Here is a 144,179-nt window from a genome sequence, read left to right as displayed (position 1 = left end):
ACAAGGTGCAAACTTCTAAAGATTTTGCTGATTTTGGACCATGATGATGTTGGCTAATTTGAAGACAAATAAAGAATTTTTCAATAATCATGATGTTGCAATCAAGAAAAAAAGATTAAGTTTGCATGAAATTTAAGTGGATGATGCTAGATTTGACAAAATTTGGAGTAGTGATTAAGGTGGCTAAAAATGATTAAAAAATCTAATGCAATGATTACAAAATCTCACATTTTCCAAGGCCATTAATCATGATTTTTCAATAATTTCAACAAAACAAAATTTGATTTTTAGGATAAGATTTTCTCATGATATTTTGACAGCTATTAACGAAAATAATCTCTCAAAATTGTCAAATGACTAGTTTTCATGAAAATCGACTCTCTTCAAAAATTGGGAAATTTAGCAACTCAACTAATTTTGAAGCTAAATAAATTGCATGCAATAATTTAAAAATTTTGATAAATTAGAAAATTATAAAATAAAATCAGGCTCAAAGAATATCAATAGATTGGCCAAGAAATCTTTGCACTCAACAGCTCATTCCAACACTAACGGGTTAGAATTTTGGAAAACAGGCAAGCATCTAAAGTCTAAGAGTTATCTAACTAAGCTAACAAAATTTGGGGTGTTACAGTTATGAACACTCTCTAAGTTAATTTATTTTGCATAACAATACTTGTTAGAGCAGTTTGAATCACTCTCCAAACAATGTGAACCACTTTCTAATATTTTTTCTGTTGCAATTTATAGTCTCATACTAATATGTCTTTCGATCCATCTCATTCTGATATATATTTGATTCATTCATATGTTTCTCCTACTGAAAGCCTACCAGGAATCTGATAAATGCTCTAAAGACTTAATCTTATATTATGATAATTGAGAGTTTTTAAGCTATTCATTGATAGATATTATAATTAATCTCATTTTATTTATGTTTCAGGAAAAATGATCAAGGACATGAAAACCTCAAAGATGTCGAGAATTGAAGAAAGAAGAACCCAGAGATATACACGGGTAGATACACTCCCGTGCATATGGTCGTGTATCCGACTGGAATGCAAAGAACAAGGAAATATTCAGCCAGAGATATACACGGGCAGATACATGCCCGTGTATATGAGCGTGTACACACTGGTACTGTCAATTAAAGTGTATCATTAAAACCAGAGATGTACACGGCCAGATACACGGCCGTGTATATGAGCGTGTACTTGTCAGGAAAGATTTGAAGGACACCTATAAAAAAACTGAGAAGTACATGGCCGTGTACTTGGGCGTGTACTTTTACGCGCGTCAGAAATTTAACTTTTGCGAGAACCCTAGGACAATTCCTATAAAAGGAGAACTGGTCTTGAACCTAGGAGACAGTTTTTGGAGACGAAAGACTCAGAGACGGCAGGAGGATAGGATCAAGCATTTTAATTCATCTCTTTTGTAATTTTAATTTCAAGATGTTTAGGTTCTAACTTTCCTTTGAGTATCTAGATGTAATGAATCCTAATTGATTAAATTTTCTGGAATTCTTCTAATGCTATTTCATGTTCTTTTCTCTTGGGTTTAATTGAGTAGTATCAATTTTCTCTATCTTGTTTTCTTGTTTGAATTTGAGTAAAATTCCTGCATGAAATTAACATTGCTCAATTAAAAAGACTTGAATGTATTTCTAGAGATAGAAAGACGTGAGTTTTCTGTATTAGGATTAACCCTAATTATGAAATTCATAATGAACTTAATGCAACCTAGGGGTATTAATTAAGGAAGAGATTCTGATTAATCAACTGAGGGTTAGGAATCATTATCCTTGAGAAAGGTATTGATTTAATTTGGAATTTCCTGCAGCGATAAGGGTTGGAACTAAGTAGTTGAAGAAGAATTTCAGTTATTTGGACACTTAGGGGGATTTACAGTCTAGATACTTGCCTTTTTACATTGAATACCTTTAGTCATAATTTTCTATAATTTATTTTCACTAGAATATCTGTTCCTTTTAATTTATTATTCTTTTACTTTTAGCAATTTCATCAACAAGGTTTATTTTTCATATTTATTAACAATTACGCAATTAAGGAAAAGTTTCTTAATAACAGTCCCTGTGGATACGACACTTGGTACTTTAATTTTGATTTTAATAATATTACTTCGACAACGAGTACACTTGCCCAGTGATTCGATTTTTACACACCAGAATCACTCCTTGTCTGTGTCTTATTGAACGGGCGATCACTCCCTGCCCTCATCAGCGCCCAGGATGTCATAGCTATCTTACAAAGTCTTATTTGGTATTCTAAAGACAACATTATGTTCTTAAAGAAAGAATTTGATTTCAAATACCTCATTTATTAAAATAAACTTGTGATATAAAGAAAGTATGCTCATAACATAAAATTTTGTTGTATATACACTAACAACTTTTACCTCTACTCACTTAAAAGATGCAAAGAAAATTTTTTATATCTAGAAGATACAATTGATTTTGAATTATTTTATTATTTTTTTATGACCACAAACATATGAAATTTTGTAATTGTGACACCCAGGCGCTAGGCAAGGTCGGGGAGTGATCGCTAGTGCAATGTGGCACGGACAAGGAGCGGCTACCTAGCAGGCTTCCAATGGTAAGGGACACATGAATGAATCGAACATACACTGGAGTGAGAGGGATCCAGAGGCTGTGTATGTATGGGACTATACAATTGAGATTAGCTTAAAGGAATTGATTAAAACTACCTGTACCAACAAAATGCATTTACTTTCGGTAGCCTATCACTTTAGAACTCCAAAGTTAAGCTTAACTTGAAGCAATTATGGGATGGGTGACCTTCTGGAAAGTTCCTGTGAAGTGTGTAAGTGAGGACAAAGTACGCTGAAACATTTTGAGTTGGTTTGTAGGGACAATCGTTAGTCCCGAATAAATTGTCGAGCTGTTACAATAATAATGATTTTGCAAATGATATTGATAATAAGAAAAACACTATCAAATTTGTATTTTTCACGAGTGATTATGCTCTTAAATAGAATTCTAAGAAATCAGTTAATGTCATATTTTTTACTTGTGTGGTTGAGGATGTGGTTGCAACCTCTTGCATATGTCATGTTATTCAGCTTAAATGATTGTTGAAACAACTTTGCTTAAACTAAGAGGAGAGTACAAATATCCACTTTGATAATAAATACGCACAAGAACTCGTGAAGAATCTAATTTTCTATAAACAAAGAATGCATATATCAATACAAAATATCATTTTATTAGAGAACGCGTTATTAAGAATGAAGTAGGCTTAATTTTTATGAAGACTTAAGACTAATTTTCAAATATTTTTAATAAGTCTCTCAATATTGAAGATTTAAAAAGGTTGAAAGAAATTGCTTAAAGTATAAAATAAATTTTGCAAATTTTTTAATTAAAGGAAGATGTTAAAAATAATAATTAAAAAATAAAAAGCTATAATGATTTATATAAAGAATGGTTGAGTCAGTGTGAATTAAGACTAACATTTCTTAGTTAAGGGGACATAAATTTAAAGTCATATTACTGCATTATTAAGTAGCAGACCATAGTCATGTATTATGTGTGTAAAAAAATAAATTATTTTTTTCTTATTGTTCTTCTTTCTACCTACTACATGCAAACATCATTTACAATCTAAGCATCTTTAATTAACTTTTAATTGCAAATCAATTTCTCTACAAAATTAGTTGAATTTCACACTAAACTCTTCCTAAAATGGCTTAGAAACCTCTAATAGAGGAATGAAATTATATTTTGACCAAAATAGCTTGATTAATAAAGGATTTTTGTATTTGCTAATTGCTGAATCATTTAACTTCTTAGTTGAGTTAATTGGCTTCTATCATCAGTAAGAAAAAGAAAAACTCAAATAGTGAGACATAGAGCATGTTTGTTTCCTTTTTTGAAAAACAAACATGCTCATAGTCATTCTAGGCATTTAAGTTGATCGATGCTTAATTTTTACATTTTATGCATGCCTAATTTAGTTTCTTATAATAAAGAGCATAAAAAGTGAGAGAGTAAGGTCAATTAGTATTGATAACTGGAAAAAGGGTGAACAGGCACTTTATTTCATTCTATTTTATCCTAACGAGTTGAAGTTATATTTTTTCAAATTATCTCTTTCACGATGATAACCACGTACAATCACAACTTGGGGCATCTAGAATGCCTCGAGAATCATTCTTTCTGTACTAGATTATAGCTTGCACCTCTTTAATTTGCACTGTGTTGGGCCTATACGTATCAACTTTTTACATATACATTCTCTTGTTCCGTTTTCTACTTTATTCTTCTGATCATATCATGAAATCTCTCTTTGCTAGCTGATATACTCTAATTATTGTGAGAAAGCTTTAATATAAGATATCATGGGAATGATGGATGTCAACAGGAGAAAGGGTAGGCACGGATAGTAAGCATTCATTATCAAAATTAGCAAAAAATGACAAAGTTAAGCACATATTTACAAAAACAAGTATCTTAATAATCACGTTCACCTTATTGATAAGTGGGTTGAAAAAAATAATTTAAATAAATCTATAAATATCTACGGGTATTAATATTTTTTTCCCGAAACAAAATTTCATCCGCAAATAGTTTGGCATCAAACTATTGGACATTAAATGGCTTATTTTCCGTCCTTAAAGCTTCGTGCATGTTATAAGAGTCGTGGAAGATACTCAAAACATTTTATCTACAACCCCTTTAACGATGCTCTAATTCGTAAACATGCACACTTTCGGTTGCATCGAGTGTGCGGGAAAGTTTTAGAATAATTCTGGATGACATTTTCAATTGCGTTGCTTTTTCAAGATCAAGATTAATTTTATTCATTCTTTTACGTAGTGTGCATTAATATATTATTTTCTAAGGTTCACTGTGCGCGTTGATATCTTAAATTCAATGAAATTTGACATTGTTAATTAACAAGAAGCCATTCAAAGAACGACAACAAGGGTTATACTTTATCTACACATATCTTGCTAAAGGATGGAATCATGGAGAGCAAAGTAAAGGTCTCCTAGAAATTGAAGTGACCTAAGCTTTACAAAGGGAAATGAACAGGCATTTTGTTTTCACTTGATGAATAAAGGGCAGTGAAATATTCTTAAAATTTCGATGTTGCTAACGACAATGATCAAAGTGAGGACAAGAATATAATGGGTAATAAGGGATTTAGCATTCAGATTTAACCTCTTATGATTGGTGGTGAGACAAGGAGACATTGATTAAAGTGGAATAAAAGTGGGATGGGGAACATGATAAGAATAATTATTTATAATCTAATGGTCTTTAGCATCCTAAATCAAATATGTACCCTACCAACCCTTCTGGGGACAATTTTTTAATCACTATGGCATGATGATGGGGATGGAGAGTACTCTTATGTGGCGATTCCGCCTCTCGAGTTCGGCTTGGTGGCCACTTATCCTATTTGCATTACTATCATTCGTCAGTCAACAATCTCCCACTAGCCAATCGTGATGAGGCTCATGCCGCAATATTTTTCTTTTCTTTTATTATTTTAATCTCTCAATTCTTAAATATTTTTGCCTCATAACACTAGTTCACACCACTCCTCTCCTTTAAGAACCAACTCAATTAAGCAGGTTCAATCAGATCTAACTTAGTTCCTCAGAACTTACATGAAAATGAAGGTTTCAATTAGTTTCTCTTTTCTTTTGGATATGGGAGAGAATTTCGAGGGTTTGAAATATTCTATGCCTGAGTTAAATTTATTGACTTAGTTTTGAATCGAGTTAATAGAAATATTTGGAAGTAAATTAACTATTCTAAATATGTTATAAATTATTCGAATAACTTGCAGTATCTGAGCTTATAACGTTTCTTTTTTGCTTTAACAATATCAATATTTAATAAATTTTCTCTCTTATCTTCGTTTTGTTTAGAAAAAAATTCTCACCCCACCATCTTTATATGTACAATAGCTATCTTTCTCTAAACATATATGTTTCATCTTTAAGCAAAATAATGATTCGAGTCCAATGTTATTTGAAAAACTTAAAATTATAATTATGAAAATTATTTTTATTCACAAATTAAATATAATTTCTATAAAGGCCGTAAAGTATTAACAACTTTAAACTAAAATTACTTTTTACTCATTTCTTAAAAGATAGTTTTCATCATTCAATTAACTTATTAGCTATATATTGCTTAATTCCAAACAAACCCACCATAAAACTATTTGAACGTATAAAAATAACTTGTTACTTTTCTTGTAATTGTTTTATACTTTTTCAAGTGGGTTTTTACAGTAAACTTTATCATGATATAGGCTTTCGTAGTATAATAAATTCTTTAAAGAAGCACTATAATTAAATTAATAGCCCAAACACACTGTTACTGTCCAAATAACGATTAGGAGAAGTTCCATCTCCATTTCATATTCACTCTTAATTAATTAATGAGACCGTGTACGTACGAGTAACACTTTGTATAATACAAAACCATTCTACGAGTATGATATAATTAATCTCAATAAGTTATTATTACTTAAAACTTTTCCATCGTTTATTCTTAAATTTTGATGAGTTAATTGGTTAGTGTCGGTGTATAAGAGTATGGAGTTGCATGTACGTATCTAAAACTCCCTTATCAATGATTTAACAAGACTCTGACCATGGAAAGTCGCAACATGATTTCCTCATCACCGCCCGCTCTTGTTAAATGTGACAATTCTTCATTTTGCACTGTCTAAAAGGTGTTTTTGCCCTCCACAATCTAGGCATTAATGGTCACTAGAGAGGTCCCATAATATAATGTGGCCATCACTATACGTGTTTAGGAGTATTCCCACATGATAATTATTCTACTAACACTAATTTGTGTCTTGATTTATTTATTAATGGTCGGTCTCCTTTTAGAAAACATGCCATCACAAGGATTAGGTTTTTCACCATAATTGAGAAAACTATATATGTTACTTCTGTTCACATTTTTGCACTATGTGTTATACCCCCAGCAATAACAGTGGTTGTGATTATTTAATTAATTTTATCTTCCTATTCTTAAGTATATTGATTAGAATTTATTTTGAATTATTTGTATTAAAAAAAAATTTATTAAAGAAGATAAATTTTATTTTAATAATTTTATATTTCAAAAGGATTAATATATAGCTATGAGATAAGAGTATAACCTGAATGTACAAAAAATTAAAATATCCATGTCTATTTAGTCTCTCTATATAAAGTGACTCCATTTTGACTAGGAATGTTTTCAGATGTTATTTTTCTCTTTTATTATATCATATCCTATATTGAACATTTATTTATTTTTTATTTAATTTTAATCGTAAACTTTTTATAGTTTTTTAAATACCTTTATATATAAAAGCTTGAGTAAGAGTCATTATTCTTAAATAAGAATATTTTTAGAAATTCATTCTTTTACTTAATATTAATTTTAATCATTTCATAATTTTTTAATACAAAATTTAATAATTTAACTCTATTCAATATATTAAACAATTTAATACTAATAATTAAAATTTGTATTGTTTACACTTATTTAATTTGAAAAATTATAAAACATATATTTGATTTTTATTTTCAAAAGTATTATAATCTAATAATATTAATACAATACAAAGAAGCTCACTAATTAAATGTAATGACACGGAAACGGAGAGATTATTTAAAATCTGAACCTTCCTCGGGGTATCTGTATCAACAGTGATCACCTTAATTATATAAGCTGTAAAAAATATCGCTATCCCCATGTTGTTGGTCTCATCATGATTAAGCCATTTTTAATTCTCTTTACAGTGAATTCTTTCAATAAACAAATAAGTTAACAGAAATCTGGAGTTAAATGTTAAATCTTCGTAATGAGTTCTTATTAATATAATTTAATGACATTCGCAAAAGAAAAAATAAAATTAAAAAAATATTAAAAACAATTCTAATAAAATAATTTATAATTAACAAAAATATAACTTCATTAATTTATTTTTTTTAGGGTCTAACTTAATATACAGCAGCCTTTGATAGTTTTTGTGATATAAGTGTAACTATTTGTGACCTCAAGAAATCTTCCTCCTAACAATAAAAAGAACTATTTATAAAAAAAAATACTAAAATAATTGTCTAAAGACACGTGTCTAACTATTTTACATAATTTTTTGTGTCTAATTGCTAATAACCCCTTTTAATATATTAAACTTAATTAATATTTATGCACTAATAGTATTTGTTTTCTGACAAATTTTCTATCTATTATTGACCATAATAGATGATGATAGTAATATATATTATAGATATCTCCAAAAAATCTCTTCACAAATTTAATAATCTATTTTATAATTTTCATCCTGCAAAAATTATTTATATCAGTTTTATGTAAAAATATGTCAAAATGCCACCACTTTTTCTAAAAAAAAAATAATATTTTTTTAAATCATAATATGTACAAAAAAGTTGTTCAAATGTTACTTTTGATTAAAATATTATTAAGGTCATATTATACAAAAAAAAAAATTGTTGAAATTTTTTCTTCGACTAAAAATAAAAGTTAGAAAATCTATTAGCTCAATTTAAGATTTTTCAAGAAAAAAATAGTAAATTATGATTCTTATAAATGATTTTTCAACCAAAAATAATTCAAATAAACCTTAACTCAACAAACTTTACTCAATTCCTCCACTTAACATTACGCCAGAAATTGGTTTTTGGAGCGCTAACTTAGAAAGCGGTTAGTAAAAACTGCTTTGTATAAAATACAAAGAGAGCGGTTTCGCCCGAACTGCTCTCCAAATTTAAGTTCTTAGAGCGGTTCTTGTGGGACTACTTGTAACATCCTATACTTTGATTTAAATAAAATGAGGTTTGTTAAAGTATAATTGGAATAAATTTAGATAGAATTTATATATTTTTTTTTAAAAAAGTGAATAGTAAAACTGCCTATGAACAGTAAAACTGCGTATGAACAGTGAAACCGTCTATGTACAGTGACCGATGACGTCATGGCTGACGTCACATCCGCGTACAATCTTTGTACAGTACGCGTGCACAGTGTTTTTGGCGTGAACAGTAAGGCGGTGAACAGTAAATTTCAAAAAATTTCTATAAAAAAGGGGGTTTCACACGAAATTTTCATTTCTTCACTCCTATCCAAGGTTCTCAAAGGTTCTGAGGCTATATCTCACCATTTTCTCTCATACTAAACCCTCCTAAACTTAGATTTCTCTTCAGATCTGTGATTCTACGTCTGTTTTAAAGGATTTCAAGAAAAACTCCGTTCTAGAGTTAAAATCTTCGATTAAATCTTTATAAAAGCTTTGTTTTGAGGTAAAGGAGGCTCTACTTTATCATTTTGTTATGTTTATTATTTGTATTCTCATAGATCTTGTCATGTATGTGATTATGTATGGAATAATCCTCGTTTTATGAAAAATAATCGGTGAAAAGTGAAAATAATTGGTTGATTATGTGATTTTATAATGAATATATGGTGAAAATGTGATATTATGTTCAAATAAGGCATGATAAGGTATATTGAGGATGGTTGATATGATTTTATGATTTTGTGATATGAAATATATAAAGAGATGGATGTTTCATGTTTGAATATATTATGTTTCATATAAAAATGATGTGTAATGTGAATATGCCATGGTTTGAAGTATATGATGAAAAGTATGTGGAAATATAATGAAAAATATGTGAACATGAGAAATGACATATGTGAACATGTGAATATACTTGAAAGAGTATGAGATGGGAAAAATATATGATGTAAATAGTTACAGAGATACACTAGGGGAGTGGAAGATGGAGACAATATGGGATATCTTGGGGAAATGTAGGGTGGTGAGTGACATTTAGGATTGTGCACGAAATATTGTGTTTGAATGCACCACATGGCCACACACTCGTTTACTGACTTGACTCCTAACCATTACCTCTACTAAGGGGCTGTCTATTGCATGCGTTGTATCCGTATTGCATTGGGCCATCCGGCGACTATTTACATGGATGTGTAAGACCTCGGGATAAAGGCATCAGATAACTGTAGCCATGGGGTGCGTTAAGCGCGGATAAAAGTAAAAGAAATTGTGAATCTGTGGAATATAATATATGTTAAGATGAGAACATGCTTTATATGACACTATGACATGTAATGCCATGATATTTTCTTTAATCGTGATAAGTTGTGTTTTATGGTGAATGTGTTATATATGAGTGGTAGGGTAGAGACTTACCCTTACACAACATTTTCAGGAAACCAGGATGAATAGTACCAGGCTCACAGTGCATGGATGGATGAGAACTGCTATAGGACTTAGTTGTTTTGAGTTATGTAATGAATATTTTCAGTTCTATAGCATTCTTTTGAAACAGTTGTAAAACTTCTATTTCTTTTTGTTACTGATGAAAATTTAGAATCTTTATTTTTCTAAAGTACTTATGAATTAATGAAATTTTACTCTATGAATCTTATATCATTTCAATGTCTCTTTCTTATTAAAGAGTTTTTGAGAAAAAAAATTTACTTTACCATTTAAATTTTTATGAAAATTTATCATATAATGAGGAAAGAAATATAAGGTGTTACACCGCTCTCTAATATACACTTATAAGAGCAGTTCATAAGGAACCACGCTCTAATATATACTAATGAGAGCGGTTCATATGGAACCGCTCTCTAATATGTACTTCTCAGAGTGGTTCAAATGGAACTGCTCTCGTAATTCTGTTTTGGAGAGCGGTTTAAAAATAAACGTTGTGAAAGGTGTACATTAACCGCTCTCTAATCTTGTATTTTTAACTAAAACCCTAATCCCTAATGTGGTTATCCCTGTCGCCCTACCAAGTTTCGGTACTTCAAATTTGTCTGTGTTCAGTATTTTGTGAGAAATTTTTGCAGAAGAACAAGCACAGTTGACATCGCAGGGTCAATTTTAAGGTATATTCATAATCGTTTCTTTGTTTTCTGGCAATGTTTGGACATTTGCACTCTCTCTCATTCTCTCTGTTCACTGAAACGCAGTTGTAATATTGTCGTTGAACAGTTACAAAGGTCCGTCCTCCATACTTGCTTCAGCTGAACTACGACTTAGTGGAACTTCGTTCAATCCAGGTTAGTGCTGTTGTGTTTGTTTAAACATAAAATTAGTTTTTTATTTTGTAAAAGTTGACCATTGCTGCTTGACAGAGCATGAAATTAAGACATATGCTTGATAGAGTATGAAATTAAGACATATCAGATAGTTATAATGCAAGTTATAATTGGTCGAAGGAAGTGAAAACCAAATAGGAAAAAAAATCAACTCTGCTTTTATCACAATATATTAAAATTTATCAGAAATTATAATTTGTTGTCATTCCAATATAAATAAAAAGGAGGTAACATGCTGTCACATATGTTATTCTAGGAATTGCAATAAGTTTATGTATTGAACAAGATATTGTTGTTTGTTTTGCCCCCGTAATGTATATTTCGTCTGTGTATGAATGAAATTGATGTTGTCTTAATGAATGTTATGAATGCATGATTATTGTTAGTAATGAAACTTTGTAGGGTATGATTTGAAATCTAAAATTGAGTGAAACCATAGTTTTCTGTTTGAGATTGAAAATAATGATTTAATATATCATTATTTTCAATCTCAAATTGTCCAAGTTGGACAGTTCGTGAACAAACTTATTCAGTCATTGGTTAACATTTGCTTCTCATAATGTTGTATTTAATACTTGAACAAATTTGAGTTAGAAGCATTTCTCATTGTCTCTTGGTGCATGCTTGATTGAGGTAAATCATCTCATATTCAAGTTGTGTACTAGGAGACTAATGCGAAATGCTGCCCAAATTTTGTCAAGTAAAAAGTAGAACATTTAAGTAGCATTTGTTAATTAAGGTTGGAAAAAGTTTGTTCTCAAATGGGATAAGGCCCTACCATGTGAGAGTTAATAAGACATTCACATTTATAATGATCGTAACCGTAGTTGGAGCAAATATGGATCGAAGTTGAATGGTAGCTGATCGTTTAAGTGAAGAATACGAAGACACAGTGAAAAAGTTTATTAGATTTGCGATTAAGCATGCAACTGATGTTAACCTTATTTCGTGTCCTTGTTGGTGTTGTTTGAATATGTTACAAGTAAATGCGAAAGAATTGGAAGAACATCTAATGTGCAATGGGATAGATGAAAAATATAGTTGTTGGACAAAGCATGGTAAGATACAAGGTAGAAGTGCATCAACTAACATGGAATCAAGGGTCAATTACTTGAGACATTTAGAACAAATGACAGTGATCATGCTGAACAAATTCCAAATGTTGTTGAAGAAGATCTTAGAGATTGTCCAAAGATGTTTGAAAGGCTGAAAGATGATGCAGAAACACCATTGTATAATGGATGTACAAAGTTCACAAGATTGAGTTATGTTTTAAAGCTGTATAACTTAAAAGCCTTGAATGGATCGACTGATAAGAGCTTCACAGACTTGCTAAGTTTATTACATGAGATGCTACCGGAGGATAATGTGCTACCAAAGAGAACATATAATGCTAAACAAGTACTTGCTTCAATTGGATTGACTCATGAAAAGATACATGCATGTCCTAATAACTGCATTTTGTTTTGAAATGAGTATGCATCACCAAGGAATTGTCCAAAGTGTAATGTATCACGATACCTAAAGAAAGAATCAACACCTGCGAAGGTTGTGTGGTATTTTCCAGTAATACTCAGGTTAAGACGTCTATTTCACAGTTTAGAAAATTTAAGGTAGATGACTTGGCATGCTGAAGGCAGAATTAAAGATGGAAAGCTTAGGAATCCTCCAGATTCTCCATAGTGGAAAAAATTTGATGACGATCATGAAGAGTTTGCAACTGAAGCAAGGAATATACATTTTGCATTAGCAACTGATGGAATTCATCCGCATGGCATGCAAAGTAGCACCCTGATGAACGAAAGATTTGCCGTGAATCCTTACCAAAATATAAACAGAAATTAATGTAATACTAGGGTGCTAACCTAGGTCGTCTCCCATGAATCATTGGACGAGTAATCAAATATCAAACATATGGTGTGCAGTGTATTCAAAAAGCAAGTAAACAACGGGGATTTTGTGATTTCAAGATCAATGTAAAAAGCAAGAAACAAAATTATAAAGTTCAATCAATAAAAAGTGGTAACCCCTAGTTCATTCATGTAGACTCTATCCTTATTCCTCTCAAGATTTAATACTCTTCCCCTCCTCCCAGAATTAGGTTTATTTAACAAGCAAAAATCAACCTTATATTTCCATACGAATTAAGCAATTCAATGGACTCCAATCTCTCATCCCAAAATTACACAACCTTAGAAACAAACCTAGAATTAAGCAATTCAAGTTTAGAATATCATTAAAAGGAATTAGGGTTAATTAAGCAATGTTCCCCTCATTCAACCATTAATTCAATTCAAGAGATTAGGAAGAAGCAATTCATGAAAGAAAAGAAATTATATTAACATTCAAAACCTAGGAATTCAAGAATCTATATGAACTCACTAGGGATTATGAGAAAATTTAGCCGTCCATGAGGATGGGTCTCACCATTACAAGATGAAAATAAAGAGAAATCAATAACATCAAGATGAAAATCAAAGAAAAGTGAAGAAGAAATGGAATTCAAACCCTATGTTAGACCCTTGGCTGTCACCCAAGGTCCACCTAGGCTCTCCAAGTATCCCCAAAGTGGCAAAAGAATCTAAAGTTATGAAAAAACTTCGTATCCTAATTTCTCAAATCCTATTTATAGTGCAGAAATTTTTTGCCCAAAGTAACTACTATGGTTTCATAGTGATGACACGCAGTGCTTCATAGTGGTTACTCTCGTTCCATAGTAACCACGCGCAAGTCTGGTGCTTTTGGCCTCTCTAGAGTTGTGACTATGGGTTCATAGTGATCACTTTGGTCTGCCCTTTTGGATCTAGCTTGCTGTAGTGTTCACTATGGACTCCAAAGTGATCACGTTCATCTTACACTTTCTCAAATGCTAAAAATCTATGGAATAAGTCTAGAAACTCCTGCACAATTATTCAAATGATCAAAATTGCAAACTACATCTATGCAAATCAATGTAATTTAACCAAAAATTAAGAAACCTATGATAAATTGACCAAAATGATGTTTTTATGTTATTTACAATTCCTAAGTTTACTTTTTCTATTAAGAACCATCAAAATGACAAGTAAAAATCTAATAAAATGTGGATTTATCACAACCCCAAACTTAAACTTTTGCTTGTCCTCAAGCAAATCAAAATTCAATAAAGTCACTTGTAAGAGGGTTGGATTTATCCAAAAATTTTCTTTCAAAATTTTCATTCCAAGATTAGACTCTAATTGACACTTCCAATGTTTCCAAGATCATGAATTTATTCAACAAAGAAAATCATGCCCAAATCAATTGTTTTCAAGCAAAGTCCTACTAAACTTAAACAAAAATCCAGCAAAGTTTTATGCAATCAACACAATGCTAAGAGATTATCCAGCTCACAAGATAGTGTTTCACTCTTCACTCATCAATGTTTTAGGCGAAGTGTTTTCCCTCAATTCATGTATTTTGCCTCACCCTACCATATGCTTGCCCATATTCTTAATCTCCTTTGCCTAGATACAATGAACCACCTATCATAAGGGCTTTGTTAGTCACAAATGGAGTTAGGTTAGGTTCAATTTTGATCAAGGAGGGACAAAAGCTCAAGTGGGTATTTCAAGAGAAGGGAATTCTTTTGAGTGAGTGAGTACAACAACTAAGAGTGGAATGCATTAAATGATGCAGCAAGTGAGATTCAAGCATTCTTTCACCATATTTTTCATTTACTTTGCCTTATGTAAAGAATCCTTTTTCTATCAAAATGACTTGCTGTATTTTTCTTTTTCTTTTTCATTCATTCATCATCATTTTTTATGGACTTTGACAATTATTCTCTTCTTCAAATTCAAGCATTTTTGACATGTATATAATACTCACCACCCCAAACTTAAGATATTGTTTGTCCTCAAGCAACTAAAGTGATAATCAGCACCCCAAACTTAGTTTCTTGCATTCACTCTTAATGCAACTCAAATGAAATACCTCTCTTAAGGTAAGGAAAATGTTGTTGCAGACTAAGTTTGGCAAAAGAAGGAATGTGGAACAAGGGAAATTAGGTGCAAAGGTGTTGAAGGGTGGGTGAGTGTGTGCAAAGATGGCCTCAATCATCTAGATGAAAAATTGCACAATGCATATTCAATTAAGAAATAGGGCAAGTTCTAGAGGATTGAATGCAAATATACATGTTATAATGCACACAGAAAAGAATGTGGAGACTCAATTCTCTACCATGATAAAGGTAATAATTACTTAGTAACGTGTGAGTACAGTTCACCTTACAAGAAAATATTTCAGTATGATAGGAATGGTAAATATGTACAAAACAGAGAATGATTGTGAGTTGAATGGGAAGTGTAATTAGACTATAAAATTGGAATTACAAAACTAGACTAAATTAAAAGAGAAAGATAATGAAAATATTTTTGTTTTTTTTTATTACTATGTAGGAAAATTAGACTAAAACATATGAAACAGAGGCAAAGAGATCACTCCCCTTTCATGGATGATGGCTCATAATTCAGAGGTCAAATTGATGTTCACTCTCATTTTTCTTCATAAAGTGACTACCTTAAGTGCTGAGAGTGGTCGTTTTCTTGCTGCACTTGATCTTTTCTTGAATATAAGCAAACTTGGGTCCAAGAATTTCAATCTCCTTCTGCAAAATTGAATTTATGCAGAAACACATATCATTAACAAGCTTAATGCAGAGTGAAGTGCTTGTGCAGCAAACTCATCAATCATCATAACTCACATGTAAGACCATTATTGAATGCAGAAAAACAATTAAAAATTCCTAGAAAATCTGAGTTGCCTCTCACACAGTGCTCTTTTAACGTCACTAACTTGACACCTTATGATCTTTAGTTCTACGAGATACTTTTCATGGTAACGGGTTAAGTTGTATCCCTAGATACTCCTCCTTTTTTTCAAAAATCTGCAGCACTTCATTTAATTGGGAACGTGGAAGAAATAATTGTGAAGGGACATCCAGCTGCTTGATTAGCTCAATGAGCTTGTCTTCATGCTCTTCATTGCCTTGATGTTTAGAATATGATGTCCTACTGCTGTACTTAGGCTGTTGCTCTCTTGGATATACAATGATGTAATATTCATACTTCAAGAGCTCAGACAAAGGCTTCAATTCTGATGCAGGAGGCAATGTAAAAATTGGAGCTGGATGTGCAACTTGCACTTCAACAAATGCATCATGATTCATTTCCTTCGAACTTCCCATGGTTGCATCATGATTTTCTTCCTCAGAATCTACAATAGCTGCATGAAAATCATCATACACATATGTATCAATTTCAGTACAAAAGTTACATTTTGCAGAATCAGTACAAGCATCACAATAAAGGAACCAGAATAATTGGCTAAGCTAGGATAATCAATATAATCTGAAAACTCAGCCAAATTATCATCCACTAAATTATCTAACAAATCAATATGGCAAACCGAATGAAATGAATGGGGAACATGTTGCTCAAAATTTTCTACTACATTGGTAGAAGTGGCATGGGGAGTAAGAGTAGATTTTGCATTTGTTGGACTGTAATCACTTGCTAAAGCAATAGAGTTTAGATCTTCATTTGTTGGTTGTTGTTCTTGAGAGTCTTGAATGGTCTCTCTTTATCTCAAGGTAACATTCTCTGGATTAACAACTAGTTGTGCAGATAGATTACTAGAACCTTGAGATTGCAAATGATTCAAAGTGAAAGCCAATTGTCCAATCTGATTTTCCAAGTTTTGAATAGTTGCTTCTGTTCTTTGCTGAAAATTCAAATCGTTAATTGTCATTTCTCTATCAATTCTTCTAAGGAAGGCTTACTCTTGGATGGTGCAGCAGTTTGTGGTGGAGGTTGATATTGCTGCTTTATAAAATTCCTCCATCCCAAATTTAGATGATTCATCCAACCAGCAGGCTCTTGCAATGTAGGACAGAAATCAGTAGGATGTTCAGGTGAAGTACAGATCTCACACCATATTTTAGCCCTCTGTGACAATGCCAACTGTAACACCCCAATTTCTGTAAATTAGCTAGTAGTTATTAGATTTTAATTATTAGCTGGTTTCGGCTTGTTAGCGTCGGAATAATTTGATAAATGCTGAATTTTAATTTTTAGAACATTGATTTATTTCTGAGTTCGGCATTTTAGGGTGACTGCATGCAAAATACTTGGTTCCAATATCGTCCAAGAATTCCCGGATATTGTTCAGCAGTATTGTCTAAAATATCCTCGAGAGATTTATCTGAAAAGTTAAATTCTGTCTTATTTGAATAATTGTCAAATCATAAGTATCCGTCTCGAAAAACGTGAGATTTCCTAATCATTACAAGGATTTAGTAATGATTTCTTAGCCGTCAAAATCATTGCATAAAATTTCGTGAGATCTAGCAATCATTACCCGGAGATTTCCAAATCTAGTATTGGCCACTAGATTTTCATGCAAACAAACCTTGTCCCCCATTTCACAAACATCGTGATTGCCCGAATATTCCAAAATATAGTATTGACCACTAGAATTCCATGCACGGGATTTTGTCTCCCGATTTGCCGGCAAAAGTCATTTTGAAACTTCCTTTTCATGTTTCCAAATTGCCAACATCATAATTATTCTAACCAATCACATTCTCTCGAACTTAGCACCACATCAAAAGTCTCGTCCAAGTGACAACCTAGTCATGTCGCATTTTCTTGGCCAACCAAATTTCATGCATTGCTGCCCCAAAATCTTAGCTTTGGTATTTTGTGCCGATTTTGGGATTTGTGATATCCAAACCGTGTGCATGCAGCCTAGGGTGTTCCATGCATTTTGCTTGCTGAATTTTACTAACTTTGCCTACAAGCTTTCCCAAAATTCACTATTCATGCACTAAAAACCGTGACACCTCTTTCCTTGCACCAATTTACCAAATTCACTTCAGCTTTTACTCAATTAAAACCGTGTGCAGTTTTTCAGTTTGGAAGTCTTGCCAAGCAAGCCAAAATACAAATGTTAAGTGGCAATTGGTCACTTAAAGCTTAAACCCTCCATATAAATAGATTTGCTAAGTGAGATTAAGCTTTTTGGAAGCCAAAAACCGAGAATCCCTCTCTCTTTTCTCTCTACCTTTCTCTCACACTTCTCATCCTCTCAAAGTTTTAAACTCTCTCAATTTCTCTCAAGAAAACCGAGAGCTTGCAACCCCTCAAACACCACCACTCCTTCATCCAAATCACTCAAACACTTTACCTCACCATCACAAACTTCTTCCTCCTTCATCCTTTCAATTTTCATGTGGAAGGAGCCAACTTTGAAGGAGAACTTTGAAGAACTTGGTTGCTGTTTCTTAGTCCAGCAAAGCTTTCCTTGGAGATCCATTTATTCCAGCCCCTTCTCCATTTCATTTCACGCCTAAAACTCAAGGCAAGGGGGAGTTCTCATCCTTTGTTCCTTTGTTGAAAACTATGTAAAATCTTGTAAAGGTTCCATCTTTATTTCCAATAACTTTGATCAAGCTCATTGTACCATTTGCATGTTAAATTCTACTTGATTTCTTCACTTTATTTACTTCTAAGTTTGCGGTTTATGTGAAAAGGAGGTAATCTCTCTAAAAGCTTGCATTTTGAACATTTGCATGTTGTTTACTCCTTGTGAACGTCTCAGTTTTTCACTTCTTTGAATGAGTTTGTTGTTCCAATGATGATCCACCCTTGATATTCAGTAACCATGAGCTTGGATGGCAATATCTTTCATTTGCATGTTAAGTATTTGTCTTGTACTCCACTTTATCCCTTTGAAATTTTCGGTTTCATGCTTAGATGTGTTGATTTCTCTCAAAGCTTGAAACTTTATTTAGTGCTTGCAATTTCTTCCTTGAAAGTATTTCGGTTTTGCCTTTGCATGTTTGAAATCCTTGATTTCTATGATGATCCACCTTCAAAGCCATGATCCATGAATTTGCATGTTGTATTCCTTCACTTACTTGTTGGATTTTCGCTTGAAAATTACTTGATTCACTTTCAAAGTTTTGGTCTTGGTTTTGTGTGAAGAGATTCTTTAGAAAGTTTGAAATTTTAACCCTTGCATGTGACATCCAACCTTTGTATGAAATTTTAGACTTGAAAATATGTTGGAAACCTTTTGTACAAGTTTCGGTTTAGAGGTTTTCTTGCCAAATCTCTTGAATAAACGGAAATCTACCCTTGAGACCTTGGAACCATGAATTTGCATGTCTTAGACACTTTGTTACCAAACCTAATTTCATAAAAAGAACTCCTTTAGTAATTTTGAAAGTTTGAACACTAAATTGCCCTTGTGTTGTCTCGGTGTACCCTTTTTAAACATAGTCCTTTGCTGAAAATTAAAATACTGCACTTAGATAATGGAACCTTGTGTTTGCATGTTGATTTTCCCTAATTTGCTTGTTAGTGACTTGTCAAATGATGAGATTTTGGAGGCTGGACAGTTCTGAAAATTTTGAGGAAAAAGGTTGAAATTAATTGATTTGGAACTTGAAATTATTTTGAAAAGTTTATCAAGAGTAATGAGAAAAAGAGTTATGAAGGAAAAAATGGAAATGGACGTGGATGGTCTCGGTTTTGACATCCAAAAGTGTTGCAAATTTTCAGAAAAATATCTTGTATGTACCTTGCATTTTAAGGAAACTAAAACTGAATTTGAAAGTGTGTTATCTTGATTGAAATGCCTTGAACTGTGTGGGACTTGGTTAAGTGTGTGATTGAATGATTGATTGTAAAATTGGTTGTGATTGCCCTTGATGTTGCTTGATATTGGTACTTGAAATTAGTGATGTTTGCTTGAATGAGTTGCTGGAAAAATGTAAGTGATGTGAAGTAAGGTACTATTCATGAATTATATTATTCCTTGAAAAACCGTGAAGAGGTTGAATTGACACTTGGCTGGAAAATTTGAATGACTTACTACTTGTTATGGTTATGCCAAGAAATGTCTATATTGATAGTGCTACATGCATCATTTGCATCTCACAACAAAAGACTTGATGAATTAAGAGATTGTGCATCAAAAATAATTATACAATGATATATTGGTATTGATCTAGTGCCCTTGAGGGTTGAATTATCAAAAAGGACCTTGGACCTAAATGGAATTATTGGGAATATCATGAATTTGAAATATATTGAGTGGTTGAATAAAGAGAGTGAGGAACCACATTTATCTTATAAGAAAAAGTGTGAAAATCTGAGAGGATAGAACTTAGAAAGAATGGTGAATGAATTGGTCTAAGTTAGTAGCATGACAAGGACATAAGCTTGAATTGTTTTCCCTAAATAAAAGTAAGAAAACCGAGAGGTAATGCCTTTAAATCTAGTGTAAGTTAAATTGTTTGGTTGATGGTTCAGGCAGGAGATAAGTTTAATAATTATCCATTTAGGGAGAGAAAAACCGTGAGGAAGAGATGGAGAAAATAAGAATTTCAATTAAGAGAATTATGGGTAACCAGGGGATAAAGGTTAATAAGCATAATGAAATGAATAGGATGAATTTGAATGGTGAAATTACAAGGATTGAGAAATGGGATAGTGCTGAATTTTAAAAGAGAATGAAGTGAGAAAAAGAAATGAATTATGAAGGCTTGAATGATTCGCCCAAGTTAAGGTCCAAAGATGTAACATGCTACACTAAATCTTTCCATGAGTATGAAATTGTAAAACCATGAGATTATGAATTTTGATGAGAAATTATATGTTATGTCCTGAGTTCCTGAATTATATTATCTTGAGATTATTATTATGAACTCAGTGAGAATTATTATAAGACTCATGGTATCTATTTATCCATGCTGAGGCATGTGACTCATGGAGATTATCTATCCATGTTGCTAAGTCTATGATGACTTTTAGCTTGATGCTATATGCTATGATTTTAAGTCTGATGTGACTTCTATTATATCTGTGCAACAGCCCGAGTGGCTAAATGATATGAGTTGAGAAAACAATCACAAGAAAACTGAAAATGCTATTCATGCATCATATATAATCTTGTGAAACGACTTGATGGCATTACAGAGGCACAGCTGTAGGTATTGGAAGTTCGGTCCAAAGTATATCTTCTAGGGATAGCCAAAGGGGGAACATCCGACCTAAGTGGCACATGGCAGCTGAGCTCCCTGTAGCCGGGTCGTGACCCACTTGCAAGACCTTAGCCAAACCTGACGTGAACTCCATAATACTAAGGTCGTAGAGGTCCATTCCTGAACGTGCCGTATGGCCTTTCACATCAATGATGTGCTATTATTATTTTTCTATCTATTATATCTGTGCAGAGTAGGGAATGGAGTCCTCCGATCACCACACGACTTGAATTTATCTATCTATCTCTATTGTAAATGCTGGGCAAGTCGCCAGTCATAGAGAAATGGGATCCCCATGCATCATTGCATGCTAATAACACATGAGTGACTATATGAGAGAGGTGGAAACTTGCATTCATGCATCATATGCATTATTATTAGGGATGGTTGAATGCTTGTGAAATTGACTATGATTGTGATTACATTTATCTCCCTATTATATGCTTGAACTTTGTATGATGCTGAGTGAGAATGGTTGAATGGATTTGTGACTGTCATGCCGCCTTCCTTGGGGTTTGGCTATGATTGTTGTTTGTGTTTGGAAAACTCAGCCCTGTGTTTGTGTTGTTCTTATCGCTTTTCTTTTATTTATATAGATGAACAGGAACAAGGTGAAGGTGTTCATCCTTCCTTCTGAGGATGACGTATAGGTGTTTGACTCCACGGCCCAGCAGAGCGTTTTCCGCGAATTCGCCCGAGTGATTCATGGAGTCGATAGTGGAGGCTCATGGATTATTATACTGTCGACACACCCGTTGAGATAGTCTTCTCTGTACCTCCTGGTGACACTCAGTTACCTTACCCTGCCTTGTTTGCTTCTCCCACACCCATGTCTGTAGACCCCCGTACACCTACTGCGAGATCTACTTCTGCACCTACACCATTCTCTTTTATGTCCCCCACTTCTCCACCTGTGCCAATGGAGAGGGATATCCATGTGGTGGAATCCTCCATTAGGTATACCAACATGCCCTCTTACATGCATCCTGCACACCTGTCTACTTTGGTTCCACCTGCTGCTACCCGTTCATCCCCTCACCCTGTTGGATGGATAGAGGAGGATAGTGGAGATTTTGTGGCTGCAACTCCTAGTTCCGCTTCCCCGACATCATCTGAGGAGTCTGACCCTATTGAGGATTATTCGCCTCTTGATTGATGTTATTTTTAGTTATGTTGTAGTGGAACTGCTCTTAGGGAGTTGAGTCTATTTCTATCTTACTTATGTTGTATCTGAACTATGTTGACCATACTGTTGAACTATGAACCTATTGTTTCTGCACATTATATTTAATATATTTGAGGTATCTTCTGATGATGAGTTGTGATGATTTGATATGAGTATATTATTGATAGTGAGTTATAGATTGATGAGATGAGAAGATATATGCATGTTAACTCTCTTCTTGAAAGAGAACTATTATTGCAAGCTGTGTATGTGTCAAAAGAAAAAAAAAGAAAAAAAAATATTCCAGATTTTGGTGTTTTCTGAATTATCATGTTATAAAGTAGTATCAATAAATGTAGTGAATTCAGGTCGCTACACCAACTGCTTGATCAACGAAGCTAAATCATCTAGCTTGTCCTCTAATTTTCTATGATCAGCAACATAAGTATTTTCCATTTTATAAACTCCTTTAGTTAAGGCCACTAGATTGCTTTTGCCACTAAACTGCTGATTATTAGAAGCCATATTTTCAATTAATTGTCTTGCTGTAATAGGAGTTTTATCTATCAAGGCTCCTCCACTGGCTGCATCAATCATCTGTCTATCCATAGATATAAGACCTTCATAGAAGTATTGGATAAGAAGGTGCTCATTAATTTGATGATGTGGACAACTTGCACAAAGCCTCTTGAATCTTTCCCAATACTCATACAAACTCTCTTTGTCCATTTGCCTTATACCACAAATTTCTTTTCTGATTAAAGTAACTCTAGATATAGGGAAATATTTTTCCAAAAACATCCTTCCTAGACCATCCCAGCTAGTGACTGATCTAGGTGGTAAATAGTAGAATCAATCCTTGGCTGTGTCTTGTAATGAGAATGGGAATGCTTTCAGCTTTATATGATTCACAGGAACTCCAGTTGGCCCATGGTGGTACACACAATGTGGAATTCTTTGAGGTGTTTAAATGGATCCTCACCTGCAAGACCATGAAACTTGGGCAACAAATGAATCAATCCAGACTTAAGCATACAAGGTGTATCTATATTAGGATATTGAATGCATAATGTTTGCATAGATACATCAGGTGAAGCAAGTTCTCTCAATGTTTTCTCACCCATAATATCTAAATTAAAATGAAAAGAGTCTAGCTAAAAACCTGCAAAATTATGTAGAAATAATATGCAGCAAATGGAGGCAGAAAAAAAAATACAGAAAATGTTGCAGAACTTGATAAAATTGTGCAGAAAAATACATGTAGAATTAAGCAAAATGCAGAGTGCAGAATGTAGAATTGCAGGAAACTATGCAACAGAATGCAGAAAAATAGAACAAAAACAGAGCAGAAAATAGAAAATTATGTAGCAGAGTTAAACAGAACAAGAGCAAAATAAAATGCAGAAAAAGTGCAGAATGCATAAATGTAGAAAATTAACAGAAAAATTATGTAGAAGCAAAATGCAGACAAAAATGCAAAGTGCAGAAAAATGAAAACCAGAACAAAATGCAGAAATTACTAAATGCAAAAGTGAAAAATGCAGAGAATTATGGAGAATGTATGCAACACAGATGCAAGTTTGTGAAAGAGTGAAGAACAAAAATTATGCAATAAAATTCGAATGATAAAGAAACTACAAATTAAAAATTATGTTTATCCTACCACAATGCAAAAAATCAAAACAAAACAAACACACTAACATGCAGAACATAAAAACAAAACAAAACACATAACATGTTTAATATCTAATCAAGCACCAATGATTCCCCGGCAACGGTGCCAATTTGATGAACGAAAGATTTGTCGCAAATTCTCACCAAAATATAAACAGAAATTAATGTAATACTAGGGTGCTAACCTAGGTCGTCTCCCATGAATCATTAGACGAGTAATCAAATATCAAACATATGGTGTGCAGTGTATTCAGAAAGCAAGTAAACAACGGGGATTTTGTGATTTCAAGATCAATGTAAAAAGCAAGAAACAAAATTATAAAGTTCAATCAATAAAAAGTGGTAACCCCTAGTTCATTCCTGTAGACTCTATCCTTATTCCTCTTAAGATTTAATACTCTTCCCCTCCTCCCAGAATTAGGTTTATTTAACAAGCAAAAATCAACCTTATATTTCCATACGAATTAAGCAATTCAATGGACTCCAATCTCTCATCCCAAGATTACGCAACCCTAGAAATAAACCTAGAATTAAGCAATTCAAGTTTAGAATATCATTAAAAGGAATTAGGGTTAATTAAGCAATGTTCCCCTCATTCAACCATTAATTCAATTCAAGAGATTAGGAAGAAGCAATTCATGAAAGGAAAGAAATTATATTAACATTCAAAACCTAGGAATTCAAGAATCCATATGAACTCACTAGGGATTACAAGAAAATTTAGCCGTCCATGAGAATGGGTCTTACCATTACAAGATGAAAATAAAGAGAAATCAATAACATCAAGATGAAAATCAAAGAAAAGTGAAGAAGAAATGGAATTCAAACCCTATGTTGAACCCTTGGCTATCACCTAAGGCCCACCTAGGCTCTCCAAGTATCCCCAATGTAATGCCTTGGGTTGTATGTATTAAGAATGATAAGACTTGAGTGTAATGCTTGCCATGAATGAATGTGTTTATCTTGTCTTATTGCATTGATTGTTGAATTGTAACTGAATGTGCTATGTGTTGAGCTGATGTGGATATATGTATGAATATATATATTGGTTAGTAGCTGAGGTTGAGATGAGATGAATAGCATAAGTTCTGGTGCAGGGCTTTCTCGCTGCAACGAGGGGATTCTAGCTGTAGCGAGAGAAGTCTAGCCGTAGCGAGAGAGCGACAATCTGGGCTGCATTTCTGGGTGCAGTCTCGCTGTAGCGAAAGGGTCTCGCTGTAGCGAGATTCTGCAGAAAACCAGAGTGCAGTTTCTTCTAAGTTTTCGCTGTGGCGAGAGGGCGTGTCGCTGCAGTGAGGTTTGTCGCTGTAGCGAGAGCGTCGCGTTTCAGACTGTATTTAAGGGTTCTTGGAGAGCTGCGCGAGGGTATTTTCAAAACCCTCGACCCCTCTCTTCTTCCCTTCGCCTTTTTGGTTGATTTCCTCCCCAAATCACTAGAAAACCCTAACCTCTTGTGCGATTCTAGGCCTAGAAGAGTGATTGGAGCCATTTTGGGTAAGTTCTATGGTTTCCTTTTTGGGATTTCTTGAATTTCTCCAATCCCCATTCGATTTTCTGAGCTTGGCTGCGTTTGTAGGGAAGTACTTGCAGATTCTAAGCTTGAATAACCAAGAACACCTCGAAAAACACCGGATTGAGGTAAGGGGAGCTTGCCCTAGGTCATTTTGGTGATTTGAGAGTGATGAAAGGTGTTGAGAGAGAGTTAGAGCTACGTTTTTGGAATGAAATTGTTGTGTTGATGTGGTTGCTTGCTGTTGAACCCTAGGAGGAGTAATTTGATAGCCGAATGATAGAGTATTGTGGTTGTATGCTATGAAAAACCTTAGGAAGGATGACCCAATATGCTAAATATGACGTGTAGTAAATTGCTGGGCTGTTTGCTAAGTTAATAATGTTGTACTTGCTGAGAATTACTGAAAATAGCTGAGCTGTTATATGATTCTTGCTGAAATTATTAATATGCTGATTGCTGCATCATTCTAGAGCTGAATAAGGCTGTCATGATAGGCGCTGTGTCACATGCTAGGTGGGTAGTCATGTGGCTTTAGAAAGCTGAGCTGTACTATCTGGCTCCAGATACCGGAACGGGTCGCTCCCAGACCGGCACAGTTCCTCTGGACCTGCTGAATGTGCTGTTAAAGGCCAGATGGACACTGTTTCTCATTTCTGCATGAGCATGAGCTGGGCTGGGCTGTAATTGCTGTTTCTTGCTGATTTGTTGCAATTATTTTAATTGATATGCCGTTTCTTTTTGTAAGCTCACCCTTGCAATTGTTGTTGTTGTGATGTTATGCTGCGATGACCGTACTTGGTACGTGAGCAGATCAGGCAGGTGAGGCTTCGGCTTCCTAGGATGACCGGAGTAGCTGATGGAGAAGCGGAGGATTAGGCATTATGATACATTAGGATTTTCTCATGTATTAATCTTTTGCTATAACCAATATTTGTAGTGACAACTAAGTCATATTTTGTAATACATATATGGTTTAAGGATGATTTTCAACTAATGCATATTGATTTCTTTCGATGATTGTTCATGAGTATCCAATTAGGGTGATTTACTGTGTTTTTGCTGAGATTTAACAGGTTATGTTTATGACCCTGCCTTGGGGTCGTGACACCCAAAGTGGCAAAAGAATCTAAAGTTATGAAAAAACTCCGTACCCTAATTTCTCAAATCTTATTTATAGTGTCGAAATTTTTCGCCCAACGTAACTACTATGGTTTCATAGTGATGACGCGCAGCGCTCCATAGTGGTTACTCTCGTTCCATAGTAACCACGCGCAAGTCTAGTGCTTTTGGCCTCTCTAGAGTTGTCACTATGGGTTCATAGTGATCACTTTGGTCTGCCCTTCTGGATCTAGCTTGCTATAGTGTTCACTATGGACTTCAAAGTGATCACGTTCATCTTACACTTTCTCAAATGCTAAAAATCCATGAAAAAAGTCTAGAACCTCCTGCACAATTATTCAAATGATCAAAATTGTAAACTATATCTATGCAAATCAATGGAAATTAACCAAAAATTATGAAACCTATGATAAATTGAACAAAATGATGTTTTTATGTTATTTACAATTCCTAAGTTTACTTTTTCTATTAAGAACCATCAAAATGATAAGTAAAAATCTAATAAAATGTGGATTTATCACAACCTCAAACTTAAGCTTTTGCTTGTCCTCAAGCAAATCAAAATTCAATAAAGTCACTTGTAAGAGGGTTGGATTTATCCAAAATTTTCATTCCAATAAAGTGACTAAAGAGCATGACGACCATAGCACAATGCAAAATAGTGGGGTCACTCTTGTTGCTGAATCGTTACATATCTCCAGTGCAAAGGATAGAAATCCAATATATACGGATATGTCATACTTTGGAGTCATTGAACACATTTGGGAGTTGGATTACACAAAGTTTCGTGTAGCAATGTTTGGATGCAAGTGGGTGGACAACAGTGGTGTTCGAATTGACGATATGGCCTTTATAAGGGTCGATTTTAAAAAGGTCGATTACCAAGATGATTCGTTCATCCTTGCATCACAGGCTCGACAAGTGTTCTACATCTCAGATTCGGTTGACAAGTCATGGTCAATTGTCTTAATGTCCAATAAAGTAAATGCTTTCACCGATAGAGAATTAATGGAAGAAGAAGTTAATGTGGAGGACGATCATTTGAGAAGTGTTGAACACATTTCAATTATAGAAGGATTAATAGATGACGAGGATTTTTATGCAAGACATGATCATGAAGAGGGTATTTGGTTAAATCCATCATATCATTCAATAAAAGGTCATAGGAAACCTAGTAAGGCTCCTAAAAAAAGAAAAAGATGCATCTATTACTTATATTTGAATTAAATATAATTTGATTTTATGATTTCACTTTATCCCTGAATGAAATGTAATTATTGTTAACCTTTATATTTTTTCTTACAGAGATGACTTCTTTAGATAACATGGATGGAAGTCCCCCTCGTATATCCACGGAGGCGAAAAAGAAAAAGGGTCGAGGAATTACCAAATTGAAGTCCATTAGCAAATTAAGAAAATCTGGACAAAAGCTACAGGTAAATTGCCACAATCAATCAAATCTATTGATATTCAAAGATCTATTATGTTAATATTAACATTTGTAAGTCTCATAATTTATATTTGCATATAAATTGGCTGGAATGCAAAAGGTCAACCAATTGACCCTAATAGATCAAAATTTTCACATTTTATTGGATTTGTTACTAGGAGTACAGTGCCAATCAGTTTTAATGATTGGACAAATGTCCCTAGTAATGTTAAAGAACACATTTGGGAGCAAGTTGAGGCACACAAGCACACTTTCAGAAATGACAAGTCATGGGATAGGGTTTGAACACATTCTGATATGTTTTTTTGTTTCAAATGTAGCAAACTTTTGAGGTGGAATCTATTCACAAAGACTTTGTTCTTTCATTAGTTTGATGGGATCTTCGTGCATTCTGCACACGGATGAGGAAATATATTTTCGACAAAGATAGAAATTGTGTCCCCCATCCTCCGAAGAAGTATCAGGGATTCATCACAGTTACCGATCACTGGATGGACTTTGTCAACCAAAGTTGCACAGGAACTTTTAAGGTAAATTGTCGCAAATTATTACTTCAAATTACTGTCACATTTACAATTAGTTATTGATTGGGTATGTTTCTGAATGCGTAATTTCAGAAAGAAAGTGAAGCTAATGCTAAAAGGGTGAAAGGAATGTCTTACAAATACAGGAGGTCAGCTAAGGGATATGCTTAGTTAGAGCAAGATTTGGTATGTATATTTGTGTCTAATGTACTCCATTCATGCTTTTTCATAACCTTATGTTAAACCTTTAACAAATGGCATTTAATCTGAAATTTTACATAGATTGCTACATTTGGGTCTAATTTGACCTCTGTACCTCGACATGTCCTCTGGAAAGCTACTAGGGTGAACAAACAAGGTGCCATTGATGATGAAGGAGTTCAAAAAATGGTCCATCAATTTGTAAGTACTTAGGTCTAATGTGTTAATACTTTCAAATACAAAAACTTATAGGTGAATTCTCCTTTAATGACCAACGATATTTTGTTATGTTTATTGTACGAAACCCTTTCATAGGTCACTGCAGACGCTGAGACTGAATCAACAGCCTGAAATGACATACTCTCTCAAGCACTTGGTGTAAGAAAGCATCCAGGTCGTGTGAGGGCTGTAGGTTATGGGGTGACCCAAAAAGATGCATTTGGGCCAGCAGCATCATGTCCACATCCATCATCAATCGAGTGAAAAAATATGAAGCATTGGGTGGCGCATTTAACCAATGTAGTGACACAGTTGATAGGGAGTCAGGGACTGCTCCCCTTCATGTTAGGTCAGATGTCGTTCAACCCTGCTCACTCCCCACCACCATGTATACCACCCCCTTTCAATATTGCTCCCCAGATCTAACTAATGGCGGACATTCGTCCCCAAACGCCTGTAGATGCACCTTCATCCAGCCATAGAGGCAGTTGCACACCAATTGCATCTGTTGAGATTCTAGAGGTATTTAAGCTATAGTAAATCATCATTTAGTTTATCACTTTTGATTTAATTTTTGCAAAATATAACAAACTTTCATTTGTAGGGTGATCATGACTGTCTGTTGTACTTGAACTCACCTTTTTGCCTGGTTGCAAGAGGTAGAATATATCATACAGTGGCTGGGGACTCCTTACATAATATGACTCTTCCTCCAGAGTATGGTAAGGTTTCTATAGAGGTAGTGCAACAACATGAGGAGGACTCTAGACTGTCTGTCCCAAATGAACAAGCAAACCTCATTTGCTTAAGAGATGCCATTGGTACTTATGTTGCTTGGCCATTGTCTCTAATCACTTTAAGACCCAAGGTATGTATATATACAAGTTCCTTATACTTTGGAAGACTAGATGTTACAATTAAAAAATATTGTTCTTTTTCGGTTGCCTCTTCATTAGGTAAAGGGTTAGGGAAAGAGACAGACTACTCAAAAGAGTCCATTGTTGGTCCATCCAATAAAGGTAGCATTGGTTGTGTATCATCAGAGATTGTAAAGTTGGCAGAAGCCCAAGGTGCTGCATGCTTGGATATGATGAAGCTATTTGTGAGAAGTGATCAAGCCATTGATACAGCTACAATTCAACTGACAAGTGAGCACTGGGGTAAAGAGTTTTGTGATATTGTGGGGAAGGAAAACATTATAGAGGTCATACGTCGACATTGGTTGAGTGCCTCTAGCATTAACCTTTACATACGGTAAATTAAGTTTCAAATTGAAGAATTCATGGTCAATATATTCAACCTTCAATATTGTTTAATGCATTTCAATTGTACTTTTTGCAATACAAGATATTTGTGTGAAGCTTACTTGCATGGGACAATGGCAAATAGATTCTCATTTATATCTCCGTATGAAATGGACGAAGCGCTCAATCTGAACCCACATCAACATATAGGTGAAATGTTAAAGCGTCATATGGGTGAAGATCACTTGATTTTTGCACCTTATAATGTTGGGTAAGTCAATCTGATTGAGACTCTGCTTTATGTTTTATAATTTAGCATATAAATTTTAATTCTTGTAAGCTTAAACATATATTTATACACATGGTAGGTAACATTAGGTCTTGGTTGCCATCAATACTGCTGACGAGACTATGTATTATTTGGACCCTCTACACAAGCAGCTGAAGAATAGAACACAAATGCAGAACCTATTTAATAAGTAAGCATTTATTTATGTCAACCAACTATGATTAATGTTAAGTGGTTATAATGTATCTAATTTCTTTCATGCACCATTGTTAGTGCTCTTGTCACGTATCGAGCAGAGAAGGGAGTGCAGCCCTCTAGGACAAAGATGACTCAAACAAAATGGGTCACTGTACAGGTAACACTGTATCTTATTTAATGTTTATAATTTTTAGCTAAGTCTAAATTGCACTATATATCATTCATAGTTAATGCTGATTTATTTGTTTTTATCTTCCACACAGTGTCCAAAGCAAACAAATAATGATGACTGTGGATATTATGTGTGTCTATTCATTGGGGATGCTTTGCAGCATGGACAAACTGTAATCCCAGTTAATGTATGAATCTTACAGATGCTAACTGTTTGCCATATGCTTATTATTTCACTTAATTAATTAAGCTTTGTTTTTATTGTTTTGTATTCAGTATTTTCCAGAGGTGCAGATGCCAACTTTTCCTGACAACAAAATTCATCAAATGCAAAAAGAGTGGTGTGCATATATGTACCATAGATATTTAAAGGAGACATTAAGCACAATAGATTATTAGTGTTTTTTTACAATATTTAGACACTTTTGTTTCAACTCATTAGGCAAAAAGTGAATATGAGATTATTTTTCTCCTGTCAATGTAAACTCTTATTGTAATTTGTACATGTTCATTGTAATTGAATAATATAATGTGCAATAGCTTTTAAATTCTAGTATCTATGGCTCTGTTTGAATTTTATATTCTGATTGAACTGGTTCTGAATACTGTATGCTTTACAGGTATGCTAAAAATAGACATTATAACAGTTTTATTAAAATATTTAAAAAAAATTCTTAACTTTGGAGAGCGGTTCGTGTACAACCGCTCTCCAAAGTCAACTTCTAAGAGTGGTTCATTAAATAACCGCTCTCAGAATAACGATTAAGAGAGCGGTTAAAGGCGAACTACTCTCAGAAGTACACTTAAGAGAGCAGTTAAACGTGAACCGCTCTCTTAAGTGTACTTCTGAGAGCGGTTAAAGCGAACCGCTCTCTTAAGTTTGAGATAAGAAAGCGGTTAATCCACAACCGCTCTCTTTAGTCTACCTTCTGAGAGCGGTTCGTGTTTAACCGCTTTCTTAAGTTTGAGATAAGAGAGCAGTTAATCCAGAATCGCTCTCTTTAGTCTACCTTCTGAAAGCGGTTCATCCATAACCGCTCTCTAAATTGACAAATAATGGAGAGCGGTTAGGCGGTTAGGCGGTTAACCGCTCTCTTTAGTGAACTTCTAAGAGCGGTTAACCGCGAAACCACTCTCCAAAACATACATTTGAGAGCGGTTAATAATCGCTATCAAAAATTCTTGATGTTGCATAGCGCGGGATTTTATAGCACTTATAACTGCTCTCTGTGTTCAAGTGGAACCACTCTAAGATTTTATTCGGGCGTAGTGTAAAAGTGAAATCTACTTAATTCATAACTCAATATTCAATTGAATCCTACGTTTGACGTTTCAAAATTTTAAGTAAAATTTAAGTTGATCCTTGCATGTAATATTGGGTCAATTTATGAATCAAATCCATTTCCAAAAATACGCCAAACTAAATTTATATTCATTTTAAGCATCTAAATTAATTATATCCAAATTAAGAGATTTTGGTGTTGCTTGGATACACCGAATTGGAATCAGAATTATGCTCATGAGTTGCAATTGACTTTCCAATTTAAATTTTCTTGTTTGGAGTACACAAGAATGAAATTTAAATTCAACCCAATTTTAAATAATTTAAAAATAACTAATAAATTTTAAATTTTATTTAGTGCATGCTACTAGAATTGAAATGTAAAGAAAATACTGTCACAATCAGTTCAAAACACATACAAGCAAACAAAAGAACAATAAAAACCTCTTTAGCACGAGTAAACTAAGATATCCTATAATAATTAAGATCATACTCATCTTCATGTACCTAATTTCAAATCTTGCCACTAACATTTTATAATAAATCTTCAATTTGAATCAATCAACTTATTTTCTTTAAAATTAGCAAAAATAAGATAAATGATGAGTTTCAACTCCATGAATGGATCTTTCTTGATCGGAAGAAGCTACACCTATTATTTTAAGGGGTTAAATAAGAAGATTATTTTTTTAAATTACTATATTAAACTTTAACTTATAATTAGATGATTGAGAATGATTAATACTTATATAAAATGTAAAGCAGAAAAAATATATTTACAATTGTCATTTTATGAAAGTTGAGTTTAACGACATTTCATAGAATTAAATTTATCAATAATAAACTTTGTCCTAAAAATATTAACAATGTCTTTTTCAACTTAAACAACTAATTTACCTACAAGAAACTCATTATTCATTTTGTTTCAAAGTCTTATCTTAACAATTTTTATTGCTGAGAGGTGAACCATCTAACACAATCAACGGAAGCATTGAGTCTGAGTAAATTCTTCTCAATATCTTTTGATTCTTGCTTTATAATAAACCTATTAACATGTGATTTTGTCAACAAAACCTTACAAGACTGAACAATATTTTTTGGGGGAAATTAGGCTTTTTTCTAACATTATTTAAACGTTGACAATTTTCTCCACTATTTACAAAATTTCAATTATTAAAGTCTTTTCAATAAAACATTTGAACCTTGTCTATTAGAAGCTTATTTACCAAATACAGTATGGCAAACAAATATAACATCTTTTTTACAAGAATATTCTAACAAAAAAGGATATACATTTCAAACCAAGAAACTTAAAAATGATTACGAGGATCATAATTGAATAAATAATATTTTTTAAGAATAAATTGACATGGCCTATGACAACGGTTTCAGCAAGTGCACTGAATCGTACAAGTAATATAATGAAATTAAAGTATCATTCTCATAGAGATTGATGCAAACACGTATTGATTCACTAAATTGAACTAATTGAATGCAGTTAGGATTGAAAGGGACTCTAAATATAAATTGATTTAATTCACTTTGCAAGTAAATAACAATGAAATATAAAATAAGATGAGAAAATTCAATGACAAGATAGTTAGGATTAGACTTCACCCATTATTCATGTGATAAACTAAACTCCTTTACTAGTTCAAGCTCTTCTTAAGATGTTAAGAAAAGTTTTCACTAAATTAATTCATATCCAATTCCTTGGTATACAAATTCTCTTAAACTCATACACAAAGATTAATTCCTTATTTCCAAATGTATGAGTCTAAGGTTTTAGAGTACAAGGAAACCAAAAGATCACACACCCAATAATTTCTATTCCTAGAAAATTAAATGATGAGGCAAGTAAATCAAGAAGCATAACCACTCATTCCATTTTCCAATGTCAAGAAGGTTCATCAAAACAAAGCATGATTAGCTAGTTCATACCAACCATTAAAAATGGATTTACAAACTAACATCAAAAGAAGCTTAAACTAGAGTCAAGAATCTAATTACATCACAATCCCAAAATCAACCCTAACTACAAAATCTTTAGCAATCCACCACAGAAATGAAAAACACAAGAAAAGAAGGAGAGGTCCCCTTAGCCATATTCTTGAGAAGAAAATAAGTCTGGGAATCTTCTCCATTCTTTCTCTCCAAAGACCCAAGTATGGGTCTAGTCTTCTTGCCCTCAAAGAGTTGCCCCCTAATTCTCTCTCGAAAAACCCTCCTCCTTTTACAATCTGTCTCCAATCCCTTTTATCTTACACAATATGTATTCTTGTCCACGTCAGTAAGTTTGCGCCTTGGTGCAAAAAGGTCTGTGCTTTGGCGCTGAAAGTCCTGCAACTTCATCGACTAATCGTGATAAGCGCCTTAGCACACACAAGCTTGCGCTTTGACACAGGATGACCCGAAAGTACATTGTCACACTTGGGAGGCGCCTTGGCACACATAGGTCTGTGCCTTGACGCTTAATAACCTACAATCAATATCCAAACTTCAGCATTTTTCACCAAAATATTAGTAAGGTAAGAAAATTTTAAAAACTAGATTTCTAATAACTTTGGAAGAGCAAATAAAAAAAAAAAAGTAAAAAAAAAAAAGAAGATTAAAATTAACTAAAAAATACTCACTACTAGACTCTTAACAGCCTATACTTGAATATTTTCTTTTAAAAATTTGTCAATTGTTTTTACTTTACTCGTACCTATAACAAATTGACATATGAACAAATTAATAACAAATGTTGTTTGACTTATTTCTTATTTATTGTTAATTAGAAAAAGTACTTAAAAATTGTTATTCAAACAAATTTTAAACAGTAAATAATTTTATTTTTAACCTTTACTAATTAATAAGGGTGGGTGATGAGTCCACATTTTATTAGTTTTTTCCTTGTCATTTTAATGTTTCTTGAGATGTCCCTATTTTCAATAAGTATTTCTCAATGTCATCCCATTTCTTGTGATGAATAAGGAATAAATTAAAGTGTTTAATAACTACTCAATTTCAAATGTATACACATCAACATGCATATTATATTTGTGTCCTCAAACACAATATTTAGAGTACATAATATAATATTACATACCGTCTAGATTACTCTCAAAATTATTTAACTATGGAATATTACAAGGAAGGATAACAGTCTAGGATAGTATACTGTACATAATACATAGATAAACTAAACTTCTCCTCTCCTCTTGACTCCTTCCTTATTCATCCAATCCCCCTGGAGGAGGGTTGAGATCAATGCCAAAGTATGCAGCTGCACGGCAGAGAGGAAAAGGGACCTCCACTCTAGCTTCTCCCTGTATAGTAGTAGGACTAACATAGGGATTATTAACAGTAGATATAGTTAAGATAATAAAGCCTTGAAATATAATGGTCTGGTTGGAGTCATTGAAACTCCACTCTCCAGTCCCCATACTAAAGGTCATGGTACGTGCAGGAGTAATTGGTGCACCTTCATTCATTCTGCATCCATATACATTTTGGACACATCATAGAAAAAGATAGGGGTGAGTACAAATATTCATAAACAATCTAATAGACAATACTCATGTTTAAACGAACAAAACATCAATAAGACATCAACAATACCAAGCATTACACAATATGTTTGCTTAAATGAACAAAATAACATTCAAGCATTAAGCAATAATCATTTAGTATCTTTTATTTTCGAGTCCTCCATGGAGTAATTAATTTAATTATCTAACATTTTAATTTCAGGTTGAGATTGGGAGTTCTGTGTCTGCAATCCAATTAGTGTCATAGGTACATCTTCTCCCTTCACCGGAGACAGAACATAAGTGCATAATTCTCACTTTATGATCACTAGCAGCAGCCCACACTCAAACCAATCTTGGTATGCTCTAGTGCCTGTCAGGATAGGCTAGCAAAGTTCCCACTGCCTACGACATAAGTTAGCTAGACTTGGTCCCCTATAAGTCTTGGGCACTCTCCTATCCCCTATGGTAAATACCAACACTATTTTCTCCTCGCCTGTACCGTGGCGTATTCAACCTCTCTCACAATCATAAACACAAATAATATCATAGCCATTGATTGTCCAACAGGCACATTATAACATTTCTATTTTAAGAGAACAATCAATTACATGGACATGGCTAACAATCAAAATTTTTCAGATTTCATGAACTAACTTGTAAAATTCATAATTAATTCGATACGAGTCCAAACATCATGAAATCACTAAGGTTTTCTTCCTTTAAATGTCTACTGTAATATAAAATTTCAGCCAAAATACAAAAGCCTCCAAAGAATTAATCAAGTCTCAGCTTACCTCTACTGTTCTCAGATCATTTCACTAAACAGCCAGCATATTGTAAAGTTCATAATAAATTCAATTCTCATCTAAAACACATGAGGCCAGTGAGATTATTCCCATTAACATGTCTATGTTCATGTAAAAATACTTCCAAAATAAAAATATTCCCAGACATCAATTCGTGCTTTAATTTCTCAGTACATGTCATAGAATAGCACAATTTAACAACAGCTTATTGGAAAAATGATAAATCATTCAATTCATCACCAAAACTCATGAAATTAGTGGCATCCTTTTAATTTGTTTATCTAGTTTCACGGAAAAATATCATTAAAAATTTATAAATTCCAGATTCCAGATTAAGCCCTAAACATTCTCTATTACTCACACTAATACACTTATCAGAATCAGCTAATTAGAAAAGTCATAACTATTTTATTTTAAGTCCAAATTTCATAAAACCAGTGAGGATATTTCTATTATAGTCTCTATTTTTACAAAAAAATAACAATAAAATAACGCCACTTATACATTTTAAAATGAAAGGAGATTTCTCAGTAGCATGCACAAAATGTTACCCTCATACAACAGCACATTGAGAAAATCATAAGTAATTCATTTTAATTCCAAATTGATCAAACTCAGTGAGAATATTTCCTCATAAATTATAGTTTAATAAAAAAATATAAATAAAATACAATTACACTTGAATTATAAGAAGAAAATGATTTAAAGTATGCAGTTCTCAGAAAACATTTACACATAACCGAATATTCAATAAATCATAACTATTTTATTTCAATTCCAAATCAAGTGAAACTAGTGAGTTTACTTTCATTGAGAAGTATATTTTCGTAGAAAAATGTCAATAAAATAACGCTCCAAACACACAGTGAGACGGAAATAAGTCAAGATATACTGCTCCAGAATAACATTTTCATGCAACAGAAATTTATAAAAATCATAACTAATTAAATATAAACCCAAATAAAATAAACCCAGCGGGAAAATAATATAAATTTTACTATATTCATGAATAAAATACTAAAAAAAACACTTTTAAAGATTTTCTCATATTTTACATTATTTACACTTTAATCCTTATATTTTATATTAATTGAGAAAAGGTCCTTGTCTCCAATTTGGTAAGCATCAAATTATCCATTATGTCTTCCATGTGTTCAAGGTCATTAATTCATGTCCAAATATGGTTCAAATTATTCTCTTGGTCCTACCACACATGTGGACAAGGATCTTGCATATCTAAGGTATTTTTGGTCCAAGTCTATAGTATCTTCCTATTTTTTTAGGTTCAATCTTTCAAATTTATTATTTTAAAGCTTGTTCTCATCATTTGTTCATGTAGTCCATAGGTCCAAATATGTCCAAAAGTCCAAGGGTCTTCATCATGGTCACTTTCCATTTTTAATCCATTTCCTTTTAGAAGTTTCTTTCATAATTTTTTTTTTCAAAAATATTTTAGAAATTTATTTTGACTCCAAAATAATTTCAATCAAAAGAAGATCATGAATCCAACTTAGATATCATCATAAGAATAAGTCACAAAATGAAACATGCAAGATTTTCATACAACCAACCACATAACAAGCAAAGTCATCCATCATCAACACTTTGTGGTTCTTAGTAATTTCCATGCATTTATTTATTTCAATCAAAATTTTAATCATGGGTTCATCAAAACACACAACTTCAATCACAACCAAAAGGGTTAAGGCTCCCCTTGACTCAAAACCAATTAAACAAGGTATTCCCTTTGATTATGAAAAGTACCCTCCCCCCTTACTTGGTGTTTTTGGGTTGATCTTGCCTTGATCTTTGCGTGATCCTTCTCCTCTTCTCTTTTGATTTATTTCACCTCTTGGAAGTGAGTATCTCCTTCCTTGGCCCCCTACTTCCTCAAGTGCCAAATAGTATACAAAAAGAAAGTTGGGGGCTTTGTGGATCTAGTGGGGTATCTTGATGTTTTTGGTGGGGTTAAACGCTTGATTCAAGATCCTTATGGTGGGGTATTGGGTGATCTAACTTGTGGGGTTCAAGTAAAGTGTTTGAGATGAACTTGGATGTGTATAGAGAGAATAGAGATGAAGAAGAAGTAAAGAGCTCTTTGTTGCATGAAAATTAGAATGAAGGGTCTTTTTCTCCTTTATGCATGGCTTTATATAGAAAATCTCTTCATGTTGGCCCACTCCCATGCATCTCATGGTTCCACCCTCTCTCACACAAGTCTTGATTTTCAATTTTGGTTCCTTTTTGGCTTTTTCTACAAGCTTACTCATGTGCACATTTGTAAATATCCAAAATTGCCCCTTTCATGATAGTTTTGTAATTCTAGTTAGATTTTAACTTTTCTAGTTCCATTTCAACCATTCCAATTACTTTTTGAAACCTATTTAGTTCAAATCCAATGGCCATGGTCATGGTCCAATTAGATCCATTGGATGAGGATTAGTCCACAAGTTATTCATCATTAGCCTTATCTTCTAGAATACTTATCTTGTTGTTTTGGATTAATTTCATTGGTTCTTATGGAATATGCTCATCCAGCTGGGATTAAACCATAAATGACCTTATCCCTTAATCATGATTAGTCTCACATGGCTCTAAAGGGTCACATGGCTCCTTACTACCATTCCTAGCCCACTTTCTTTCATATACACTTAGTTTTTGGGCCTCTTTTTGGGTGATTTTTGGGTAATTTCTATACTTGCTCTTTTGGCTCCAAACTTGCACGTCCATAACCTCTACATATGGGCCATCTATCATAAAAATTTCATAATTTATCTCCTTCATTTGCTTGTCCAAAATGGGCCTCCATTCTAGGTGTTTCTAGGGGTATTTTGGTCATTTTAGTTAAAATTTTTAATTTTATTTATTTTTCATTTTTGGATCTTCCTACATTTCTTATAATTCATAAAAATATTTTAGATATTCTAAAATGTTAAATAAAATTTTTATTTCCTTTTTATATTACTCAATTATTTACCGATCAAACTTGTTTCGGTAAATTTTACTAAAGAAAAATTATAGTTCTCAAGTCTTTTTGTACTACTTACTTTTAATTAAATGAGGTTAACATACTACAAAATTATTTATGAAATGAGAAAAATTTGGGGTGTTACATTTCTTAATAGAAAAAGTAAACTTAGGAATTGTAAATAACATAAAAACATAATTTTGGTCAAATATCATAGGTTTCATAATTTTTGGTTAATTTACATTGATTTGCATAGATATAGTTTGCAATTTTGATCATTTGAATAATTGTGCAGGAGGTTCTAGACTTTTTCCATGGATTTTTAGCATTTGAGAAAGTTTGAGGTGAAAGTGATCACCTTGGAGTCCATAGTGAACACTACAACAAGCTAGTTCCAGAAAGGTAGACCAGAGTGATCACTATGAACTCATAGTGACAACTCCAGAGAGGCCAAAACGTACAAGATTTGCGCGTAGCTAATATGAAACCATAGTAGACACTCTGCAGTAGCCAAAGTTATCACTCTAATGCCAAAGTGACAACTCCAAAGAAGGCAAAAACACAGGACCTGCGCATAAACACTATAGAGCGAGAGTAATCACTTTGGGGCGTTGCACATTATCACTATGAAGCCAATGTGATAACTCCAGAGAGGCGCAAATAACAGATCTCGCGCGTAATCACTATGGAGTGCGTGTGAACACTTTGGGACGCTGCGCGTTATCACTATGAAACCATAGTTGTCACTTTGGGCAAAAATTTCTGCACTATAAATAGGATTTGAGAAATTAGGGTACAATCTTTTTACATTTCCTTAGATTCTTTTGCCACTTTTAGAGCATTTTGTAGAGCTTAGGATCCTTAGGTGACAGCCAAGGCTAAATTAGGGTTTGACTTACAATTTCCTTTCATTTTCCTTTAATTCTTGCATTATGATGTTGATTTCCCTTTGTTTCCATCGTGAATTTGTAAGATCCATCCCTATGGAGGGCTAAACTTTCTTGTAATCCTTAGTGAGTTCATGAGTTTTTTGAATCCCTGGGTATGAATGTCAATATAATTTCCTTTCTTTCATGAATTTACATTTCCCAACTCTTTGAATTGAATTAATGGTTGAATGAGGGGGATATTGCTTAATTAACCCTAATTCATTTTAATGAAATTCTTAACTCAGTTTGCTTAATCCTAAGTTAATTTCTAAGGTAGCGTTATCTTGGGGATGAGAGATTGGAACCGATGTAAATTGCTTAATTTGTATGGGATGTTACGGTTAATTCTTGCTTTTTGAGTTACCCTAATTCAGAGGAAGAGGAAAAGTATTGAATCTTGAGAGGGATAAGGATAGAATTGCATGAACGAACTAAGGATTGCATATTTCATTGATTGGATTCATTAATTTCATCACTTGCCTTTACATTAAAATTGGAATTACACAAAACCCCCTTGTTTCAATTACTTTTATAGTAAATGTTCACAACATGTTCAATGTATGTTACAAACCAAAGTCGTTGGAGACAACCTAGACTTACACCCTAGATACTACAAACTTTTTCTGCATATTTTGATTAAGGTTGAAGACAAATCTTTTTGCAAAACGAAATGAAAACTTATCATTCATCAAATTGGCGCCGTTGTTGGGGACTTTGGTGTTAATTTTGCATCGAACTTGTTAGTTGCTCTGTTTTAGTGTTCTGTTTTCAAATTTTTTTGCATATTTTATTCTGTTTTTGCTGCATAATTCTGCAGAATTTGTGCTTGGGTGTTGCATATTTTCGTGTCATAGTTTACAACTTTGTTCTGTTTTTGCTGTTGGTGTTAATGCTTTAATTTACTGCACTTAGTTATTAGTTTTCTGCATAATTGCCATCTAAATTTTTCTGCAATTTTTGCTGTTTCATTTAGTTTACTTCTTTCCATTGTTTATAGTTGATTTCTAGTGCATGACCAGATCGAATCCTGGAGACTTGTATCCATTTGATCCAGAGATTGATAGGACATTTCATAGTAGCATTAGAACACATAAGAATAGTTTTGAACATTTTGAGGAGTCTTCATCTCCTTCATCTATCTATTCATCACCTCATTTATTATAATTTGAAATTGAAAAAATGGCTGACAGTGAAAGAACATTAAAGGAACTGGCTGCACCAGATGTAACATATCAAACTTTATGCATACAGTATCTTGATATTGATGCTCCCTTTGTACTAAAGACTGGACTAATACACTTGTTGCCAAGATTTCATGGCCTTGCAGGTGAGGATCCACACAAACACCTCAAGGAGTTCCACATTATTTGTTCAACCATGAGGCCACAAGGTGTGCCTGAGGAGCATGTCAAATTAAAGGCTTTTCCATTTTCTTTGATGGATGCAGCCAAGGATTGGCTTTACTATCTCCTTCCAGGATCCATTGCTAGTTGGGACAACTTGAAAAGGCTTTTCCTGGAGAAATTTTTCCCAACATCAAGAGTTGCGTCCATAAGAAAGGAAATATGTGGGATAAGGCAGCTTGAAAGAGAAACCCTTTATGAATATTAGGAAAGATTCAAGAGACTATGTGCTAGCTGCCCCCATCACCAAATTAGTGATCAATTGTTGATACAATACTTTTATGAGGGACTGCACCCTATGGACCGAAGCATGATAGACGCCGCAAGTGGAGGGGCGTTGGTTGACAAAACTCCAATTGCAGCCCGCAACTTGATTGAGAACATGGCTGCCAACTCTCAACAATTTGCAACAACGCAAAATTCTTGTGTTACTAGAAATGTGAGTGAAGTACAAGTTGCTGAATCTAGTAAGCTGGAACACAAACTTGATGAATTAGCATCCGTGGTGAAGCAATTGGCTTCCATGCAAAAGAGTGCTGCTGCATCTTCACCTCCTCCACCATCCATCCCAGTCATGTTGTGTGGTATTTGCTCAGCTACAGATCACTACACTGATAGCTGCCCCACACTATAAGAATCTGACACTCTAGAAGGTAATCCTCAGGCTTATGCTGCAAACATTTACACTAATAAATTTCCTTTTCCAAATTCACAGCAACAACCCAATTGGGATCTATCTTCCAATATATACAACCCAGGCTAGAGGAACCATCCAAATCTAAGATGGGGAAGCAATTCTGAACAACACAACCAGCAGCAAGGCACTCAATACCAAGCACATCATGCTGGCCCAAATAGATCCCATCAATCCCAACATCAACCACAACAAGCCCAGCACCATCATCAACCATCTTCTTCACAACCAAATGCATCCCAGAAAAATGAACCATCATTGGAAGAGCTCATAAAGCAATTGACCATGAACAACATCACTTTCCAGCAGAGAACTGAGGCTAGTATCAAAACTTTGGAGAATTAAATGGGACAGTTAGCCTCCTCTCTAAACCAAATGCAATCTCAAAGCTCAGGGAACCTCCCTGCACAAATTGTTGTGAATCCCAAAAATGTGAGTGCAATCACCCTGAGGTCTGGAAAAGTGATGCAAGAGCCCACAATGCCCAAAGAGAAGGAAGACTCAAGCTGTACTCCAGCTATAGTTGGTCAAAATGGAGAGGAAATGACTCAAGAACAACCAGAACCTACTCCTACCCAACCAAAGGTAGCAGAAAATGTTGAAAGGCCAATTCCTCTACCATTTCCTCAGAGTTATCCAGCTAAGCAAAATGATTGAAGAGGCTGAGAAAGAGATTTTTGAGACCTTCAGGAAGGTAGAGGTGAACATACCTCTACTAGATGCAATCAAGCAAATACCCTAGTACGCCAAGTTCTTGAAAGACTTATGTACCCATAGGAGGCATCTTAAGGGTAATGACAAGGTAAATATGGGTAGGAATGTGTCTGCACTTTTTGAAAAACAAAGGTCGACAATGCCTGAGAAATGTAAGGACCCAAGAACATTCACTATCCCATGCATTATTGGTAATAATAGGATTGAAAATGCCATGCTAGATTTAGGAGCATCTATAAATGTCATGCCTTTGTCCATTTTTACTTCACTGTCTCTTGGCCCTCTGCAGCCTACAGGTGTGGTTATTTAGTTAGCCAATAGAAGCATAACAAACCCAGCTGGGATTGTTGAAGATGTAGTAATCAGGGTGAATGATCTCATCTTCCCAGCCGACTTTTACATTTTGGACATGCAAGAGGGAGAGTCAATGAAGAGTGTTGCACCAATCATATTAGGAAGACCGTTCTTGAAGACTGCAAGAACAAAAATTGATGTGCATGCAAGGACACTAACCATGGAGTTTGGGGACAGCATTGTGCGCTTCAACATACTTGATGCTATGAAGTATCCATCTAAAGAACATTCTGTCTTCCAAATTGATTTATTTGATGATTTGATAGATGAACAATTTTTTGAATTTTTAGAAACAGATTTTTCTTTTGATTTTACTGAATGTATTGATACTTCCATTTGTGAATATTGTAATAATTCTTCTATGTGTGACTCTTGTATTTCTGACTTTTTGAATATGAATTATGCAAATTCTAATATTGAAGAGATTGACAAATTGATAGGGGAAGAATGTGATGTTTTGAATTCAACAAGTACAATTGAATCTAACCCCTTTGATTTAAATATTGCAGAGATTTCTTCTACTGAGAGTGCTAAACCACTCACTTCTGTGGAGCAACCTCCAGCACTGGAACTTAAACCTTTACCAGAACATCTGAAATATGCCTATCTAGAGACAAATGAGAAGCTTCCAGTGATAATCTCCACCAAGCTAAATGTAGAACAAGAGGAGAAACTCCTAGAAGTGATTAAGAGGCACAAGAAAGCTATAGACTGGACCCTTGCTGATATTCCTGGAATTAGCCCCTCTCTTTGTATGCACAGAATATTATTGGAGGAGGGTGCTAAGCCAGTAAGGCAGCCTCAGAGGAGGGTAAATCCCATTATTCTAGACGTGGTAAAGAAGGAGGTCACCAAGTTGCTGCAAGCTGGGATTATCTACCCTATATCAGACAGCACTTGGGTCAGCCCGGTCCAAGTGGTCCCAAAGAAATCTGGACTCACTGTGGTGAAGAATGAAAAAGATGAGTTAATACCCACCAGAGTCCAGAATAGTTGGAGAGTCTGCATAGACTACAGAAGGCTTAACCAAGCAACCCGGAAGGATCACTTCCCATTGCCTTTCATTGATCAGATGTTGGAAAGGTTGGTTGGTAAGTCTCATTGTTGTTTTCTTGATGGTTTTTCCGGTTATTTCCAAATTTGCATAGCACCTGAAGACCACGAAAAAATCACTTTTACATGTCCTTTTGGCACTTTTGCCTATAAGAGAATGCCCTTTGGCTTGTGCAATGCTCCAGGGACATTTCAAAGATGCATGCTTAGTATTTTTTCTGATTTAGTGGAGCATTGCATAGAAGTCTTCACGGACGATTTCACTGTGTATGGCCTATCTTTTTCTGCATGCTTGGTTAATTTAGAAAAAGTTTTGAAAATATGTATTGATACTAACCTTGTACTAAATTTTGAAAAATGTCATTTCATGGTAGAGTAAGGTGTAGTATTAGGCCATATCATTTCTGAAAAGGGAATTGAAGTAGGTCCCGCAAAACTTGATGTTATTGCACAACTGCCTTACCCCTCTTGTGTTCGAGAGGTTCGTGCTTTTCTTGGCCATGCAGGGTTCTACAGGAGATTCATTAAGAACTTCTCTAAAATTGCCATTCCCCTGTCTAAGCTTTTGCAAAAGGAGGTTGAGTTCAATTTTGATGAAAAGTGCAAAGAAGCGTTTAATATGCTTAAGGAAGCCCTGACCACCACACCCATCATCCAACCTCCAGATTGGACCACACCATTTGAATTAATGTGTGATGCATCAAATTTTGCAGTGGGGGCTGCATTGACACAGCGGGTTGGTAAGTTTCCTCATATCATTTATTGTGCTTCTAGAACTTTAGATTCAGCACAATGTAATTATACCACAACTGAAAAAGAATTGCTGGCCAAAGTTTTTGCATTGGACAAGTTTAGATCATATTTGTTAGGGTCAAAAGTTGTGATTTTTACTGATCATTCTGCCTTGAAGTATTTGCTAAAAAAGACATATTTTAAGCCTAGGCTTATAAGGTGGATGCTCTTACTTCAAGAATTTGATTTGGAGATCAAGGATAGAAGTGGAACCCAGAATTTGGTAGCCGACCACCTGAGCAGGATAGAGGGACTTCTTGACCCTTTTCCAATTCTAGATGATTTTCCTGATGAACAACTCTTGGAGTTGTATGCTTCACAGACACCCTGGTATGCTGATATTGTTAATTTTCATGTTGCAGGAGTTTTTCCAGCAGGTGCACCAAAGGCTAAAAAGGATAGGATAAGGAGTAATGCCAAACATTACATTTGGGATGACCCTTATTTATGGAAATTCTGTCGTGACCAAGTCATCAGAAGGTGCGTGCCTGATGAAGAAATTTCATCCATATTGCAGTTTTGTCACGCCTCAGCTATAGAAGGTCATCAAGGACCTCAGAGGACAACAAGAAAGGTGCTGGATGCAGGGCTGTATTGGCCATTTATCTTTAAGGACTCATGGCAAGCATATTCTACCTGTGAAAGATGCCAAAGAGCGGGAGGAGTAATTACATGGAGACAAGAGATGCCCCAACAACCCATTCTCTATTGTGACATCTTTGATGTCTGGGGTATTGATTTTATAGGGCCATTCCCCTCCTCTTTTAGTTTTCTTTATATACTTCTTGCTGTTGATTATGTCTCAAAATGGGTGGAAGCTAAAGCCACCAGAACTAATAATGCTAGAGTTGTTACTGAGTTTGTTCATAACAACTTATTTTGCAGGTTTGGAATTCCTAGAGCCATCATTAGTGATCAAGGAAGTCATTTTTGCAATAGGACTATGGAAGTCTTGTTGAAGAAATATGGAGTTGTACACAAAGTTTCCACTGCCTATCACCCACAGACAAATGGGCAGGCTGAGCTCTCTAATAGGGAAATAAAGAAAATACTTGAGAGAGTAGTGCAGCCCCATAGAAAGGACTGGAGTCGCAGGCTTGATAATGCCTTGTGGGCACATAGAACAGCATTCAAGACACCCTTGGGAATGTCACCATACAGGGTGGTCTATGGAAAAGCTTGCCATCTACCAGTTGAGGTGGAACACAAAGCTTATTGGGCAATAAAGACTTGCAACATCCATTATGACTCAGCTGGAGAACAAAGGAAATTACAGCTGCAAGAGTTGGAAGAGCAACATCTTGAGGCCTATGAGAACTCCATAATTTACAAGGAAAAGACCAAACAATACCATGACAAGAAGATTTTGAGCAAAGAGTTCTACGTTGGTCAAAAGGTTCTTTTGTTTAATTCTCGTCTTAAACCCTGGAAAGCTCAAATCAAGGTGGCTTGGACCTTTCACTGTTACAAAGGTATTTTCCCATGGTGCAGTGGAGATCATAAGTGACTCCACTAGCAAAAGTTTTATGGTGAATGGGCACCGCTTGAAGCCATTCTTGCAAAACTCAGCTACCTTGGAAGAAGTTAAGGAGATTGACTTGAAATCACCATGCACCAACCTCCATTCCAACCCTTGGCCCCCATAACTCATTTCATACGTCAAGCTAGTTATGTTAAAGACTGTGTGAGAGGCAACTCACAAGTTGATTGAGAATTTTTTTTGTTTTTGTTTTTTATGGTTCTTTTCATTCAATAAGTATTTTTTATGATTGAGTTGTGAATTGAGATGAATTAAACATGGGTCTGTTACGTATCCTTCATTCTTTTTACAATGAACAATTTTAAATTTTGAATTTGCTTCATGCAGAGACCATAGGAAGTCCCTATGCACCAAGACCTATCCAAGGTGTCCACTTCCATTTCATAGTAGTTACTTTCATGCTAAGGTAAGTGAACCCATTCTCTGTAGTTTTCACTTTCAGCCTATAGTGATCACTTTGAAAAGATTTATGGGTCATGAATCTGCGCGTAATCACTCCCAGTTCATAGTGAACACGCACAGATGATTGGAATGTAGAAGGTTCTCTGTAGTTATCACTTTGGTTCCATAGTGATAACTACAGAGGCACCTCCTTGACTAACTTTGATGCGCGTAGTTACTCCCATTTCATAGTAACTACGCGCAAACCACTTCACAAAACGCCTTCTCTGTAGTTATCACTTCCACGCCATAGTGATTACGCGCACCACTTCACTTGCCAAATACAAATGCGCGTGTTTACTATGGTTTGAAAGTGATAACACCCAAAACCTATATAAACTGAAAGTGTTCACTCTCTCACCCACTCTCACTCGACCTTTGCATGCTCTTACCTCCATCTCCAATCTTTTTGAAAAATCCCTTTTTCCTTCACGACAGATTGTGCTCAGACTCACTCATTTCCATAATTTTGCAATTAATTCGAACTCCAATCCAGGTAATTTCCTCTTCCTCAATTTTTTTTTAAAATTAGGGTTCTTCGTTCCAAAATTTGGGGTTTTTAATTTTGGGTTTTTGAATTGAAATTGCTTAGGAAAACATGATATTTTGGGTTTGTTTGCATGATTCGAATGGATAGGGACTGTTAATTTGATTAAATCTTCTGCCTCTGTCTAATTAACCCTTAAAGTGCCTACTGTGTTTGGGATTTTAAACTAGAGCCTCATATTTTGTTATTTCTGCATAGATTCTGTTGGTTGAGGTGTCGATAGCTTGATTAAAATGGACAGGGTGTGTGTGTATTGGGTGAATTTATGTAGTTTCTCTTATTGTTGAACCCCAAAATGCTCACTGTCATTTTGGAAATTTTAATTTGGGGCTTCAAAAAATTGGGGTTAATGAATTCCAACTACAATGTGGAGTGTAATTCTCTATTTGGGAGTGCTTGTAGAAGTTCATTGGTTAATTTGTTGCATACTGCATTGTCAAACCTTAGGGTAGTTAACCCGAGAGTGCTTACTTTGAATGTTCTAATTGGCAATTCCTGGACTGAATTTGATAATGCACAATTGTAATTGTAGGATGCTTATATGATTGTAAGATGCTGGAGCATTTAATTTGATTATTTTGTCGAATTTAGAATTGTTGAACCTTAGGGTAGCCACTCCCACCTGCGAAAATGCTTGAAGTTGAACATTCTACAATGTTGGTGCTTGTGTGTAATGTTTAATGTGTGTTGCAACTCTTAAATTTATGGCTAATGACACAACCCTCTTTTGTGGCTCTGGTTAATCTGGTCCTGAATATGTCCCCATAGTGTTTCCTGGAATCTGCAAAAGTGACTATTTGATCTGAAAATCAGAATGGCATTTGGGGATATTTGATACCTTGAATACTGACAGGTTTTATCATTGTTGCACTTCCACTGCACACACTCCATTGGCCCTGTGCACCTCTTTAATGTGCTGGAAATTTGCATAACCTTACATGAATCATACATCATTTCACCTTGCTGTCCAATTGCATTCATAGTGAAGAATTCCTTTGAACTTTAATCCAATTGCTTTGTCTACCTGATTTCTTTTTGAATTCTGCTGCATGCCACTTGACAAAGCTGGAATCCCTTGGCACATCTGTACAAATATGGCATAATTGCAGACACACATGCACCAACCTTTCTGCATACTGTTTACTGCCAAGATTGCCCTGTTTGAATTGATTTGTTTAACTTTTCTGCTTCAATTGATTAATGCCCTGTATTTTAGAGTAGTTACTGTCAACTAGCATAATAGTTACCTTTGTATGCAGAACTACTCTGATTTGCCTCAATGTTCTCTAATTCATGCACACATGCTGTGAAATTCTGCTCATACCATTCCCTTTGCACTCCATTGCGACTACACTACATTTGCACCATACATTGTGCATCACAACTGACCATACATTTTGCACTTCTCTGTATTGAATCCATACTGAAATTCAAAATGTTGCTGAGTGTATTTGTAATTGCATCTGTCCTTTTGTTGTGATAATTTTTGAATCTCCCTAACTGCAACCGTTCATGATTCTTTATAAATCCTCTCTGCAAATCAAAAGTGAACATCCTTGCTACTTGTCTGCAAAGTTCTTGACACTTTGCTGCCATACAGAGTGGTCTGTTACCACTTGTTTGCTTTATGTGCACTTAATTTTAGTTTGCTGCATCATTGCCTATGTCAAATTTGGTTGCCTTAATGCTGTTTTTCCTAAACCATAATGTGATCACCTTGACATTGTATCCTATTCCTGATGTTCTGGTTTGCTGTCTCAGTTAGTTGAATAGTATTTTGTTTTATATACATCATTGCTACAAAATATCTCACATAGATTCCCTTGTTTCTGTGCAGCAAACATGGCCAATACCCCAAGGAAGAGCACTCTAAGGTCCAAGAGGGCCAAAACAGCTGGTGCCTCTTCCTCTACACCTCCACCTAACCATGACCCCAGGTTTAGGTCTTTGGAGCATGAAGAATATTTTAAAACAAATATCTTGAGAAGGAAGCTGGTGCAGGACCGTAACTTTGAAATTCAAGAAAGCACCTATCCCCAATTTGAGGAGGAGATTCAGAGAAGAGGATGGGACCTTTTCACAACCTGTGCTGGAAATGGGTAGAAGGAAATCACCCAAGAGTTCTTTGCCAACGCAATGAAAGTTAAAGGCGACACTCTCCCTCCCAAACACAGCATGGTGAAGGGAAAACTGATCAACTTCACCTCCTTCAACATCCAAAGAGTTCTAAATATTCCAGCTGTGCATAAGTCAGTTGGCCAACTGGACTTTACAACCTTCAATATCCAAGAGGATAAGGACTACAAGCCTATCCTTGAAACTGTTTGCAAAGAAGGTGAGAATTGGGAGTTTGACTGCAAGATGCAACCCAAAAACTTGACCACAAGGCACCTCATCCCTGCAGCCAAAATCTGAAGTGTCTTCATTCTCAACTCCTTCATGTCGGTTCTCCACTCCTCTACCTTAGCAGTGAAGAGAGCAAAGCTTATTTATGCAATTCTGACAGGCATGCCCATCCATGTGGGTGAGGTAATTAGTAGTGCCATTATGGACATCTTGAGCAGGAGTAGAGATTCCCATCCATCATCAGCATGCTATGCCAAGATGCTGGGGTAGATTTTGGTGACTACCTGCAGAAAATCAGAGTTGCCCTTCTATTACTACAGCAATGGTGAAGGACTTCTTCAAACCCAGAAAGACTGTTGACCCAAGACTATCCCTACCAGCTGACTACAGCAGGGATACTCCAATAAGGATGAGGGAGCAGATGAAGCAGCTTGCTCTGAGGCAAGATTCCATTCATGTTGGGCAGAAGGCCCTCATGACTCTGATGGATACTATGCTACTGAACATAGGGAAAAAGCTGGGGATGACTACCACGTAGCTTTATGAAGCTCCTACTTTCAGTGCCCCTTACCTGAGAGCAGCAGTCTAGAGTAACCTTCCACCCTTTCCTCCTCCTGCCCCTACCAGCGCTGAAGCAGATGACAGCAACTCTAGTACCTCAGATAAAAACCTTCCAGCAATAGCAGAAGATGATGATGATGACTCTGCCTTTTCCAACTCTGATGAAGATGCTATATAGTCTTAGTTTTTTTCTTTTTCACTGCACTCACTTTTCACTTACTTTCTGCTATTTCCCTGTATTTACTGCTAACCATCAATTCCTTGTAAATATCGCACATTTCTGTTTGCACCTTTACTGCTTTATTTTCATATTGTCTCTCTTAATCTGAACATCTCCAACATTTCCGCTTATATATATCTATTCCATTTTCTAGTTTAATGTTTGCTCCCTATACTGAATTTTGTGTATATTTGTGCAAAAAATACCCTCAGTCCCATCAAGAGGAGCATGATTTTGACCCTTGAGTTGTGATTCTACTTTCTATGAAAGGGGGGTGATCTCTTTGCCTCTGTTTTCATTGTTCGTAGTCTAATTTTCTTGCATAGTGTTAAATGAAAATACAAAAAAAAATATTTTCCTTATCTCCCTTTTATTTTAGTCCAGTTTTGTAATTCCATAGTTATATTCTGATTGCACTTCCCATTCGACTCATGATCATTCTCTGTTTTTTGAATATTTTTATTCCTACCATGCTGCGCATATTTTCTTGTAAGGTGAATTGTAATCACATGTTGTTAAGTAATTATCACCTTTTACCATGGTAGAGAATTGAGCCTTTAAATTCCTTTCTGTGTGCAATTTACATGTATATTTGCATTCATCTTCTAGAACTTGCCCTGCTTCTTAATTGAATATGCATTGTGCAATTTTTTATCTAGATGATTGAAGCCTTCTTTGCACACACCCACCCACCCTTCAACACCTTTGCACCTAATTTCCCTTATTCCACATTCATTCTTTTGCCAAACTTAGTCTGCAAAAATATTTTTCTTGCCTTAAGAGAGGTATTTCTTTTGCTTTGCATCAAGAGTGGATGCAATAAACTAAGTTTAGGGTGCTAATTATGATTGTAGTTGCTTGAGGACAAGCAAGCTCTTAAGTTTGGGGTGGTGAGGATTTTACATGTCAATATTGCATGTTAAAAAAAAAACTTTCTTGAATTTGAAGAAGAGAATGATTGTCAAAGTCTATGAAAAATGATGATGAATGAAAATAAAAATAAAAAAAATACAGCAAGTCATTTTGATAGAAAAAGGATTATCAACATAAGGCAAAGTAAATGAAAAATATGGTGAAAAAGTGCTTGAATATCATTTGCTGCATCATTTTATGCATTCCACTCTTAGTTGTTGTGCTCACTCACTCAAAGGAATTTCCTCCTCTTAAAAACCTACTTGAGCTTTTGACCCTCCTTGATCAAAATTTGACCTAACTTAATACATTTGTGACCAACAAAGTCCTCTTTATAGGTGGTTCATTGTATCTAGGCAAAGGAGATTGAGAATATGGGCAAGCATATGGTAGGGTGAGACAAAATGCATGAACTGAGGGAAAACACTTAACCTGAAATATTGATGAGTGAAGAGTGAACACCATCTTGTGAGCTAGATAATTTCTTTGCACTGTGTGGATTACATGAAACCTTGCTAGATTTTTCGTTCAGTTTAGTGGGACTTTGCTTGGAATTAATTGATTTGGGCATGATTTCTTTGTTGAACGAATCCATGATTGTGGAAACATTGGAAGTGTCAATTAGAGTTTGATTTTGGAATGAAAATTTGAAAGAAAATTTTTGGATTAATCCAACCTTCTTGCAAGTAACTTTCTTGAATTTTAATTTGCTTGAGGACAAGCAAAAGTTTAAGTTTGGGGTTGTGATGAGTCCACATTTTATTAGTTTTTTACTTGTCATTTTAATGTTTCTTAATAGAAAAAGTAAACTTAGGAATTGTAAATAACATAAAAACATAATTTTAGTCAAATATCATAGGTTTCTTAATTTTTGGTTAATTTACATTGATTTGCATAGATATAGTTTGCAATTTTGATCATTTGAATAATTGTGCAAGAGGTTCTAGACTTTTTCCATGGATTTTTAGCATTTGCGAAAGTTTAAGTTGAAAGTGATCACTTTGGAGTCCATAGTGAACACTACAGCAAGCTAGTTCCAGAAAGGTAGACCAAAGTGATCACTATGAACCCATAGTGACAACTCCAGAGAGGCCAAAACGTACAAGATTTGCGCGTAGCTACTATGGAACCATAGTAGACACTCTGCAGCAGCCAAAGTTATCACTCTGATGCCAAAGTGACAACTCCAGAGAGGGAAAAAACACAGGACTTGCGCGTAAACACTATGGAGCGAGAGTAATCACTTTGAGGCGTTGCGCGTTATCACTATGAAGCCAAAGTGATAACTCCAGAGAGGCCCAAATCACAGATCTTGCGCGTAATCACTATGGAGTGCGCTTGAACACTTTGGGACACTGCGCGTTATCACTATGAAACCATAGTTGTCACTTTGGGCAAAAATTTCTGCACTGTAAATAGGATTTGAGAAATTAGGGTACGAGCTTTTTACATTTCCTTAGATTCTTTTGCCACTTTTGGAGCATTTTGCAGAGCTTAGGATCCTTGGGTGACAGCTGATGAAACGAATTTATCTACTCGTCATGCAAAAGATTGTCGTTAATCTTCATCAAATATGCAAAGAAATGAATGCAGTACTAGGGTGTTATCCTAGGTCGTCTCCAAGGAATTTTTGGTTGGGAACATACATCGAACAAGTGTAAACATGTATTTTAAAGCAAGTAAATTGGGGGGAGGTTTGTCAATTTCTGGGTTTTAATCAAGAACGAAATGTAAATTTAATGAAATTCAATCAATTAAAATGAGTAATCCCTAGTCAAGCAATGAGTTCTATCATTATTCTTCCAAATGATTCAATAATCCCCTTTCTTTCCCTTAAATTAAGTTAATCTAACAAGCGAAGACTAACTTTAACATCCCAATTAAAATTAAGCATCTTAATGGGCTCCAATCTCTATCCCTAAGATTAAGCAACCTCAAGGATTAACCAAAATTAAGCAATTTTGAATTAGGATTTTGTTAGGTAAATTAGGGTTCATTAAGCAATGTTCCCTTCATGCAAATTCCATTTCATTCAGAGATTGGGGTTAATAAATTCAAGGAAAGAAAGATTTGTATTGCAATTAATACCAAGAATTCAAGATTCATGTGCATTGACTAGGAATTACAAGGAAGTTTAGCCCTCCATGTGGATGGGCTTCACAAAAGAGAGAAAGAAATGCAAGAACGTAAACATCATTAATGCAAATTCAACAACAATCAAAGGAGAAATTGGAAATTAAAACCTATAGAGGACCCTTGGCTGTCACCCAAGACTCCAATGTCGTAAGAAATTATCCCAATTTGGCAAAGAAAAATTGTGTAAAGTGTCAAAAGTCCCGTACCCTAATTCCTAAAATCTATTTATAGTGGATGACATGTCACCAAAGTGTCCACTTTAGCCTTTGAAAGTGTCCACTTTGGGCCTTGAAAGTGTCCACGCGCAGGATGGAAGGATTGCCGCTTCTCTGGAGTTGCCACTATTTGTGCTGAAAGTAGCTACTTTGGTGCACGTGGTTACTTTGAGAGCCCATAGTAACCACGCGCAGGAAGGCTTCAAAATTAGCGTCCCTGGAGCTTCTGGAGTTGTCACTTTTGGGCTTGATAGTAGCTACTTTGGTGTGCGTGGTTACTTTGAGAGCCCATAGTAACCACGCGCATCATGCTTCCAATTTAGCGTCCCTGGAGCTTCTGGAGTTGTCACTGTTGGTCTTGAAAGTGGCTACTTTGGAACTTTTAATGCCTAGACTTGCTGTAGTTGCCACTTTTGCTCCCAAAAGTGGCTACTTTGGGGGCAACTTTCATCCAAGGACCAAGATTTCTCAAATTTAACTTGGGCATTCTGCAAAATCATCAAGATAATTAAAATTGCAATCTATATCTATGTAATTAAATGCAAATTAACCAAAAATTGATAAACCTATGATATTTACTCAAAATGTAATTTCTATATTATTTGCACTATCTAAGTCCATTTCTTCTATTAAGGAGCACCAAAAAGGCAAGTAAAAATATAATAAAAAGTGAATTCATCACAACCCCAAACTTAAACTTTTGCTTGTCCTCAAGCAAATCAAAATTCAAGCAAAACAAATGAAGAAGGTTGGATTTATCCAAAAAAAAAAAATTTTTATTTTTTTTTAAGAGATTTTCATTCCAACTTCATGCTTTAATTAGCATTTCCAACATCTTCACAACCATAAACTCATTCAACAGAGGAATCATATTCATGTCAAATATTCCATGCAAAGTCCCACTAAATTGAAACAAAAGAATCCAGCAAGGTTTCATGTGACTCACATAATGCAAAGAAACTATCCATCTCACAAGGTGGTGTTTCACTCATCACTTAACAACATTTCAGGCTAAGTGTTTTCCTTCAATCCATGCATTTAGCCTCACCCTACCATAGGTTTGCCCATATTCTCAATCTCCTTTGCCTAGATACAACGAACCACCTATCATGAGGGCTTTGTTGGTCACAAATGGGGTTAGGATAGGCTCAAATTTTAACCAAGGAGGGTGACAAGATCAAGTAGGTACTCAAGAGGAGAGAGTTCTTTTGAGTGATTTAGTGCAACAACTAGAGTGGAATGCCTTAAATGATGTAGCTTAAGAGGTTAAAGCATTCTTTCACCACATTAATTTTTTTATTTGCCTTATGTGGAGATCCTTTTTCAACTCAAATGCCTTGCTATATTTTTCTTTCTTTCTTTTCTCCTTTTTCATTCATTCATATTTTTGTGATATCAAGGACTTTGACAATCAATTTTTTTTTTGACATGTATTATGAACATGTATGCTGTCCACCACCCCAAACTTAAGACATTGCTTGTCCTCAAGCAACTACAAGCATAATCAACACCCCAAACTTAGTTTCTTGCACTCAATCTTGAGGCAACTCAAAAGAAATATCTCTATTAAGGAAGGGGAAATATATTTGTTGACTAAGTTTGGCAAAAGCAAGAAGTGGGGAACAGGGAAGTGAAGTGCAAGGGTGGGGGCAAAGGTATGTGCAAAGAAGGCCTCAATCATCTAGATGAAAAATTGCACAATGCATATTGAATTAAGAAACAGGGCAAGTTCTAGAGGATGAATGCAACAATACATGTAATATGCACACAGAAAATGAAGTAAGAGGCCCAATTCACTACCATGGTAAAAGTGATAATAACTTGCAAAATGAGAGCACAATTCACCCGACAAGAAAATATGTTCAAAATGGTAGGGACAGTAAATATGTACAAAAATGAGAATGAGTAGGAGTTAGATGGGAAATTCAATCAGAGCATAAAAGCAAAATACGAAAGAGAACTAGATTAAAATGAAAAGAGAAGAAATGAAATAAGGAAAAATTTTATTTATTTATTTTATTTATTATTATTAGTACTGTGCAGGAAAAGTAAGCTACAAATAAATGCAAAATAGAGACAAAGAGTTCACCCCCTTTTTATAGATGGTGTATTCAAAGTTCAGGGTAAAATGATGCTCCTCTTGATGGAACTGAGGGCATCTCTGCACAATGATAACAAGAGTTCAGAAAAAGAACGAAAAGGGAGGTAACATAACTGTTTGAAGGAAAGTAACATGAAAGCAGGAATGGAAAGACAATAAAAGGACAAGTGGTTCCTAATTACTTGGGAAAATAAAAGAAAATAAGTACAAGCAGAGAAATAAAAGAAAACACGAAAAGTGGACTAAATGGCATCTTCATCAGAGGTGGATGAGGTGGCGCCTTCATCTTCTTCTACTTCTTCTGCTTCCTCTGAGGAACTGGAGTTGCGGACATCTCTGGGAGCATTGGGATTGAATTGGGGCAAGTCATTTTGAACAGCAGCTCGGAGGAAAGGGGCAGGGAAACGGTGGGCCTGATATATCTGGTCTGAAGTCATCCCCATCTTCTTGCCAATGTTCAGCATCATGGTCTCCATGAGGAGGAGCATGCTGGTTTGACCAGAGTGGATGGCAGACTGCCTCTGTGCTATTTGCTGCAGCTGCTCCTTGATTGTTGCAGGGGTTTCCTTCTTGTATTCGGGTGGCAAGGTGAGACCGGGGTCTGAAGACTTCTTTGGCTTAAATAGGTCCTTTACCAAGGCAGTGGAAATGGGAGGAAGTGCTCTAATTCTCTGCTGGTAGTCTCCAAAATCAACACCTGCATCCTGGCACAACATAGTGATTAGAGAGGGAAAAGCTAAAGAATCTCTGCTCCTTTTAAGGACTTCCAGCATGGCGCTGCTGATGACCTCCCCAACATGGATGGGCATGCCAGTGAGAATAGCATAGATGAGTTCTGCCCTCTTTACTGCAATGGTGGAGGTGTGGATGACTGGCATGAATAAGCTGACAACAAAGATACTCCACACCTTGGCAGGAGGGAGAAGGTGTTTAGTGGTCAGATTCTTGGGCTTCATTTTACAATCAAATTCCTAATTTTCTCCTTCAATGCAGATTGCTTGAAGTATAGGCTGGTAATCCTTTTCCTTTTGTTTGGAGAATGCAGTGAAATCCAATTGGCCAGGTTGCTTTTGCAGAGGGGGGATGTTTAAAACCCTCTGGATGGTGGCTGGAGTGAAACTAACTTGCTTACCCCTGACCATGGTGTGCCTGGGAGGGTAAGTGTCATCTTCCAGGCGCAGGGCATTAGCATAGAACTCCTGGGTGATGTCCTTCCACCCATTGCTTGCACAAGAAGTGAAAAGTCCCCAGCCACGTCCGTCTATCTTCTCCTGAAACTGTGGAAATGTCCCCTGCTGGATTTCAAAATTCATGTCTTGAACGATCTGGCGCCGCAGGATGTTCTCTTTGAAATATTGTTCATGCTCTGGGGACCTAAACCTTGGGTCATGAGTAGGAGGGGGTTGTGATGAAGAGGCTTCAGCTGTCCTACTTCTCTTGGTTCTAGGTGTGTTCCTTCTAGGATTGCCCGACATTATCTGCAGAGAAGAGAGAATATGTGAATGAATAGTGTAGGGGCTGCAAAATAATTTGATATCATCTTAAGTGATGTGTGTGCAAAAGGGTGTATAGTGCTACATATGACCCAGAGGGCAATCAATTTCAATCATAGCCTACAAACATAGAGCTTAAATGGGATAGACAAGAGCAATTAAGCACAAAGAATGGTGTGACATATGTACACTATGTATAGCAATCCAATGGATAGTAGAATATGACTTTTAAGGCTTTGAAGCTCAAGGATCATAATGCAGCAATTAATGAAATTAAAGTCACGAAAAGCATGTTCAACACCCAGAAAAGCAACAATTATGGTTAATTTTGTAATATGCATGAGAATCAAGTGCAGCAAAAGTAAAATGGCATGGAATTGAAAAGCAAAACAGCAAAATGGAGGGGCCAAAACTAAATGGAAATAGGCACGAACCAAATTTAGGCATTAACACACATGAACAAGAAGTTTAAAAGCACTATTGGCATGTTTAGAGCATAAAAATGAGGGAGGGGAGCATAACAAAAACAACAAATGAGAGTTTTGGCAAAGAGGGAATGGGCGTGGCCACTATTGGGGCCAAAAGTGGGAACGCTCACTTGAATGGGATTAATACGCTCCTTTGGGTGTAATTTAGTGACCTCTCCCTCTCTAATTCAAGTAAGAATGCTCAATTGTACAAGAATTACACCTCAATTTCAAGAAAAAACAAGTAAAATTGAAAAGCCCCAAATTGGGGAATCTATGAACCCTAACCATAAATGGAGAGAAATTGAGAGAATTACCTTGTTTGAAGCCTTGGGTGTGGTGAGGGGAGGTGCGTTTTGGCCCTAGGAGTGAGTGGGTGTGAGTGGGTGACATGAAAATGGTGCGTGCTGGACGTTGGGCAGTGTGAATGCGTCGTGAAGTGGGAGGTGTGTGTGTGAAATAGTGAGCGTGTTCACTTTGAAGGGAATTAGTGCCTACTATGGGTTGGGCCCAAGGGGAATAGTGCAAATGGTGTACGTGCCTATCCTAAACAAGTAAAGTGGGCACCTAAAAAGCCAAAATTTGGTTCCAAATTGCGCATAGCCACTATGAAGCTTCAAAGTGGGAACTACAGTGAAGGTGTTTTGTGGGATGTCATTTGCGCGTGGCTACTTTGGAGCTTCAAAGTGGGAACTCCAGTGAAGGTGTGTGGCATGTTTTGCGCGTGGCTACTTTGGAGCTTCAAAGTGGGAACTCCAGAGAGGCTACAATGCAAGGAGATTTGCGCGTGGTTACTTTGGAGCTTCAAAGTGTCCACGCTCAAATGATTGAGCTCCTGGGCGCCAAAGTGGTCACTCCCACTCTTAAAAGTGGGAACTACAGAGAAGGATTTGCTTACCTTGAGCCAAAGTAGTCACTATAGTCTACGAGAGTGGCCACTTTCATGAAGGATGAATTACACCTAGCAAGAATGAGTTCCCAAAGTAGTGCTTCTGTTAGAATTCCTACAAAATTGTGCATCCATAAAGAATTATTTACACAAAATTGAAGCATATCAGAAGTTGCTTAGCTCATTACACCTCAAATGAAGACAAAAATGTAATTGAAAGAATGCAAAGGAGAAATAATGAAAAGACAAAATTGCTTATTCACTTGTGAGTTGCCTCTCACAGAGCGCTTCTTTAACGTCATTAGCTTGACGTGTGAAGTGATTTACTCATGGCAAGGGTCTTGGTTGGAGGGAATGATGGGGGAGTACACATCCACCTCTTCAATCTCCTCCACAGGAACTGAGTTCTCTAAAAAATGCTTCAGGCGATGTCCATTCACTGTGAAACATTTGGTAGTGGATTCACTCTTGATTTCCACTGCACCATTAGGAAACACTTGTGTGACTATAAATGGACCAATCCACCTTGAGCGAAGCTTTCCAGGCATGAATTTGAGGCGGGAGTTGAACAAGAGCACCTTTTGACCAACACAAAATTCTTTCCTGGCTATCAATTTGTCATGGTATCTCTTGGTTCTCCCCTTATAAATTCTGGAATTTTCATATGCCTCTAGACGTAACTCTTCCAACTCTTGTAATTGAAGCTTTCTTTGCTCTCCAGCTAAGTCATAGTGCATATTACAAGCCTTCACTGCCCAGTATGCCTTATGCTCTATCTCCACTGGTAAATGGCAAGCCTTGCCAAAGATTATTCTGTAAGGAGACATGCCCAAGGGTGCTTTGAATGCAGTCCTGTGTGCCCACAAGGCATCATCTAGTCTGCGGCTCCAATCTTTTCTGTGGGGCTGTACAACTCTTTCAAGTATTTTCTTTATTTCTCTGTTGGAAAGTTCTACTTGGCCATTTGTTTGCGGGTGGTAGGCTGTGGAAACTTTGTGCAGAACTCCATATTTTCTCAGCAGGACTTCCATTGTCTTGTTGCAAAAATGACTCCCTTGGTCACTAATGATGGCACGTGGGATGCCAAACCTGCAAAATAGGTTGGAGCGAACAAATTCTGCAACCACTCTAGCATCATTAGTCTTGGTAGCTTTAGCTTCTACCCATTTTGAAACATAGTCAACAGCAAGTAAAATGTATAAGAAACCAAAAGAAGAGGGAAAGGGACCCATGAAGTCAATACCCCAGACATCAAAGATGTCACAATATAGGATAGGTTGCTGAGGCATTTCCTGCCTCTTGGTGATCATTCCTCCTGACCTCTGGCAGCTCTCACAGACAGAATATGTTCGCCAAGAGTCCTTGAAAATGGAGGGCCAGTATAATCCTGAGTCCAACACCTTTCTTGCTGTTCTTTGAGGTCCAAGGTGTCCTCCCACAACCGAATTGTGGCAGAACTGCAGTATGGATGGGATCTCTTCATCAGGGATGCATCTTCTGATCACTTGATCATTACAGAACTTCCATAAGTAAGGGTCGTCCCACACATAATGTTTGGCATCGCTCTTAATTTTGTCCCTTTGAATTTTTGATGCATTTGTAGGGAAAATTCCTGAAACCAAAAAATTAACCAAATCAGCATACCAAGGTACATGGGATGTGTGCACAACTCTAAGAGTTATTCATCAGGAAAATCATCCTTGAGAGGAATGAGTTCAGGGACTCCCTCTATTCTACTTAAATGGTCTGCCACCAAGTTTTGTGCTCCACTTCTGTCTTTAATCTCCAAGTCAAATTCTTGAAGTAAGAGCATCCACCTTATCAGCCTGGGTTTAAAATCTGTCTTTTTTAGCAAAAACTTCAGAGCAGAATGATCAGTGAACACCATAACTTTTGATCCTAACAGATATGATCTGAATTTATCTAATGCAAACACTATGGCCAACAATTCCTTTTCAGTTGTGGTGTAATTGGATTGTGCAGTGTCTAAGGTCCTAGAAGCATAATAAATGACATGAGGGACCTTACCAACCCGCTGTGCAAGGACAGCTCCCACTGCATAATTTGAGGCATCACACATCAGCTCAAAGGGTATTGACCAATCTGGAGGTTGGATAATTGGTGTGGTGGTTAAGGCTTTTTTAAGGAAGTTGAAAGCCTCCTTGCAGTCCTCATCAAAGTCAAATTCAACATCTTTTTGCAGCAGCTTTGAAAGAGGAATTGCAATCTTGGAAAAATTCTGGATAAACCTCCTGTAAAATCCTGCATGGCCCAAAAAAGAACGAACCTCCCTCACGCATGAGGGGTAAGGAAGGTGTGAAATAACATCCAATTTTGCAGGATCAACCTCAATACCTTTTTTTTGAGATTATGTGTCCTAGAACTACACCGTGCTCTACCATGAAATGGCATTTCTCAAAGTTAAGTACAAGGTTAGTTTCAATACACCTCTTCAAGACTTTTTCTAAATTGACTAAACATGCATGAAAGGAGGTGCCATAAACTGTGAAATCATCCATGAATACCTCTATGCGATGCTCCACTAAATCAGAAAAAAATACTCAACATGCATCTCTGGAATGTGCCAGGAGCATTACATAGGCCAAAAGGCATTCTTCGATAAGCGAAGGTGCCAAAGGGACATGTAAATGTGGTTTTCTCCTGGTCTTGAGGGGCAATACAAATTTGAAAATAACCAGAGTAACCATCTAGAAAGCAATAGTGGGATTTACTTGCCAATCTTTCAAGCATTTGATCAATGAAAGGTAGTGGAAAGTGGTCTTTCCTTGTGGCCTGGTTCAGCCGCCGGTAGTCTATGCAGACTCTCCAGCTGTTCTGGACTCTAGTAGGTATCATTTCATTCTTCTCATTCCTAACCACTGTAAGTCCAGATTTTTTGGGGACCACTTGCACAGGGCTAACCCAAGTGCTATCAGAGATTGGGTAAATGATCCCAGCTTGAAGCAACTTGGTGACCTCCTTCTTCACCACATCTAGGATGATGGGATTCACCCTCCTTTGAGGTTGTCTCATCGGTTTAGCATCTTCTTCCAACAAAATTCTATGCATGCACATGGAGGGACTAATTCCTGGTATATCAGCAAGTGTCCACCCAATGGCTCTTTTGTGCTTTTTGATCACTTCTAGCAACTTCTCCTCTTGATCACTATCAAGCTTAGTGGAGATGATAACTAGGAGCTTTTCATTTGGTTCCAAATAGACATATTTCAAATGCTCCGGTAGAGGCTTTCACTCCAATGTGGGAGGTTGCTCTATAGAGGGAAGTGATTTAGCATTTTCATTTGACAATATTTCTGCAACATTCAAATCAAAGGGGTTACATTCAACTGTATTTGCTAAATCCAATACTTCACATTCCACCCCTATGGAATTATCAACTTCATCAACACTAAAACTTTTAGAACTTTCATTCAAATAATCAGAATTTTCAGCACAAGTATCATACAAAGAATTTTCATAAGATTCACAAACAAAAGCATCTACATAATGGGAAAAATTAAGAAAAGAGTTTCTCAAAATTTCGGTCCAGCTCTCATCCACTAATACATCAAATACGTCAATATGGAAGACAGAATGTTCTTCAATCGGATGTTTCATGGCATCCAATATGTTGAAGCGCACAATGTTATCCCCAAATTCCATGGTGAGTGAACCGGCATGTACATCAATCTTCGTTCTTGCAGTCTTCAAGAACGGTCTTCCCAAAATGATAGGTGCAGAATTTTTGAGTGACTCTTCTTCTTGCATGTCAAGGATGTAGAAGTCAGCTAGAAATATGAGGTCATTCACCTTCACCAACACATCTTCAACAAGTCCAGCTGGGTGTGTTGTGCTTCTATTGGCCAACTGAATCACTACACCTGTGGGCTGCAAGGGACCAAGAGATAGAAAAGAAAAAATAGACAACGGCATAACATTAATGGATGCTCCTAGATCTAGCATTGCATTGTCTATCCTATTATTACCAATGATGCATGGAATAGTAAATGTTCCTGGGTCTTTACACTTCTCAGGCATTGTGGTTCTTTGTTTCTCAAAAAGTGCAGAAACATTCCTACCCATGTTGATTCTTTCATTACCCTTCAGACGCCTTCTATGTGTACACAAATCTTTCAAGAACTTGGCGTACTTGGGTATTTGTTTAATTACCTCCAGCAAGGGTATGTTTACCTCAACTTTTCTGAAAGTGTCCAAGATTTCTTTGTCACTCTCCTCAGCTTTCTTACTTGGTTTGGCAATCATAACCCTTTGAGGGAAAGGTGGTGGAATTGCCCTTTCAGCTTCTTCTACCACTTCTTGAGTGGTGAGTGCATTTTCTTCCTCCCTTTCATCAACCAAAGGGCTTGGGATCTCCTTCTCCCTAGGCATTTCAGGCTCTTGCATTACCTTCCCAGACCGCAGAGTAATTGCACTGACATTCTTTGGGTTTGTGACTGTCTGTGCTGGGAGGTTGCCTGAACCTTGGGACTGAATTTGATTTATAGAGGAAGCCAACTGTCCCATCTGGTTCTCAATTGTTCTGATACTGGCCTCTGTTCGCTGTTGAAAATTAATGTTGCTCATGGCCATTTGCTTCACAAGCTCCTCCAATGATGGCTCATTCTTCTGACAAGAAGAGGCTTGGGATGAGGATGCTTGCTGCTGTTGGTGAGGTTGTTGCCCATGTTGTTGATCATTCCATTGGCGTGGTTGATGTGGCCTACCTTGACCAGCTTGGTAATTGTTGCTTTGCTGATTTTGCTGGTTGGAATTTCCTCCCCACCTCAAGTTTGGATGATTTCTCCAGCCCGGGTTATACCGGTTTGAAGAAAGATCCCAGTTTGGTTGTTGCTGCTGCTGCTGAAAAGGAAATTTGTTAGTGTAAATATTTGCAGCATAGGCTTGGGGATTACCTTCAGGAGTATTTGACTCCTGCAATGTGGGGCAGCTGTCTGTATAATGATCTGCAGCTGAGCATATTCCACAAAGTGTAGCTGGAACTGGTGGTGGAGGTGTTGCAGAGACAGCACTCTTTTGCATTGCAGCTAATTGCTTTACCGTGGAAGCTAGCTCATCAATCTTGTGCTCCAATTTGTTTGGTTCTGTAGCTTGAACTTCATGCACACCTCTAGTAACACAAGAATTCTGTCTAGTCGCAAATTGCTGGGAGTTGGTAGCCATGTTTTCTATCAAGTTCCTGGCTGCCACAGGAGTCTTGTCTACCAAAGCTCCTCCACTCGCTGCATCGATCATACTCCTATCCATTGGTTGTAATCCCTCATAGAAGTACTGGATCAGCAATTGATCGCTAATTTGGTGGTGGGGGCAGCTGGCACATAGTCTTTTAAACCTCTCCCCAGTATTCATAGAGAGTTTCTCTTTCTAGCTGCCTAATTCCACAAATCTCCTTTCTTATGGATGCAGCTCGGGAGACCGGAAAGAACTTCTCTAGGAAGAGTCTTTTGAGGTTGTCCCAACTTGTTATTGATCCCGGTGGAAGGTAGTACAACCAGTCCTTTGCAGTGTCCATTAATGAGAAAGGGAAGGCCTTCAATTTCACATGCTCCTCTGGGACACCTTAAGGTCGCATGGTGGAGCAAACAATATGAAACTCCTTCAAGTGTTTGTGAGGGTCTTCACCTGCAAAATCATGGAATTTAGGTAGAAGGTGAATTAATCCAGTTTTTAAAACAAAAGGGGCATCTACATCTGGATATTGGATGCACAATGTTTGGTATGTGACATCCGGTGCAGCTAGCTCCTTAAGAGTCCTCTCGTCACTTGCCATTGCTCCAAAACTAGAGTTAAGTGAAAATGGAGAAGAGTAAATAGAATTTGGTGTCACAGATTGCAAAGATGCAGTAGGTGATGATAATGATTCAGAGTGATCCCTATGTGTCCTAAGGTTCCTATAAAAAGTCCTATCAATCTCCTGGTCTAATGGATACAAATCTGCAGGGTTTGATCGGGTCATGCACTAGATATCAACTAACTAAATTGAAAGCAAATTGAGTTAATGAAATGACAAGAACAATTTAAAATTTCTCTGCAGAATTCTGCAGAATTATGCAGCAAAAGGTGCAGAAAAACATAGAAATATGTAGCAAAACGAGTGCAGAAAATTGAAAGTGAGTGATTGAAAATTTTCAACACTTGAATGAAGGAAATGATGCATAAAATCATGCAATGATAATGCAAAAACAAACCATAAAATTCGTATGACTATCAACACAATACAAGAACTCAAAATGAAACAAACGTACTAACATGCAAAACACAAAAATAGAGCACCAATCATGTTCAACATAAGTTCAGCACCAATAATTCCCCGGCAACGGCGCCAATTTGATGAAACGAATTTAGCTACTCGTCATGCAAAAGATTGTCGTTAATCCTCATCAAATATGCAAAGAAATGAATGCAGTACTAGGGTGTTATCCTAGGTCGTCTCCAAGGAATTTTTGGTTGGGAACATACATCGAACAAGTGTAAACATGTATTTTAAAGCAAGTAAATTGGGGGGAGGTTTGCCAATTTCCGGGTTTTAATCAAGAACGAAATGTAAATTTAATGAAATTCAATCAATTAAAATGAGTAATCCCTAGTCAAGCAATGAGTTCTATCATTATTCTTCCAAATGATTCAATAATCCCCTTTCTTTCCCTTAAATTAAGTTAATCTAACAAGCGAAGACTAACTTTAACATCCCAATTAAAATTAAGCATCTTAATGGGCTCCAATCTCTATCCCTAAGATTAAGCAACCTCAAGGATTAACCAAAATTAAGCAATTTTGAATTAGAATTTCGTTAGGTAAATTAGGGTTCATTAAGCAATGTTCCCTTCATGCAAATTCCATTTCATTCAGAGATTGGGGTTAATAAATTCAAGGAAAGAAAGATTTGTATTGCAATTAATACCAAGAATTCAAGATTCATGTGCATTGACTAGGAATTACAAGGAAGTTTAGCCCTCCATGTGGATGGGCTTCACAAAAGAGAGAAAGAAATGCAAGAACGTAAACATCATTAATGCAAATTCAACAACAATCAAAGGAGAAATTGGAAATTAAAACCTATAGAGGACCCTTGGCTGTCACCCAAGACTCCAATGTCGTAAGAAATTATCCCAATTTGGCAAAGAAAAATTGTGTAAAGTGTCAAAAGTCCCGTACCCTAATTCCTAAAATCTATTTATAGTGGATGACATGTCACCAAAGTGTCCACTTTAGCCTTTGAAAGTGTCCACTTTGGGCCTTGAAAGTGTCCACGCGCAGGATGGAAGGATTGCCGCTTCTCTGGAGTTGCCACTATTTGTGCTGAAAGTAGCTACTTTGGTGTGCGTGGTTACTTTGAGAGCCCATAGTAACCACGCGCAGGAAGGCTTCAAAATTAGCGTCCCTGGAGCTTCTGGAGTTGTCACTTTTGGGCTTGATAGTAGCTACTTTGGTGCGCGTGGTTACTTTGAGAGCCCATAGTAACCACGCGCATCATGCTTCCAATTTAGCGTCCCTGGAGCTTCTGGAGTTGTCACTTTTGGTCTTGAAAGTGGATACTTTGGAACTTTTAATGCCCAGACTTGCTGTAGTTGCCACTTTTGCTCCCAAAAGTGGCTACTTTGGGGGCAACTTTCATCCAAGGACCAAGATTTCTCAAATTTAACTTGGGCATTCTGCAAAATCATCAAGATAATTAAAATTGCAATCTATATCTATGTAATTAAATGCAAATTAACCAAAAATTGATAAACCTATGATATTTACTCAAAATGTAATTTCTATATTATTTGCACTATCTAAGTCCATTTCTTCTATTAAGGAGCACCAAAAAGGCAAGTAAAAATATAATAAAAAGTGAATTCATCAACTGCCAAGGCTAATTTTGGGTTTGATTTACAATTTCCTTTCATTTTCTTTTAATTCTTGCATTATGATGTTGATTTCCCTTTGTTTCCATCTTGAATTTGTAAGACCCGTCCCTATGGAGGGCTAAACTTTCTTGTAATCCTTAGTGAGTTCATGGGTTTTTTGAATCCCTGGGTATGAATGTCAATATAATTTCCTTTCTCTCATGAATTTACATTTCCCAACTCTTTGAATTGAATGAATGGTTGAATGAGGGGGATATTGCTTAATTAACCCTAATTCATTTTAATGAAATTCTTAACTTAGTTTGCTTAATCCTAAGTTAATTTCTAAGGTAGCGTTATCTTGGGGATGAGAGATTGGAGCCCACGTAAATTGCTTAATTTGTATGGGATGTTAAGGTTAATTCTTGCTTTTTGAGTTATCCTAATTCAGAGGAAGAGGAAAAGTATTGAATCTTAAGAGGGATAAGGATAGAATTGCATGAACGAACTAAGGATTGCATATTTCATTGATTGGATTCATTAATTTCATCACTTGCCTTTACATTAAAATTGGAATTACACAAAACCCCCTTGTTTTAATTGCTTTTATAGTAAATGTTCACAACATGTTCAATGTATGTTACAAACCAAAGTCGTTGGAGACAACTTAGGCTTGCACCCTAGATACTACAAACTTTTTCTGCATATTTTGATGAATGTTGACGACAAATCTTTTTGCAAAACGAAATGAAAACTTATCGTTCATCAGTAGGCACCAAACCAATCTCTTATATTGTGGCCCATTTTCGTCCAAGACACCAATCAGATTGGGCAGGTCTCAGTTAAGATGGTGAACAGGTTGAGCAGATTTGTTTAAACAGTTTTATTAAAAGGCAACTTTAGTATTCTTTGTGCCTTGGATCTTGAAAAGCAAATGTATTTTCTCAACTACAAGATAGTGGAAGAAAGTAGGCTTGGGAACTATAGATATAACCTTTTGGAGTTAAATCGGATTCTAGCACTTGTATGAAATCTAGGACAATGGCTATTGGCAGCTGCTCTTAGCATGAACACTAACATCTTGCTAACATTCACTACTGTAGTCTTTCTTTAATTTTAGAGGGGAGTAACTTAACTTTAATACAAAATAAACTATTTAAAAAAAAACATAGGCCTTGACCCAATAGTGTTCATACATTTGGGAAGCGGCATTTAAGTCATCAACATTCAAGTTTATTGCATGAACCGTCTTAGTCAATAATAGAAGAAGAGCACAACCTAAAAATAAAATAACACTTAAAACACAAATTGAACAACATAACAATTGTAACTTCAAGAAAAATAAAAAGAAAACAAAAATAACTAACAACTAACTAGTTTGCTTATGAGGCTTAGAAGGAATCTCATAATGGCAAGACAAAAACACTCCAATTCTACCACACTTCTTTTTCATAGAAGCCTTGACCAAAACTCTAACTCCCAACCCGAATTTGTTATATAATACCCTATTGTTTTGTTGTTGAAGTTGTAAACAAGGCCACATAAAATGAGGTAAGGGCAAAGAATGTGTGTATTTCACGCTCTTGTAACCAAACTAACACCCTTCATTTTGAACCTATAGTTGTTGCTGTTAAACTACCAACTAGTTCAGGTTAACTTGTGTACTCCAAACTGAACCACCTTGTTGCTTTTGTCTCATATGTTGCTAAACCTACTAAACCAACAACATAAAAAAATCATAAATGAAAAAAAAAATCGCTTAACCTGAACAAGCTCCATCAACTTGTTTGAAACTCCAATGTTAAAGAGTGGAAAAAAGAGTCAAAAAACCATGAGAAGTGAGAACAAAGCCCAGAGAAAAATGAAAGTAGGACAAACACCAAGGTAAGCATGAACTAAGAATCACAAAGCAAAAGATTAAAGTAAAATTTGAGACTTGAGAATGAAACCAAATAGAGGGGATTAGAGTTAGGAATTATGACACTGATATGAGGAAAGTGAGGTAACGTATAAACGACAAATTACCAGAGGTTTGAACTCAAAGTGACAATGACAAATTCAAACTGATAGATGTAACGCGTTATTTTTTCTTTTCTTAAATACGTGATATTTTCATAAAAGAATCAAGAAAATAAAATGAATTCCTTTGAACATTCTTGTAAGTGAGAAAGAAGGGTGAAAATAATATAAACCATAGTGTAAAAATTTCATTACAATAAATGCTTTAGAAAATAAGGTTACTAAATTTTCATTTGTATCTGAAATAGATAATAGTCTTACAAATTGTTAACCAAAAAGAATGCTATAGAACTGAAAGTAATCATTGTATATTTTAAAATAACTAAGTCTTATAGCAGTTCTCATCCATCCATGCACTATGAGCATAGTACTACTTGTCCTGGTTTCCTGAAAATGTTGTGTATGGGTAAGTCTCTACCCTACCACTCATACATAACACATATTCATCATAACACACATCTTATTACAATTAAAGAAAACATAATGGTATTGTATATCACAATGTCATATAAAGCAATTTCTCATCTTAACACATAAACACATATTATATTCCATAGATTCACAATTTCTTTTCATTATCCATGCTTACCGCGCCCTGTGGCCACAGTTATCTGATGCTTCTATCCTGAGGTCTTACACATCCATGTGAATAGTCACCGAATGATCCAATATAATACAGATACAACGCATGTAATAGACAGCCCCTTAGCAAAGGTAAATGGTCAGGAATCAAGTCGGAAAACGAGTGTGCCGCCATATGATATATTCGTACATAATATTGCATGCACAATCCCAAATGCCACTCACCACCCTGCTTTTTCTCAAGATATCCCATATCGTCTCCATCTTCCACCTCCCAGTGTATCTTTGTAACTATTTACATCATATCCATTTCCATCTTATACTCTTTTTGAGTATATTCACCTGTTCACATATGTCATTTCTCATGTTCACACATATTTTTTATTATATTTTCACATACCTTTCATCATATACATCAAACAATGGCATATTCATAATACACATCATTTTTACATGAACCACAATATATTCAAACATGAAGCATCTATCTCTTTGTACATCTCATATCACAAAATCACAAAATCATATCAATAATCCTCAATATACCTTATCATGCACTTTTTGAACATAATAACATATTTTCACCATATATCTTCATATATTCATCATAAAATCACATAAATAATCATTCTCACTTTTCCCTGGTTATTTTTCACAAAACAAATTTTATTCCACATATAATCACATATATAACAAGATCTATGAGAACACATGTAATAAACATAACAAAATGATAAAGTAGAGTCCCTTTACCTTAAAATAAGGATTTCTTAAAGATTTAACCGAAGATTTTGCTTTAAAATCAAAGTTTATCCTAAAAATCATAAGATACTTATAAGAAATTTTAGATGAAGAGAAATGAATTGTAAATCTAGATTCAAACTTAGAAAAACTTATTTTAAATCGCTTAGAATGAACGTACGATCCCAAATCTGAAGAGAAATCTAAGTTTAAGAGGTTTAGTATGAGAAAAAATGGTAGTATATGATATTGGGTCTCTCTAGAATCTTTTAGAAGTGTGAAGAATGAAAATTTCATGCAAGACCCTCTATTTATAGGCAAAATTTTGAAAAAAAATAATTTTCAAATTGTTCACACCGAAGTTACTGTTCACACTGCCTTACTATTAACACTAAAATTACTGTTCACATCGACTTACTATTCACTTATTTTTATATAAATAATTTTAAACTTCATCTAAATCTATTCCAATCACATTTAATATCACATAATTCTTTAATTAATACTTAAAAAATACTGAGTGTTACAATAGAAACAGGGGATCATTGGAATTAGGATTAGATTTTTTAAAATACAAGTGTTTTATATGCATTATAGGTTGGGTCAAGTACCGTTGGGTTGGATTAACCAAACTTGCACCCAACCATTTAAACACAGAATTACCCAAACTTAAAAATCAGTCATAACCTTAAAAAATTTACCAATTTCTTTTCTTGGTTATCTCATGCCTCCCGAATTTGGACAGGTTTGGTAAAACTGTCCAGCCCCACTAATTGAAGATAATAATAATAATAATAATAATAATAATAATTATTATTATTATTATTATTGTTGTTATTATTATTATTATTATTATTATTATTATTATTATTATTTATACAAATTTTAAAGACTCACTAAACTAAATCAAACAAAACAACAAAGCAAATCAACTTCCTAAAATATAAAATTTCTATTTGTTTTAAAAATGTAAAAAAAAATAAAATTATCTCTCCAATCAATAACTATGCTTCTCTTTGTAAGCTTGTGCAGGGACCACAAATGAGAACTTCACAACATGCAAATAACAAGTATCAAACCAATTGTTGACCTATTGTAATGTTTGCTATATTACTTGGTGCTCCCCCAATGTCACGTTTTAATTGCTTTTCTACAATCCATCATTGACAAAAAAAAAAAATCAGCTAAATAGGATAAGAGAACAAAAAAAAGAAAGAAAAATGACTTTTATTTAAGTGTTGGACGTGACTTTTATTTAAAAGAATGGCAAACTTATTATGTACATGCGATACAATAAAGCCAAATGATGATTTTTGATAGCCTCTTATAATTCAAAGAATGAAAAATAAGGCTGCAACCATAAAGCATAAAGAAATTTCAAGTAATAAAAGAATATAAATAATGTTTTTCTTATTTTATAAATAGAGTTGAGCTTAGTAAAAAAAAATAGTGTATCTAAATAACAAAAAAACCATAATATATATATATATATATATATATATATATATATATATAATTTAAAAGTCATGAATTTTATATCGATTCAAATTTAAACTGATGTACAAAATGGATTATTTTAACAAATTGATCTTAGAAGTTTTTATTATTTTTAAAAATGTCCCAATACTTTTTATTAGATGGATTAATTATCAACTAACGTAGAAAGTAAATAAAGAAAGTCTTTTCTACACTAGTGAAAATTGCAAAGATCAATTATTTTAATATTTATTTTTAATATTATTATTTTATTTTTTTATTATATAAAAGTTAGTTATTTTAGTTTTATTTTACCTCATTTTTTTAATTAACATTAAAGACCAAAATGAAAGAGTTTGATTAAATTGGCAACTAAATTAATAAGGATTAATTAAATAAGAAATTATAAACTAAAATAAAAAAATACAGTTTTTCAAAAATGAGATTGTCTCGATAAAATTTTGATGTATATTGACATCGTTATTCACTAGATTAAAGATTAATGCACTCTTATTACTTTGGAGACAAAAATCTTACACTGACATCCGATCCTACTCGGGCACCAACCAAGTTTAATAGAGGCATAAGGAATTAAATCACAAAAGAGCATAAATGGTAGGACAGGCCAACAGAGAAAAAAAAAGGGAGAGGAAATGAAGTAGCAAAACAAAACCAGACCAAGAAAAACAATCTTAGCAATAAAATGTAAACATGTGGAATCCATAACAAGGAAATAAATTAATATCCTAGTTACAATTCACTAATTGACTTCACAGAAATAGTATTCCAACTTATTAAGGAGAAGAAAACAAAAAGGGAGACAAACACTATCAATTATCATCATTATGTTTTCTTCTCAATGAAACATATAGATGCTGCTACCTACAGGCTATTCCCATTGGTGACCTACATAAAACAAGGAAGGTTTTCCAATTCCAGGACCACATGGAACCCATTGAATGACCAAAATAATTTCAGCAACAGAAGATTACGAATGCATGCTTCCCAATCTGATGAAGTGACAAATTTATATGCTCATCATGGAGGGAATGGGAACATAAGATGCTCCTATATCACTCTAAGAAGCTATAAAATCTCTCATTGGACCAACGATACAACTTGCAATAAGAAAAAATGCTAAAGTCATAAGACTACAAGTACGAGAGTAATTCACTCACTGCCATCTAAATTTATAATAAAAATATATAAAAAAGGGTATAGACAAAATAACCACTAAAAAATTGTCCAATAGCTTTGAACTAAAGATTCTAATTAACATCAGCAGCAGCAACGACAGTGCAGTGGTGGTTGTGCAGCATTGCATCAGATATGTAAGTAGCAGACTTTCATTGTTTCAATTTGTTTTTCTTTCATTAGTTTGGCCTACAAAGAAGGGCCCAAGAAGAGGTACCTAGTCCCAACCAAGCACAAAAGAAATGAAGACTTCACGTGTCACATGGACCAACATAGACCCCACAACGTCATATCCCTCTCTTGAATCTATTAATACAAGCCCACAAGTCCTTCTCATTCAATTTAATGGCAGGGATACTCGATGTTTACACTCCAACACTAATGGATTCACCACCACCACCATCACCACCCTTCAACATACATGAGGTAGACAGGAGCATGGGCACAATATATACTAACCTGTCCCAAAAGGCAGAGAGAAAATATATGCAGTGGCAAAAGAAAAATGACCCTTTTTTTCTTTTCCAAAATTGGGAAAAAATTATAGAGTATGTATACTTAAATTGGTTAATGATCAAAAGTTTGAAACATGTCTGTCCTTGATGGAAAGATGAGATTGTGGTAGGAACTGTTTGGAAAAGTGGGAAGATTTGTAAGATCTCTCTTTGTTGTCACTTTTTCTCTTCAACTAGAGCATAAGTATGATGGCTTATGCTTCTCTTTTAAACAAACTAACCCAAAAGGGAGAACCAAAAGCAATCCTCCCAAGTAAGTAGTCTTCATACGGATTCTCATAACTGAAAGGTTGACTCAGCCACCCACAAACTTCTATAAATTCTTGCCCAACCCTCTACTCCTTCTCCACTGCATCACTCCTCTTGTGTTTTTGCTCACAAACAAATAAGGACTAAATGATGATTAACTTCCTTCACCACCCTTTAACTCCCAACACAAAAATGAAATACCCTTCATTCAGCCTCCTTAGAGAACACAACATTTTGTTCATCAGAGGCTTCATGATTTTGTTCCTCAGTTGCATAACCATTAGGCTCAATTTCTGTGTTTCCAGTGTCAATATCCCTTCTTCATTGAAATCAGTTCCCTTGGAGGGTCACTTGAGTTTTGAAGAAGTTGACCTTAAACATGCATCCAGGGACTTTGGCAACAGGTACCAATCTCATCCCATAGCAGTGTTGCATCCAAAATCAGTTTCTGACATTGCGGTCACCATAAAACATATCTGGAACATGGGTCCTAGTTCTGAGCTCACTGTTGCAGCTAGAGGGCATGGCCATTCACTCCAGGGCCAGGCACAGGCTCATGGAGGAGTTGTGATCAACATGCAATCACTTGGTGTCCCTGAAATGCATGTACACACAGGGGAATCTCCTCCTTATGTGGATGTCTCAGGAGGGGAATTGTGGATAAACATCCTGCATGAGACACTAAGGTATGGATTGACACCAAGATCATGGACAGATTATTTACATCTCACAGTTGGTGGCACTTTGTCCAACGCTGGTGTAAGTGGACAAGCATTTCGACATGGTCCCCAGATAAGTAATGTTCAGGAGCTGGAGATTGTTACAGGTTGGTAACTTTGTGAAAATAAATATATACATGTGGCAGATGAGAGCAACGTCAAGGGTCAAGAGACAGAAAGGATAAAATTTAATGGAATATCTTAAATATTTTATGTTATTCTCTAATTAAAATAAGAGTTTGATCATGAAAATTATTCTCGACTTTTAATGCTAGTTAACCAAGTAAAATTATAATTTTAATTGAAGGATAACACACAGTATTTTAAAAATTTTATCTAAATTTTTTAAGGAAAAAACATATTTTCTAAATAATTCAGCTACTATTTTGTCTCTTCTGAACTAATAATTCATCCGAAACTGACATAATAACTTCCCATAATTAATCTCTTAGTATGCATTTTTTTAGTTAAAATTGGACACACTTGGAAATGGGAAGGCTCGTGTACACAAATTTTTGAACAAAATATATATGCTTTCTATTGGATGAATAAAAAGATGATGGATAAAAATGACTGCAGGAACAGGAGAGGTGGTAAACTGTTCTGAGGATCAGAATGGAGAACTCTTTCACAGTGTACTTGGGGGGCTAGGTCAGTTTGGCATTATCACAAGAGCAAGGATATTACTGGAACCAGCACCAACCATGGTAATGCATCAGCGACAATACCAAAATTTGGTCCTCTAATTTAAATTGGTGGTTTCAAAGCACCAGTTGTGATCACTGAATGTTTCTATTTTATTATTATTATTGAACAGGTAAAATGGATCAGAGTGCTGTATGTAGATTTCACAGCATTCACTAGAGACCAAGAGCAATTAATATTTGAAGAAAAGGGTTTTGATTATGTTGAAGGATTTGTGATAATAAACAGAACCGGTCTTTTAAATAACTGGAGATCATCCTTCAACCCACAAGACCCGGTTCAAGCTAGCAAGTTCAAGTCTGATGGAAGAACACTCTTCTGCCTAGAGTTGGCCAAATACTACAATCTGGAAGAAACCCTTTTAGTGAATCAGGTGAGGAAGCAAAAAACTCAACCCAAAGATTAGTTTTTCTCATCATTATTTAAGAAAAATAAATGAAAATTTCTCATTTAACATTCTCACTATGCTTTATGCAGGAAGTTGAGAAACATTTGTCCCACTTGAAATATATCCCATCAACACTTTTTCAAACCGAAGTCACATATGTGGATTTCCTAGACAGGGTGCATATCTCAGAGGTCAAGTTGCGTGCAAAAGGCTTGTGGGATGTTCCACACCCATGGCTCAATCTTTTTATACCCAAAAGCAAAATACACCGTTTCGCAGAGGGTGTCTTCAGGAACATCGTAACAGAAACAAGCAACGGCCCTGTCCTTATCTACCCAGTAAATAAATCAAAGTAAAAGTCGATTTTCTTTTCTAGACTTTTTATAGTCCTTCAAAACGATTTTTGTTAATAAAATTTTGAAATTAATTCATATTTTTTCACATAACAACAATAACATATTTGGATGTATATTAGTTCTATATTAAAAAAAAATTACGTTATTAAGTACAAATTAAAAAAAATAACCATTTAGCATCTCGTTCAAAACTAATTTCTTTAAATGTGTAAAAAAAAATTCTAACAAAAAATTTTCGTTGTTGATAAATGAATTCAACAAAATCTTTTCTCTAAGGTTGATATTTTTTTAAGAAAACTAAAATAGTGGAAGACAAATTTTGAATTTGAATCATATTTAAAATAATGAAAATACATAATACTTAGTTTTTCATAAAATTTTGAGACCAGAATTAAAAATATTTATGTGCAGGTGGGACAAAAGAAGTTCTGTGGTGATGCCAGAGGAAGATATTTTCTACTTAGTGGCATTTCTGGCATCTGCAGTGCCCTCATCTAATGGTCCTGATGGGCTTGAAAACATTTTGAGTCAGAACAAAAGAATTTTAGAATACTGTGAAAGAAGCAATCTTGGGGTGAAGCAATATCTACCGCACTACACTACACAGGAAGAATGGCGGGCGCACTTTGGTCCTCAATGGGAGATTTTGCGCCAAATAAAATCTGTTTATGACCCTTTGCTTATGCTTGCTCCTGGCCAAAGAATATTCCAAAAATCAGTAACCTTCTCCTGACAATTCCAATTCAATCTCACACACAATAGCCCCCTTAGTTGTGCCCTTTTATGTGAATAATGCCTTTTTCTTCCACACTCTGTCTCCGTGTAGCACCAGGTTGGTCAACCCAAGCCAACACATGTTTCATGCTTCAATTGTCATAGGGTTCACAAAAAATATATAACCATATTATCAATTTTGTAAACATTATTATATGCTCCTGCTACATAAATATTAAACCGTCTACAACAATGTTTTCACACCATTTTTCTACATTATTCATACATATCTACAAATAAATGTGTTTGGAATCTAAATAATAATTCCACCAAAAATAACTTTCCTTGTTCTAATTATGAGAATGAAAAATCCTCATCCTTCACTGGGGAAAGAACAATCAAGTAAAGCGTGATAACATTACATTCTCGAAAATTAATGAGACTTGTAAAAATTTATTTTTTAAAATTAAGGGAGTTGTAAATACCCGTAAAAATTAACAAAAATTAAATTAAATGCATATTAATAATTTATTTTTTTCATGAAAATATTTTTACTTATTTGAGAAAATTGCCGTTGCGTCTATTTTTATTTTCATGAAAATTCTAATTCCGAAACAATTTAGCGAAATATACCCAAAAAATGAGGGATAAATCATAAACATCTTTACCCTAGAATTGTAATATGTAACAAAACCACCGAAAGAAACCGTGCAACAAGAACATTTCAATAACCACAAAACAACATTTTGATTCAATAGAAATAATTCGCAGGAAACTAGAGCCCAAAAAAGTTCAATTGACCTAATGTTATCCGTAATTATGTAGATTAGGGGAAAAAAGTTTTGTGAACTAAAAAGTTTAATAAATCAAAAGAGTTTACATACTAAAAGGTCTACAAGAGAAGTCTTAAACAAATTATTAATATATACGACTTACACAGCTAAAATAAAAATTAAATTAAAATTTTAAAAGATATTATTTTAAGTTATTTGTATATAACTAAATAAAAATTTTATCGTAATAATAAAAATATCATCTGTTATATTTTTTTAATATATAAAACTTTTTTATTATTAAATAATAGTGACACTTTTAGTTTATATATATATATATATATAAAGAAAAAATTATCAATAGTGTTCTAAGAAAAATTATAAAAATATAAACATTTTTCAAAATGACTAAAATTTCCAATGATGTTTTTTTTTCTTGAATTTTGTTTACTATGGTGATTTTTTATTTTTAAAATTTTATTATTTTTTGAAGATTATCATTAGTGAGTTTCGACTTTAAAAAAAATTAATATTTTTTTTGACAAATCGTCATTTTTGAGTTTTAAGACTTTTAAACTTTTTATTGTTTCGTTTCTAAATCTCTAAATCCGCACAAAAAATTATTAATGACGATTTTTGAATTCTACCGTAATTTTTTTCAAAATACTATATTTTAATATATATTACTTTAATACCATATATAAAAAAATTCTGATGCTTTTTATATACTATAAAAATTATATTTATAATTTTTACTTAAATTAAAAAATGTATTTATAATTCATACAAACTCATTAAGATATTTTTTTTATAAGTATTTTTTATTTTTGTACATTTTTATTTTTTATTTAATATTTTTTATATATTAAAATTATTTTAGATATCATTTAACATCAATGCATGCATCTTAATAAAATATTTTTTATTAATTACTATGATTAAATAAATTAATTTTATTAAATTATTTATATTTAAAACAATAAATTTATTGGCAGATAGATAGTAAAAAATATTATTGAAATAATATTAAATTTATTATAATAATTACTTGGTAAGATTTATTTTTAATAATAAATATAGGCATTAGTACAAATAAATAATTTTTTATATTCTAAATTAATAAATTATTTGAAATAAATAGAAAATATTTAAATAAAACTTAATATGAAATGAAAAGAGTATACCTATTATATTTTTTTTTTATCATATAGATATAAATATATAATTAAACTAATTTTTTGAACCGTCTAAATTTAATATTATTTTTTATTATGATAAAAAACATTTATTTCAATTGACCTAAAGTAATACAACAAATAGTAAGGGGATAGAAAAAAATAATTTAACAATGATAGTCGATACTTTTTATAGTGTAAGTGTAAAATTATAAACACATACTTTATAAAGATATTTATTATTCATTCAAAGTTTATGTAATAATTTATATATTTTTATGGTAGATTTTTTTTAATGCAGTTGATAAAAAAATTAATGAAGGTAAAAGAAACACTTTTGAGAGAAATAATTTTACTTATGTGTTATTTTTCAAACACTATTGATTAATTTTAAATATTTAAAAAGGATATATTTTTTAAATTAATTTTCTTTGTTTAAAATTAATGTTATTAATATTTTTATTAATTGATAATAATATTTTTAATGCATTTAATTTGTTTTTAGATTGTAATCACGCTATGTGAAACTAAAAAATAACGAAAAGAAAGAAAAAAAAAGAATATATTACCAAATGCATGCAATAACAAATGTATATTAATGTTTAATTAAGATTTTGGAATAGGAGATTTCGAGTATAATTTTGGAGTGTTTTTAGGATCAATATTAGCCTATGGATATTCTCACCCTAACCTATATGTTTTGGACTTGTTCCGGTTTTTCTTCTCTTTTGTGCTATCGGTTTGGTCCCCTTATAAACTGATAGATGATGACAAAAAAATGCAGGATCGATGCCCGACATGTCAGAAGCCGACCAGGCAAACAAATCAGTGTTACGTTGCAATACTTTTTGAAAGTCTTGCCTCTTTTGTATAGACAGACTGACCCCTAGATAGGTAACATGTTCAGACTTCGGCCCAAGCTGGAAGGGTTGCTTATTTTCGTTGGGCTCAACCCAACACCCCTCATCAACCCTAGGATCCAGCTCAATCCCTAAGTCCTTTTCAGACTGAGGAGATACAATATTGACATCTCATCTGCAGTCTTGAATTGGTTTGAGGCATAGGCCTGCAAAATAGCACTCTCTCACTGTCTTTTGGTCAGCGTAGACTGTAACAATTCAACCCCTTTCTGACAAAAATTTCATAGCCAAGTGAGGAGTAAACACTATGGCCTTCAACTTGTTAAGGGATGGTCTGCCGAGTAGTATATTGTACGAGAAATTCGCATGAACTACCGGGTAAGTGACCTTGATACGCTTTCCCTCGTGTTCTGACCCGAATTAGGTGTAAAGGTCAATACATCCCCGGGTCTCTACTCGTTCCCCGGAGAAACCGACCGGTGGTTTGTGATATTCTCTGTGTTCTTCTTCTGGTATGCCTAGCTGTTTGAACGTATTCCAGTACAGGATGTCGGCCGAGCTCCCTTGATCAATTAGTGTTTTCCAAACGGTGCAATTAAGGATGTCCACACTTATGACCATGAGATCATCCTATACTGGATCTACTCCCTGAAAGTCTTCGTCCATAAATGTAATGGGCGGAATCTAGATTCTACTGCCCAATGACACATTGTTGATAGAGCGTACTTGTCTCAAATGTCTTTTTCTAGTCGAATGGGTGGGTCCTCCACCTGTGAACCCACCAGCAATGGTATTAATAACCCTCTTAGGATATTTCTCACGTTCATCGTATCGTGTGGCGGGAGGTTCCCTTGACCAACTTCGTTGTCTTTTAGGCTGCTTATTATGGTATCTTCTTGATGACTTGTGGTATCGATCTCTCCCCCTTTCAGAATGACCAATAGGGTTTGTTTGCACAAATCCTCTAAGGTGTCTGTCCTTGATCAAATCTTCAATTTTATCTTTTAAGGCTGTGCACTTCTCTGTCGTATTGCCCCTATTGCGATGATACCGGCAAGATTTGCTCTTATCTGCCCGAGGAGGGGTGTTGGTGCGGCTGGGCATACTCAAGATTTATGTTTCTAAGGCCTGATCAAGTACTCTGGATCGGTTAGTGTTGAGTGTAGTGTAGGAGGGATATTTGGGCCTCCTAGGCGGCCTCTCAAGCCCATTCCTTCGTTCTTTGTTTTCTTGTCGAGATTTGAAATTTTCTCTCTTATCTATATTTTTTGAATTGGACCCTAGTCCGTCCAAACTTAATTACGGTACTCAGCTAATTCTTCCATCTGCATATGTTTTGCAGCCCAACTTCTTAATTCATCCAAGTCAACTGGTGGTATTTTGCAGATGTTGTTAACGAAAGGACCTGGCTTAAGGGCCGTTGTGAGGTGGTGCATGGCCACGGCTGGTTCCAAATTATGAATTAAAAGCGTCACTTTGCCGAATCGTTCTATAAACGCTCGGAGTGATTCTCCTTTTTCCTAACGAATGTTGACAAGTGCTAGGGATGTCAAGAGGTGACGTCGGCTTGTGGCAAACTGTAGATTGAATCGTCTTGTAAGAGTTGCGAAAGAGTCGATAGATGGAGAGGGGAGTCAGGTGAACCAACTGAGAGCTAGTCCTCAAAGCGAGGTGGGAAAATTCCTGTACCATAAGGTGTCATTTTCTGTATACAGAATGACTTGGGTTATGAAAATATCCAAGTGTTCTCCTGGGTCAGACGTCTCATCGTACTTTTCTAATGTTAAACCTTTCCAATTATCAGGTAACTTGGCCTCCAGGATAAGCTGAGTAAAAGGGCTTCGACTCGGGCCATCGTCCTGTTCAGTAGGGGTTCCAACTTGTACAGTTCCTTTTGGTTTTTCTTGCAACGCTGAAAACTCTCCTTGCTCTTGAGTGGAAGGGGTAGTCTGAAAGGGTATATGGGTTTTGATTTCCTTCCTCAAGTTAGCGTTCTCTCTTCTTAAGGCCAACATCTCAAGAGCATCTCTCTCTCTGGCCTGTTGTATTTCCTTCTTCTCAGCCTGGAGCTGTCTCACTACAGAAAAGAGGCTTTCATCACCCCCTGTTCTGACTGCAACTTCAGGGATCGGTTGATTGGGTGTCACACTTTCCTGTTGACGAGGAGTTCCTCCTTGATAATTTTTCCCCTCTTGTTGGCTTCTTGTTAATACCATGATGATTGAAAAAGCAAGGCAATTTCTGCCCCACGGTAGGCGCCAAAATGTTCTGATTTAGGGAAATACCAATCTTCTGATCTCTATTCAGATAAGATAAAGTCTTTCTGTATGTTACTGGAGTGGGGAGGGTACCTGCAAAAGATACTCTGATGAGGAAGTTAAGTCTCGACTCTGAGTAGTAGATACTATTGTTTAATTAAAATTCAACCATTTACTTGTATTTCTTACCTTCTTTTTATAGGAGATATTATGGGCTGATAGGCCTTGTGAGTCAGCCCTGATCCTGATAATTAATTTATTAATTAATTTATAATTAACATGCTTTGGGAGGTACCCGTCCTTTGTAGACCGAATAGGTATTCGGTTTCTTCTTTCTATAAGTAAGACCGAGTAATATCTAATTAATTTAATATCTTATTAATTATTTTTAATTAGTATAAGAATAGGATTGAATGGATTATTTCATGACCGAATAAGCTGACCCTTGAACAAAAGTTTTTTTTTTAACACCTCTCCAATAAACTACAACTTAATTTGGTTCCCAGGAATTTTACATTTGTTCAAAATAATTATTAAAAAATAAAATATTACATGAATTAAGAAAACATAAAAAATTGTTATTAAAAATTAAGATAATAACTCTTTAATTAAAAGCTGTAATATTTTGTTTATAATTATTATATATATATATATATATATATATATTTTGCTATTAACGAAGACTAAGAGCTTAGAAAATCGGGATGGAGCCAAATACTTCAAGTATCCAAATACAAGGAAGGAAGAAGAACACTAAGGACTTACTTGAAGGTGACTAAGGGTGAGGAAAATTACTGGCCAATTTTAGTTACTCTATCGGCACATTGGTTAGCTTTGTAACATCCTTAATTTCTTTATGAAATTTATGGAAGAAGTTATCTAAATAATAGAAAATAAATTAAATTTCTTTTTATTCATAATGTAAGAACTTGACAAAATTTAAAACTTTTCTCTCATTATTCAATTCACAAAAATACAAAAGCATATAAAGCAATAAAAGAATAATCATGACTTGCTAAATAAATTTACATCGGAATAATAGTAAAATAAGTGCATATATTATCATTTAAATACAGAGGTTCATATGTACAAATATTGATTCAAAATACATTAGAACTTAATTTACAAATTTACAAAATCAAAATATACTAAATTTCAATAAGCATATCACTCTTATCTAAAATACTGAGACTATGACCCTAGTCTTCATCACTGTGCGAGTTCTCTATCTCAACTAGCTCTTTATCCTCTCCAAGATCTCCAGTGTCAGCCACAACCTCAGTGCCAGTCACCCGTTCTGAGGTAAATCGGGTTAGTCTTCCGTAGTGGTCATGATCCAAGAAAGTATAAATATAATTCATTGCATCTAGTTCTAGACCAAACCTCTGTATATGTATAAACAAAGAGTGTGGTGGATCGTACCACTAATAGGATACTCAAAAGGGACACTATACTCTATAGTCATTTCCAAAGAAAATACAATACCAGAGCTATCATTACTATTTATAATAAATTTACAATGGTAGAACTATTGTCACTCCCTAAACACATAATTAAGTCTGCTACTAATTATAAATTCAAACAATCTAACGAGTCTCTGAGGGTCTATCATCTTGTTTCCCTGAAAATATTAACATATAATTTGAGAGAGAACAATAAAAGAATATAAATCCAAACATATCTCAACTTTCAAACATAACTAGTAAATATGCCTGTGTGTTGCACGAGTTTATTTTATTTTTATTAAATTAATTTATTTTAAAATATAAAATATATAATTTAAATATAAAAATATATAAATATAATAAAAAAATTATTATATTAAATATAATTACATTGAGGAAGATTATGAAATACTTCCTTATAAACAACATTTTTTGTATATCCTATATATTTGTTATCCTCTTCAATAATAAGGATTTTTATTCCTTTTACTGACGTTACTCTAGACAATGTAACATATAATTGACCATAACTAAATACAGGTTTTGGCAAATATAATCCAACATAATTTAATTATTGTCACTGCATAACATACCTTTATCAGAAATTGTTTTCTTCTTAAAAGTAAAGGCCACTTGGAGTCACTTACTGTTAAAACTATTCGTGGAATAAGTATTTTAGCACCAATCTTGCTTCCTGTAATTATTTTTGCTTCAATTATCCACTCTCCTAAACGTATGATAAGGAGTCTTGTTCCATTGCACATTCCTAATGCGGGATTGATGTTCCTAAGTAGCATAATTGGCATTCCTTCTTTGAGTTGCAAGTAATGGGGAGGAAATCCATTGAAATTTAAAGTATTTAAGAATTCTACGGGATACATAAGTTCTTGCTCAGTTATTTTATCAGTTGCTTTGTCAATCTCATCAGAGCTTCTGTAATACTTTATTGATCCTTCAACCATGTTTATGATATAATTATTAATATCATCAACAATATCATTTAAAGGAGTAAGTATGACCCTCTCTTGAAGGTATTTTTCATCCCGCATTTATTGTTGGAAATTTGGATATGTGCTTTCAAAAATTTGCTTGAGTGAATCCTCCATTGACTTGAGTAGATATTGGCTTGGAATTTTTATCCACATGGGAATGTCTTCTCCTTCTTTACTAATTGTTCATATGTTTCCATCTCCAACTTGTATGAGCCATTTATTAAATTCATGTGTTAAGGAATTTTCCTGACTTGAAGAGCAGTTGTTGAAAATTCTCATACTTCTGGACAACATATAAATTTTGCAATGATCCCATAAATACGACTCATTAATGCATGCTTGAACTATGTCTTGTCATCGTTCTTTTGGTATTACGAGTAATATCTGTCTAAAATCTCCTCCAAGAAGTATTGTTTTTCCTCCAAATGGCTTAGAGATACTGTTAGGATATTTATAACCCACAATATTTTTGAGGGACCTATCAAGAGCCTCAAAAGCCAATCTATTTATCATTTGTGCTTCATCCCAAACAATGAGATCTATTTGAATTATTAACTGAGCAAGCTGAGTATTTTGTTTGATTGAACATATGCTCTCTTCAAAAGATCTAATAGTATTTGAAATCTACTGTGAGCTGTTCTACCACCCAGAAGCAATAATGATGCAATACCTATAAAATTTTAAAGTAAGAATAAATGAGACATAAATAAAATCATGTATATAATAGTTTATAAAAGTATTCGTTAAAATGTAAGAAATATTAATTTTTAATGGATATTTTTATAATTTTTATGAAAAACAAAAAATAATTTTGATGATGCTAATACTAAAATTTAGAATTTTTATGTGTGTAATATTAATAAAACAATATTTTTTGTCTTATTTTATTTAATAAAAGAATATTTTATAAGTTTTATAGATAATGTATTTTTTTATTGTAAGTATTAATGAAAAATTTAATTTATATTAATATAATAAAACAAAAAATTAGATTTGAAATTTTTATATTTGTAAATTTTAAAATTTGAAAAATTAAAATAAAATACTACATGTGTAAGTACAAAAGTTAATAATAAAAATATATAATTAATATGAAAAATATAATAAAAAATATTAAATATGAGAAATATATAATTAATAAAAATATAAAATCAAGTATAAGGAAGTGGTTAAGTACCCGAAGATGCAGCAACAAGTACTATTCTTTTCTCACTCCTTAGTTTAGAAATGATAGTCTTGTAAAGAAAAGTTTTTCCAGTTCCTCCATGGCCATACACAAAATAAAGTCCACCTACATTAGCAGAGACCGCATTAGTAACTTCATTGTATATTTGTCTTTATTGGTCATTCAGTAATGGGTAGCATCTTTGGTGTTCCAATTTCAACTCTTCAATATTATAATCAAGTTCCTCTCTAATCAATCTATTGTCCATCACTTCTACAATTGATTTATCAGCCCCAATTGGGAGAAAAAAACCCACAACTCCTTGGGGTTATCCTGCACTTGGAAGAAGAAGTAGAAAAAGGAATAAATATAGTGAGAATTTGATTCTTCGTCGTCATAGAAAATAGTAGAGAAAATAGAATTTGTTTCTTTGTCTTTATAAAAAAAATAAAAAAAGGAGTAATTAACTGTGACACGTTCACTAAAAAAAATCCTTTTGTAGCAAATCATTTATTAAGAATAATAAATAAGCTTAACGCAAAAGGAGAAAAAGAAGTAATAATAACTTGGTCTAGAACATCTACCATTATACCCACAATGATTGGCTATACCATTGCTATCCATAATGGAAAAGAAATATCTTGTCAATTTCAATCAAACAATAAGTTTGGATCTGTTGTTCTGTGAGTTCCAAACCAAAGTGATGAAATAACCTTCTTTTTTTATAAAGAATATCATCAGATAGTGTCTGCCAATTGTTATCCCATAGTTTCTTAACATTTGTAACCTCACCAAAAAGAAGAATTGTAACAAATAATTCTCTTAACTAAGAAGGTAAGGCCCAATGACTTGCTTCATTCAATGCATCATTCCACTCTTTATCATCATTTAGAAGGCCAAGAGCATAGCATGCTTCTTTGAAAGTTTTGTGTCACTCCACCAACTGTCCTAATTTCTTCATAAATTTTTGGTCCTTGAACAATATTTAACAAAATTCTTAAGTAATATCTTTCACTAGACGTTGGATGAGTATAATAAATTCTTTCAATTGTTCTTCCAGTCTGCCTTTGTTTCCATTTTTTGTTTCTATCATCCCAAATAACTTTGTAGGAAAGTTAGAATATGTTAGCATGCATGCTTCAGAATTTATAGAATTCATTTTCATCCATTCTGTAAACATGATTTGTTCTATTCCTTCTCTTCTTATAACTATTGGCAAATGTTCTGAATATTGTAGAGTAACTGAATTTTCTTTTTGTGATGAATTCACTTTTTATTATATTTTTACTTGCCTTTTTGGTGCTCCTTAATAGAAAAAATGGACTTAGATAGTGCAAATAATATAAAAATCACATTTTGAGTAAATATCATAGGTTTATTAATTTTTGGTTAATTTGCATTTAATTACATAGATATAGATTGCAATTTTAATTATCTTAATAATTTTGCAGAGTCCCCAAGTTAATTTTGAGAAATCTTGGCCCTTGGATGAAAGTTGCCCCCAAAGTAGCCACTTTTAGGAGCAAAAGTGGCAACTACAGCAAGTCTGGGCATTAAAGGTTCCAAAGTAGCTACTATCAAGCCCAAAAGTGGCAACTCCAGAAGCTCCAGGGATGCCAATTTTGAAGCATTTATCCGCGTGGCCACTATTGGCTCTCATAGTAGCCACGCGCACCAAAGTAGCCACTTTCAGCACAAATAGTGGCAACTCCAGAAGCTCCAGGACGCTAATTTTGAAGCATTCTTGCGCGTGGCCACTATTGGCTCTCATAGTAGCCACGCGCACCAAAGTAGCAACTTTCAGCACAAATAGTGGCAACTCGAGAGAAGTGGCAACCCTTCCATCCTGCGCGTGGACACTTTCAAGGCCCAAAGTGGACACTTTCAAAGGCAAAAGTGGACACTTTCAAAGGCAAAAGTGGACACTTTGGTGACATGTCATCCACTATAAATAGATTTTAGGAATTAGGGTACGGGACTTTTGACACTTTACACAATTTTCCTTTGCCAAATTGGGATAATTTCTTACGACATTGGAGTCTTGGGTGATAGCCAAGGGTCCTCTATAGGTTTTAATTTCCAATTTCTCTTTTGATTTTTGTTGAATTTACATTAATGCTGCTTACGTTCTTGCATTTCTTTCTTTCATTTGTGAAGCCCATCCACATGGAGGGCTAAACTTTCTTGTAATTCCTAGTCAATGCACATGAATCTTGAATTCTTGGGATTAATTGCAATACAAATCTTTCTTTCCTTGAATTTATTAACCCCAATCTCTGAATGAAATGGAATTTGCATGAAGGGAACATTGCTTAATGAACCCTAATTTACCTAACGAATTTCTAATTCAAAATTGCTTAATTTTGATTAATCCTTGAGGTTGCTTAATCTTAGGGATAGAGATTGGAGCCCATTAAGATGCTTAATTTTAATTGAGATGTTAAAGTTAGTCTTCGCTTGTTAGATTAACTTAATTCAAGGGAAAGAAAAGGGATTATTGAATCATTTGATAGAATAACGATGGAACTCATTGCTTGACTAGGGATTACTTATTTTAATTGATTAAATTTCATTAAATTTGCATTTCGTTCTTGATTAAAATCCGGAAATTGACAAACCTCCCCCCAATTTACTTGCTTTAAAATACATGTTTACACTTGTTCGATGTATGTTCCCAGTCAAAAATTCCTTGGAGACGACCTAGGATAACACCCTAGTACTGCATTCATTTCTTTGCATATTTGATGAGGATTAACGACAATCTTTTGCATGACAAATAGCTAAAATATCGTTTCATCAAATTGGCGCCGTTGCTGGGGATCTTTTTGGTGCTGAACTTATGTTGAACATGATTAGTGCTCTGTTTTTGTGTTTTGCATGTTAGTACGTTTGTTCCATTTTGAATTTTTGTATTGTGTTGATAGTCATACGAATTTTATAGTCTGTTTCTACGTTATCATTGCATGATTTTCTGCATCATTCCCTTCATTCTAGTGCCGCAATTTTTCAATTACTCACTTTCAATTTTCTGCACTCATTTTGCTACATATTTCTCTATTTTTTTGCACTTTTTGCTGTATAATTCTGCAGAGAAATTTTAAATTGTTCTTGTTATTTCATTTACTCAATTTGCTTTCAATTTAGTTGGTTGATATCTAGTGCATGACCCGATCAAACCCTGGAGATTTGTATCCATTAGACCAGGAGATTGATAGGACTTTTTATAGGAACCTTAGGACACATAGGGATCACTCTGAACACTCTGAATCATTATCATCACCTACTGCATCTTTGCAATCTGTGACACCAAATTCTGTTTACTCTTCTCCATTTTCACTTAACTCTAGTTTTAGAGCAATGGCAGGTGACGAGAGGACTCTTAAGGAGCTAGCTGCACCAGATGTCACATACCAAACATTATGCATCCAATATCTAGATGTGGACGCTCCTTTTGTTTTGAAAACTGGATTAATTCACCTTCTACCTAAATTCCATGGTTTTGCAGGTGAAGACCCTCACAAACACTTGAAGGAGTTTCATATTGTGTGCTCCACCATGCGACCTCAAGGTGTCCCAGAGGAGCATGTCAAATTGAAGGCCTTCCCTTTCTCATTAATGGACACTGCAAAGGACTGGTTGTACTACCTTCCACCGGGATCAATAACAAGTTGGGACAACCTCAAAAGACTCTTTCTAGAGAAGTTCTTTCCGGCCTCCCGAGCTGCATCCATAAGAAAGGAAATTTGTGGAATTAGACAACTAGAAAGAGAAACTCTCTATGAATACTGGGAGAGGTTTAAAAGACTATGTGCCAGCTGCCCCCACCACCAAATTAGCGATCAATTGCTGATCCAGTACTTCTATGAGGGATTACACCCAATGGATAGGAGTATGATCGATGCAGCGAGTGGAGGAGCTTTGGTAGATAAGACCATTGTGGCAGCCAGGAACTTGATAGAAAACATGGCTGCCAACTCCCAGCAATTTGCAACTAGACAGAATTCTTGTGTTACTAGAAGTGTGCATGAAGTTCAAGCTGCAGAACCAAACAAATTGGAGCACAAGATTGATGAGCTAGCCTCCATGGTAAAGCAATTAGCTGCAATGCAAAAGAGTGTTGTCTCTGCAACACCTCCACCACCAGTTCCCGCTACACTTTGTGGAATATGCTCAGCTGCGGATCATTACACAGACAGCTGCCCCACATTGCAGGAGTCAGATACTCCTGAAGGTAACCCCCAAGCCTATGCTGCAAATATTTACACTAATAAATTTCCTTTTCAGCAGCAGCAGCAACAACCAAACTGGGACCTTTCTTCAAACCGATACAACCCGGGCTGGAGAAATCATCCAAACTTGAGGTGGGGAGGAAATTCCAACCAGCAAAATCAGCAAAGCAACAATTACCAAGCTGGTCAAGGTAGGCCACATCAACCACGCCAATGGAATGATCAACAACATGGGTAACAACCTCACCAACAGCAGCAAGCATCCTCGTCCCAAGCCTCTTCTTGTCAGAAGAATGAGCCATCATTGGAAGAGCTTGTGAAGCAAATGGCCATGAGCAACATTAATTTTCAACAGCGAACAGAGGCCAGTATCAGAACAATTGAGAACCAGATGAGACAGTTGGCTTCCTCTATAAATCAAATCCAGTCCCAAGGTTCAGGCAACCTCCCAGCACAGACAGTCACAAACCCAAAGAATGTCAGTGCAATTACTCTGCGGTCTGGGAAGGTAATGCAAGAGCCTGAAATGCCTAGGGAGAAGGAGATCCCAAGCCCCTTGGTTGATGAAAGGGAGGAAGAAAATGCACCCACCACTCAAGAAATGGTAGAAGAAGCTGAAAGGGCAATTCCACCACCTTTCCCTCAGAGGGTTATGATTGCCAAACCAAGTAAGAAAGCTGAGGAGAGTGACAAAGAAATCTTGGACACTTTCAGAAAGGTTGAGGTAAACATACCCTTGCTGGAAGCAATTAAACAAATACCCAAGTACGCCAAGTTCTTGAAAGATTTGTGTACACATAGAAGGCGTCTGAAGGGTAATGAGAGAGTCAACATGGGTAGGAATGTGTCTGCACTTTTTGAGAAACAAAGAACCACAATGCCTGAGAAGTGTAAAGACCCAGGGACATTTACTATTCCATGCATCATTGGTAATAATAGCATAGACAATGCAATGTTAGATCTAGGAGCATCCATTAATATTATGCCATTGTCTATTTTTTCTTCTCTATCTCTTGGTCCCTTGTAGCCCACAGGTGTAGTAATTCAGTTGGCCAATAGAAGCACAACACATCCAGCTGGACTTGTCGAAGATGTGTTAGTGAAGGTAAATGACCTCATATTCCCAGCTGACTTCTACATCCTCGACATGCAAGAAGAAGAGTCACTCAAAAATTCTACACCGATCATTTTGGGAAGACCGTTCTTGAAGACTGCAAGAATGAAGATTGATGTATATGCCGGTTCACTCACCATGGAATTTGGGGATAACATTGTGCGCTTCAACATATTGGATGCCATGAAACATCCGATTGAAGAACATTCTGTCTTCCATATTGACGTATTTGATGCATTAGTGGATGAGAGTTGGACCGAAATTTTGAGAAACTCTTTTCTTAATCTTTCCCATTATGTAGATGCTTTTGTTTGTGAATCTTATGAAAATTTTTTGTATGATACTTGTGCTGAAAATTTTGATTATTTGAATGAAAGTTCTAAAAGTTTTAGTGTTGATGAAGTTGATAATTCCATAGGGGTGGAATGTGAAGTATTGGATTTAGCAAATACAGTTGAATCTAACCCCTTTGATTTGAATGTTACAGAAATTTTGTCAAATGAAAATGCTAAATCACTTCCCTCTATAGAACAACCTCCCACATTGGAGTTAAAGCCTCTACCGGAGCATTTGAAATATGTCTATTTGGAACCAAATGAAAAGCTACCAGTTATCATCTCCACCAAGCTTGATAGTGATCAAGAGGAGAAGTTGCTAGAAGTGATCAAAAAGCACAAAAGAGCCATTGGATGGACACTTGCTGATATACCAGGAATTAGTCCCTCCATGTGCATGCATAGAATTTTGTTGGAAGAAGATGCTAAACCGGTGAAACAACCTCAAAGGAGGGTGAATCCTATCATCCTAGATGTGGTGAAGAAGGAGGTCACCAAGTTACTTCAAGCTGGGATCATATACCCAATCTCTGATAGCACTTGGGTTAGCCCTGTGCAAGTGGTCCCAAAGAAATCTGGACTTACAGTGGTCAGGAATTAGAAGAATGAAATGATACCTACTAGAGTCCAGAATAGCTGGAGAGTCTGCATAGACTACAGGCGGCTGAACCAGGCCACAAGGAAGGACCACTTTCCACTACCTTTCATTGATTAAATGCTTGAAAGATTGGCAGGTAAATCCCACTATTGCTTTCTAGATGGTTACTCTGGTTATTTTCAAATTTGTATTGCCCCTCAAGACCAGGAGAAAACCACATTCACATGTCCCTTTGGCACCTTCGCTTATCGAAGAATGCCTTTTGGCCTATGTAATGCTCCTGGCACATTCTAAAGATGCATGTTGAGTATTTTTTCTGATTTAGTGGAGCATTGCATAGAGGTCTTCATGGATGATTTCACAGTTTATGGCACATCCTTTCATGCATGTTTAGTCAATTTAGAAAAAGTCTTGAAGAGGTGTATTGAAACTAACCTTTTACTTAACTTTGAGAAATGCCATTTCATGGTAGAGCAGGGTGTAGTTCTAGGACACATAATCTCTGAAAAAGGAATTGAGGTTGATCCTGCAAAATTGGATATTATTTCACAACTTTCTTACCCCTCATGTGTGAGGGAGGTTCGTTCTTTTTTGGGCCATGCAGGATTTTACAGGAGGTTCGTTCAGAATTTCTCCAAGATTGCAATTCCTCTTTCGAAGCTACTGCAAAAAAGATGTTGAATTCGACTTTGATGAGGACTGCAAGGAGGTTTTCAACTTCCTTAAAAAAGCCTTAACCACCACATCAATTATCCAACCTCCAAATTGGTCAATACCCTTTGAGCTGATGTGTGATGCCTCCAATTATGCAGTAGGAGCTGTCCTTGCACATCGGGTTGGTAAGGTCCCTCATGTCACTTATTATGCTTCTAGGACCTTAGACACTGCACAATCCAATTACACCACAACTGAAAAGGAATTGTTGGCCATCGTGTTTGCATTAGATAAATTCATATCATATCTGTTAGGATCAAAAGTTGTGGTGTTCACTGATCATTCTGCTTTGAAGTTTTTGCTAAAAAAGACAGATTCTAAACCCAGGCTGATAAGGTGGATGCTCTTACTTCAAGAATTTGACTTGGAGATTAAAGATAGAAGTGGAGCACAAAACTTGGTAGCAGACCATTTAAGCATAATAGAGGGAGTCCCTGAACTCATTCCCCTCAAGGATGATTTTCCTGATGAACAACTCTTAGAGTTGTGCACATCACATGTACCTTGGTATGCTGATTTGGTTAATTTTTTTGGTTTCAGGAATTTTCCCTATAAATGCATCAAAAATTCAAAGGGACAAAATTAAGAGCGATGCCAAACATTATGTGTGGGACGACCCTTACTTATGGAAGTTCTGTAATGATCAAGTGATCAGAAGATGCGTCCCTGATGAAGAGATCCCATCCATATTGCAGTTCTGCCACAATTTGGTTGTGGGAGGACACCTTGGACCTCAAAGAACAGCAAGAAAGGTGTTGGACTCAGGATTATACTGGCCCTCCATTTTCAAGGACTCTTGGCGAACATATTCTGTCTGTGAGAGCTGCCAGAGGTCAGGAGGAATGATCACCAAGAGGCAGGAAATGCCTCAGCAACCTATCCTATATTGTGACATCTTTGATGTCTGGGGTATTGACTTCATGGGTCCCTTTCCCTCTTCTTTTGGTTTCTTGTACATTTTACTTGCTGTTGACTATGTTTCAAAATGGGTAGAAGCTAAAGCTACCAAGACTAATGATGCTAGAGTTGTTGCAGAATTTGTTCGCTCCAACCTATTTTGCAGGTTTGGCATCCCACGTGCCATCATTAGTGACCAAGGGAGTCATTTTTGCAACAAGACAATGGAGGTCCTGCTGAGAAAATATGGAGTTCTGCACAAAGTTTCCACAGCCTACCACCTGCAAACAAATGGCCAAGCAGAACTTTCCAATAGAGAAATAAAAAAAATACTTGAAAGAGTTGTACTGCCCCACAGAAAAGATTGGAGTTGCAGGCTAGATGATGCCTTGTGGGCACACAGGACTACATTCAAAGCACCCTTGGGCATGTCTTCCTACAGAATAATCTTTGGCAAGGCTTGCCATTTACCAGTGGAGATAGAGCACAAGGCATACTGGGCAGTGAAGGCTTGTAATATGCACTATGACTCAGCTGGAGAGCAAAGAAAGCTTCAATTGCAAGAGTTGGAAGAGTTACGTCTAGAGGCATATGAAAATTCCAGAATTTATAAGGAGAGAACCAAGAGATACCATGACAAGTTGATAGCCAGGAAAGAATTTTGTGTTGGTCAAAAGGTGCTCTTGTTCAACTCCCGCCTCAAATTCATGCCTGGAAAGCTTCGCTCAAGGTGGATTGGTCCATTTATAGTCACACAAGTGTTTCCTAATGGTGCAGTGGAAATCAAGAGTGAATCCACTACCAAATGTTTCACAGTGAATGGACATCGCCTGAAGCATTTTTTAGAGAACTCAGTTCCTGTGGAGGAGATTGAAGAGGTGGATGTGTACTCCCCCATCATTCCCTCCAACCAAGACCCTTGCCATGAGTAAATCACTTCACACGTCAAGCTAATGACGTTAAAGAAGCGCTCTGTGAGAGGCAACTCACAAGTGAATAAGCAATTTTGTCTTTTCATTATTTCTCCTTTGCATTCTTTCAATTACATTTTTGTCTTCATTTGAGGTGTAATGAGCTAAGCAATTTCTGATATGGTTCAATTTTGTGTAAATAATTCTTCGTGGATGCACAATTTTGTACGAATTCTAGCAGCAGCACAACTTTGGGCACTCATTCTTGCTAGGTGCAATTCATCCTTCATGAAAGTGGCCATTCTCGTAGGCTATAGTGACTACTTTGGCTCAAGGTAAGCAACTCCTTCTCTGTAGTTCCCACTTTTAAGAGTGGGAGTGACCACTTTGGCGCCCAGGAGCTTGGTCATTTTGCGCGTGGACACTTTAGAGACCAATAGTGGCCACGCGCAAATCTCCTTGCATTATAGCTTCTCTGTAGTTCCCACTTTGAAGCTCCATAGTAGCCACGCGCAAATGACATGCCACACACCTTCACTGTAGTTCCCACTTTGAAGCTCCATAGTGGCTACGCGCACTTGTCCAACAAGATGACCCTCTGGAGTTCCTACTTTAGCAACCGAAAGTAGCCACGCGCAAATGACATGCCACACACCTTCACTGTAGTTCCCACTTTGAAGCTCCATAGTGGCTACACGCAAATTGGAACCAAATTTTAGCCTTTTAGGTGCTCCCACGTTTCTTGTTTGGAGTAGGCACGTACACCATTTACACTATTTCCCTTGGGCCCAACCCATAGTAGGCACTAATTCCCTTGAAAGTGAACACGCTCACTATTTCACACACTCCTCCCACTTCACGACGCATTCACACCGCCCAACGCCCAGCACGCACCATTTTCACGTCACCCACTCACACCCACTCACTCCTAGGACCAAAACGCACCTTCCCTCACCACATCCAAGGCTTCAAACAAGGTAATTCTCTCAATTTCTCTCCATTTATGGTTAGGGTTCATAGATTCCCCAATTTGGGGCTTTTCAATTTCACTTGTTTTTTCTTGAAATTGAGGTGTAATTCTTGTGTAATTGAGCATTCTTACTTGAATTAGAGAGGGTGAGGTCCCTAAATTACACCCAAAGGGGCGTATTACTCCCATTCAATTGGGCGTTCCCACTTTTGGCCCCAATAGTGGCCACGCCCACTTCCTCTTTGCCATGACTCTCATTTGTTGTTTTTGTTATGCGCCCCTCCCTCATTTTTATGCTCTAAACATGCCAATAATGCTATTAAACTTCTTGTTCATGTGTGTTAATGCCTAAATTTGGTTCGTGCCTATTTCCATTTAGTTTTGACCCCTCCATTTTGCTGTTTTGCTTTTCAATTCCGTGCCATTTTACTTTTGCTGCACTTGATTCTCATGCATATTACAAAATTAACCATAATTGTTGCTCTTTCTGGGTGTTGAACATGCTTTTCGTGACTTTAATTTCACTAATTGATGCATTATGATCCTTGAGCTTCAAAGCCTTAAAAGTCATATTCTACTATCCATTGGATTGCTATACATAGTGTACGTACGTCAAGCCATTCTTTATGCTTAATTGTTCTTGTCTATACCATTTCAGCTCTATGTTTGTAGGCTATGATTGAAATTGATTGCCCTCTGGGTCATATGTAGCACTATACACCCTTTTACACACAAATTACTTAGGATGATATCAAATTATTTTGCAGCCCCTGCACTATTCATTCACATATTCTCTCTTCTCTGCAGATAATGTCGAGCAATCCTAGAAGGAACACACCTAGAACCAAGAGGAGTAGGACAGCTGAAGCCTCTTCATCTCAACCCCCTCCTACTCATGACCCAAGGTTTAGGTCCCCAGGGCATGAACAATATTTCAAAGAGAACATCCTGCGGCGCCAGATCGTCCAGGACAGGAATTTTGAAATCCAGCAGGGGACATTTCTACAGTTTCAGGAGGAGATAGACAGACGTGGCTGGGGACTTTTCACTTCTTGTGCAGGCAATGGGTGGAAGGACATCACCCAGGAATTCTATGCTAATGCCCTGCGCCTGGAAGATGACATTTACCCCCCCAGGCACACCATGGTCAGGGGTAAGCAAGTTAGTTTCACTCCAGCCACCATCCAGAGGGTTTTAAACATCCCTCCTCTGCAGAAGCAACCTGGCCAACTAGATTTCACTGTATTCTGCAAACAAAAGAAAAGGATTACCAGTCTATACTTCAAGCAATCTGCATTGAAGGAGAAAATTGGGAATTTGATTGTAAAATGCAGCCCAAGAATCTGACCACTAAACACCTTCTCCCTCCTGCCAAGGTGTGGAGTATCTTCGTTGTTAGCTCATTCATGCCAGTCATCCACACCTCCACCATTGCAGTAAAGAGGGCAGAACTCATCTATGTTATTCTCACTGGCATGCCCATCCATGTCGGGGAGGTCATCAGCAGCGCCATTCTGGAAGTCCTTAAAAGGAGTAGAGATTCTTTAGCTTTTCCTTCTCTAATCACTATGTTATGCCAAGATGCAGGTGTTGATTTTGGAGACTACCAGCAGAGAATTAAAGCACTTCCTCCCATTTCCACTGCCTTGGTGAAGGACCTATTTAAGCCAAAGAAGTCTTCAAACCCAGGTCTCACCTTGCCAGCCGAATACAAGAAGGAGACCCCTACAACACTCAAGGAGCAGCTGCAGCAAATAGCACAGAGGCAGACTGCCATCCACTCTGGTCAAACCAGCATGCTCCTCCTCATGGAGACCATGATGCTGAACATTGGCAAGAAGATGGGGATGACTTCAGACCAGATATATCAGGCCCACCGTTTCCCTGCCCCTTTCCTCTGAGCTGCTGTTCAGAATGACTTGCCTCCATTCAATCCCAATGCTCCCAAAAATGTCTGCAACTCCAGTTCCTCAGAGGAAGCAGAAGAAGTAGAAGAAGATGAAGGCGCCACCTCATCCACCTCTGATGAGGATGCCATTTAGTCCACTTTTCGTGTTTTCTTTTATTTCTCTGCTTGTACTTATTTTCTTTTATTTTCCCAAGTAATTAGGAACCACTTGTCCTTTTATTGTCTTTCCGTTCCTGCTTTTATGTTACTTTCCTTCAAACAGTTATGTTACCTCCCTTTCGTTCTTTTTCTGAACTCTTGTTATCATTGTGCAGAGATGCCCTCAGTTCCATCAAGAGGAGCATCATTTTACCCTGAACTTTGAATACATCATCTATAAAAGGGGGGTGAACTCTTTGTCTCTATTTTGCATTTATTTGTAGCTTACTTTTCCTGTACTGTACTAGATAAAAGACAAAAATATTTTCCTTATTTCATTTCTTCTCTTTTCCTTTTAATCTAGTTCTCTTTCGTATTTTGCTTTTATGCTTTGATTGAATTTCCCATCTAACTCCTACTCATTCTCTTTTTTGTACATATTTACTGTCCCTACCATTTTGAACATATTTTCTTGTCGGGTGAATTGTACTCTCATTTTGCAAGTTATTATCACTTTTACCATGGTAGTGAATTGGGCCTTTCTTCTTCTTTTCTGTGTGCATATTACATGTATTTTTGCATTCATCTTCTAGAACTTGCCCTGTTTCTTAATTCAATATGCATTGTGCAATTTTCCATCTAGATGATTGAGGCCTTCTTTGCACATACCCTTCCCCCCACCCTTGCACTTCACTTCCCTATTCCCCACTTCTTGCTTTTGCCAAACTTAGTCAACAAATATACTTCCCTTCCCTTAATAGAGGTATTTCTTTTGAGTTGCCTCAAGATTGAGTGCAAGAAACTAAGTTTGGAGTGTTGATTATGCTTGTAGTTGCTTGAGGACAAGCAATGTCTTAAGTTTGGGGTGGTGGACAGCATACATGTTCATAATACATGTCAAAAAAAAAAATGATTGTCAAAGTCCATGATATCACAAAAATATGAATGAATGAAAAAGGAGAAAAGAAAGAAAGAAAAATATAGCAAGGCATTTGAGTTGAAAAAGGATCTGCACATAAGGAAAATAAGAAAATTAATGTGGTGAAAGAATGCTTTAACCTCTTAAGCTACATCATTTAAGGTATTCCACTCTAGTTGTTGCACTAAATCACTCAAAAGAACTCCCTCCTCTTGAGTACCCACTTGATCTTGTCACCCTCTTTGGTTAAAATTTGAGCCTATCCTAACCCCATTTGTGACCAACAAAGCCCTCATGATAGGTGGTTCGTTGTATCTAGGCAAAGGAGATTAAGAATATGGGCAAGCCTATGGTAGGGTGAGGCTAAATGCATGGATTGAGGGAAAACACTTAGCCTGAAATGTTGTTGAGTGATGAGTGAAACACCACCTTGTGAGATGAATAGTTTCTTTGCATTATGTGAGTCACATGAAACCTTGCTTGATTCTTTTGTTTCAATTTAGTGGGACTTTGCATGGAATATTTGACATGAATATGATTCGTCTGTTGAATGAGTCTATGGTTGTGAAGATGTTGGAAGTGCTAATTAAAGCATGAAGTTGGAATGAAAATCTCTAAAAAAAATTTTGGATAAATCCAACCCTTTTCATTTGCTTTGCCTGAATTTTGATTTGCTTGAGGACAAGCAAAAGTTTAAGTTTGGGGTTGTGATGAATTCACTTTTTATTATATTTTTACTTGCCTTTTTGGTGCTCCTTAATAGAAAAAATGGACTTAGATAGTGCAAATAATATAGAAATCACATTTTGAGTAAATATCATAGGTTTATTAATTTTTGGTTAATTTGCATTTAATTACATAGATATAGATTGCAATTTTAATTATCTTAATAATTTTGCAGAGTCCCCAAGTTAATTTTGAGAAATCTTGGCCCTTGGATGAAAGTTGCCCCCAAAGTAGCCACTTTTAGGAGCAAAAGTGGCAACTACAGCAAGTCTGGGCATTAAAGGTTCCAAAGTAGCTACTATCAAGTCCAAAAGTGGCAACTCTAGAAGCTCCAGGGACGCCAATTTTGAAGCATTCCTGCGCGTGGCCACTATTGGCTCTCATAGTAGCCACGCTCACCAAAGTAGCAACTTTCAGCACAAATAGTGGCAACTCCAGAAGCTCCAAGACGCTAATTTTGAAGCATTCCTGCGCGTGGCCACTATTGGCTCTCATAGTAGCCACGCGCACCAAAGTAGCCACTTTCAGCACAAATAGTGGCAACTCGAGAGAAGTGGCAACCCTTCCATCCTGCACGTGGACACTTTCAAGGCCCAAAGTGGACACTTTCAAAGGCAAAAGTGGACACTTTGGTGACATGTCATCCACTATAAATAGATTTTAGGAATTAGGGTACGGGACTTTTGACACTTTACACAATTTTCCTTTGCCAAATTGGGATAATTTCTTATGTCATTGGAGTCTTGGGTGACAGCCAAGGGTCCTCTATAGGTTTTAATTTCCAATTTCTCTTTTGATTTTTGTTGAATTTACATTAATGCTGCTTACGTTCTTGCATTTCTTTCTTTCATTTGTGAAGCCCATCCACATGGAGGGCTAAACTTTCTTGTAATTCCTAGTCAATGCACATGAATCTTGAATTCTTGGGATTAATTGCAATACAAATCTTTCTTTCCTTGAATTTATTAACCCCAATCTCTGAATGAAATGGAATTTGCATGAAGGGAACTTGCTTAATGAACCCTAATTTACCTAATGAATTTCTAATTCAAAATTGCTTAATTTTGATTAATCCTTGAGGTTGCTTAATCTTAGGGATAGAGATTGGAGCCCATTAAGATGCTTAATTTTAATTGGGATGTTAAAGTTAGTCTTCGCTTGTTAGATTAACTTAATTCAAGGGAAAGAAAGGGGATTATTGAATCATTTGATAGAATAATGATGGAACTCATTGCTTGACTAGGGATTACTCATTTTAATTGATTGAATTTCATTAAATTTACATTTCGTTCTTGATTAAAATCCAGAAATTGACAAACCTCCCCCCAATTTACTTGCTTTAAAATACATGTTTACACTTGTTCGATGTATGTTCCCAGTCAAAAATTCCTTGGAGACGACCTAGGATAACACCCTAGTACTGCATTCATTTCTTTGCATATTTGATGAGGATTAACGACAATCTTTTACATGACGAATAGCTAAAATATCGTTTCTTCAGTAAATGGAAGATCAATCTCAGAACAGCTGGACTTCTATAATGTTTGTCAAAGTTAAAAATTCTCCAACTTGCTTCACATGCTGACACATATCTGAAATATGAGCAATGATTATAATATTTATAAATTCATAAAAGTCTGAGTATATAAAAAAGAAAAAATGTGTTCAATGTTGTTTAAAAATAAAAATAAAAAATATAACACTTAATATCAAAGTCAATATGAAATTTAATTAATAAAATTGACTAAAAATTTATACGTATAACAACTACTATTATTTATTTAGTAATACTTATTTATAAAAATCATATATAATTTTGTACACTTAATAAATATACAATAAGTAATAAATATATAGTTTAATAATATTATTTAATTATAATTATAGAATATTATTTATATATATATAAAATATTAGTAATTATTTATTAAATTGTCATTCATAATAGTTTGTTATTACCATTATTAAGATTATATAAGCATAAATTCTAATAAACTTTCTTTAAATATAATTCAAAGATAATAAATATGAATCAATTATAATTTCAATTGTTACGTAACATATTATAAATAATTTTAATAAATTGTAATCTAATGCAATTTAGAGTAAATTTGTTTATGTAATATATTCTATAGTGAATTTAAATATTTTAAATCTTGATAATTATAAATTCATTATAAATACCTAAAATAATATATAAATTTATGGTATTAGAGAAATTAGCATAAAAAAAGAATATATAATGATTTTAACCAAATTGGTAATTAAATTAATTTATTTATAAAATTACATACCTGCAGTCTAAATAAGTTTTGATCACATTAACTTGTGTGATCTACATTGAATTGTTTGTATTTTGGACAAAAATATTTTCTTCAATTACTATGGTTGCTCTATCTGGACCTTTGTGGAGATATTTGAAAAGATATTTTATAGCCTTGGACTTATTGCACCATTCAATATTTAGATGTGCTTGAAATGTGAGTAATAAATCTAAATTATATGGAACAACAAACCTGTTATCTAAGTTGATATCTCCTTTTTTGACATGTCTGTCATCATTCCGTGTTCTATAAGTAGGAAAACCATCCATATCTATGGTCGTTTCATCAGTAAACTTTTTAGGATAATTTCTGTTGAAAAAGCCATCAACCATGCAAGGTGCATTTTTGTTGGTAGTTCCACATGGTTCATGTATCATGAATTGTGAAACAACATTGAATCCAACTGGATCATCCACTTGAGATGGTAATTTTGCTGATATTATTTTATCTATGTCTTGTGGTGTTGGATACTTATTATTTTGGTGAAGCCATATTAGGATATGAGCATGTGATAGACCTCTTTTTTGGAATTCAATGGTGTATATAGCTAAAAGAAGGAAAAAATATAATAAATAATTAGTAAGAATAAGATTAAATTTATAAATTAAAAAAATAGTATAATACTCTTCTTTTCCTGATATAACTTGACCAAAGTACTATCCATCCACTACATGTTTCATAAGTTGATCAAGTTTCATCTTGAAAACTCTTATTTTAACATCTGGCCTATCATTAGCTGGTTGTCCTGAAATTTGATCAAGCATATACTGAATCTTAGGCCACTTTGGATTGGCAGTAAAAGTGATAAAAATATCAGGATTCCCAAACGTTCTACATATGGCCATTGCATCTTGATAGTTTTGGACCATATATCGTGGACCACCTGTAAATGAAGAAGGAAATACAATTTTTTTTCTAGTAGCAACAACTATTGTATCCCCATGAACAACTGCATCACAAACATTTTTGTACAACTCTGTGCGTAAAATTGTTTGATTTTGCCTAATCCATCGTAGTCAATCTTCTTCTATGGTTGTATATGCATCAACAATATATTGTTGGAATAACCGACCAGCAGAAATAAGAGTCTTTGCTTCAAAGTTTCTTTGTTGTATTCGATATGCATAGTATTCTCTCATTGTCAAATTGTTTCTTTTTGTTCTATTTTTTCCATCATTAAAAGAATATTGAATGTCTAAGTGAAATTCATCCTTACCATATGGAAATAATAATGGATATTGCATTGATATGAAAGAAGGATGCAACTCTGATATTCTTTGTAACCTATTTGTTTGATGCTCTATTATTATATCTCTCCTTCCATTAGATTGGCCAAAATCTCCAACAATAAGTGCAGCAATTTCAGCCGAGGTCGGCTTGTTATACTGTCGAGATTCTCTTGATCTTATACCAAGCAACTTGATTCGTACATTTTTATCATCAGATGAAGATAATTTATCTCTTGCCATTCTAAACACCAGTGCAATAGGATTATGCATGTCCAACGTATCCTTCAAACTTTGAACAATAGTATTGTCGAGAATTTCTCCATTATTGAAGGAATGTAATCTATTTTGGACTTCATTTTCTGTATCATGTACATAAAGTTGTGAGAATTTTGGTTATTGACCTTCTTCTGGTATGAGTGCTCCAATCCTGTGATAATTTTGACCACTAATTCTAAAAACATATGGCCCTGATCTTAAATTTATTTTGTTGTCAATTTTTGCTCCCATTGATGTAAAAGCAAAAATAGAATTATATGCTCGAATATTTTGTCTAAATTTCACTGACCGATGACCACCTTCATAATTAAGAAGATTTTTTAAAGCATCCGATGGTTCTTGAAAGATTGATAATTGAACTTTTCCTTGTTGACAACAAAGAGAAAACTTAGGCTTTTTTGGCTGTCGTGTAACGCCTTATATTTCTTTCCTCAATATATGATAAATTTTCATAAAAATTAATATGGTAAAGTAAATTTTCCTTCAAAACTTTCTAATAAGGAAAAGACATTGAAATGATATAAGGTTCATAGAGTAAAATTTTATTAATTCATAAGTACTTTAGGAAAACAAAGATTCTAAAGTTTTCATCAGCAATAAAGAGGAATAGTAGTTTTACAACTATTTCAAAAGAATGCTATGGAACTGAAAATATTCATTACATAACTCAAAATAACTAAGTCCTATAGCAGTTCGCATCCATCCATGCACTGTGAGCCTGGTACTATTCAACCTGGTTTCCTGAAAAATGTTATGTAAGGGTGAGTCTCTACCCTACCACTCATACATAACATATACATTCTTCACAAAACACATCTTATCACGATTAAAGAAAACATCATGGCATTACATATCACAAGGTTATATAAAGCATATTCTCATCTCAACGCGCATTACATTACACAGATTCACAATTTCTTTTACTTTTATCCGCGCTTATCGCGCCCTGTGGCCACAGTTATCCGATGCCTCTATCTCGAGGTCTTACACATTCATGTAAATAGTCGCCGGATGGCCCAATGCAATACGGATACAACGCATGCAATAGACGGCCCCTTAGCAAAGGTAATGGTCAGGAGTCAAGTCGAGAAATGAGTGTGTGGCCATGTGGTGCATTCGAACACAATATTCCGTGCACAATCCCGAATGTCACTCACCACCCTGCATTTCCCCAAGATATCCCATATCGTCTCTATCTTCCACTTCCCCAGTGTATCTCTGTAACTATTTACATCATATCTTTTTCCATCTCATACTCTTTTAAGCATATTCACATGTTCACATATGCCATTTATCATGTTTACACATATTTTTCATTATACTTTTCATCATATACATCAAACCATGGCATATTCACAATACACATCATTTTTACATAAAACACAATATATTCAAACATGAAACATCCATCTCTTCGTATATTTCATATCACAAAATCATAAAATCATATCAATCATCCTCAATATACCTTATCATGCCCTATTTGAACATAATATCACAATTTCACCATATACTCATCATAAAATCACATAAACAGCTAATTATTCTCACTTTTCACCGATTATTTCTCATAAAACAGGGATTATTCCACATATAATCACATACATGACAAGATCTATGAGAATACAAGTAATAAACATAACAAAATGATAAAGTAGAGCCCCCCCTTACCTCAAAACAGAGCTTTTACAAGGATTTAACCGAAGGTTTAACTCTAGAACGGAGGTTTTCCTAAGAACATCATGAACATCTATAAGAAGAAGAAGAGAAACGAACGGTAAATCTAACTTTAAACTTAGAAAAACTTACTTGTAATCCTTTAGATCGAACGTAGAATCACAGATCTGAAGAAAAATCTAAGTTTAGGAGGTTTAGTATAGGAGAAAATGGCGAGATATGACCTTAGAACCTTTGAGAACCTTGGATAGGAGTGAAGAAATGAAAATTTCGTCCGCAACCCCCTTTTTATAGAAAATTTTCGAAGTTACTGTTCACCGCCCTACTGTTCATGCCGGAAGCACTGTTCGCGGTAACTGTTCACGCCGGAAACACTGTGCACACGTACTGTACACGGATTGTACGCGTACTGTACGCGGATGTGACGTCAGCCATGACGTCATGCTGATGTCATCGTCACTGTACAAAGGCGGTTTAACTGTTCATACGCAGTTTACTGTTCATCGACACTGTTCATAGGCGGTTTTACTGTTCACTTTTTTTTTTTTTCTAATAAATTCTATCCAAATCTATTCCAATTATACTTTAACAAACCTCATTTTATTTAAATCAAAATATAGGATGTTACATGTCGCGGTTTATTCGCTCTTTCTGCATACCACATAGAACTACCTCAATATTCACAGGTGTAACTTGGGTATCCTAAATTTATATATTTTGAATTATCACCTATAATTTTAAAAAAATTATTAATAAATAAGTAAGCATATTTTTAATTTATGATTTCTATGATATAATATTAATTATAAGAGCAATTAAAAAATTTTATATGCGTATAATCAATATATATTAATAAATAAATAAGCAAATATCACTACAGTTTATAATATTAATACTAATACATGCATGAATAAATTTTTATAATTAATCAGTAATCAAAATAAAGAATTAAAATAAATTTAAAATTTGAAATAATTTTAAATAATTATTTGTCAATGTAATAATAATAGAATTAATAAAATTATGATAATATTTATTAAGATAATAATAGAACTAATAATATGTTGTATCTTAAAAAAGGCCAATAAATAAATAAGTAAACTTTTAATATATATATATATATATTGTCACACATATTATTATTTATTTTAAAATATAATATAATAAATAAATTTCATATGGTAATAATTGTAATAAATTTTAAAAGATAAATAAATAAATACCAACTTACTTAAAAAAAATTTAAAATTCTTTAAATTAATTAAAAAGTTTAATGATGATATTAACAAATATTTTATTTTATAAATAAATAAATTATTACTATCATAATTTTATTAAAAATGATAATAATAAAAATTTCAGTAGAAATACATAAAAAAAAAATATGGTAATGTATGCAAATTAAAATATATTCTTTTTTGTATTGTTATATAAACAAATTTATTTACAAACAATATCATACATATTAGAATAGTATTGTAAAATTAAAATATGTATAATTTAGTGATGCTACATTAGAATGTTCTTGTAATTTAAACTTTACCTGATACATTACTTGGTCCTACAAAAAAAGGTCAATATTCAGTGAACTTGATTTAAATATTTTTTTAAATTAAAAAATATATCATTTTAAGAATATAACACAATAAATAATTATATTAATAAAAAAATATTTATATTAATTTTATATTTTTATGTATTATACCTATATTTTGACTTATATTTTGGGAACTAATTGTAAGTCCAGAAAATGACTAAATTTTTTTCATTAGGAAGCATGTTCTCTGTGTTTGCAATTGAATGCTCTCAGAAAAATTTTTAAAAGTATTAGAACTTATATTCCAATCTGAAAATGTTGAATAATCATATAGTTAGAATATGAAATTCTAATAAATAAATATAATTTCATATGTTAATATATAAAATATTTCTATAACATTTTAAACACTAACCTCTATCTTTCTTGGATTGAAATTCTTTTGATAGTTGTGAAGATTTAGACTTCATACTCAAAAAATTTTAAAAGTATGTAAAGAAAAATATTTATTAAAGATTAAAACAAATGATATATATATATATATATAAATTAAATATAATATTTGAACTTAATTTAGAGTTAAAACGTTACATTTTCTTTACTTATTCATTCATTATGATATAAAAGTTTTAAATATACAAATGGAACGGTTATCTAAAGATTTAAAAATCAAATCAAATTCATTTTCATTGTTATGACTTTTAATAATGTTTAATTTAGTTTAATTGTTATAATTAATTAGTTTTAATTGGAGAATTTTGAATTTGTCATTCTCATTATAACATTTTATAAAAAGAAACATTGCAACAAAATCATTAAAGATAAATGTTGTTAATTTTTAATTTAAAAAAATTAAATTTATCATCATAATTATTATAATATAAAATATAAATAAAATATTGTCTATGTTAATAGATTATACATAATTATGATATATCAATTCTTATTAAATGATTTTTATTTAAAAAATAAAATAATAGATGAAGAGAAAAAAAGAGTTGTTAAAAAATTTTCAACAAAGATTTAGGTAAAAACTAAAAGAAAAGAATGATTGTATTTAATATAAAAATTAATTTTAATTTTATATTTTAATATAAAAAAATACTTATATAACATTTTAAACACTAACTTCTATCTTTCTCGGATTAAAAATATTTCGATAGTTGTGAAGATTTAGACTTCATACTCAAAAAATTTTAAAAGTATATAAAGAAAAATATTCATTAAAGATTAAAACAAATGATATATATATATATATATATACATATATAAATTATATAATATTTGAATTTAATTCAGAGTTGAAACGTTATATTTTGTTCACTTATTCATTCATTATGATATAAAAGTTTTAAATATACAAATGGAACGGTTACCTAAAGATTTAAAAATCAAATCAAATTCATTTTCATTGTTATGATTTTTAATAATGTTTAATTTAGTTTAATTGTTATAATTAATTAGTTTTAATTGGAGAATTTTGAATTTGTCATTCTCATTATAACATCTTATAAAAAAAAATATTGCAATAAAATCATTAAGGATAAATGTTGTTAATTTTTAATTTAAAAAAATTAAATTTGTCATCATAATTATTATAATATAAAATATAAATAAAATGTTGTCTATGTTAATAGGTTATATGTAATTATGATATATCAGTTCTTATTAAAATATTTTTTTTAAAAATAAAATAATAGAAGAAGAGAAAAAAAGAGTTGTTAAAAAATTTTCAATTAAGATTTAGGTAATAACTAAAAGAAAAGAATGATTGTATTGAATATAAAAATTAATTTTTATATCAATTAAAATTACAGACGTTGATATAATATAAAATTTATATAAGTCACATATAAGATTTGTCTAAGAACAAAAATCAATACATAATAAAGTAAGAGAGATATATATAATAAAATAACAAAGTTATTTTATAAAAAGACATAAATGTTTGGTGACATTTTACTTTTCAGATTCTACACAATATTAAAAGTATTTATACAATATTTTAATAAAAATGATTCAATCTTCTAAATCTTCCATTGTTGTCTTATGTTCACCATTTTTTGCTTCGTCTTCCTCAAGTTGCAACCTAAAAGAAAATATCAAATATAAATTACTGTATGATATAAGAATTTGAACAATACATTATAAATTTATAATTTATACATTAATTTTCTCCTTCTTTTTGGTAAATTTAGTGTTTACACAGTTGGAGATATATGTGAACAACTTATTGCCAAGTCATTTTCTTTTGTTATTGCATTTGTATTGTCTAAACCTTCTTCCTTCTCAATCTGTAAATATTAGACAATAAAAATAAAGTTATTCATCATCGTATCTATAAACATTATAGATAAAAGTAATGAAACTCTAATTTAATATTCTATATTACCTTTACTATCGGCTTCACAATTTTATTTGCCGTGAAACTTTGTCTTTCACAACTTTCAAAGTAAATACTCATTTTTATTTGAAAAATATGTGAAGTGCCAATAATCTTTAAAAGTTGTGGAGACAACTTTAACCCTTCACAATCACCTTTAAAATAATTATCACATAAAAATAGTTATATGTGTTAATATATTTTATTTATATAATCAAATATTTGATTAAATTTTTCAATAAGTTAGAACTTAACACTTTTGCTTGCAATTTTAGATGTTCCAATAAGATATTTTAACTTTACTTCTGCTAATTGTTGTTCAACAACTTCATCAAATAAAACAAATATAATTGAATCCGTAAAATCTTTAACATCAAGTTAAAGACAAAACCTGTAATTTATATAAATCAAGGTAACAATATATAATTCAATTTATTTAAACATGAAAATTTAAAAATTTGAATATATAGTGATAAATAATTACCTTGTAATTGGATAATCAACGTCTTTATAACATGATTCACATTTAAAATTTGTAGTTGTGAAAGAAACTTTCTTCTTGCAATGAGGGCAAGAAATATAATACCAACCATTTTTAAGCAATATATCGTTCACAGTTGCAATACAACCAATTACGACATTCTGAAAATTAATTAAAAAATTAGTTTAAAAATTTATTAAGAAAAACAAAGTATAAGAGAAATTAAATTTACCATATCACTCTTTAATTTTGCCATTATCAAAATTTCAGATATGTTTTTGAAATTTTCTAACTTAGGAAGAATGATAGATCTTGTATTATCAATATTGTCAGCAATATGCACATCATTAAAATCCCTACAACAAAGTGATAATTAATTAATAGTTAATTAGCAATAATTAACATAACATAGAGATTTTAGATAATTTTAATACCTGAATGAATCTATAAAATGAGTAATTTTTGGTATGCCAATATTGACATAGATCTTTGTTAATCTTGATGTGGAAATAGAAATATTACCTATAATACATACACTCATATTTTTTATAATTAAATATGAAACATATATATATATATATAATTTATTTCAATAAAACATTTTAAAAATATAATAATATAATTACTTTGAAATTCTTTTACAATTGTGGATGTGAATATTGCAACATTGATTTTTGAATCCTTAGATGTGTTATCTTTTATTATCTCCTCAAAGAGTGCAATATAATCATCCCATAGTGTTACTTTCACTCTATTTCCCCTGCAAATGATTTAACCAAAATTATAAGATTTTTCAATTAATAATAACTTTAGAATAATTGTTTATACCTCATGTCTTGTAATTGAAGCGTCATGACATTAACCTTGACTTGAGGAGTTGTTTTTTCTTCAACAGAACTTCTATACATGACCACTCCAATCACATCTATTAAAAATATAAATAATTTTAATGAACTAATTGATAAATTAAATACAAATTATATAACAAATTTTAGTAAAGTTTTATAGTAAAATACCTATTAAGACATTATTTCCACAATGACTGTTCAGATCTTCAAAGTTCACAAACTTAAAGATATAGAAAGGAATTATGTTATCATCATTTACTTCCTTAGTAATAGTTGTGGCATAGAATTGCAACACGAAAGGATTGTTTTCAACCACAACAAATCTATCTTTTTTCTTTGTCACTGTAAAATTTGTTATGGAGTATACTTTTCCTTCCTTTAGTATACCTTTGAACCTGTAAGAAATATCTCGTCCTATGGAAGCATGTATGTAAATGTTCTATAAAAAAAAAATTAATCGGTTAGAAAATTTAGAAATAAATTTAGTTAGTTATTATAGAACAACATATAAAAGACAACATAATTATAATTTATAAAAAATAATAATTCTTTTATAAGGAAAAACAAATCTAATATCTTTTCATCAATTAATACCATATCAGTACTAATTAACTCTTTCTTGCTATATATGTTTAGTGTTTCTCACAGTCGTGATATTTGCACTTTTATTGTCCAATCATCTGTTGTTAAATTTAGATTGTTAAGAAAAGTTCATTTATCTTAATTGGAACTTGTTGTTCTCCTACAAAAGCATGGAAAACATCAAAGTAAATATCAAACTCAAAAACACATGTACTTATGTTGATAGATAATTCTTGACCCTGATATGATTGCAAAATACAAAGAAAAAAGATGACAATAGAAAGAAAATATCAAACTCAAAAACACATGTACTTACGTAGATAGATAATTCTTGACCACTAACATGATTGCAAAATACAAAAAAAAAAAAAAATATGACAATAGAAAGGATGGTGCGCAAGTTTTTAAAAGTTGTGTAAACAACTAAACATGACTTATATAAGTAAAGATGAAGTCTTACTTAGAGATATATGAAAAGTCATAAAATAAATAGATAATATAATAAAATTTATCTTTTCATCTGTATAATAGTTAATAATAAAATATTATATATAATAAAATTTCTAATAAATTACTTTGATTATATAATTTTTTTTTTGTTAGAAATTTAAGTTAACAATTTTTTCACTTCAAAGTAAATTTTAGTTTTTGAAATATATATTGAACTACGTATTATATTAAACTAATTAAATAGATAATTTAAATATGTAAACTTATCTTTTCATTAGAAATTTGATCTAACAATCTAAAATAAAAGTAATTTTTTGATAAATGTGTTTTTTTTAATTCAAACTACATTTCATAAAAGTAATTTTTTCATAAATAATTTGTTATTAAAAATATAATTTAACAATCTATAATAAAAGTAATAATCTTAGAAGTGTAAATTTTTATTTTGATATTAATTATAAAAAAATAATTATTGTGACATTACTCAATAATTATTTTTTTAAGCATTTGTTCATAATATTGAACTAATTGAGTATTTTTCATTACAATTAAAAAAATATTCTAATATAATATAACTATCAATTCTAATAAACATTCTTTAAATATAATTAAAAGACAATAAGTATGAATAAATCCAATTTAAATACGTAAGTCATACATTTCAAATTTTAATGCATAGGGTAATAAGTAAGTGCAGTCAATAGGATATATTAAATTATTTCAAATTTTAATGCATAGGGTAATTTAAATTTTAGTGTTTGAAGTATATATTAAATTATAAATTATTTTAAACTTACAAATCAGATATAATTTTAAATCATAAATTATAAAAAATATTATAATCATTTTTAATAGATGATAATTTAAAGCAATTTGTAGTCACTCTTATTAGATATAATTAGAAATTTGATCTAACAATCTATAATAAAAGTAATTTTTTTTATAAATGTGTTTTTTTTAATTCAAACTACATTTCATAAAATGTAATTTTTTTACCACATTTTTTATTAAAAATATAATTTAACAATCTATAATAAAAGTAGTAATCTTATAAGTGTAATTTTTTTATTTTGATATTAATTAAAAATAATAATGCTTGTGACATTACTCAATAATTATTTTTTTTAAGCATTCATTTATTTTTGAACTAATTGAGTATTTTCTATTACAATAAAAGAATATTCTACTATCAATTCTAATAAAACATTAAAATAAGAGAAACATATGAAATATAGATTATGTTAAACTAATTAATAAAATAATTTAAATATGTTAATTTGTCTTTTATTATAAATTTAATTTAACAACATATATTATAAACAAATAATTTTGTAAGTTTAATTTTTTTAATTCAAAATATAATTTAGTATTTGAAGTACATAATAAAATATAGATTATATTAAAATAAAATAGTAATTTTAATTTGTAAATTATGAAAAATATTATAATTAATTTTAATAATAGTAATTTAAGTTGATTTATCGTATAAATATTTATGTTACCGTTTGTAACATAATATAACCATAAATACTAATAAATATTATTTAAATACAATTCAAACATAATAAGTATGAATAAAATATAATTTTAATTCATAAATTATACGTTTTAAATTTTAATGTACAAAGTAATAAGTACGTACATTTTGAATTTTTATGTATAGAGTAATAAGTAGATGAAGTTACGTTTCAAAATTTAATACACTCAGTAATAAAGTAGGTGTAGTCAATTTTACATATATATATATATATAGAATCATGATCACAAAACATGTCATTCATATGTATAATTAGTTCATCAACACATTTGCTAGAGATCAGACACCTCTATATGTAACAGTCTGACAACTTCGCAGAAGGTCACTCATCCCATAATTTTTGGTGATAGGTCACCGAAAAGTAAATGCATTTTATTGGTATAGGTAGTCCTAATCAATTTCTTTAAGCTATCCTCAATGTATACACAGTCTCTGGAATCAATTCCTTTAAGTTATCCTCAATGTATATATAGTCTCTGAATCCCTCTCATTTCGGTATAAGTTCAATTCATTCATGTGTTCCTTACCGTCGGAAACTTGTCATGAGCCGCTCCTTGTCCGTGCCACATTGCATTGACGATCACTCTCCACCCTCGCCTAGCGCCTGGATGTCACATGCCCACCAACATCCGCTTGGTTCGTCCTCGAACCACATCATACTAGGAGAGAGGCCTACTCTGATAACATCCTAATTTTTCTTATTCCAAGTAAACAATTTTTCATAGATTTAAAGATTAGATAAAAATAAACCTTACATTTCCCTTATGTAAATTCTGTAAAAGCTTCGAATTATTTAAAATTTTCAAAGAATAATTTCAAGACTTTAAAGTAATAAATAAAACTTAAATTCATATCTAGCAAATTATTCGTTACAACAAAATTTTCTAAAACATTATAAATTCTAATTTGACATTTAAAAATCATTTACAGATCTTAAGCAACATAAGACGTAACTAGAATAAAATATTACAATCTCACAAATTATTTTAATCTCTAAAGAGCAGTCTTTCTTCCAATATCACTAGATTATGATCCTAGAACAGATCAACTATTTTGATCCTTTCACTTTCATTACCTGAAAAATATTAGTAGGGGTGAGTATCTCCTACCCCACTAAATCTTTTATTTGATATAAATTTACGTAGTATAGAAAGTATTGACTAACACATTTATAACATACATTAATTAACAATAACACTTAAAATCATACAAACCATTATCATCACAGAGTACACACCCAACAACTAATCAATCATATTTACAGATATTTGTGACACGCATTCTTTACACTACTCTTTACGTCATAATGCATGTATTATAACATGTCAACTAATGTGTCACAATACATGTCCCAATCGCACCCGTTGATAAGTGCCAATTAGTAGTAATTTTTGGTATATAATTTGGCACTTATTCGATTCCTTTCTCACTTATTTATGCTTAGATTCCCTTTTAATTCAATGTATTTATATCACAGGCCAATTGATGTTTAGCCACTTAAATTCAGTAATCATTTGTCTTAAATTTTGCATGAAGGTATTTGATCTTTTATTATTGTGCTAAATAATAAGGGGCCAGGCTTGGTGAAATGAAAATGGAAAAAGGGAGAAGCAAAGTCCTCATAGCCAGCAAATCTCGCCTGAGCGAACTCTGGGTCGCTTGAGTAAAGGCGTTGAGTTGTAGGACCTACATTCTGCCGCATTCTTGCTCAAGCGAGATGACCATCGCTTGAGCGAGAATCTCGCTTGTGAGACATTAACTGGGAGTGAAAGGCACCGCTGTGGAAGGAAGCTTGGAAGAGCGACTACACCATTGAAGAACTAATTTTTACTCTCTTTCCATGTATTTTCTTGTTGTTTGGTACATTATGAGTGGCTAGAACTTTATAGGGGATTGGATGTAATCTTAACTTTTTGAGTATTTTAGTTCATTAATATAATTGTTTATTTTCTATGTGTTGGGTGTATTTATCTTGATATATGCTTGCTTCTACCCTACAGGGAATGATTCATGATTCGAGAATTCGGAGTTAGTTGGGAAACTACCTTGGAACCCAGTTAGGGTAAATACACGTAATAGGTTGGGACTCTGGGAATAGGTTTTAATCTGTTATATGCTATATAACTCTTGCTAGTAATGTTGGATTATTTATTGTTTAGGTAAAGGATTATCATTCAATAAATACATCTTAGAATCTCGGGTGAGAGGAATCCAACGAGTGAATATAATGGAGAGTGCATCGTAAAATCATGGTAATTGTGCAAAATATATTATGACTAAGATACAAAGTTAGTGATAGATGAAATCCAATCCCTGCTTTTCATTATCTTAGTAAATTTATATTTTGTTATCTTGTTAAATTTTCATGAATCCAATTAATCAAGAGCACATGAATGATAGTTATAAATTTGTGAATACTTAGGATTATTATTTTTAGTTAGGATAACTGAAATTACTAGAGTATCAACATTCCCTGTGGATACAACAACCTTTTATACTACATTGAAACTTGGTACACTTGCCAAAAGATTTCATCACCCGTTGATGTATTACAACATATATATCATAACTACATTAACCTACATGTTACAATGCATACATTATAATCATATGTGCACTACACAAATTCATATTCATCATGGTTTCACATTTATCTCACTTTCATATTCATTGCTCCTGGGATCCCTTGAGAACTTCATAGCATGGATAGCCACTGGTTAGCTGAAGTAACACAAATACACGTGTGCTGACCTGACCCTTTTTAGCAAAGGTATAGTCAAGAGTCTCGTCAGAAAATGAGTGTTCTTGCCTATCACGCCGGTGACCCGGGTTCGATCCCTGACAACAGTGCCAAAAACATGTTGTTACAATTTCTAAACACTAGCAAATGCATTAGGAATTGTAGCAAGTAATGAGTAATTTTTAAGATCAGAGTAACGTCTTCACAAGGAATTAGGAAATCAATTATCAATTCATAGAACAATAACTAGTTGAGCTTTAGGAATTTGCAAGAGTTGTAACATTCAGAAAAAAAGAAACAAGAACAATTAAAAGGTAAAGGACTTGCAGAAAACAGAGTACGAATTTGATGTTGAGATTACAAATGGATGAATGATAGGAATTTATTTCACCAGAATATCAATATCAATTCAACTATCCCTCTGAACATTCAAGTACTTGGTTAATTGACAATCAATTTCACTTATTAATAGTCAAAGTTTAATCCCATAAATCATTGACCCTAACGAGTTACTAAACCACCCTAATCCCTTAGGTGAAGTTCAATTTCAAGTTGAATTAAGACTTAGAACATTAGGATTATAGGATTAGGTTCCCTTATCCCTAAAAAATCCCTAATTCTGGTTGCTAATTCAGATCAGAGAAGCAAATCCAACTTCCATTGGCAAATGTTCCTCTTTGATTAATCATACAAATTCCCATTCAAAGATTTCAATGACAGCAGAACTCTATTAATCCAAGAACTCATATTTCAAAAGTAAGAAGCTAATCAATACATCAATTCAAGGTCCATAAACTCCTAACTACAAAGAGTTAAGCAAACATTATAACAGAGAAAGAGAAAGCAGGAGAAGAAGAGAAGAAACGTAGAGAAGTCATCTTCACGAGCTCCAATCCAATTCCTCTTCTTGGAGCTTCGACGTTCAACCCCAATCCTCTCTCTAACTCTCTCTCAACAAAGAAACTAACTAAAAACAGAAAATGAACAAAAGACCTTGAAATCTGAGCTTTTTCTGGTATTTATAGAATTCCCGGCTCTGGGCATTGTCACTTTGCTTCATAAGAGTGACCACGCAGAGGCTTATATAGTTTCTGGAAACTGGAACTATCACTTTTAATAATAAAAGTTGCAACGCAAGAGGTTGAGTGGTTGCGTGTGTTCACTTTTATGAGTAAAAGTGACCACACACAACTTGCCTTGATACACTCCTCTCTGGAACATTCACTTTCACTAGCAAGAGTGGTTACGCGTTTCTCGCTCAAATTAAGTCTTCTCTAGAACACTCACTTTCACTGGTAAAAGTGGTAATGCAGAGCTCGCTATGTCTGAGGCTTCTCTGGAATACTCACTGTCTCCAGCGAAAGTGTTAACACCCAGTGTGTATTCCTCTTTGATGCCTGGAGTGATCACTTTCACTGGCAATAGTGATCACGCCCAGCTTATATTCCATAATTCTTGTGCTTTAAGTCCAGAATTGCTACTCTTCTCCTTCCTTTCCTTTGATTTTCCATTTCCATGAACCTTACTCAGATTATTCCTACAAAAATAAGATTAAATTCTTAATTTCTAAGCAAAAATCTCACAATTGCTAAAATAACTACATATTAAAAGAAAACCTTCAACCATTCTATTTTTTGAGTTTTTCTGCTTTTTGTAACATATTTTCCTTATCAAATGGGTTGGAATTACACTAAAATATTAGTAAAAATATGGATTCATCAGTGTGACCTGTGAATGCTTTCACTTTTAGCAAATCATTATGCACTCGTCTACACTTAGCTTTCACCACCTTCATTTCCCCAAGATTTCCTAAATCTTCTCTGGACTCTATACCACAGTGTATCTCTGTAGCTATCTATACTTACCACCAACATTTCTTATTCTTTTCCATATCCTTCTCATAGGTCCACGTATCATAATACGTGAGTATTGACCACATAACTTGGTGTATTACAATACATGTATTATGAATGCACCCTTTGGATGTATCAAAATACTTGAATTATAATCACATTTATCAATCATTCTGACTCTCGTATTATAATCACTTTTCTCACAATTCCATCATCATGTCACATCATTTCATTTCATACATCAAACTATATCTTCATTCAAGAATAATATAACACTTTTCATTAACAACTTAATTCAACCAATTTCCACATACTTCAATCATCAACAAACATAAATTCAACACATAAAATCTTCAAACAAGTCCATACATCGCCGGAGGTCAAACACCTCTAGGCTTAGCCCATTGTACAATCCAACATACACATTCTCTCAGTAATAATAAGGTCGTTTATCATAAAGTTTGGTATCATCCATTATTAATAATATGTCCACTATTCTAAAAACACCGAATAACAAATCTTAACTACTCTTAAATAATGTTTGTTTAGTAGAACTGTAATTTTCTCCCAAAGATAGTTTTATTTAGAGCCTTTACTACTAGTAGTCCTATTGCTAATGTCATTTTACTTAGAGCCTTGGCAAGTAGATGTTATTAGTAATCCTACTACTAATGTCATTTTCTGGAAAATCAAAGATGGACAAATAATTCAGAGTGAACTGCCTCCAACAATCCAGTATCAGCTGTCTAAATTAAAAGACAATGGTGGCAATCCAGTAATGGCAACGCCATTCAAAACCAAAAATCTTGATAAGTCTATTACTCCTAGTGATATCCAAGGCCTCATTGAACAAGCCAACTATACCAATAAATACCTTTTGATTTTAGGAGATAAGATTGGTAAAGATAAAGTCTTTACTAGTAATCAGAAAGAAGAAGAAACACCTTCTTCTCAAACTACTTTAGAAAGACCCTTATTCAAACCTTTTAAGATCAATGCCAAAGCCAAATAGAAAATCTTAGAGCTTAGGCAAAAAGAAAAACCGAAATGCCTTGAAGAATTAGGTGATCTTAGTGAGCTATTAAGCAAAATTACTAGTATGCTTAAGACTGTTCCTGAAACACCTCAATCTTCTGAAGAGTCTAGTGCTAGACCAAAGACTAGATCTCTGTCCAAAACTGTCAATGTTATTAGTAAAACTGATTCAGAACAACCTACTGAAGCAAATTCAGTCTCTAATTTAGAAATTAATCCAGTGATTACTAATGGTAAAAACTGAAAATCTCCTTCCAAGCTTTATTACAATAAAGCTACTACTCCTGATCTTCTTATAGAAGAAAATAATGAGTACAGTTTCCAAAGTTTTAGTGCCAAAGTCAGAGTATAATATTATAACTACTCTGCATCATATGTCAATGGTAGCCACTGCCTATCTAACTTCTCATGATTGTACCGAAGATACAATTGTCAATATTATCATAACCAATTTTTTGGGTCAACTCATAGGATGGTAGGATAATTACCTCACTGAAATTGAGAAAGAGAGAATTCTCTATGCAGTTAAAACTGATACAAAGGGAAAAGCCATTATAGATAATGATGAGTAGATCCTTGATACTATCAATACTTTTCTTTTTACCATTGCTCAACATTTCATAGGGGATCCATCCTTATGGAAGGATATATTCGCTGAGTTATTGTCTAATCTTAAATGTAGAACCTTAAGCAATTTTAGGTGGTATAGAGATACCTTCTTGTCCAGGGTTTTCACTAGAGAAGATAGTCATCAATCTTTTTTAGAAAGAGAAATTCTTAGTTGGCCTCCTTAAGTCTTTTGGAGATTTAGTTAGAAACAAGCTCCGAAGTCATTCTGTCAATGGAGAAATTCCTTATGATATCTTAGTTATGGTCAACTTATTTCTTTTGTCCAGAAAATGGCCTTGAAAATCTGTCAAGAAAACAAGATTCAAAGACAATTAGCCAAAGAGAAAACCAGAACAAAAGAGAGTTAGGGTCTTTCTGTGAACAATTTGGTCTACCTCTGTGTCCAACCCAAAATAAGAAACATTATCCCAAAAAGGATGTAGAAACAAAAAAAAAACATTATATGAAGAAATACAATATAAAACCTTCTAAGAACCCTAGTGAAGATACTATCCCCAAGAACATTCCTAGAAAACCCAGGACAGGTGTGACCTGTTACAATTGCAGAAAACCTAATCATATTAGTAAATACTGTAGGCTCAAGAAAAATATTAGTAATCTCAACCTTGATCCTTCAGTCAAAGATCATATCAACAATCTCCTCATTGAATCTTCTGAAGAAGACTTTGCTAAAGAGTTTAGTGAGGATATTAATCAAATCCAATAGGATGATCAAATTTATTTTTCTGATAGTGATGAAATTCCAGAAGTCAATGTTTTAACAAAAGAATAAGATATTTTTTTAAGCTATTAACTCTATTCCTAATCCCCAGGAAAAGAAAAATTTTTTCAATAAACTCAAAGACGTTTTGGAAGCAAAATAGAAACCAAAAGAACTTTTTACAACAAACAAGTTTGACGTAAATAGTATTTTTTAAAAATTGGAAAATAATTCTTGCACAAAGCCAGCCACTATTTAGGATCTTTAGATTAAGAATAACAATCTCAAAAAAGAGATTCGTGAAATCAAAGAACAACAACAAATTCATCAAGTTATTCTTTCATAACTTTAAGATGATGATGAATTTGAAGTTGCGAAAGAATAACTTTTTGAGAAGAGTGATTTTGAAAATCCAAAAGAAATTTTTATGAATTTGATCAACAAGGTAAAAATTCAAAAATTTTATATTAACATTAGAATCATTATTGATGATATTTGATAAATCTACATTTTACTACATTTTTAGTATAGTTTTTATTAATAAATAAGTAGTAAAGTACTAAATAAACTTGAAAATACCATAAAAATTGCATTAATATTCATAATTGTGTAAATAGTTAAAATTTTAGATTTTGTTTCAATTCTGGACAATTTGACTTAGAAAGACTTAATTTTTGTGCAGAAGCTTGAGCTGAGACTTTGAAGGTGATATTGAAGTGGAAAAAGGTGAAACGATTGAGCTTAAAGAGCAAGAATCAGATGATAAGTGCTAGGCGTAACCACTTTGAGTGCATAGAGTTAACACTTTGAAGAAGAAAATCCATGAAGATCAAGTGAGTAGCAACTTTAAGTGCTAAAAGTGAACACTCCAGTAGCAGAAATCCTGAGAAGTCTTACAAGTGTACACTCTGGTCGCTGAGAGTAGCCACACCCAAGGCTAATTTACTCGGACACTTTGCACGTGTACTGTAACATCCTAATTTTTACTCCCTCTATGTTCATGTGTGTTAGCACGATTTAATTTGTTTTAAAGGTAATTAAATGCATTTTTGCAAAATTTTACGATATTGGTAAAAGTACTTATTTTTATTTCGTTAAAATAATTCGTCTTTAAATACATGTTTGATTTATTTTTGAAAAAATGAGATTTTCTAATACTTTGAATTATTTAGAATCTCTTAAGTATAATTGATTTCCAAATTTCTTACACACCAACAAAGGTGGTGTAGTGGTGTAAGGGCTGGTCCTTTACTTTGGACTTGGAGGACTGGGGTTTAAGTTCTATCAAGTTAAATTTTGATTTCAAATTTTTAAGTATGTGAATTGTCCATGATGCCCCTGCATGATTTTAAATGTATGTGGCAATTCCTTGGTCTTCTTACGGACATGTGGCAAAACCAAGTTATGCATTCTTTCTCCTTCCGCAAAGCTCTCTCACTCTCTCTCGGTTTGTCTTCTCTCTCCCTACCATTTTCTCTCATTTTGCAGCAAGCATTGTGATGGAAACCAACCTCCTTCCATAGCCAAAAACCTTGAACACTCTCCTCTCCATTCTTTGAGCAAGATTTTCCTAGTTTTCCTTCTACAAAACTTGAAATAGCAACCTCCATTGCACCAAGGAAACTCATTTCTTTTGCCCTTGCATGTTGAAAGGAGTGTGTTGATTGTTTTCTGAACATCCAAGCAAGGTAAAAACACTCTTTCATCTTTCTTTCTCAATGTTTTCACCAATCAAAGAAAGGAGATGAAGATTTTGCACCTCCTCCATGAAAAAGCATGGATCTTTCTGCGTCTAGCCACTGAGTGAGTCAATTTTGACCATCTGAACGTATTTTTTTTTTAGCTAACCTCGGTATATTTGGATTGTACAGTGAAAGATCTTTCAAACGCAAGTAGTTTCACTCAAAATGGACACCAAAATCATAAGTTATAGTGAAAATGGTGAGATCACTCCTTGTTCTGCGTTTTCAGTGTTTTAGCAGCAAAGGAGACTGTTTGTCTCATTTCTGTGATCTCCAAAACCTAACATGCAACATCCTTATGTATTCTTTGAAGAATTATCTTTCCAACGGTGTATCTTGAGCTCGAATCCGACATCGTTTGCCCCCTCCATCGCATAGAATACTTTAGCACCTTCATTTCTACGTTTTCTGCAGAAACAGTGTAAAGAAATAATTTTTACTCCCTCTTTTTTGATTTGTTTCAACCTGAAAAATTAATTTTTGGTAAATTACATGAAAACAGCTTTCCAACGCATATTTTTATGTAAATTTTGAACTTCGTTTGAATACCTTACGAAATGAATTACAAAAAATGGTGCAAATCTGAAAAAACTGCGTGAACAAAAGTGAAGTTTGATTTTTCTGCACTTTCCTGTGCATGAAAACTTAATTTTTAAAAGTTTATTTTGACCCTTAGGATCTTATCTTTGTAACAAAATTTGCGGATCATGATTTGGACATCGTTTGAATCCGTTACACTTAATTTTACAAACATTCCACAAATATGAAGTTTTCTGGTTTTCTGCAATAAGTGCATGGCTGTTTCTAAATTTTTAAAAATATTAGTTCTTGGCCATTTTGGCTCAAAGGATTCTGATAAACTCCTCTCTGAACTAGGAACGCAAGGAACCAAGAAACTGCAAATTTTGACGCCGGAAAGCCCAAGAAAAAGAACCTGCAGACTACCTCACTCACCAAGGTAAGGGGGAGGTGGTATTTCAAGTAAACAGTAAGAAAGGAAATGAATCAAAGAGGGTTGTCCCTTAACCCTGAGGTCTAGAACACATGTATTAGGAGACATGTGGTGTTGGAGTTACATGTTGACATTTTTATATTTACTTGAGACTTTTGATGTTTTAAAATATAATTATGAGTATATTTTGATTTTGACGAATTTTGATTTTTGGTTGAAAATTATTTTACACTTGATGTTTGAGTAAGTATTGCTTTGTGAAAATTGTAAATTATTTTAAGTGAACTATTTAGTCAAAGCTTGTTGAAAACCAAAGATAAATTAAATGAAATGTTTTATCGAAATGTCCAATATGAGTAATATCCCTGGTATATTTGAAAGGATATCTTGTGTGTTGTGCTCTTCGAAAATATATGGTTTTGGCGCATGTGTTGTGTGAAGCACTAAGAATATGCATATAGGCATATGCAGGGTGAGTGGGCACCATTTGTGAACTTAAGCCCTTTGAGGGTGGAAAATGCGTGATGATATGCTGAGAGTAAATTGGTATGTAAGTATATGCGCTCTAAGGAGTTTGGCCATGGTTTCAGCTTTAACCCTGAGTTCAATATTGAATCCAATGACTAAAAGTAAACCTTTGTGAAAACTTTGTCTTCTTTTTTTTTTTGAAAATAAATGAGTAGTGTAACTCTAGTCGGGTAATGGTTGGAACTCAAGGAAAGAGACGAAGCTAGTGAGCTTGGAACACTTAGAGAAAGTGCATTGAAGCACGGATATAAGCACTTGCCAAGTGAAACTCCAAAAGTGTGCATGACTATTCAGAAGGCAAATGTGTGCGAAATCCCACTCCCCTGTGAAGGAAGTCACGAGGTTATTTTATAACTGTTGTTCGTGAAAGACAGGGAGGACCTCGACGTCTAGGGGATTTAATGGAGTTGGGTGACTTACCAATAGCCCTATGATTGTCCTAGGCTCCGGAACTCTGGCTGGAAGTCTCCACGCGATGCTCCTTTATCCTGACCTTCTCCTGAGGCTTATCTTGTTGGTTGAGCTAGATCGGTCGGTGGAGGTTTGAGTCCCCACCATACATGCGAAATGTAGGCTAGCTAGTGAAACTCCCAACAACTTTCGAACAATAGGATTGTTATGGATCCAGAGTCGCATAAGCATGAAAATAAGATTTTGCCAAACCAAGAGTTATCATTTGTATTAATCATGCATCATGTAATTAGACTTACATTTTGTTAGATTGTAAAAGTTATAATTCTATTAATGTGATGTATGCTCGTACTTACTTTGTTTTATTTCTTTTTTGAAAAATATTTACTTGAAAATATATCTCACTCCTTCTTTTCTTTGTTGAAATATGTTGTGGTGTTGGACATTTTCTTTTAGTTGTCACAGATCTTGAGGATGACCTTTCTCCGTCTTATTCTTCACGTTGAACTTAATTTGAAGAGGATCCTTCAGATACCAAGGAGATAGAAGAGGACCCTTCCAAGGAGTCCTGACCGATGTTTTGTTATTTCTTTTGTTGTCCGCTACTAAGGAGCTCCTCTTGTTGTACGGTGGAGAATTCGATACTTTATATTTAGTAGCTTGGGTGTAATGTACTTTGTTTTGGTACTCTGATGTTCGTGGATTGTGTTTTAAGATTCTTGGATAAATTGTGGTTACTTTTGATAATTATGGGATTGTTTATATGACCAAGTTTATTTTATCAGTTATCTTCTGATTTTTATTTGGATGGAATTAAATAGGCATAAAAATTGGTTCTTCAATGCAGTCAAGTAATGAACGTGAACTCTGTGGGTTCGTCCCATAAGAGAGTTCTAGTTGAAGTGATAAACCACATGTTGTATCTCATATTATTAGTAATTGGCTCATGAGCAGGTGAAAAAGATTGGAGTCCACTTGTATAGTTATGTTAATACATGGTATGACTATATTATTCAAGTGGTACTTACTAATGTTATGATTTTCTAAACTATGAGTAAATGAAGAAAACAAAATCTCATGAGTAATTATTAGTAATAAAAGTATCACATGAATCTTTATAAACTGTTGCTTATCAGGTGCATGAAGAATCAAGATCCATGCCGTGACCACGTGTCACTTTAAATTATATCAGAAGCAAGTTTCTCAATACTCAAGAATGATAATGGTATCCCCATAAACCAGGTTGAATAATCCTATGCACTCATGTTTCATAAAAAAAAAAGAAAAAAAAATCTCATTTGGTCCAAGACTCTTAATAGCAATCTGTAGACATTATACGTCAAGTTATTTAAAAGTAGTAGGATTGTCAGTCACGGTCGTCGTCGTCGTTACATGTACACTCTGACCACTGAAAGTGGCTGATGTAACATATTTTATGTTTATATTTAATTTTTTATTTTGATTAATAAACACTTTTCATATGCTTTATTTTTATAGTTTTTACCATTTTCTACTTATTTGAATAAATTTGGCCTATTACAAATAAATGCTTTAATTTCGTATTTTCAGTTATTCTGACCTTTGACGACTCTTTTGGCCATAACTTTCTCTGCAGATATTATTTTTGGATGATTTTAGTTTCATTGGATTCTACACATAGAGGGCTTCAAAATGCACAAATGGATCGCTGGATTTGGAGTTATTTTTCATTTTTTATGATTTTTTGAAGTTGCGGAAGATTTGTTGAATATTGTTCCGGGATTGCATTTGGACCCTTGTTATTTAATAATTGTATTTGGGCTTTTAGATATTATTGAGACCCATATTTTGGCCACTTAATTTACTCTAATCAAAACCTATAAATAGACTAATAAGGTTCTGAATTACGAAGAGAGAGAGGATTAGACACTTTGAGCTTTTGAGACTAGGCCGAAATAAGAATCCTTATTTTTACTTTTTCTCAAACTCTCGTTCTTTTCTCATTCATGCGTCGGTTAAGTGTTTCGATGGAAGGCTAAACCTCTTGTTTAATCCATGAAATCCAAACGTTGTAGTTCCGACTTGAGTTCTGTGCTAATTGCTCCGAGTTTGTTCTCTTTTTCTCTCTAATCTCAGAATTGTTTATTGTGATTGTGATTGACTTTTATGTTGTTAGATTTCAAATTAGAACTCGATTGATGCTCTAATTTGATTATTAATATGAATTAGGTTAAATAATTATTTGATTTAATTTATAACTCTATTCAATTAGGTTATTCAATTGAGTTAATAATTGAATTAGGTGATTGTTCAAATGTGGATTTAAATCTTTAGATACTGTGATAGTCGAAGTTACACGCAATTGGTATTCTGTGGATTTATATTTCTTAATTCATTTTTTTACTCACTTTAATTCTGTTCGTAATTTAATTTTATTAATTGTAATTTTTAAAATCCCAAAAACCTTATTTGCAGTTTTTAAAAAGAAAACCTAAAATTAAATTTGACTGAAAATGTGTCTCCGTGAATCGACCTAGGTTTGGCTCTATACTACAAAATCTTTAGAAAACTTAGTTGTTTTGATAACGGCTCGGCAATCATCTATCAGACACAACAAGATTATTTTGTTTAACAATATTAACAAAAGTATTAATATGTTTAAATTGTTGGCCCATGGATTTAGAAAAAATTAAGACATCATCAATATAAACAATGATAAATTTAGAGTAAGGTTTAAAAATATCATTCATAATCTTCTGGAGTTCAGAAGGAGCATTTTTAAGACCAAAGAGCATTAGTTCCATTCGTATTGCACAAAAGGATAGTAAAAGTAGTTTTATACCTACATGTTTCACTAATTTGGATTTTCCAAAATCCTGACTTCATGTCAAATTTAGAGAAAATCTTGGCAGAGTTAAGATAGTTAAGAAGGTCTTTTTTTTGTTTAGAATAGGGTACCTAATCCATTGAAAAGCTTGGTTAAGAGGTTTGTAGTTAATAATTAACCTGGAAGTACCTATTTTGAATTATGCTTGCTTATTGACATAAAAGGCAGAGCATGACCAAGGACTTTTACTTTTCTTAATTAGTTTTTCTGTCTAAGAGATCCTTAATCTCTTTCTGACAATATTGAAGTAATTCTTCATTCATTTGAATAGGCCTTGCCTTTGTAGGGATTTGACTTTCTTTAAAGTCCTTTTCAAAAGGAAGATCAACTATGTGTTTCTTTCTTCTTTCTCTTCCAAAATGCATGTGAAAGATTGAAACAGATTGAGGTTTGGATGGATTCTAGAAATGATTGAATTTTCTTCTGAATAAATGGACTCTTCAACTGTGTCTCAATATTTTCAAAAGAAACTTCTTTTAGAAAATTAATTTGATTAATTTTAGTCTTGATAAAATTAATATTTCTAGTGATTGGTTTAGTAGAAAATTTAAAAGTAATTTGCTTACCTAACTAACAAGTTGAAATTCCTTCTTTAGAAATTTGAAGTAGGAAAAGAGCTTTTATGAAAGGTGTTCCTAGAATGACTTCGTTTTTCAGATTTTTTACAAGAAGAAAACTTGTTTCTATCGTAAAACCTTGATTTTCAATAATAGATTTAGATAATTTATAATTAATCTTTATCTTAGAACCACTGGCTGTACTCAGTTTTTTTTAAGTTTTCTCAAAATATTTAGTAGGTATTAAACCTTCTAGAATACAATTTAAATTAGCACCAGTATCAAAAAGTGTCAAAGTATCAAGAACAAAATCATCAATAATGATTCTGATATTAATATAAAATTTTTGAATTTTGATTTAATTAATAAACACATTAAAATTCTTCCTCTAGTTTTTCATAATCATCTTTTTTAAAAAGTTGTTCTTTCGCAACCTCAAATTTACAATCATCTTCAAGTTGTAAAAGAATAACTTAATGAATTTGTTGTTGCTCTTTGATCTCTCGAATCTCTTTCCTGAGATTGTTGATTTCAATATGAATATCTTGTATTGTAGTTAGTTTAATAAAATATTTTATAATTTTTAAAAAATGCTATTTACATAAAATTTATTAGTTGTAATGAGTTCTTTGGGTTTTTGTTTTGTTTCTAAAACTTCTAAGTTTATTAAGAAATTTTTTCTTTTCTTGAGGATCATAAATAGAATTAATTACTTTAAAGAGAAGATTTTGTTTTTTTGTCAAAACATTGATTTCTAAAGTTTCATTATTATCAGAAGAAGATATTTGATCATCTTGTTGGATTTGGTTTATATCCTCACTAGATTCTTTAGTAGAATCATCATTGGAGGTTTCTTTAATAAGATTTTTGATCTGGTCTTCTATAGAAGAATCAAGATTGAGATTGATAGATTTCTTCTTAAGCTTATAATACTTGCTGATATGGCCTAATTTACCACAATTGTAGCAAGTGACTCATGTCCTAGGTTTCCTAGGAATATTCTTAGGGATATTATCCTTACTAGATTTTCTAAAGGGTTTACGATTGTATTTCTTGGGAAACTTCTTTTTGCTTTCTACCTCTTTTTTGGGATACTATTTCTTTTTTTTTTGTTGGATAGGCTGGTATCCTGAATTATTCACAAAAAGACCCTAAATCTTTTTATTTTTGGCCTTTTCTTTGGCTAATTGCCTCCGAATCTTATCATCTTGACAGATTTTCAAGGCAACTTTTTCGACAAAAGAAATTAATTGGCCATAACTGAGACTATTATAAGGAATTTCTCTATTGACAGACTGTAACGCCCCGAATTTTTGTAATATTGATTATTATATATATATATATATATATATATATCTTTGTGTGTGTGTGTGAATAGATATTGGAATGTGCACTTGAGTGCGTGATGAGTTTAATATGATAATTATGAATATTGAATGATGATGAGAATTTATGTGTATGTTTGTAAAATGTGATGTGGATGCTAATTGTGCATCAAGATTAATTCTTCTGGACTGTTTGAAATAAGCTAAGTATATGGTGCAAGGTGTTATCACTGTAGCGAGAAAGCCCTAGGAGGAAGGCGTGAAATTGTCACCTTCTCACTGTAGCAAAAGGTCCCTCGCTGCAGCGAGAGAGCGGCAATGAGGGGTGCATTTTTGGATGCAGTCTCGCCGTAGTGAGAGGGTCTCACTGTAAAGAGATTCTGCAGAAACCACGATGCAGTTTTCTTTACGATGTTCGTTGTAGCGATAAGGGGCGTCGCTGCAGCGAGAGAGTGTCGTGATCAGAAGGGTATTTGAAGGGGTTATGGTTCGGAAAAATTCATTTCCTATTCCTCTCTTCAAAATCTCTTTGATTCTCTCGACCCAAAACCTTATTTCACCGATTAAATTGCCTCCAAAGTTGTTCGAGAGCCAGATTAAAGGTTGAAATTGTGTTGGAAACACTTAGAGGAAAGTTTTAATGGTTAGGATTTCAATTTCTTATCCTTATTCTCTGTTTTTTCGGTTTCCCTTGGTTCTCATGGGATTCTTCTATGTATTTAAGATGAAATTCATGTGGGGAGCACTTCCTTGGTTGATTTCGTGTGTGGGGACTCTACCCTATCTCCTTGTGATTTAAATTCATTTATTTTGCCATGAATTGCAACGTGGTTGAGATAGAACATAGAAAGATGTGTATTTGGATGAAAATGATTTGATTGTAATGGAATTGATTGATTGATATGGGTTACGATGGGAGTGTTGTGTGTTTTACAATGTGAGTGACATTGAATGTGATATGTGATGGAAATTATGTGGTTGGCTACAATGTATTTAGTGTTGGGTAATGCATGTGTTAAGAATGGTTTGGTTATGCTTGAAAATGGTGTGCATCTGAATGTAATGAGGATGAATGTGGCATTATGTGCCGTGTGTGAACTTGAATGCAAATTGTGATAAGGGTAAATTAAGTGGCCAAAATGCGGGCCTCAATAATATCTAAAAGCCCAAATACAATTATTAAATAATAAGGGTCCAAATGCAATCCTGTAATAATATTCAGCAAATCTTTCTCAACTTCAAAAAATCATAAAAAATCAAAAACAACTCCAAATCCAGCAATCCATATATGCATTTTGAAGCCCTCGATGTGTAGAATGTAATGAAATTAGAATTAGCCAAAAATGATATCTATAGAAAAAATTATGGCTAAAAGAGTAATTAGAGGTCAGAATAATAAAAAATTTGAAATAAAAGCATTTATTTCTAATAGGCCTAATTTATTCAAATAAGTAGAAAACTATAAAAATAAAGCATATGAAAAGTGTTTGTTAATAAAAATAAAACATAAAATATGTTACATCAAACTCTCCTGCACTTAAGATTTTGCCCTTCGGGGCAAATCACAAAATCAAACCATAGGGGACCTAAAACAAATTAGGCTATGTATAAAGCCCATCAAGTTCAAATATCATGGCTAGAATGGAAATCAATCCTCATACTTCAAATTGACAAATGAACTTATCAAATCAAGTGATCACTAAAGTGTATAAGGTAAAGTGTGTCACTCAAAATGCACAACATGAAGCATGATCATCCATAAGCTTGCCCATTGCCTACTTCTTCACTAGAATTCACACATACACACAAAAATCAAGAGGACTTTTCTAGGTTATAAAAAGGCATAGTGAAGGTGAAAAAATTACTATGGTAATTAAGCTAAAACCAAAAAGGATATAAGAACAATGGAGAATGAATCCAAAGAAAGTAAGCATGAAAGTAAATCCCCTAAACAAAGATATAATGTAATACAATCCAAAAATAATCCTCTTTTACTTTTGCTAGCCATCCAATGCTTCTTTTCCTTTTGATTGCTTACTTTTTCTTTTTCTTTTTCTTTATTTCTCCTTCTCTTCTTTATTTCTCCCCCACGCTTATTTCTATGACCATTCCCAAAACAATTCCAAAGTTCTTGTATCCTCTAAGACTGAGTTATTTTATTGTTTTACACCTTTGGCTTGAAATGAGTTAAGATCACAAGAAATAGGACAATTAGGCTCAAGGGGGCTTAAACAATGGAAATAATGCAAGGTTAGCTTTTTGGCTAGTATTATGTAAGAAGGAAATGATGTCTCTATCATGTTAATAGCATATAGAAATATAGTCTCATAAAGGCTCAAGGCAAGTTCTAGTGTCATACAACTATAAATGCAATCACACAATGAAGGTGTAACATCCTATACTTTCATTTAAATAAAATGAGGTTTGTTAAAGTATAATTGAAATAGATTTGGATAGAATTTATATATATATTTTTTTAAAAAAAGTAAACAGTAAAATCGCCTGTGAACAGTGTCGATGAACAATAAAACTGCCTATGAACAGTGAACCGCGTATGAACAGTGAAACTGCCTATGTACAGTGACGATGACGTCATCAATGACATCAGCATGACGTCATGACTGACGTCACATCCGCGTACAGTACACTTACAATCTGGGTATAGTACGTGTGCACAGTGTTTCTGGCATGAACAGTGACCACGAACAGTGTTTCTGGCGTGAACAGTAAGGTGATGAACAGTGTTTCCGGCGATGAATAGTAAATTCTGGTGGTGAACCGTAACTTTCAAAAATTTTCTATAAAAAGGGGGTTTCAGACGAAATTTTCATTTCTTCACTTCTATCCAAGGTTCTCAAAGGTTCTAAGGCTATATCTCACCATTTTCTCCCATACTAAACCTCCTAAACTTAAATTTTTCTTCAGATCTGTGATTCTACGTCCGTTCTAAAGGATTTCAAGTAAGTTTTTCTAAGTTTGAAGTTAGATTTACCGTTCGTTTCTCTTCTTCTTTTTCTTATAGATGTTCATGATGTTCTTAGGAAAAAATCCGTTCTAGAGTTCAAATCTTCGGTTAAATCTTTGTAAAAGCTCTGTTTTGAGGTAAGAGGGGCTCTACTTTATCATTTTGTTATGTTTATTACTTGTATTCTCATAGATCTTGTTATGTATGTGATTATATGTGGAATAATCCTTGTTTTATGAAAAATAATCGGTGAAAAGTGAGAATAATTGGCTGTTTATGTGATTTTATAATGAATAATGGTGAAAATGTGATATTATGTTCAAATAGGGCATGATAAGGTATATTGAGGATGGTTGATATGATTTTATGATTTTGTGATATGAAATATACGACGAGATGGATGTTTCATGTTTGAATATATTGTGTTTCATGTAAAAATGATGTGTATTGTGAATATGCCATGGTTTGATGTATATGATGAAAGGTATATGGAAATATAATGAAAAATATGTGTGAACATGATAAATGGCATATGTGAATATACTCGAAAGAGTATAAGATGGAAAAGGATATGATGTAAATAGTTACATAGATACACTAGGGGAGTGGAAGATGGAGACGATATGGTATATCTTGGGGAAATGTAGAATGGTGAGTGACATTCAGGATTGTGCACGGAATATTGTGTTCGAATGCACCACATGGCCACACACTCGTTTTCCGACTTGACTCCTGACCATTACCTTTGCTAAGGGGCTGTCTATTGCATGCGTTGTATCCGTATTGCATTGGGCCATCCAGCGACTATTTACATGGATGTGTAAGACCTCGGAATAGAGGCATCGGATAACTGTGGCCACAGGGAGCGGTGAGCGCGGATAAAAGTCAAAGAAATTGTGAATCTGTGGAATATAATATGTGTTGAGATGAGAATATGCTTTATATGACACTGATATATATAATGTCATTATATTTTCTTTAATCGTGATAAGATGTGTTTTGTGATGAATATGTGTTATGTATGAGTGGTAGGGTAGAGACTCACCCTTACACAACATTTTTTCAGGAAACCAGGATGAATAGTACCAGACTCACAGTACATGGATGGATGAGAACTGCTATAGGACTTAGTTATTTTGAGTTATGTAATGAATATTTTCAGTTCTATAACATTCTTTTGAAACAGTTAAAAAAATTACTATTTCTTTTTGTTGCTAATGAAAATTTTAGAATCTTTGTTTTTCGAAAGTACTTATATAAACCCTATATCATTTCATCGTTTCTTTCTCATTAGAGAGTTTTTGAAAGAACATTTACTTTACCATATTAATTTTTATGAAAATTTATCATATATTGAGGAAAGAAATATAAGGCGTTACAGAAGGAATGTAAAGTGACATGATATTGTCATCTATATGGCTTAAAACCTCACAAGGTATATATTTTATCCCAAATAATCAAACATACAAGATATCAAAGTCTACCTATCAAACTGAATAATGATTCAATCAATCCATCAAAGCCTTGAAATAATCACTTAAATAGACTATGTACAAACCAAAAACATAATACTTCCCCTACTTGAAATTAGCATTGTCCTCAATAGAAAACACAATAAGCATTGCTTGATCGCCTAGAATGCCTTATGCTCCACTTCTACTGGTAGATGACATGCCTTAGCAAAAACAACCCGATAAGGAGACATTCCTATGGGTGTTTTGTAGGCGGTTCTGTAAGCCCACAGATCTTCCTCCAAGTGTAGACTCCAATCTTTTCTGTTGGGTTGGACAGTCTCTCCAGAATTTGCTTTATTTCTTGATTGGAGATCTCTGCTTGTCCGTTAGTCTGAGGGTGGTATGGTGTAGAAATTTTATGCATAACCTCAAACTTTCGAAGTAAGGCAGCATTATGCGATTGCAAAAGTGTGATCCCTGGTCACTGATTAATACTCTGAGAAATCCAAACCTGCAGAAAATATGTGACTTTACAAAATCTACAACAACACGAGCATCATCAGTACGAGTGGCCTTTGCCTCCACTGATGATGAAATTAGCTCATCAAAAGCGTCCTTGCAGGTCTGATCAAAGATTAAATTAGCATCCTTTTGCAAAAAGGTAGATAATGGGAATGCGTTTCTGCTGAAATCCTTGATGAAACACCTATAGAAACTTGCATGGCCAAGAAAAGAGCGCACTTCTTTCATAGAAGTAGGGTAAGGTAAAGAAACAATTACATCAATCTTGGCTCTATCAGTCTCAATACCCCTACTTGACAATACATGCCTTAGTACAGTCCCTTCGGTCACCATAAAATAACATTTCTCATAATTTAAAACCAAATTGAACTATATGCACCGATCTAATACTCTAGACAAGTTATCTAAACATGTATCAACAAAGACCTATAAACAGTAAAGTCGTACATGAACACTTCAAGTGAGGTCTCTAGGAAGTCTGCAAATATGCTCATCATACACCTCTGAAATGTGCCAGGTGCATTACACAGTCCAAATGGCATCCATCTGTAAGTAAAGGTACCAAAAGGACAAGTAAAGCTAGTCTTATGTTGATCCTTTGGGGCTCTGTGTATTTGAAACTAAGCAAAAAATCTGTCTAGAAAGTAGTAATGGGATTTTCCTGCTATTCGCTCCAAGACCTGATCAATAAAAGGTAGGGGAAAATGGTCCTGGCGAGTGGCGTGATTCAGCTTCCTATAATCAATACAAACTCACCACCTATTCTGAATTCTGGTCAGAATCAGCTCGTGAAATTGGTTCTTTGTGACTGTTATGCCAATCTTCTTGGGTACAACATGGATCAGACTCACCCACTCACTATCAGAGATCGGGTATATCATTCCAGCAGCTAACAGTTTACCAACTTCTTTCTTCACTACCTCTAGGAGGGTGGGATTCAACCTTCTTTGGGGCTGTCTCACAGGTTTTGCAACTTCATCCAGTAGAATTCTGTGCATACAAGTAGATGGGATAATTCCTAGAATGTCTGCCAAAGTCTACCCAATTGCTTGCTTGTGGGTTGCTGAAGTTTGCAATAACTTCTACTCTTGTGCAGCATCCAAATTTGCTGAAATGATCACTGGCAGCTTGTTATCAGCCTCTAAAAATGCATACTTCAAGTGCTTAGGCAGAGGCTTCAATTCAAGTGTAGGTGGCTATATAATAGAGGGAAGTGTCCTGGTGGAGAAGTCTAATTTTGCAGCATGCATCAAGCTAGAGCTTTCCAAACCTGCTGCTGCATCACGTGAGACATCATTAGCTGTTAAATATGCATCTATTTCAACACCAATTTTACACAAATCTCCTATAGTGCATGTACAACTAGAAATATCAGAAAAATCAGTACAAAACTTCTCAGTTAAAACATCAATAATATCTATATGAAATGCACTATACAGCTCTGATGGATGCTTTATGACCTCAATGGTGTTGAACTGCACAATATCGTCTCCAAACTCCATGGATAGAATTCCTGAGTGCACATCAATCTTTGTCCTTGCTATTTTTAGGAAAGGTCAACCAAGGATTAGTGTAGGCATGCTGGACTCTTCTGCTATGTCTAAAATGTAGAAATTTGCAAGGAATATCAGCTTATTTACTCTCACTACCACGTCTTCTACTACTCAGCAAGGAATGAAGTGCTCCTATTTGCCAATTAAATGACTACACCAGTTTGCTTTAGAGGGCCGAGGCTCAAAGACCTGTAGATTGATGTAGGCATCACATTTATGGAAGCACCAAGATCAAGTAATGCATTGCTGAAGGTGGAACTTCTAATAGTACAAGGGACAGTAAAAATGCCAGGATCCTTGCACTTATGCAGCATATTGAGCTGTATGAGGGCTGACACGTTCCTCCCCATGCTGACTTTTTCATCCCCTTTTAGTCTCCTCTTATTAGTGCATAACTCTTTAAGGAACTTTGCATATTTTGGAATTTGTTTTATCGCATTCAGCAATGGAATGTTCACTTCTACTCTTCTAAATGTCTCAAAAAGCTCCTTATCAAAGTCTATTGGTGGCCTTGGCTTGGCCAGTCTATTAGGAAAGGGAAGGGGTGGTTTCTGCACAATTTCTGAACTGCTAGGGGCAAATTATTGCTCTGTGTTTTGCTGCTTCTTTGCGTCCACATCATCTCATACCTCTTCATCTTTCTGGTTGCCTGACAACTCCTTCCCACTCTTTAATATTATGGCACTCACGTTTCTAGGATTAACCTCTGGTTTAGAAGGAAGTTGTTCAGAATCTTGAGACTTGAACTGGTTTACAGTGGTAGCAAGTTGGCCAATCTGTGTCTGCAAGTCTTGAATGGAGACATTGACATTATGTTGGAATTGTAAATTGCTCTTGGCCATTTGTTTGACCAAATCCTCTAAAGAAGGCTTAGAACTTTGTTGTGTTTGCTGCTGCCTCATAGGGGTGGTCTATAGGCATTACTTGCTTGGCTAGTCTGTTGCTGTTGCTGCTTAGAGATATCATATCTCATATTTGGATGATCATTGAAGACAGGATTATGAGATTGGTACTAAAAACTATACAGCTGTTGTTGTCTCTGAGGTTGTTGGAAATTCGAAGCTCTGTATTGGTCTTTTCTTTCACTAAAAACTCCATAGACAAAGGCTTATTGGCTACCCTTATGCAACAAAGGACAACAATCTAAGGTGTGCTCTATGGAAGGACAAACATGACAGTCTCTGGTCACCCTTTCTTATGGAATAGTTTGTTGCATAACAGCTAGCTGTCTCACGAAAGTAGTGAGCTTCTCAATTCTGCTCTCAAGTCTGCTAGAATTTGCTGCCATATAGGTTGGTTGCTGCACATTATGCATCTCTCTCATTGGTGCCATGGCTCTTGTATTAAACTGCTAAGAGTTCTCTGCCATGTTGTTAATTAGTGCTCTAGCTGCAGATGGTGTCTTGTCCATGAGAGCTCCATCGCTTGCTGCATCAAGCATACTCCTCTCTATTGAAGCAAGACCTTCATAGAAGTACTGACTAAGAAGTTGGTCACTGATCTGATTGTGTGGACATGTTACGCATAGCTTCTTGAATCTCTCCAGTACTTATAGAGACTTTCTTGGTTGAACTATCTAATGCCACTGATCTCTTTTCTGATTCTGGTTGCTCTGGAAGCAGGGAAGAACTTCTCTAGGAACATCCTCATCATATCTATCTAGTAAGGGACTGACTGCAGGTAATATAGCCAATCTTTCACTGCACCATCTAAGGAGAATGGAAAGGCCTTCAGTTTGATGTGGTCTTCTGGAACTCCTTGAGGCTTCATTGTTGAGGAGACTATGTGAAACTCCTTCAGATGCTTATGAGGATCCTCACCTGCACTACCATTAAACTTAGGCAACAAATGAATTAGACCAGATTTTAACTTAAATGAAGCATCTACATCAGGATATTGGTTGGTATGTGACATCTAGTGCAGCTAATTCTTAAAGAGTTCTTTCGTGTTGATTATTAGTCATAATATCAGAATGCACAGATATACTATCAGAATTATCACAATTAGAGTGCACACCAACACTATCAAGGGTATCACTACAATGACTATGCACACTACCTTCCAATTTAAGTCTATTCAACCTATTCCAAGTGCGTTCAATCTCAGGATTAAATACGAGTAATTGACCAAAATTGGTTCTTGTCATGCACCAAGAAGCAGATTGGTCGAAGTCAACAGGATCAACAAAGTCAAAGTCAACTTAATTCCCCTATTTTCTATTTTTAAGATTTTTTAAAAAAAATTATATATATATTGCAATTTTTTTCTTAAATCAAAAAATAAAATAAAAATTATCAAAATAAAAAAAAAATTTAGAAAAGTGATTTAAACGATGGAATTTGTGATTTTGAGCAACACTGCGCGTAAAATGAATAATATAATATCAATGAATTCCACAACTCACAAAATAATAATAAAAAAATGTAGCGAGATAATAAAAGAGTATGCTCCCACCGTGTTCTATCACGTTTCCTAGAATTCTAACCTAATGATTTACGACATGCATTCTTACCTTGTGTAGTTTGTAAGCCTAAAGATAAAAGGGCACTAGAGCTAAAATCTATTCCATAAAGTTATCCTCAATCAGTAGGTAGTCTACTAGATGAAGGGACTTATATAGATAAGATAAGCTCTAACTGAAGTTCTTGTGATAGACAAAAAGGACGTTCATTCAAATTGCTATAACTACACAACTCCTCTAAACCTAAAGTTTACTCAAACCTGGGTATAGGGTCTCGCTCATGTTATGCATGATTAGTGGTGTGTGAGAGAACAAACAAACCTTACACAAATCAAATAATAATAAAAATGTGCGAAAAAAAATAAAAATAAAAATCAACCCAATAAATTATAATAGAAAATGGGATAAAAAATAGAAATTAAAATTATTTTAGTTTTTTATTTTTTAAGAAAAATATTAATTAAATTTTATTTTCAAATTATTTTAAATAAATAAAAAATTCAAAATTTAAATTTAAAAATTGGTTAGCTAAATTTTTTTTTCAAAATTTAAATTTAAAACTAATCTATCTAAAAAAAAACTAATCCTATCTTTAAACTAAAAAAAAAATCAAATCTAATCAAATCTTAACTATAATTTAAAATTTAAATTTAAAATTATTTATAATTTAAATTTAATTTTTTTAAAATTGAATCTAAACTAAATCTGAGGGATCTTTATCTACTGCTCCTTATCTCTACAAGATCAATGCAAAATCTCTACAAATCACACAATTCTGCAACAATACGCTTATTAATCCAATATTTAAAAAAAATATAAAATCTGAATCTAAAATTCAAAATTAAAAAAAAATATCTAAAATTCAAAACTAAAAATGCAAAATTCAAAATTCACTAAAACAGCAAAATTTAACGATAAAAATTGACAAAAATTGAAATTAAACACACTCCATAAAACGAGCAAATAAGAATATCAAATCGTAACAACAGAGACAGAAATGTAACAAAGATGAAAACAACAATTACAAATTAGAAAGTGAAAATACAATACAAAACTCTAAAACAAATCAAAACTGACAATGCGTCCCTGGCAACAACGCCAATTTGATAGACGATTGCCGAGTCGTTATCAAAACAACTAAGTTTTCTAAAAATTTTGTAGTATAGAGCCAAATCTAGGTCGATTCACAGAGACACATTTTCAGTCAAATTCAATTTTAGGTTTTCTTTTTAAAAAATTCAAATAAGGTTTTTGGGATTTTGAAAATTGCAATTAATCAAATCAAATTACGAACAGAATTAAAGTGAGTAAAAAAAATAAATTAAGAAATATCAATCCACAGAATATCAATTGCATGTAACTCTGACTATCACAGTATCTAAAGACTTAAATCTATGTTTGAACAATCACCCAATTCAATTATTAATTCAATCGAATAACCTAATTGAATAGAGTTACAAATTAAATCAAATAATCATTTAACCTAATTCGCATTAATTATCAAATTAGAGCATCAATCGAGTCCTAATTTGAAATCTAACAACAGAAAAGTCAATCACGATCGCAATAAACAATTCTAAGATTAGAGAGAAAAAAAGAACAAACTCAGAGCAATTAGCAAAGAACTCAAGTCGAAACTACAACGTTTGGATTTCGTGGATTAAACGAGAGGTTTAACCTTCCATCGAAACGCTTAACCCACGCAAGAATGAGAAAAGAACGAGAGAGTTTGAGAGAAAGTCAAAACAAGGATTCTTATTTCGGCCTAATCTTAAAAGCTCAAAGTGTCTAATCTCCTCTCTCTCCCTAATTCAAAACCTTATTAATCTATTTATAGGTTTTGATTAGGGTAAATTAAGTAGCCAAAATGCGAGCCTCAATAATATCTAAACACCCAAATACAATTATTAAATAACAAGGGACCCTATGCAATCCTGCAACAATATTTAGCAAATCTGCCGCAACTTCAAAAATCATAAAAAATAGAAAACAACTCCAAATCCAGCGATCGATATATGCATTTTGAAGCCATGGATGTCTAGAATCCAATGCAACTAGAATCAGCCAAAAATGATATTTTTAGAAAAAGTTATAGCCAAAAGAGTAGTCAGAGGTCAGAATAACTGAAAATTCAAAATAAAAGCATTTATTTCTAATAGGCTCAATTTATTCGAATAAGTAGAAAACTATAAAAATAAAGCATACAAAAAGTGTTTATTAATCAAAATAAAATATTAAATATAAACATAAAGTATGTTACATCAGTGTCTAAATAAAAAATTAGTCCCTTTCAGACAAATATCATATTCCTTAGCTGCAATATTCATCAAGGGACTATTATTCCTATTGGCAGATCCATTAAATTTGCTAATAAATTCCTTAATAGCATCCTAGATAAAACACAACTTCAAAAATTTCTACAATGTCTCAATTATGTAGGTGAGTTTATCTCTCATCTCAATAATATCATAAAGCCTCTACATGACAAGCTCAAGAAAAATCATCCTTCTTGCACAAATATTTGTATGAATGTCGTCAAAAAAATCAAGCATGAGGTCAGAGAAATAAAATGCCTTTATCTTCCTGTCTCGCATGCCTTAAAAATTGTTGAAACAAATGCCTCAAATATAGGATATGGTGACATTCTTAAACAGAAAATCCATTCCCATGAGCATGTCATTGCATATACTTCAAAACATGGAAATTCTGCACAACAAAATTATTCATCTACTAAAAAAGAAGTTTTAGACATTGTTTTATGTGTTTCAAAATTCCAATATGATATTTTGAATAAAAAATTTCTTATCAGAGTTGATTGCAAATTTGTAAAAGAAATTTTACAAAAAGTTGTCAAAAATCTTGCCTCAAAACAAATTTTGCTAGATGGCAAATAATTTTAAGTATTTTTTATTTTGATATTGAATATCTCAAAGGCACTTCAAATTCTTTTCTTGACTACCTTACTCGTGAATATCTACAGGATAAATAGCATGCCTAGAAAGGTAGTTACTACTCTTTCTAGGGAAGGAAGAAGTGATACAAGAAGAGTTAGACTCACTCTGACTTCAAACAAATATAAATCAAAATTTGCTTTAGCAGATTCAAAGTAAATATCTTCAAGGTCATCCACACTCTAGCTAGGTCATCCACCCAGAAGTCTATCCATATTGTAGAGTCGTCAACTCAATGATCTATAATTCAAAAAGTCGAGTCATCCAATAAGAATGATTCCTCTTCATCTTAATCCAAAATAGTCAAACAGACCAAAGCACACTATGTTCTACTAATTAGCACTCCCTTGGCCATTCAACAAGGAAGCCTAAGCCAACTACCCATAAAGTCTTGGGCAGAAATTACTTCTGAAGATGAAATGGATCTAGGTTTAGAAAGCATAAACTCTATCATTCAATCCCTAAAACAATCCCAGAAAATTATCAATTTTTCAGCTAAAACCAGTAAAGATATTAGCTTATTACAAGAAAAACAAATTATTAAACCTTTAACAAATCCATCTTCGTTATATAGTGAAAGGAAAATTTTCTTCAGTAATCTAGATGGAACTAGAATTTTGGGATAAAAATCCTTACAAAGCCATCTTCAAAGTCTTCCCACCTAAGATTTTACTTTAGACCGACGACATTAAATAATACAAGACAATTTTATGAATTCATATTAGTATATTCAGATTCTATCTCAATCAAAAACTCTAAGGACCAAAACTATCCTTCTATAACTACCCACTTTACAATCCAAATTCTCAAAGTCCTAACTCCAAAGGATTTTAGAAAAAAACTTGAATTCCTATAAAAAAAATTCTCCCAACCATTTGACCCAGTAGTTTAATTGATACTCTTGGTTAATTTTTTCAAGAAAAATCAAACTTATATAAATCATAATTTTCCAAATTGGTTTCTTCAATGGTGGGACATCTTTGGTCCTATTGAATCAATCTTTCCCTCTTTGGTGAAAGAAGGTTATGATCATTTCAAGATGAGATATGCACCAAAATCAAGAAATTAAGCAGATCTCAAATAGTTTTCTTTTTTTGCTTTAACTTGGGTATTCTCATGGCAATATAGGTATAGCAAATCAGAAAACCATTATATTCTTCCTGTTTTACAAAGGCATGCTTTTGTCAAATGGTGGAACCAATATGATGCATCTCATGGTAGACCTCTTAAAGTAAATAATTGGTTTGGCATGAACCCTCAATTTCTCAAAGTATCTAATCCACATACTTCAAAATTCCTCAATCGAAAATCACGAATTGCAGCTTTCCTAGCAGGATGCAATTCAAAAGAACTTTGTTAGAACATTATATTACAGCATTTTAGTCAGTCTCAACATTTCAAATATTCATCAAGCCATAACTAGTATAAAATATCAGCATTCATCAACTAATTTTAGCATTTTTAGCACATTATATTACAACATTTTAGATATATCTTCCACATACAATCAGTTTTGTATCATCCACCGAACAATAAAAAAATCCACCTCGCCACACCTACTCTGGGTTCTATCCTACGGTTTGCTCGTACATCAACTCATTCTCAACTAAAACAAAAGTATCTATATATAAGTATATCAGTATCTAGTGAATAAATATGGTCAGCTCAGGTAAGCTCCCCTTACTTGGAATGGATTTTCTTAGATCAAAATCCTCGTGAGTCCTAAAGAGATAATCAAAGCCCAAGGTACTCAGATTTCCTTATTATAATGAAATGGAGACACTTGAGAAGAAAAATCAAGAAATAAAGAGTAGAATAGGAGAATCAAGTCCCAAGAACTCACATAGATCCACACTAAGTAGATGCATGTTCTCACTTGAATTGGGAAGAAGTTTGGCTTCAGAAAGGTTTCCTCTAAGGGAAAAAGGTGAGAGAACAGATAAAACATGAGAGGAGAAAGTTGCCTAGTGAGAAATAAATGTTTTTCTACGCTGAGGTCCCTTAAATAACTCTCTAAGTCGGCACATTTTTCGCTTAAGCGGGTCCTGCTCTCGCCCAAGCAAGCTCATTCTTGCCTGGGTGAGAAAACCAGACTATAGAACTACTCAAATTTTTGCTATTCTCGCTTGAGGGAGAAGTATTGATAGACGATTGTCGAGTCGTTATCAAAACAACTAAATTTTATAAAGATTTTGCTGTATAGAGTCAAACTTAGGTTGATTCACGGAGACACATTTTCAGTCAAATTCAATTTTACGTTTTCTTTTAAAAAATACAAATAAGGTTTTTGGGGTTTTAAATTTGTAATTAATCAAATCAAATTACGAACATAATTAAAGTGAGAAAAAAAGGAATTAAGAAACATCAATCCACAAAATACCAATTACGTGTAATTCCAACTATCACAGTATCTAAAGATTTAAATTCATAGTTGAACAATCACCCAATTCAATTATTAATTCAATCAAATAACCTAGTTGAACAGAGTTACGAATTAAATCAAATAATCATTTAACCTAATTTACATTAATTATCAAATTAGAGCACCAATTTAGTCCTAATTTAAAATCTAACAACAGAAAAGTCAATCATAATGACAATAAATAATTCTGAGATTAGAGAGAAAAAGAGAACAAACTCAGAGCAATTAGTACAGAACTTAAGTCAGAACTACAGCGTTTGAATTTCGCGAATTGGACGAGAGGTTTAGCCTTTCATCAAAACGCTTAACCCATGCAAGAATGAGAAAAGAACGAGAGAATTCAAGAAAAAGTAAAAACAAAGATTCTTATTTCAGCCAAGTCTCCAAAAGCTCAAAGTGTCTAATCACCCCCTAATTTAGAACCTTATTAGTCTATTTATAGGTTTTGATTCGGGTAAATTAAGTGGTCAAAAGGCGGGCCTCAATAATATCTAAAAGCCTAAATACAATTATTAAATAACAAAGGTCTAAATGCAATCCTGCAATAATATTCAGCAAATCTGCCTCAACTTCAAAAAATCATAAAAAATTGAAAAAACTCCGAATCTAGCGACCCATATATGCATTTTGAAGCCATAGATGTGCAGAATCCAATGCAACTGGAATCAGCGAATAATGATATTTGTAGAAAAAGTTATGGCCAAAAGAGTAGTTAGATGTTAGAATAACCGAAAATACGAAAGTAAAACATTTATTTGTAATAGGCCCAATTTATTCAAATAAGTAGAAAATGGTAAAAATTATAAAATAAAGCATGTGAAAAGTGTTTATTAATCAAAATAAAATATTAATTGTAAACATAAAATATTTTACATCAGGTATCTTGCCTGAGTGAGCTACATTCTCACCTTAGCGAGAATGGGTCCAGAGAGCTCCTCATTTTCTTGTGACTCCTCGCCTAAGCGAGATCCCTTCTCGCCTGGACGAGAGGATAGTTAGGGCAGTCTTATCTCATCTCGCTTGAGTGAGATCACTCCAAAATGCTCAAATCAGCACGAACCAATCTCACTTAAGTGAGGCACACTTGGATTCAGTTAGAAACCTAATGTAACATGTTTTAGGATTACATTTATAGTTTTATTTTGATTTACATATACTTTTACTATGCTTGGTTTTTAGGGTTTTTACCATTTTCTACTTACTTGAATAAATTGGGCTTGTTACAAATAAATGCTTTAATTTCATATTTTTAAGATTCTGACGCTATAACTTTTTCTACATATATTATTTTTGGCTAATTCCATCAGCATTGGATTCTACACATCCAGGGCTTCAAAATGCATATATAGATTGTTTGATTTGGAGTTTTTTTCGGGTTTTTGTAATTTTTTAAAGTTGAGGCAGATTTGCTGAATATTGTTGCGAGGTTGCATTTGGGCCCTTTGTTCATAAATAATTGTATTTGGGCTTATAGTTATAATTAAGGCCTGAATTTTGGCCATTTAGTTATCCTAATTAGAACCTATAAATAAACTACTAAGGTTCTAAATTAGGGGAGATTAGACACTTTAAGCTTTTGAGATTTGGCTGAAATAAGAATCTTTGTTTTTACTTTCTCTCGAATTCTCTCGTTCTCTTCTCATTTTCGCGTGGGTTAAGTGCTTCGATGGAAGGATAAATCTCCTGTTCAATCCACAAAATCCAAACGCTATAATTCGAATTTGAGTTCTGGGTCAAATTGCTCCGAGTTTATTCTCTTTTTCTATAACCTCAGATTTGTGTATTAGGATTGTGCTTAACTTTTTTGTTGTTAGAATTCAAATTAGGATTTGATTAATATTCTAATTTGATTTAATTCATGATATAGTTCAATTAGGTTATTTAATTGAATTAATAATTAAATTAGATAAACGTTCAAACTCGGATTAAAATATTTAGATACTGGTGATAATCAGAGTTATACGCATTTGGTTTTCTGTAGATTAATATTTCTTCATTTGTTTTTACTCAATTTTATTCTGTTTGTAGTTTAATTTAATTAATTTGTAGATTTCAAACTCCCAAAAATTTACTCACATTCCTTAAAAGAAAATCTAAAATTGAATTTAACTGAAAATGTGTCTCTGTGAATTGATTTAGGTTTAGCTCTATACTACAAAATCTTGAGAGAACTTAGTTATTTT

General features: G+C 33.9%; 2 protein-coding genes and 2 pseudogenes across 2 annotated transcripts; 2 read left to right on the top strand and 2 right to left on the bottom strand.

Annotated features, from left to right (window-relative positions):
• Window positions 1–29,521: 29,521 nt before the first annotated feature.
• LOC113866046 lies at window positions 29,522–31,623 on the top strand. Its single transcript, XM_027500935.1, has 7 exons — window positions 29,522–29,614; window positions 29,697–29,913; window positions 30,049–30,346; window positions 30,440–30,607; window positions 30,899–30,980; window positions 31,087–31,182; window positions 31,615–31,623. The coding sequence occupies exons 1-7, from the start codon at window positions 29,522–29,524 to the stop codon at window positions 31,621–31,623; spliced, it is 963 nt and encodes a 320-aa protein (XP_027356736.1).
• Window positions 31,624–59,845: 28,222 nt separating this feature from the next.
• Window positions 59,846–70,073, bottom strand: LOC113866045 (annotated as a pseudogene).
• Window positions 70,074–74,142: 4,069 nt separating this feature from the next.
• LOC113865371 (cytokinin dehydrogenase 6-like) lies at window positions 74,143–76,896 on the top strand. Its single transcript, XM_027499865.1, has 5 exons — window positions 74,143–74,821; window positions 75,294–75,421; window positions 75,532–75,792; window positions 75,897–76,159; window positions 76,575–76,896. The coding sequence occupies exons 1-5, from the start codon at window positions 74,143–74,145 to the stop codon at window positions 76,894–76,896; spliced, it is 1,653 nt and encodes a 550-aa protein (XP_027355666.1).
• Window positions 76,897–83,142: 6,246 nt separating this feature from the next.
• LOC113866044 lies at window positions 83,143–134,111 on the bottom strand (annotated as a pseudogene).
• Window positions 134,112–144,179: the final 10,068 nt, after the last annotated feature.

Source organism: Abrus precatorius, unplaced genomic scaffold, assembly GCF_003935025.1.
Source record: "Abrus precatorius isolate BTA unplaced genomic scaffold, Abrus_2018 Scaffold4, whole genome shotgun sequence".
Lineage (NCBI taxonomy): Eukaryota > Viridiplantae > Streptophyta > Magnoliopsida > Fabales > Fabaceae > Abrus > Abrus precatorius.
This window is presented reverse-complemented; position numbering and strand designations above follow the sequence as displayed.

Bases quoted from the DNA above. Each gene is read 5' to 3' on its own strand.
- LOC113866046 (XM_027500935.1), top strand. From the start codon at position 29,522: ATGGCGGACATTCGTCCCCAAACGCCTGTAGATGCACCTTCATCCAGC. The intron at 29,615-29,696 runs GTATTTAAGCTA...TTTCATTTGTAG, and splicing joins CATCTGTTGAGATTCTAGAG to GGTGATCATGACTGTCTGTT. The intron at 30,608-30,898 runs GTAAGTCAATCT...CACCATTGTTAG, and splicing joins TTTGCACCTTATAATGTTGG to TGCTCTTGTCACGTATCGAG.
- LOC113865371 (XM_027499865.1), top strand. From the start codon at position 74,143: ATGATGATTAACTTCCTTCACCACCCTTTAACTCCCAACACAAAAATG. The intron at 75,422-75,531 runs GTAATGCATCAG...ATTATTGAACAG, and splicing joins TGGAACCAGCACCAACCATG to GTAAAATGGATCAGAGTGCT. The intron at 75,793-75,896 runs GTGAGGAAGCAA...TGCTTTATGCAG, and splicing joins AAACCCTTTTAGTGAATCAG to GAAGTTGAGAAACATTTGTC.